This window comes from Monodelphis domestica, chromosome 1 (genome assembly GCF_027887165.1).
Source record: "Monodelphis domestica isolate mMonDom1 chromosome 1, mMonDom1.pri, whole genome shotgun sequence".
Classification (NCBI taxonomy): Eukaryota; Metazoa; Chordata; class Mammalia; order Didelphimorphia; family Didelphidae; genus Monodelphis; species Monodelphis domestica.
Genome location: NC_077227.1, coordinates 83,893,733 through 84,037,911, shown reverse-complemented (window position 1 = coordinate 84,037,911; position 144,179 = coordinate 83,893,733). Strand labels below are relative to the sequence as shown.

At 36.3% G+C, this 144,179-nt stretch overlaps 1 protein-coding gene and 1 long non-coding RNA gene across 2 annotated transcripts; both read left to right on the top strand.

Moving 5' to 3' along the window:
* Positions 1-69,770: 69,770 nt before the first annotated feature.
* Positions 69,771-131,217, top strand: TNKS2 (tankyrase 2). Its single transcript, XM_001375634.5, has 27 exons — positions 69,771-70,453; positions 87,134-87,358; positions 88,525-88,620; positions 90,232-90,268; positions 90,420-90,495; positions 90,988-91,082; positions 93,576-93,642; positions 95,270-95,456; positions 96,956-97,077; positions 98,304-98,395; positions 98,473-98,551; positions 100,223-100,394; positions 102,465-102,544; positions 105,103-105,248; positions 105,670-105,835; positions 107,607-107,826; positions 109,843-109,952; positions 110,509-110,697; positions 112,736-112,991; positions 114,708-114,790; positions 117,129-117,249; positions 120,618-120,715; positions 121,503-121,577; positions 125,023-125,128; positions 126,627-126,813; positions 128,262-128,418; positions 128,745-131,217. Exons 1-27 carry the CDS (start codon positions 70,249-70,251, stop codon positions 128,805-128,807), a joined length of 3,510 nt encoding a protein of 1,169 aa, XP_001375671.1. The 5' UTR covers positions 69,771-70,248; the 3' UTR covers positions 128,808-131,217.
* A 1,511-nt stretch (positions 131,218-132,728) lies between these two features.
* On the top strand, positions 132,729-135,424 carry LOC107650576 (uncharacterized). The gene is made up of 2 exons (XR_001626104.2): positions 132,729-134,713; positions 135,225-135,424. It is a non-coding gene; the product is annotated as an uncharacterized LOC107650576 (long non-coding RNA).
* Positions 135,425-144,179: the final 8,755 nt, after the last annotated feature.

The following is a 144,179-nucleotide window of genomic DNA, read 5'->3' as shown; positions in this document are numbered from 1 at the left end:
GAGTTGCAGTGTTGGTATACTCACATAGTTGCAACAGATTCTGACCTTTTTTTTTGGTCTGACTGTGAATCTTTTCTTTGGATTACTAACTACTACATCCTACCTTACCTATTCTTCATAACTATTCTAACACAGTAAGTCATGGTCTCAGTTTTGTCCTATAGATTCATAGAAATAGCACACCCCTCTTCCAGTATGTACCACTCTTCCCCTACCATTGATAACATCTTGCTACCTTCTCCATTCTACCAGTCTAACCTGGCTAGTGCTAGTCTACCTTACCTGAAGTTGTGCATAAAACAATCTTATATTTTATCTCCCTAAATCTATCTTCTAGGCAAATGATCCTAAGACTTCCTGGCCAGTCCTATCCCACTACCTAGGAATGCATGAAAAATAATAAAGAGAAGACTGCAGTCAACAAGGGGAGAGCCATATTTCATTCTTATTGCTAGAAGGAGGGAGAGAGAGAGAAAGGGAAGGAGGGATGGAGGGAGAAGAGAAGAAGAGGGGGAGAGAGAGGGAGAGAGAGAGGGAGAGAGAGAGGGAAAGAGATCCTTTTTTCATATTTTGAGACCTAAAATCTAAAAAAAAAAGGCATTAAACTATTAATTCATCAGTCTGAGAAAAGGAGAGTAGGTATTTGTCTTACCACTAAACAGGAAGTTAAAAGTTTACATCCATATAGAGAACTATTATTACATCCATAGAGAACTAATTCAAACAGGTAAGACAAAGAGTTATTATTCAATGGGTAAGTGGTCAACAGATGTGAAATAAAAAAGGTCTTAGAAGAACTGGACACTATTAATAATCATATGAAAGACTACTTCAAATAACTAATAATGAGAAAATTCAACCCCCCCAAAAAACACTTGGAGGTTTCATCTCATATCCAGCAAATTAGCAAAGATGATGAAAGATAGAAAAAGTCAATGTTGGAGGAATTATAGGAAAATAGAGACACTAATACATTGTAGATTAATTTGAAATCACAAGAAAGTGACAAAAAGAGCTGTACCCTTTGATCCAGAGATCCCACTACTACACATATATCAAGGAGGTCAAAGATAGAAAAATATTATATCCATCAAAATATATAAAGCAGCCCTTTTATACCAGGAAAGAATATGAAATAAGATCAATGGGAAATTACTAACAAACTGTGGTACATGAAGGCAATGTAAAATTATAACCTATAAGTAGTCATGAACATGAAAAATATAGGGAATAATGTGACCTGATGCAAAGTGAAGTAGGCAAAACAAGGAAAACACAGTGACTACAACAAAGTAAATGGAAAGAACTAAAAAACACAAAAAAACAAAATCTAAAACTGAATTCTGTATAATTACAATGACCAATCATGACCCCCCCCCCAAAAAAGAGACATGAGAATGAACCCACCTCTTTCTTTGCAGGTGGAGGAACATGGATGTGGAACTACTACATGTCTTAACTGGGTTGACTTGATGTGCTGGTTATTCTTGCTGAACTGCTTTATTTCCCCTCCTGTTATTCTTTTCTTTAAGAGTTTGCTCAATACATAGGAGATGGGGCTTAGATTGAGATCTGTAGGTGATGCTTAAAAGTGATATTAATTTTTAAATATTTTAAATTATAGTGATTTTAGTCACCAGGCACAGTTGGCTTTCTCTGTAATAATAATAATAATAATAATATTGCTATATAGATAATAATGCTTTACAGTTTGCAAAATGTTTTTACAAATATTATCTTATTTTAACCTCACAACAACCGTGGGAATTTTTTTCATTAAATATATTTGTTTGTTTGTTTATTTCATTAAAGTTCCCAGGTATCTCCCTCCCTCCTCTTCCCTTCTGATGTCTTCCTTATTTCTATTCATCAGTTCTTTCTCTGGGGGTAGACATACACAAGTAATTCTTCAAATAATATTTCTGTTGCTGTATATAATGTGCTCTTGGTTCTGCTCATTTAACTTTTCATGATTTCATATTTTTCCCTTTTTAAAAAATCAGCCTGCTCATGATTTCTTATAGTGCAATAGTAGTCCATCCTCATCTACAACTTGTTTAGCCATTCCCTAACTGATGGGCACCCTCTCAATTTCCAGTTCTTTGCCACCACCAAGAGAGCTGCTATAAATATCACAGAACATATAGGTTCTTTTCCTTTTTCCCTGATCACCTTGGGAAACAAAACCTAATAGTGGTATTGCTGGGTCAAAGGGTATACACAGTTTTAAACTCTTTGGGCATAATTCCAGATTGTTCTCTAAAATGGTTGGATCAGTTTCACAGTTCCATTAATGGAATATTATTATTATATTATTTTCTCAGATGTACATGATCTTTACAAAAATTGACCATATGTTAAGTAGTATATGAGTAGGAATGGACAAAGTGGATGGAGGTGGGGGCAGTAAACAAGACAGAGTTTGACAAGGTGTAATTGGCAAAAGGACAAAGAGATGAAGGCCTCAAGATAACTGATAATATATGTTTTAACTGGTCAACCATATGGTCAAGACTATGAAGGGGACAGCTAGGTGACACAGTGGATAGAGGAAGAGGAGGATCTGGGTTCATATTTGGCCTCAGACACTTCCTAACTATGTGACCCTGGAAAAGTCACTTAACCATGTTTGCCTAGTCCTTGCCCCTGTCTTAGAGTTAGAGATAAAGATACAGATACTGATACAGATAAAGGTAAAGGTGAAGGTAGAAATAGATATAGATATAACCATAGATATAGTCATTCAGTAAATATTTATGAAGCAGCTAAGATGTGCCAGGCACCATGCTAAGTACTAGTGATACAAAAAATGAGAAAAGAGTCCCTGCTCTAAAGGAACTCACAGTCCAATAGGAGAAGTAAATACACAAAAAGAAACTGAAAAGGAAGAAAGGAAGAGGGAAAAATGGAAGGTACCCCATGCAGAGGGCATGATGAAGTCCTGCAGCCAAGTGGGAAATGATGAGGTAACTACTCTGGGTGCCTTCCTTAAATGGATGATCTGGAAGTTCTACTGTGATATCCACAGTGTACCCTTCCAGTCAAAGGGTACTGAGATATCATAGGGGAGTACCACTTCTAAAACTAACAAGCATTTGAATTACAACAACCTTTTGCATTTCTGTGATAGTGAAAGGACAGCTGCTATTTTCCCTAGCAAGAGATACAAATTCATGGCTTTTAATTTCATTTTAGCCTTTAAGTCAAAGTACTAGTTCACAATAAGGAAACATTAAACTTTCATGATTTGTTAAATAATAAAAATGTTTTGGTTCACAAAATGCTTTAATATACACTATTTCATTTGATTCTTCCAATGTACTTGTGAGGTAAACAAGCATATATTATTATTATCCCTCCTTGAGGTTACCCTTGAAAGATAGCCTGGAGCAAACCTCCATAAAGTGGTCTCTCAGCTAGCCTGAGAGAGAACTACCAGAAAGACTGAAATTCAGTAGTGCATCTTCATAGGAAATGAATGGAGGAAGGAGATAGGCTGTTGTATTCATGTACTGTGAATCTCCTTCACTAGGTTCATCATCCACATAGCAATTCTCAATTAACTTAGTCCTGGACTCTTCTCTTCCCTCTCTATATCATTGCTCTGCTGCTAACTTCATCAGCTCACATAGTTTGATTATTTCACTATGCAGATGACTTTTCAAATCTATATATCTAGCACTCATTTCTCTTCTGTGCTCCAGTCCCACATCATTAGCTACCTATTGGTCATTCTGAATTGTGTCATGAGCATCTCAAACTAGACATAACCAGAATATAATTCATTTCTTCTCCCTCAAAACCTACCCCTCTTTCTAAGTTCCCTATTTCTGTTTAGGTGCCACCATGCTTCCAATCAGCCAAGTTTGCAACTTCAGTGTCATCTCTGCCACCTCATTCCCACTCATCCCACATATCCAATTGGTTGAAAAATACTGTTAATTCTATAGCTACATCACTTCTAGATGGTTCTTTCTTTCCAATGACCCAACCACCACAATAAATCAGATCCTCATCTCGCATCTGAACTATTGAGATTGTCTCTGGTTGGAGCCAAGATGGCAGAGTAGAAACAGAGAAGCTCAAAGTCAACATGAAAATCCTCTCCAACCAATCTTAAAATAATTCCACAAAATGAATACAGGAGTGAAAGAACTAATAAAGAGACAGAGTGAAACAACTTTCAAGAAGAGAAATGCCTAAAAGGTAGGCAGAGAACATCTGGGGCACAGGGGTGAGAGAAAAGCACAGACATCAGGAGGCTATAACAAGCAGTGAAGAGCAAGTCATACACCCCCACCCCACATCCACTGTTCCAGATTCAGAACCTAAGGCCAAGCCAACATCCAGACTCTGAGATCATCTAAACAAATTCAATAATCTCCTAATTAATCTCCCTTTTTCAGTTTTATCCCCTCCCCAGTCTATCCTCTTCCTAGGTGCAAAAATGATTCTTTAAAAATGTAACTGTAATCATGTTACTTCCCTAATCTCTGAACTCCAAATGGTTCTCCTCTTAAGAGCCTTTAAGATCAAATATAAACTCCTCTGACTTATAAAATGCTTCACAATTTAGCCCCAATCTACTTTTCCAGTCTTATTATAAATTACTCTTCTCACACAATATAATCCAGACAAATTGCCTTTATTACTCTGGCTTAGTTCTCCATTTCCCATTTCCAGACCTATGCATTGATTGTCCCCCATGCCTAAAGTGTGCCCCCTCATCACCTTTGCCTCTTAGAATCCCTAGTTTCCTTCAAGACTCTGTACTATCACCATCTTCTACATCTAGGTGTTTTTTTTTTCATTTCCCCAGCAACTAGTACCTTCCCCCAAAATTGCCTGATATCCATTTTGTTCACACCTAAATGCCAACATATTATCCAGCTAGAGTATAAACTCCTCTAGAATAGTGACTCTTTCATTTATTTCTTTGTATCCCCTTTGGCTAGCTCAGTTTTTAGCATATAGTAGACTCTTAAAAGGTTGTTGTTTGATTCATAGTTACCAAGTCATAAGAAGCAAATGAGAAAAGGATTGATTCACCTCAGTGGAAAGAAAAGGGTAACCAGAGGACTATCTATAAGTCAATGACTATCAGTCATATGGATACATAAATCACTCTCTGGTGCACATGAAGTATTCCCACTTTTGTAGCAGGCTGCTAGTAAGTTAACCATCATCTCATCTAACCCTCCTTCTGGTAAGGCACTGCCCCAGGACATAAAATATAGGTGTATCATTGGACCTCAGACCTCTTTAAACTCCATCTACTCTAGTTAATTGCACATAAATTCCAAACAAAGAAAGATGCATTGTCCTGATCGTTTCTGTTTTTACCTTTTTCCCTTCACTTACTCTTCCCACCCACTTGCCCTCTGTCCTTTTCAATCAGCTAGTCAACATTTGATGAGTACCCTGATATGCAGACCCTTGCTCTAGATGAAAGAGTAGAATTACATAAAAGGGTTAGAAATAAGTAATCCATTCCTGCAAATAAGACAATGGGCAGGCATTATGCCTCTAAATATACTAACCTGGCCTCCTAACCTGATGATGACAGCAGAGGAATAAATTACTATGGTTGAAAAGCAGTCTGAATCCACCCCTTCAAATTCACTGCTGAAAAAAAATTGATAGGCAACAACATTTCAACCAAAGATATTTTCCAACCACAGCCATAATGATCAAGCTCATATAACTCACCACCAACTAGTAGTATGGAAGAAGGTCAAGGGTATGCTTGAGCATCATCTCAAAATCATTTCTTGCTGGTTCTGGCTAGGACAAATCCCTATTCCCTTTACAGAAAGATCGATTCTTAGGATTGGAAAGGACCTTAGAGGACACTCAGTCAAATGCATGTCTAAACAAGAATTCCCTCTACACAATATCAGACAAATGGTCATACAACCTTTTCTCTATGATCTTCAGCAGTAAGGAACTCACCATCTTTCAAAGTAGTTCATTCCTATTTTAGATAGTTTTCTTAGGAAGTTGTTTCTTTTCCAGAGGGAAAGCTTAGTTGGTCTCTTTGCAACTTTCATTACTGCATCAGGAGAACATGGATGTTCTAAGGATACAATTTTAGACTTACTCCCATGTAGAGAGGGATACTGTTAGACAGAATATCAGTGCAGAAAAGCACATTAAGAGAGATAGAAAGACCTACCACCAGTATTGTACTATGCTTTAAAAGATATTGCATGTTGAAATCCATTTCCCACTGGTACAAATAAGATGGAAGTAACTAACAAAGTCATATGTATAGAACTTTAGAAACTAATTCTGAAATTTTAATTTAAGAAAAAATTCTGAATAACTGCCCTCACTAATAAAGCACAAATTTCAGGTTTCTTACCCTGGTTTCTGAGCCAGGTTCAATACTATCAGGTTCAACAAAATGTCAGCCAGCACCAAGAGAGGGGTTGCACCAGCAGAATGGTTGCATAAGTCAAGAATACACATTCCCCCCTACCCAATCAATCATTCATTAAGGACAGCAGCCTGGAAGAGATCCAGAAATAAACTGATTAGGAAATACTAATTCAACGACCCCAAATTGCCATTGGACTTAAACCACCAATAGAAAATTCAGAGGGGCCCTGGTAGATATTGTTCAAATAAAGGTATTCCTCCCACTATTCAGGATCCAAAATCAGTTGTATCAAGATATCAAGAGTCAACAAGTACAGATACAGATTATATAGTGAATGCTCAGCCCCATGGCATTTGCTCTATTCATAACATATAGGATCCCTTCTCTCTTTCTGGAGGCATTTCAAGAGGTAACTTGGGTATTTAATGGCTACAGAAGATACAGAAAGTCATATCTATGAATCTAGTGAAACATAAACTCAAGAAGCCCTATCACTGTGGTTCCAAATTTTACTCCCAAACCAATCTGGATCAGTAGACAAAAGATCTCTGTGAAATTTTGGAAATCAAATTTCAAGAAATTCATGGAATCTCAGCATGGGAGTAGGAAATATACAACTCCACACGTTGAAAGGTTAGAGGTCATCCAAGCCAATTTCTATTTGATTTTTTTTAATTCATCTTCATAATAGTATCAACAAAATAGCCATTTAACTTCTGCTTAAAGACACAAGACATCCAATAAAGGGAAACCAACTACCCTCTAAAGTGCCTGATTCCATTTTCAAATACCTCTAAATGTAAAAAATTTTTCTCTGCATCAAGTCACAATTTATCTCTTTACTATTCTCACCCACTGATTCCCATTTTGCCCTGAGGTCAAGCAAAATGAGTTTAATTCTTCTTCCATATACCAAGGATACCATGTGTTTTCTCAGTCTTTTCTGGAAATTAGTCGTGTTGATTATTCTTCATATTCCAAATATTATTTGGTTGGAATGCAGTACATTGAGGCTATTTGCTATCATTTTTTCATTTAATGCCTCTCTTCAGGTAATCTAAGATAGCATAAGCTTTTTTGGTTTCCATGTCATACTGTTGATTCACATTGAGTTTAAAGTTCACAAAAAATACTCAGATCTTTATATATGTATACATACAAATATTGTCTTCTCATACTTACCCCTCCTGTATTTATGAAGTTGACAGTTTAATCCAAGTATACAACTATACATTTATTCCTATTACAATTCATCTTATTAGATTTGGCCCATTACTCAAACCTATTAAGATCATTTGGGATCCTGATATTCATTTTGTTGAGTTTTTATGGATTTGTGAATATGATCAAAAAATATTATTGGTAAGATTTATAAAATAGTAGTGAATGGAGCAGTCTAAAAGATTGGATAATTGAATACTATCCTAATTTTTTAAATAGGAAAAATGATAATTACAAACTGGTAAAATGATGTCTATCCCCAACAGAGTATCATGGAGAGAGTACAAAATGTCCTGGGTTCAAAATCTCCCTTGGATACTTTCTAACTAATTGACCCTGGTTAAATCACTTAACCATTCTCAATTTCATTTTCCTCAACTGTAACATGAGGAAGTTGGGCTCCTTCCAGCTATAATTCTATGATTCTATGATCCTCAGTAAAATTCTGGAATGATTCATTAAGCTAATGGCTAATAAATGCTTAGGAAGAAAAATAGTAATCATGTTGAATCATTCTCGAATTACATTTCTCAGCTGATGGGTCAGAAGAATAATGACTGCCATTTGTATAGAACTTTAAATTTTATAGAAATTCTTTATGTAGGCTAACTTTTGATCCTAACAACAACCCTATAAGACAGGTACCTATAATATCCATAAATAGGCTGAAATAAAGATTGATTTCAGCAAAACATCTAACAAAATCTCTCATTATATCCTTGATATATGATGGACAATGAGGAAATGTAAACTAAAAGTGTAGTTAAATAGACTCATAATTTGTCAACAGCCATATTGAGTGATAGATTTATGTCAAACTTGAAGGGGAAAGGGGGGTGTCTCTAATGATATGCCACAAAGATCTTTTCTTATTCCTATCTCGTTAAGCATTTTTCTCAATGGAGAAGATATAGATGGCATACTTGTCAAATTTTCAGATAACCCAAAAGCTAGGAAATAGAAAGAACAAGGAAGAACAGGAAGAACAAATATCAGGTAGGTGTCAGGCCTTCCATTTATTTGCATTTTATAAGAAACCACACATGCACGGGGATGAAACAGCTGGTTTTCCTGTAGTTATTTTGCAAAAGTCAAGTTTAAATTAACAGTAGGCTTCCTATGAGTCAATAGTGCAACATGGCTACTTTGGACCAAATACTATCTTTGTTTCCTTTAAAGAAAAGTGGAGTGTTCATCTCAAAGAAGGTAAGTGCCTTTTTTGTGTGAAGCACTACTCAGACTGTAACTGGAATACTGAGAATAGTTCTAGGCACCATATTTTAAGAGGAATATTGACGAACTGGAGAACATCCAGAAGAACATGACCAGGATGATGAAAGTTCTGGAAATCAGGTCATAGGAGGAATGATTAAAGGGACAATATGTTTAGGTAGAAGAGGAGATAGGATAATTGTCTTCAAATATTTGGAGGACTATCACAGAGAAGAGAGAGTCAGCTTATTCTGAAGAGGACATAAGAAGGATTAATAAATAGAATTTAGGAAAAAGTAGCTTTCTCTTTCAGAGTATAGCTTGGCACAGTGCATGGGTCACTTAATACATTTCTGTTTGTTGACTGAGTATAAAGAGGAATTAATAACTAGAGCTGTCCAGAATTAGAATAATCTGCCTTAAAAATTAATAAATTCCTTGTGATGGCACATAATGTTATCACTGTTTTGGAAGCTGAGGCTGGTGAATCACTTGGATCAGTAATCAGTTTGCACTAAGCCTGGCACCAGGATGATAAGCCTTTGAAAATTGGGAGGGGGGCAAGGGAGAAGACACTAGGTTCTCTAAAAAGGGATGGACTGGATCAGGTTAGAAATAGAGCACATCAAAGCTTCCATGCCAATTCAAAGTGAGATCAAGCCTGCAACAGATCATTGCATTTCCAACCTCGTTGAGATAACCAGACGACAGACAGACAGACAGACAGATAGATAGATAGATAGATAGATAGATAGATAGATAGATAGATAGATAGATAGATAGATAGATAGATTTATATTTATTTATAATATATATATTTTTAAAGAATCAATTCATCAGAACTGTCCAAACAGAGAGTCTGGACATTGTGGATAATGGAAGTCAGACTAGATAATCTGTAATGTGCCTTCCAACACTAACTTTCTAGAGGCAGTTAGGTGGTGCAGTGGATAAAGAACTGGGCCTAGAGTCAAGAAGATCTGAATTCAAATGTAAGCTCAAAAATTTGTTAGCTATGTGACCCTGGGCAAGTCAGTTAACCTTTGTCTGTCTCAGTTCCCTCAACTATAAAATGAGGATAATAAATACACCAAGCTTTCAGGGTGGTTGTGAGGAATAAATGAGATATCTTTCAAGGGCTTTGCAAATCTCAAAGTGATACATAAATGTTAGTGATAATTATTAATTATTGTTATTATTATTGTTATCATTATTTCAGTTAGGGTCTAGCTACTGTCTTGTGCCCATTACATCAAGAATTTCTTTTCACAATCAGTTGATTTGCTGGAGTCAGCATAGTTTCCCAGATACAAAATCACCAAAGAATGTGAGCTTCAGTGGCGCACTTTAAATAGATCAGTCATCCAACATGTATTTATTTTAACATTTAGGTTACTACCTATAGGGGGAAAAGGATTTTACTCTGGGAGCTAAGTATATAGTGAGTGCTCAATAACTGCTTGTCATATTGAATTGACTAGTGGGCACTTTATGAGTATTTGTTGGATAATCAGATGGTGAGGCTCTGACTTATCAAAGCATAAAAGCAAATTGGAGACAAATATCCTAGAGCTAAAAAGGTAGTCCTATATGTTTTCAAAATGACTAGGTATCTATTAAGCTAAAAGATAATCCTGATTTCAAGAAAAAAATGGGACATAATGGTCTCTACTAAGAGGCAAAAAAGAATCCAATCATCATTAAGGAATTTCTACCGATGTTAAATGATAATAACTGGGGGCAGCTGGGTAGCTCAATGGATTGAGAGCCAGGCCTAGAGACGAGAGGTCCTAGGTTCAAATCTGGCCTCAGACACTTCCCAGTTGTGTGACCCTGGGCAAGACCCCCTAGCCATTACCCTTCTTCTGCCTTGGAACCAATACACAGTATTGATTCCAAGATGGAAGGTAAGGGTTTTTTAAGAATAATAATAATAACTACCTAGTTCAGTGGTGGTGAACCTATGACACATGAGCCAGAGAGGGCACTCAGAGCCCCTTCTGTGGGCATGTGTAGCATTTCCCCAGCACAGAGTTCACCAGAGTTCATTTCTAGAAAGCCAGAGGGATGCAGGGCTGGACTGCTCCCCCGAGGACATCTCACACATCACTCACTTCTCCAAAAGGTTCACCATCACTGCCTAGTTATTCCATTTAAGGTCTTTAGCAGACAAGAAAAAAATGTTATGGTCATTTGATAAAAGGTAAAACTCATCAGTATTATTCTTAAACTTTCAGTGTACTATACAGTCAAAATAAAGAGCTAGATTTGAAAAGGTTTGAAACGGGGCACATTTAATTAATCCTCTGTCCTACTTTATTTGATACTGCCCTACCCAGATGATACCAACTACAATTATCAGGAGCTGGTGATCATAGTGAGTTTCCCTCTCCCATCTTCATGTCAGCAACTTTCACTCTTTCTCTCTTGCTAATGAATCATGGTCAGAAGCTGGCCCATACTTAGTCTTTCTTAGCACATTGAAAGGAAAGTGGTTGGAAATCTAGCACATCACTTTCAAAGGATTGCCAATCCCTGATGTAGAAGATTAGCTGTGTGCTTTTCCAGTTGTAGGTATTGCCTGTTTCCTTTATTCCCAATGGTATTTTGTATCTTTGGAAGTGAACATATGGAATAAGTTTTTCCAAGATGAGCAAGTAGCCTTGGCTAGATAATGATAAAAAATTAACACTAGTTGTCAGCTAAATCGTACTTGCTTGTTCAGTTTCTAGAAACATATTCTTAAGTAATAGTCAAATCCTTATTTCCCACTTCCTCCCTTTCAAGCAAGAGGTTTTTATGACATCACTGATTTTCTTATTCTCTATTTATTCAGCATTTATTAACCTACTATGTTCCAGTCACTGTACTAGACCCTGGTAGTACAAAGGCAAAAATTTCATAGTCTTTACCCTCCAAGAGTTTAAATTCTACTGGGGAAACAGCACATTTTTCATTGAACCTCACACCAACCCTATAAGGTAGGTGCTCCAGTTAGTAACTTCATCCTCATTTATAGATAAAGTGATTTGTCCATGCTCACACAGCCAGTAAATTATCTGAGGCAGGATTTGAGCCTAGGTATTCCTGATTCAGAGGTTCATAGATCTTGAGCTAGAAGAGATCTCAAAAACCTAACCCCCTCATTTTAGAGATAAGGAAACTAAGACGTAGGAAAATTAAGGGATTTGTCCAAGATCATCCAGATAGTATCAGATATAAGCACAGGTGATCTGCCTCCATGACCTAATGTGCCTTGCCAACTCCACATCTACCAATCTGTCCACTATGTAATTCTGCCTCTTTTTCCCTCACTTTTATCCCAAAAACAAAAGTTGTCAAAGTAGCCATTTTTTTCAGTTTTCCCTTTTGTATAGCATGTATCCACTTCCTCTTCCACATAGTACTCCAAAGAAATCTTCTAGAAATAAGAATATCCTAAGTGTCTCCAGGAAGTACTCAGCTTTAGTATCTACCTCAGATATTTACAGGCTGTGTGATCATGGGCAAGTCAATAATGTGGTTCTAACCTATTCAAGTTTAAGTTTTATTAAAGTTTTAATTGTATGTTTCAATGGCTTAAAGCTGCACTAAGACTTTTGGGAAAGGCAGTATTACTATCCCTCATAATTAATTTATGGTAGAGAAGGGAAAAAGTCTCAGATTTGTAGTTAGAACCTCTGCCTGGTTCCATAGCTAATTATATGACATTGTAACTACATGACCCTCAGTAAGTCACTTACCTCACTGTGCCTCAAATTCCTTGCCCTATAAATTGGAAAGTAATCCCTGTATTGCCTATCATTCAGAGGTGTAATTAACAAATGAGATAACAAACCTAAAAATACTTTAAAAGCTGTGATATTTATAAATCATTATAAAATGTAATTGCTGATATTGGTATTGTAGCTATTGTTAAATATTATTGAGGAGAAAGAAATCGTGATCATGAAGATGGCCATGATGAAAATAATCATCTGTAAGAACCCAACTCAATTTACTTTTGCATAATTCTGATAATCCTAGCATCACTCGGGGCAGTTAGTGTTTGCTTTGAGGTGATTTTTAAGGGAAAGAGAACATTTTATATCATGAAGTTTTAGGATTGTGCACTCTCACTTTATTCAAACATCACATTATGATAAGATAATGAAAATAAACTACCATAACTTTTTTCTCTTGGAATCAATGACCTGAGTGTTATAGGCAATGGAGAGCTTCAGCTTTAATAAAATCCAATGTCACAATCTCTGATTGTCATATGTCCCACTTAATGAGTAACCAGCTACCGAATAAGACCTCAATTAGATTGCAGCATAAGATGTACAAACCAGACCACTGCTTTTTCTATTTATAACATAGTTAAAGAAAAACTAAGGTGTTTTTAAAGTTCATTGAAAAGTGCCATCAAAAAAAAAAGATTTTGTTAGTACAACTAAGAAAAAGCATCCTTTTAACTGCTGCCCAGTTTACTCAGACATTCTGAGCTTGATTCTTCCCCTCAGACTCAGAGAAAATGGAATAGTAGAATTTGAGCTACCTTCTTCTTCAACCTAGGTTCTCCATGGTGTTCAGTAGCAGATCTGGGACAACCAAGTTCTAACCTAGCCAAGATCTCTCAACTGATGATGAGTTAACCCTATGGTTAAAGGTTAACAGGAATGGCGTGGTGGAGAAATAGCTCTCTATCACATAATGTAAGAGTGGGAAGGAATCACAGAGGCCATCTGGTTCAAGCCACATCTGTCCAAGAATCCCTTCAACATACAGCTTCTGGTGGAGGTCCTCCAAATGAGAGTCCTCTCCCTCCTGAAGCAAGTCCATTTCATTTCTGAATAGCTCTAATTGTCAAGAAGTCTTTTCTTACATTAAGCCAAAATAGGGTCCTTGCAGCTTCCTTTCATTATTGCTCCTAGATTTTTCCTCTGGGGGCAAACTAGAACAAGTTTAATCTCTTCTATAGGACAATCTTGCAGATGCTTGAAGAAATACATCATATTTCCCTCCTAAGTCTTTGCTTCTCATGCCAAACTTCCCCATTTCCTTCAACTAATCCTTATATGGTATACTCTCTAATCTCTTCATCATCTGGGTCACTCTCTATTTAAAAATAAAGTTAATCATAGCTAGCTCTTATATATTGCTTTATGGTTTGCAAAGCGTTTACAGTCTCATTTTGTCTCCTGGGGCAGTTAAGTAGCACAATGGATAGAGTGCTGAGCCTGGACTCAGAAAGACTCATCTTCCTGAGTTCAAATATGGCCTTAGACACTAGCTAGCTATGACCCTGGAGCTACTTAACTCTGTTTGCCTCTATTTCCTCATCTGTAAAATGAGTTGGAGAAGGAAATGGCAAACCACTCCAGTATCTTTGTCAAGAAAACTCCAAATGGAGTCATGAGGAGTCAGATACAACTGAACAAACTATCCTCAGAGCAACTTGGGAAGGTAAGTGCTATTATTTTACAAATGAGAAAATTAAGCCAGACAGAGACTAAGTGAGTTGCCTGAGGCTGTACATCTGGTATCTAAGACCAGATGTGAACTCAAATCTACCTGACTAAAAGCCCAGGGTTCTATCCACTGTACCACCTACATGCCTCAAAAAATTTATAAATGTATTTTTTAATTATGCCCTGGGATAACTTGGACTAGAAATTTCTATCCTTTTGTAACAAAAAGCAGTTTATGTAAGGGTGGGGATATCTGAATCCATGCTATCAAATTCAATAAGGGACTGCTTAATAAAAATCAATACAAAAAACCATTTATCTCCTAGTACTTAATAAGATTGAGAGGAGCCTCATCTGAGAGGTGAAAATTAGTTCCTTCTGAATGGAAAAAGAAAACTGCTGAACTCATACTGCTGACATTGGGTGGATTGTGTGATACCAGACCCTTAATCCTGATGGTGCATCCCTGTAATCTTTGTTATTATGTTTGTGCTTTCTGGGTAAGTTTTCTTAAGGTGCAGCTACCTGAGTTTCAGGCATCTAGGTGGCACAGAGGATAGAGTACCAGGCCTGTGGTTAGGAAAAAGCATCTTCTGAGTTCAAATCAGGCCTCAGACTCTTACTAGCTGTGTCATCCTGGGCAAGTCCCTTAACACTGTTTGATTTACTTTCCTCATCTGTAAAATGAGCTGAGAAAGAAATGGTAAGTTCCTCCAGTATCTTTCCCAAGACAATCCCAAATAGAGTCACAAAGATTTGGATGTGACTAAAAGCAACTGAAAAGCAACAAGACTGAGTTTCAGAACATTGTTATATAATCTATTAAATGCTATTTTTTCCCATTAGGTTCTGAATGGGCTCTTTACTAATTAAAGTATGTGGCATAGTGGGAAAATTCTACCCATTTGGAATGGTCCTGCAGATACCAAGAGGACAATCAAGAGGACTTAAAAATTAAAACATCAGTGATGAGATGACAAAATTGTTCTTCTGTGCTTATAACGTGATAATTTAATTAGAAAACTATCCTAATTTAATTGGAAAACAATGAGGAAACTAATCAAGATTTCAATAGTCACAGTAAAGTAATAAAATTCAAAACAAGTCAAAAATCATTAATATTTCTATAGAGTATTAGATAGATAGAGACTTGATCAATAGGATAGACTAACAAATCAAGATTCAAAAATGAAATGAGACACAGGAACCCACTCTCTAATAAATCTTGAAAACCAGGAATGAGTTTGTCAGTAGTAGATTTAAACCAGTGCTTTACAATAAACACCATATTAAGTTCCAAATAGAGATAAATTTTAAAAGTCAAAGCATGATAAATTTGAGATTGGAAGATATAACTTTCAAATCTGTGTTTTGGGGGAGAATTCTTAACCATACAGGGGGGAAGAAGTTAATGACATGAAAATAATAATTTAATATTTAAAACAAAATATAAAACTTCTTCATAAGCAAAATCAATATAACTAGTTTAAGAAGAGTAATTGTTCAGTGGGGAAATCTTTGAACTAAATATATTTGATAAAAGGCTAATATTCAAAATACATAAAGAATTTACCAGTATATAAACCTGAACCATCCTATTAATAAGTAATCAAAAAAGGGTAAGAAGTATTATACAAGTTATCAGGAACTAAGTGACAAAGGCTTCCAATCAATGATAATTAAAAAAAGAAATAAAAATTGAAACAATTCTTTATCTTACTCCTATCAAATTGGCAAAGATGAAATAGTAAATTTGGGAAGAGATATTTTGTTGGTAGAGATATAATTTCAAACATTCTAGAAGATGGTTTGGAGTTATTCAAGAAAAGTAGTCAATTATTTATATATTTTGACTAATGGTCTTACTACTTGGCATGCCTTCCCCCAAAAGAGATTAAACATGGAAAGTTCCCATGTATACCAAAATATTCATAGTAGCACATTTTTTATAGCAAACAACAAATTTTATGTCTATCAGTTGAAGAATAGCTGGAACAAATTGTATTATATGGTTGTCGTAGGAAAATATTGAATATAACTGAATCTATTAAACTTAATGAATATGAGAGATTCAAAGAAACTTGGGAAAATTTCTCTGAACTGATGCAGAGGGAATAAAGTCAAATCAGAAGAATATACACACTGAATGCCATAATATACACACTGAACACAACACTAAAAGGCAGCTTAACAGATTAATTTCAATGACAAAACTTGATCCTTGAGAAAGAGGGAGAAAATACTTTTCCTTCCTCCTGGTAGAGAAGTAGAGGACTGTAGATAAGGAATGTTTAATGCACTATCATGTAAGTACCCTTTTTTGTCAGTTTTGCTTTCCTCTTTGGTGTCACAGAGGAAGAATCAGGGTGGGGTGTTATGTCAAGAAAAACTTTGTGTTAAAAATAAAAGCCATCCATAAATAATATTTAACTCTAGACAGTAAAATCTAGACAGAAGATCCACGTTTAAATGCCATTTTCATTAAGGGCAGAGCACAATCTCAGTTTTAATTTCTTTATCTATAAAACTAGGATAATGATACTTATACTAGCTACATCCCAGAGTTGTTGAGAGGAAACCACTTTCTATACTAAATAAATGTGAATCATTTTATTTCACCAGTAGCAATTATTATATCTACTAAGATGAACAAAGCTATGAAATGAAGTTTTAAAAATACAGACTGAATACTATCATTCTTTACTTCAGCCTATTTAGTGAAATTTTTAATTCATATTTCAGTTTTTAGTGTTAGTTTTTTTTAATGGCCTATATGAACACTAGTTGACTACCTCTGGCCATAGTGTTAAATTAGTTGAGTCTTGGGGATAAGGAAAAAAAAAATTTAAGACCAGGGACCACAGCTCTGGCTTCTAGGATAGGTGGCTAATGCTGAGGTGTTTTGTTTTGTTTTTCCAAAATAGTTGTTTTAAGAAGCTTGAGTCTTGAGAATATGCTTATAGGACCTTGATTGTAGATGTGTGCTGCCTCCAGATTTCTACTGGTCACTTCGTGTATTTCTGGTATTGTGAATTCTGCATCTCCCATTCTTGGACCAGGACTACTGGCATTTCTGGGTATGTACTATTATTTGTATACCTTGAAAGTTGGTTTCCCTTGGAGGAAGTTAGGTGGTTCAATGGATAGAGAGACAAGTCTAGCAACAGAGGTCCTGGGTTCAAATGTGACTTAGACACTTCCTACCTAGGCAAGTCACTTAACCTTGGAACCAATATTGAATCTAAGACAGAAGGTAAAAGGGTTGGGTTTTTTTTTTTAAGAAAAAAGAAAAGAAAAGCAGAGAACTCTCTCAGAATCTTGCTGGTCTACACATGTTTATAAAGGACTAGAAGGAACTGGAATCTAGCGTTGCAAGTGTTCACAGACATGTGGAGCAAACAGAGGGAGCAGATTAACTATCTCAGCCTTGTTTATCAGATTCTTGATGGCTCTCCTTAGAGGATTTTGCCACCATGTGAGAAAAAAAGTGCTAAAAGGGAAACAGGGAAGAGAAGGGAAGAAAGATAGCAGGGAAGGAAAGAGAAAGGAAATTAAAAGAGAGGAGAGGGGAGGAAATATTAAGTTGCAGGTAGAAGGATAATGTCAAGAGCAGTAATAGTCCCCTGTACTGTTCAGACCATATTTAGAGGGGTTTTTTTTTTATTAGTCTAGATTACACATTTTAAGGAGAATATTGACAAACTTTAGTTTACCAAAAATCTAAGCTGGTAAAAGGTCTGATGCCATGTTATATTAAGAAAAGTTGAAAAATTTAAGGATTTCTAGCCTAAAGAAAAGACATTGTTGGGGATGTGATATGCAATTTTAAATTTTTAAAGGGCTATTATTATGGAAGAGTGACTCGATTTATCCTATAAAACAAGAGGACAGAATCAGGAGCAATGAGTTGAAGCTAAAGGGAAGCAGATTTCAGTTCATACTAAAGATTTCTGATGCACACAGTTGTTCGACAATTAAATGCACAAATTAGTGAGCTTTTCATTAATTATTCAAGAAGAGATTGGACAAATGATTATCTCTCAGAGATGCTATAGATGGAAGGCTGGTCTAAATGGCCCCTAAGATTCTACTCACTTCAAAGAGATAATGTCTTAAAGAGTTTTCCTAATTCTAAACCAGAACTAAACTAATAAATCCAGTGTCGCCCTAATTATAGCCTTCATGACTTTTGAGAATTTAGTCTTATTTAAAAAAAAAGAAGATGATTTTGGTGTGGACAGCTAGATAGCACAGTGGACAGAGCACTGGGCCAGGAGTCAGGAAGATCTGGATTTGAATCTGAGTTCAGACACTTCCTATCTATGTGACATAGCCAAGTCATTTAACCTCGATTGCCTAGCCCTTATCAATTCTTCTGTCTTGAAATTAATACAAAGACAGAAGGTAAAGGTTTTAAAAAACTGTTTAATTCAGGAAGCATTCATTAGTGCCTGCCACCCCTTCTCAACCTGTATCTTTTTATAATGAAGGGTCCTACTTCTTTTAGGCTGTCCTCATGTGGAAACTGCCCCTATCCATTCCATCATAAATCTTTCTTCTTCAATTCAGCAACTTGAGTAGCACATGGTTTTTCCGGTGCTTCCAGGGCATAGGAGGCAAAATGGTATCGTGCGTAGGTTCTAGTCTTACCTCTGATAAACATTTGCTTCTACCCTGAGCCATTCATATAGTCTCTCAGTAACCTAAGCAACTCTCTAAGACTATACATTACAGAGATGATGACTTATATTAGTAAAAGGAGTTTCCTCACCTGGAGGATAAGGAATATAAGTGTAATACCCTGTATCAGTGAAATCGTAGTCCATTCCCCATCGCTATTTCCTAATGAAGTATGGCAGAGGGAGAAGATAACTGGCTTCAGAGCCAGAAGGACTTTTGTTTCAGTCTTACCTGTAAAACAGAATGACTTTGTGACCCTGAGCAAGTTCTAGGCAATTTTCTTTTTTTTTAACCCTTACCTTCCATCTTGGAATTAATACTCTGTATTGGTTCTAAGGCAGAAGAGTGGTAAGGGCTAGGCAATGGGGGTTAAGTGACTTGCCCCGGGTCACACAGGTAGGAAGTGTCTGAGGCTAGATTTGAACCCAGGACCTCCTGTCTTTGGGTCTGGCTCTCCATCCACTGAGCCACCCCTCTGCCCCTTAGGCAATTTTCTAAATCTGTTGCAGAGAAGGTGGCAACTGCATGATGTTAATGACATCACAGTTTATTCCCAATCCTTGTCTCTAGTGTAGATGCTTCATAATTTGTTTTTGGAAAAGGAATGTCTATAGTCAGTACTGGACTAAAATTGTCACGGAGGCATCATAATCACTTGCTCTGCAGGATCTGCACCCTGTGTGTGTGTGTGTGTGTGTGTGTGTGTGTGCGCGCGCGTGCCTGCACTGGGTAGGAAAGAATCAGGGGAGCTGGAAGCTACAAAAGACAATGAAAATCAGCTCCAATACCATAAACATCCCTACAGACTGCAGCCGTGATCCTATCAGAATCCTTCAAAAATTCCTAAAGTTAAATATTTTATGTATGTTCTAACATCTATTCAAGGAAAGGCCAAGGAATGGGACATTCTTAGGAAAGAGGTGAGTGCAAACTTGGCCCTGGAGGAAAGACAAGCAAACTCATGTCCCTCTTTTCATGAGAGAGGTTATGGGGGTGGAACGCTGTATATGATATCAGATCGTGTCAGATGTGAAGGATGCTTCTGCTAAACCGTTACAGTTAGTAATCATTAAAACAATAAAAAAGGCTCACGGGGCAGTTGGGTAGCACAGGGGCTAGAGGGCCAGACCTGGAGTGTGGAAGACCCGGGTTCAAATATGTCTTTAAGCACTTCTCTGTTGTTTGGCCCTTTAGTATCAATTCTAAGACAGAAGGATAAGATGTTTTTAAAAGATGTACAAGGGAACAGAATGGGGAAGTTTTAAAAATAAATGTGAAGTGAAAAACAAGAGGTATCAATACAACTTTTTTTAAAGGGGGTTAAAGAAAAAAATCTAAGATGTACAGAAGTAGTAAAGGAAATAGAAAGTAGGAAGGGAGGGAGGGAGGGGAAAGAAAATAGATGGTGGGAGAAAGAAAGGAGGAAGTGGTTCACCATGCAGCTAGATCCAAGTATCTGATGCTCCCTGCCTTTAACCACCAGTCTGCAACCCTGGTGGTATTTGTGTTGGGAAGTTGAAGAAAAGGTTTATAACTCACCTCCAACCACCCACCCAAGACCCTGAATTCAGAATCCAAGGAGTTTCTATGATTAATTCTCACCTTTCCTGTTATGCAACTAGGATAACTCTTGTTTGTCATTTGTTATCTATATAAATGTTGTTTCGACTGCATAAAAATCTTGAAGGATTTTTGAGCTTTTATAGAACAAGCTCTAAGGCTCATTCTTTTTAAAAACAAAAACAAACAAAAAGCCTTACCTTCCATCTTAGAATCAATACTGTGTATTAGTTCTAAGGCAGAAGAGCAGTAAGGGCTAAATAATGGGGGTTAAGTGACTTGCCCAGGGTCATTCAGCTGGGAAGTATCTGATTCCAGATTTGAACCCAGGACCTCCCATCTCTAGGCCTGGCTCTCAATCCACTGGGCCACCCAGCTGACCCCTGAGGCTCACTCTTCTAAAAGCAGAATATATTGTAAAACTTTAGCCAAAAAAGACAATCATTGTATGTAGATGTAAAATAATAAGCAGAGAAAAAGGAACAGGAGGCATGTCTTTTTTTTTTTAAAGAAAAAGACAAAATGTTTTTTCTAATTAGAAAAAAATTTAGCCTCAGGGGTTAATAAAGAATCACATTTAATCTTGTTTTTTCATGTTTTGCCATAGAAAGGAAAGCTAGGATCAGCAGAAGCCAGAAAGGAGACACCACCTCCACCAATCACCACAAATCTAAGTAAAGATGTTGAAACAGAAGATACTGCTATAGGCTGTGATAGAAGGTACAACAATACACTGTTATTCTTTATTCATAAGGGAGGATTTGATGGAAAGCCAATGGAAATTATTGAAAGGTGACTCTGGTGTTAAAAAAAAAAAAGAGAAACTACAAAAATGGAGACATAACACTAAAAGAAACTATCGCACTAAGCCATAAAAATGCCTAAAGAGAGAAGAGAATGACAATAAGTCAAAGGGGTCAGAGAAAGGGGATAATGTTTTTTTTTTCCCTTTGAGGCCATAAAGGGGAAAGGAAGTATTAAGAATCACAAATGTTAAGGATCAGTTTAAAAAAAAACACCAAATTGTTCCTAAATATTTATTTCGTAGGATGATAAACTTAGAGCTGGAAATGATGTTACAGTCCACCTAATCAACCCTCTCATTTTACAACTGATGCCCAGATAACTTAAGTGATTTATGTATTGTCACATAGATAGTAAGTAGCTAAGCATGGATTTAAACCTAGATCCACTGGCTCTAAACCTATTATACGTTCCACTGACCCATGGTGCCTCTCTTGTTCTAGGTTCTTGTGGTCATCTAAATAAATACATACATGAACAAGTATATATGTATTGTTTTGAAATATTATTAGATCTGTTTTAATTTTTAAAAGCAAATATCAAGTATAAGAACACACTAATCATCCTCTTATTTAATCATGTTTATGACTGATCCTTAGTATTCATACCAGGAGGTCAGAACAAAGACCTTACTACCACTCTTTCTATAGTAGAGTACTTTGATTTCAGAGAAATCTGTTCAAGGGTAAATGAACAACCTATTGAATACTAACACTGAAAACTTAAATTATAAAATAACAAAAGTAAGATAAAAATCCTAATAGCAGGATAATAGAGGCTGCCAGGACAGTAATAGCAGACAACAGATGAAGCATTTATAGAATGATGTCAGAAAACAATCATCTCAGAATAGCAACAGCTTCAAGGAGTGAGTACCACACAATAGAGAGAAGTGCTGGCTATGGACTCAAAAGATTAATGCTCAGAGCCCAGGACAGAAATATACCTAAGGCAAACCTCGTGAGGACTCTACAAAGGAGATAAAAAAAGACTTCAAGTAAACAAGATCTTTGTGATATCTTTTTGCCACATATGTTCTTTACAAATGTGCCTTACTACCTTTATACTTTACATTTCTTCACTCTTTCTTATTATCCTTTGCTAAAAACTAATTAAGAGTACTTGCTGATAATCAGTGGGAAATACACCAATAGGGGCTCATGAGTGACAATACTAGAAATCCAGCCCCTCAGTGATACTCCTAAAATTTTGAGGTTTGCTTTCTGGGGATTCAAACCATAAATGTTGTTTGGAAGTTGCTACAATACTATTCAATCAATAAGCATTTTCTGAGCATATAGCATAATACCAGGTTTTAGCTAGCAAAAAAAAAAAAAAAGCTTAATGAATAATCCTTGCATGTGAGTTTTTAAATCTAGCAGAGAATATAAAACATAAATGCATTAAATAATTCATGACCAAGGCAATGAAAAAGTAATACACATAAAAGAAAGGACTGCCTTTCCTAGGAAATTCCTAGGACCTCAAGGACAGGCTCAATTAAAGTTTCTCATAACTTCAGCTCCTTTGATAACATGAATGCAGGACAGAATAATTGAATCAAGAAAGCAATAGATGCCTAAAAAGGAGAAGGAAGAGCCTCTTGGAAAAATTAGTTTCAGACCTGCTTAATACAGAAACAGGAATAACAGTAGCTCATTCTGCTTGTCAGCTGACAAGAGTAAAGGTTGGAAGAACCAAAAGGTGGGGAGGGACTCTTGAAGCTAATGAGAGAGTGGAGAGCATTAAACCATCTGAACAGAGATTTGATTGCTATATGAGTACAATCTTCACAGCCTTTACTTCAGCCATACAAGAGACATTTGGCATTCCATCTCCATGCTAGAATATAAATCTTAGAAGATCTTCTATTCACTCAAGGAAAGGACTCTAATTCCTGGTTCTTTGTGTTTTCTGAGAATGGAGCAGTTAGATAATATAGGAGAAAGAAGTTTAGACTTGGAATCAGGGGAAAAGACCTGAATTATAATCCTGCCTCCAGCACTTATTATCTATGTGACTTTTGGCAAGTTACTTTATCTCTTTCAGCCACACTTTCCTTATCTGTAAAATGGAGATAATAACATCTAACTTACAGAACTGTTTTGAGGATCAAATAAAATAGCACATGCAAAGCACTTTACTGACCCTTAAATGCTATATAAATGCTACCTATTATTTCTGTTACCTTATTTCTTTTTATTAACTGCTTTAATTCCATTTAAAAGTTTTGGCATTATAATATTGGCTTCTTGTCTAGTGTGCACACCTTGTACAACCCAAATTTAAATGTCCACAAATAAATATTCCATCTAAGTTAGTCTAAGATGGGGTGTCATACCAAATAGATTACACTTATTATCCAGTGTTCACCATATCAAACCCAATAATACAAATAAATCTAGAGCTAAGTTCCACTTATATAATAAGGTATTATTATATTCTATATTGAAAGTTGGAGAATGGCAATATAAAAAATTCTATTTATACAAAATACAAACAATGTGAAAGTGGGAGAGATCATTTTAGGCTAGAGTAACTAGAAGATTTTATAGAGGATGTGGACTTGAAGCCTCAAAATGATATGAATATTTAAAAAAAAAAAGAGAGACGCAGTCTAGATGGAAGACCAGCCTGAGAAAAAGAATGTGTTTGAACTTTGGGGAAAGAGGATGGAAGCTAAAAGGAAATTGATCTTACTGGTGTGAAGAATTTTACATTAGAGAATAGTAGAATATGAGGGTGAAATAACTAGAGTGAGGCAACATGTATATAGTGTAAACTCTTCAGAATTCCAGGTAAACATAAATTATTTCAAAATCATTTAAAGGTTAAAAAATGCAAGCATCTAGGTAGCACAAAGAGTGCCAGGTCTGGAGTTGGGTGGATCTGAGTTTGAATTTGGCCTCAGACACTTCCTAGCTATGTGACCCTGGGCAAGTCATTTAAACCCAATTGCCTATCCCTTACCACTCTTCCATCTTAGTATTGATACTAAGATGAAAGGTAAGGGCTTAAAAACAAAAAATGAAGGTAAAGGGAGCTATGAGTCAAAACTTAACAGTTTCAAAGTACTGAAGTTATTTTTAATAACTTATAGAAAGTTCTATAAGAATTTTAAAGTACTCAGAAAGTCTGAAGTATCTTAATTGAAATATACTTGCTTTGGGGGCAGCTGGGTGGCTCAGTGGATTGAGATCCAGGCCTAGAAAAGGGAGGTCTTAGGTTCAAATTTGGCCTCAAACACTTCCCAGTTGTGCAAGTCACTTAACCCCCATTGCCTAACCCTTACCACTCTTTTGCCTTAGAACCAATACATAGTATTGGCTCCAAGATGGAATTGGCTCCAAGACAGAAGGTAAGGGGTCTTAAAAAAATACTTGCTTTAATTTCTAGAGATAAGAGGAAACAAAATTGTCTTCTAAAAGTCACCTGGGTGCCCATTAATACACTATTGATCTCTTCTATCTCAGAAAATTATGAATTTATTATTACACTATTCCATACATCCTTTCCATAATGCTTCAATTAATAATCAGCACTATATTTGATCTTCACTTCTCCCAATATGTAAGCATTGCTAGACTCTATTCTACATCATTATGAAGAGAAATTATGCTAGGTTAAAAGGAGAGAAGGAAATAAGATACAGGAGAAAGAGTAGAGAAAATATATTATGCCTATGAAAAGTTACTGTTCATACCGATAACCAGAGAATTTGATCTATGTGGGAGAGGCACACGACAACCCCAATTTTTTTAAATCAACCATAAAATATTACTTTGTATGTCTTGATACATAATAAATACCTGTCAGTTAATTTTAATTCTCATTTTAATGGTTCATCCTGTATCCAAATTATAGAGTCATAAAATGTTAAAAACCAAAAGAGACTTTCCAGACAGGCTAGTTCGACATCTTTATTTGACAGAAAAAGGAATTAAGACAGACAAGTGAAAAGATTTGGCCATAGTCACAATGTTAGCTATATCAATCAACAGGTATTTATTAAACATCTACTGTGTGCCTAGAAACACACTGGGATGGTGGGAGTTGCAAAAGATTTCTTATGTAAGAAATCTCAAATGCTTTCCGGAGTTCATTGAACCAGAACAAGGAAGAGGCAGAGCCATCTCCAGGACCCTGACAAGATTCTGGGATAAATAGGGCTCTCTCCATAAAGAGAGTAGAGGTCATGGGAAGAAAGAATCCTAGAATCTTAGAGTAATCAGGGACCTCAGAGACCATCCAGGCCAACCCATGTTAGAATAAGAACCACTCATGAGACATCATATATTTATAAGACAACAAAGTTACTTGAAACACTACCTAGAAGTTATTTTATATGCTATAAGAAATAATAAGCAAGATGATTTCAGAAAAAGCTAGAAAGATCTGCAGGAACTGATACAGAGTAAAATAAGCAGAACTTAGAGAGCATTGTATACAATAACAGCAATATTGGATGATGATTATCTGTGAAAACTTGGCTACTCTCAGCAATGCACTGAACTGGGACAATCCTGAAGGATTTATGATGGGGAATGCTATCCACCTCCAGAGAAAGAAATGTTGGAGTCATCTTTCACATCAGTGTATTTATGGTTTTATTTTAGGGTTTTTGTTATGTATGAGTTTACTCTTATAACAATGATCAACATGGAAGTGTGTTTTATATGATAATAAAAATAAAATTTAAAAACATTTTATTTTATAATAACTCAAACTTCACTGATTCAGTGAATAATGTATTTTATGTCCTACAATGTGAAAATTACTCAACAAGATAATAACCTATTCTTGCATAGAGCCATAGTTTCATCAGCATGTGTACTGCTTCCAGAAGGGCAGATCAAAGTCCATTCTTAACTTCCTTTGTTGTGTGACTTTCATCCATGTTCACCCAGAAACCCTCCACAGGAGAGCTATTCAATTTGCTAGGGATCTTCCTCTAGATCTCATGATAGTACATAGATTCCAGTACAGAATTCAGGTTCTTCTAACTGGAGTTATGCTCCAAGGTCCTATCTGGGTCCCTAATCTTCTCTGTTCTCTCTCATTTCGTAAACCAGCTCCCAAGGGTTCAATTTTCACTTGGATTCAGATGAGTCCTACTCTTTATACAGAATCCTACTCTCTCTCCTGGAGGGGAGGGAGAGAGAGAGAGAGAGAGAGAGAGAGAGAGAGAGAGAGAGAGAGAGAGAGAGAGAGAGAGAGAGAGAAGGAAGGAAGGAAGGAAGGAAGGAAGGAAGGAAGGAAGGAAGGAAGGAAGGAAGGAAGGAAGGAAGGAAGGAAGGAAGGAAGGAAGGAAGGAAGGAAGGAAGGAAGGAGTTTAATCTCTATTCCATCTGACAGCCTCTCAAATACTTAAAAATAGTTTCATTCCTCTCTGTGGGTCTTCTGAATCTCCAGACCTCTCCACTATAGCCTAGCAATCTTCTCACTCTTGAAGATCACATTACTCCTCTGCTTCTTCTTCTGATTGGTCAATTCTTCACAGAACCTCCATTTTTAGGAAAATGTACAGGCTAGCCATGGTTACTCCTTCATTTCTCTCTGTGCTCAGATCCCAATTCTCCAGACTTCCTTCTCCACCATGAAAGTGCTTTCTCCTTAGCTGTTCTCTACTTTTCTGGTTCAATTTGGGTGTTATCTTCCCATTAGAATGCAAGTTTCTTTAGGGCAAGAACTGTTTTTTTATTAATATTTGTATTCTTAGCTCTTAGCATAGTGTCTGGCACATAGTGCTTCATAAATGCTTCTTTACTTAGCCTGACTTGACTTAATTTGACTTACCTTGACTTAGAAGCAGCTTTCACATTTCTCTAGTCTTCTCTTCTGAAGGCTAAATATCTCCAGTTCTATCAACCAGTCTTCATATGAAATGGATTCAATAACGTCCTATGCACCTTCCTCTACACTCCAGTCTATCAATTTCCTTAAACCAGGGCAACCAGATCTGAAAACAATACTTCAGGTGAGCTCTGATGAGCAAAGTATAGTGGGACTTTGATTCCCCATTCTTGGAAGTTGTCCTTTCTTAACACAACTCAAAACTTAATGAATTAATTTTTTTGGGTTGCTTTAGCACATCAGTGCATCTTTAAAGCCTACCAACACCCTAAGAGCTTTTTAGAACAAGTTCTAACCATACTTCCCTCATCTTGTAAAACTAATTTCTTTGAGCATGTATATACGATTTTTATATGTCTCACTATTAAATTCTATCTCATTACATCTAACTCAATACTATAACCTATGAAGATCCTCAAAACCCATACTGACTACATTCCTTGGAACAACAAAAACTCTGCTTGTGCAGAAAGAACTGGGGAGAGGAGAAAATCACTGGGAAATCATAGAGATTAACACGCCCTTAAAAGAACTGAACAACAAAAGAAACTCTTATAAGTGCTGAGTGAAACAACCACCAGCATGGATATGGGCAGCACTATGTTAGTAAATGTTTAACAACCAGTTCTAGGTTGGGATGGGTGGTGGAGGTGGGGGGAACGGATGGAAATGTATGCACAACACACACTTAAGTCTGAGCAATATTATTAACATTTTCTCTACACTTTCTTAAGTCTAGACAATCAATAAAATAATAAATTAAAGCCTGATTTGTAGCATGTGCCAATTTGTGAAGCATAAATGTTCACACAGAAAATTTGACAATCACTTCTCTTATGTCTGTTTTTCCTGTTCAAGCTAGCTCACGCTTCTAAATATATGCCTCTTCAGGTTCTGGTTATAATTGTGAATAGAAATAGGCTAGTGACATTAGCACCACCAGCTGGTTAAATTTAGCTTAAATCATTTCTAAAGAAATTGCCAAGTACTCACAGGCAATTTTTACAAGAAATCTTATTTGTTTGCAAATACAATGAACACAGGAAGTAATTACTTTTACAAAAATTAGAACTACAGTTATTTTCAACAATTCACTTGATATTTTATTCCACATTAGGGAAAAATCTGCCATAGGAAAGCAGAGAGAATGTGTTGGCATGGGTGCTCAACATGTCCCTTTGACCATTTCAGAAGCCTTTTATTTCATTGAGATCCCTGATATCCTGTATCACTGTCTTTCCTTCCCTTAAAATGACTTACTCTATTTCTCTAAAGTTTTGCTAGTATGACTCAATCAAGATTATCTAGGCAGTGGTGGTGGAGATGGGCATGAAGAATAAGTTGTGCAAGGATGACTTTGGCAGAGAAAAGAAGCAGCTTGATGGTAGCTACATTTGGTCTTTGCTCAAGAAAATGAATAATAAATGGCATTTTTGTAGTTCTCAAAGAAGACATGTTCTTATTTATTTCAGCTTATCTTTTATGAAAAAATGTTTCTCATGTGAAGCATGTTAATGAGAAGTGAACATAGTTATGTCACAGATTAATATTTTATTTTGTATACAAATGTTTTTAGAGATTTTCATCATTAAACATGTAGAATGTATTAAGCATGCTTATATAAAAATATACTTATGAGTGTAAGTCCCAATCTTTGAATTACTTAATAATCATAATAATGCATATTTTCTGGAATCTTTACTGGGGCAACCCAAGAAGATTAAGAGCACTTGGAATTGATCAGCCAACTTCTTTTGAGATATTTTAATATCCTTTCAACTTCTAATCTTACCCATAATAAGGAATGGTTAGGTATAGAAAATAAAATAAATTTTTGTAAAATCCCAAAATTATTTCTGATTCACATTTGAGTCTATGACCCAAATTCATTCATTTTCCATTCTAAACATCAGGAAAACTGTTTCCATTAGATGGCTGTCTTTATGTGGAACTGTGAAAGAGCTGTGTCACCTAATGTCACATTGCTAGTGAAAAAGGCATGTAGAAGTATAGAGATTATGCAGATATAAGGTAGGAGTTCCACTCCCACTCTAGTTAATCAATCAGTAAAATAAAAATAAGCATAAGGAGTTTTTATATAACCTCAGTACAATGTGTAGAAAAGTCATTAAACAATTTGAACAAATCTTAAAACTTTGATTATTAGACAAAAGATATCTATGATACCACAGAAGAAACATCTTGTGATTAGTTGAAAAAGATCAAGTCATGCCCCTTGGACTATATATAAAAAGAATAATTAGTCCAGTGATAATCTCAGTTTAGCAGTGGGCCAGTCAAGAGGTGGAAGACTCAATGTCCCAAAGTGCTTTAAGCAAGTAGATCCTTACATAGCAGAGAGGAAAGAGAAGTCAGAGGGAGGTTATACTTTCCCCACTCTCATTCTCTTTGACCATATTGTTAGAGAAACTCGACCAAGTAGAGGCAACACGTCCATCTCAGAACAGAGAGAGTTCAGAAGGACAAAAACAGAAAGATAGCCACCTGAGGAAGGAAGTTACTCCAAGTACTGGTAACCCTCCAGGAACAACCAGTTGTTGTACATGGAGAAGCATATCACCTGAGGAGCACTATATGAGATCCCCACAAAAATAGGAAAGGATTCTTTGCATCAGAACTTATTAGGTACCACTTTGTAAGTACCATGTTTTTCCTACCCAAGGGCCTCACTACTTTTGTATGTCAAGTTTAAGCCCTCTCTCTTAATGGACCTTATGTGTTTAGGAGGGAGTATGCACCTCCTGATTTGGGGAAAAGTTTTATACCACCAATCATTACTATTACTACCTTAAAAATGCCTTTTGTTTAAAAAATGTAATTGTCTGGTCGGTTATCAATAGGAAGCCACCAAAGGAAGTCTTGAATGACAGTACTAAAAATCTCAGCCTCTCAGAAGTTACCCCAATAGAACTCTGAATAAGTAGTGGTAGCCACCCTATGGGAAACCAACCTATAACTGTTGTTTAGTTGAGGAGTGGCCCAAGAAGGGGTGCTACAATTTTAGTCTTTGTGTCTTTTTGTTCCCCTGCTGAAAATGAGAAGAAAAAAATATTTTCTTTTTCAATTTGAACATTTCTTCAGGAAACTTCAGCTTTTACATGGAAGGAAAGAAGAGAATAACTTTCTTTCACAGGGATCTGGAAAACATATTGTAACCCTTATGTCTGATTGAGAAAAGTGTCTTACTATTTTTTGCTTAGTCATCTGTCTGTATATGTATGTTTGTAAGTAATGTGCCAAAAGGAAAATAGATATTGATATTCAAAACGAAGTATCTCTCAACATTTAAGGAAGATAATGACAAACCACTGTTATGCATTTCTTCTGCATCTTCCATCCAAAAGAGAAAACTATAACTAGCTTATTAATATCCTTCTTAAAACATGGAGACCAGATTTGGACACAATATTTCAGATGAACTCTGATAAGAGCAGAATATAATACATCTCTCAACACCCTCTTCTTAGAAGCCAGACTTCTCTTAAATTAGCCAAAGAGCACATGCAACCTCTTCAGCTATAAGGAGTAATAAATACAGGTCTCATTTCAGGAATATGGACTTCAGTGATACAATGATGGTATAATCCTTTGGAGTTCGTTCATCTGTAACCATTGGTGATAATAGTTCAGAAAAGTAGATTCCTATACAGGAAACTTTCACACCTTTCTATCAGATATGATAAACTCCCTTGACAAATTTTCTTCCCTCTTCCCCCCACCAAAACTGCGCATCCTTCAAATATCTCTCTTGCATATTCACTCTCCCTCTTCACTGCCTCCTTCATTTAACTTATGAACATTTAAAATGGAGATTGATATTTTCTGATCTTAAATTTTTTCTTTAATCCTGCTACCCCACACAACTCTTCTTTTTCCTTCACCATCAAACTTATTGAAAAAATTAGTCTATACTTGGTTTTTCCACTTCCTCACCATTCACTATCTCCTCAACCATTTCCATTCTATGTTCTATTCCATCTTCTAAAACTCCCCTCTTAAAGATTACCAGTAGCCTCAGATGACTAAATCTATTGCCTTTTTCCTCTATCTTCATTTTCCTTGCTCTTTCTACACTGTTTTACATGACTGACAACCCTAACCTTCCTCATATTCTCTGGTCCTTTAGTTTCTCTACTGCTGTACTTTTGCAGTCCTACCTTTCTGAATCTTCCTTTTCCTTGTTCTCCCCTAGCTCTTCTTCCTTCCATTCCCTAAATATAACCATCCCACAAGGCTTTGTGCTCTCTCTCTCTCTCTCTCTCTCTCTCTCTCTCTCTCTCTCTCTCTCTCTCTCTCTCTCTCTCTCTTTTTTTTTTTTCTTCCTCTCTCTTCCTCTCTCTCTTTCTTTCTCTCTCTATCTATCCATATATGTATGTATGTATTTCTTCCCTTTGAAACTCATGCATTCTCATAACCTCAACTGTCATCTTAATTCAAAATTTTTATCTCTGCCCCAACATCTCTCCCAAATCCACATGTACATTTATAAACACTTGCTAAATCTCTAATTGTATGATCTGCCATCAGCTCAAATTCAAAATTTCCAAAATAAACTCATCTACTTCCCAAAAAAGTATTCCTAATCCTTAAATTTTCCTGTTTCTATTCATCACATTATCTTTCTCCTACTCAGTCAGGTTTGAAACAGACACTTGGACTCTCCTTCCTTTCCCTCACATCTTTCAAATACTAAATCCTGTCAGTTCTGTCTCCATATTATTTCTCAAACATCCCCTATCCATTCTCACTTCCATCATGCTAATTCAGATTCTCATTTGTTGTTGTTCAATCATTTTCTGTCCTGTCAAACTCTTCATAACCACATTTGAGGTTTTCTTGACAAAGATACTGGAATGGCTTGGCATTTGCTTCTCTAGCTCATTTTACAGATGGGGAAATTAAAGCAACAGGATTAAGTGACTTGCCCAGGATCACACAGCTAGTAAGTGTTTGAGGCCAGATTTGAAATCAGGAAGATACATTTTATTTATTCCAAACCTGGCACTCTATCCATTGCACCACCTACCCACCCAATTTGCTCATTAATTTTTATCTAAATTTATAATAATCTCCTAAAAGTTCGCCCTATATCCACTTTCTTCCCTCTTTAGTCTGTTCTACAAAGAGACCAAGAGTCATTCTCAAATAAGGTCACTGACTTAGAGCTGGAAGGGACCTTAGAGGTGATCTAATTCAACCATCTGATTTTATAGATAAGGAAACAAGTACAGTATAGTGAAATGAAATGAGTTTTCTAAGGTTGCACAGGTATTAATTGACAGTGTCAGAATTCAAACCCAGGTCTTTTGACTACCAATCTGACACTTTTCTTGCTTAATTCCAGATTAATCTTTCTCATGCATAGCTTTTTTCAAGTCATTCTCCTACTCAGAAGTATCAGCAGCTCCCTTCTGCCTTCAATAGGAAGTACAGACTTCCTCACCTGGTATTAAATGTCCTCCACAATCTGATTTCATTATGACTTTTTTGTCTCATTTCTGTTTCCCTTCCTGTGGCTTAAACTCCTTCCAACCCAGGCTGCTCAGTATTTACTTAACAAAGTCCATGTTTTCTTTACTCAAAACCTTTGTCCACCCTATTCTTTATGTTCAAAAAGCTGTCCCTCCAGTTTTGAAATCCAATCCACTCTCCAAGGCCCAATACTTAGCATAGTGCCTGGTACATAGGAGCACTTAATAAATGCTTTGTTGACTAATTAAAATGCTACCTTTTCCATGGAACCTTCACAATTAGAAGTGATCACTCCCTCCAAACTCTTAAGAGTTAGTTTATCACAGTAACAGCAATATTGTGGAATGACCAATTGTGAAGACTTAGCCATGATTGACAATCCAGGACAATTCTGAGGGACTTGTGACAAAGAATACTCTCCACCTCCAGAGAAAGAACTGCTGGAATCAAAATGAGGCTGGAAGCAGATGATATTTCAATTGTTTATTTGGATTTATGCTTTGGGGTTTTGGCTTTATAAGATCACTCACTTCAAAAAATGAACACTATGGAAATATGTTTTAGAAAAGTTCGTTTATATCATTCTTATAGAATTTAGAACAATAATTTATATTATAATTACTTGTATATACTCAATCCTCTTGTGAGCCCCTTTTAAGCTACCTAAGGGCAAGGGACCATGTTTTATTTATCTTTATATTGATGCATTCAATGCTTTCCAATTCAACAAGCATTTATTGAATGCATTCTCTTTGCCAGGAACCACACTAGGTGATAGGGATAAAAGTTTAAAAAAAAAAAGTCCCTGCCAGCAAAGATCTTATGTTCCACTGGAAGGAAACAACAATACATCATGAATACAAAATATAAACAGTCACCTGCTGTGCTAACTTGACTTGAACTTAATAAATATTATTTTAATTTATTATAAGTCAGAAGAGTTAGACCCTTACAACAGAACTACTTCCTTTGGGGCTAGCTAGCATCTTGAGCAGTGATGATGGGTATGATTTCCTCAATTTCCTCAAGAGGGAGCCCTTCAATCACATTTGGAAGAGTCACACTAGGTTCAAAGCCTTGTTCATTTCTTCTTCATCTATTTGACTCATAATTACTTTAAAACTTTTGTTTTGTTATAATTATTACAATGACAGGGACACACTGAGAGAATATGAGTATTGATCCCAAAGAATTGAGGAAATTGTTTTTCCCATTGTTCTGTTTGCCAGAGTAGTTATACCCACCCACTTGACTTGGAATAGAAGGAAATAGAAAGCATTTATGAAGGACTTCTTTGTGCCAACCACTGGGAACCCTGATTTTAAAAAGTGACGTTCCTGACCTTAAAGAATTCAAATTCTAATTGAGTGAGAACATACCCAAAGGAAAGTTCAGCTGTGAGGGGAATACAAAGGCCAGTGGTCCTTAGGGTGCAACATCAGGCTTATGGAGATAATTGAGAGTATGGAGGCTGATTCAGGGAAGACTGTAGGTCCTGATTGTCTTCCATTTTACCAGAAAGGAGAGTTGCATTTAGTGACTCCCTGCAAACTGAGAGAGTTTGTGTCAAAAGCTTTACAATTCTATAATGCAGCTGCTAGTTGAGTGACCCAAGTTTCTCATATCCAAAGCCCCCAAACATATACCTAAATAAACAAGTGAAACATAGTATGCTTTGAGCTGCATTCCAATTCCCAACAGTTCTTTCTCTGAAGGTGGATAGAGTTCTTTGTCATAAGTCCCTCAGAATTGTCCTGAATCATTGTATTGCTGAGAGTAGCTAAATCTATCACATTTGATCATTCCACAGTATTGCTGTAACTGTATTTCACTCTGCATCAGTTCATGTAGGTCTTTCCAGCTCTTTCTAAAACCATTCTATTCATTATTCCTTACAGCACAATAATATTAGATCACCCTCATATACCACAATTTGTTCAGCCAGCTGATGGATATCCCTTTAGTTTTCAATTTTTTGGCACCACAAAAAGAACATCTGTAAATATTTTCTAAAAGTAGGTCCTTTCTGCTGGGTTTTTTTTTTTAATCTCTTTGGGATACAGACCTAGCAGTGATATTGCTGGATCAAAGGATATGCACAGTTTTAAAGCTCTTTGGGTATAATTCCAAATTGCCCTTCAGAATGGTTAGATCAGTTTACAATTCCACGAGCAATGCATTCGTGTCTCAAATTTGCCACCTCCCCTCCGATATTTATCACTTGTCTTTACTGTCATATTGGCCAGTCTGATAGGTATGAGGTGGTACCTCAGAGTTGTTTCAATTTGCATTTCTCTAATCAAGAGTGATTTAGAACATTTTTATGTGATTATTGATAGCTTTGATTTCTTCATCTGAAAACTGCCTATTCATATCCTTTGACCATTTGTCAATTGGAGAACTAGATAGGACTTTCACAAAAAACACCAACTATAAAAACAACATATCATTTGCATAGCAAAAGTTATGTTCTGCTGATAAAACTCTTGGCTGAATTTTCTGCATAGGTATAGTTCCAAATTTGGACTTCATATTCTGTGTTCTGTCATCATATTTATTCAATAATGTCACAAGTATTAATATAATTCCTCCACTTCTGATGGATGATCATAGAGCAAATCTGCATACTGTCCCTTATCTATACCTTGGTTGGAATATTATATTAATTATAATATTTACTTAAATCTGGTAGTATAATCAGCAAAACCTTAGTATGCAGTGCTGCTAATATCCCTACACTGGCTGTCTTGACATCCCTAAAATTCTTTAATGTTTTATGACATCTTTATTCTCACATTCAAGGTCTGCTCTTAAAACAGCAATCCCTTATGTGGAAGGAGCTAGAAAAACCTAAACATAACTTTCAAGGATTCATAATGTTGATTCATAATGCCAATATGTAACAAATAAATAAAAATCCATTCAAAACAAGTAGGCCAGTTTCAACCACAATTTGCAAGCAGCAATGAACTCCCCAGTATGGTGGGTCAACACAGTGGAAGTTATCACTAAGACAACATGTTACAAATCAAATGTCAAGATTAACAACAACAAAAATCACTGAAAATGTCTATACTCCCAGGTAGATAAGGCCACAAGTTTCTTTTTTCCCCAAGATGTTTCTCACTAATGTCTGCAGAGGAAAAGATTTTCAATATAGGCTCATGGTTAAGTCTAGGATTATTTTTATAGAACTTCCCTTGGCTCTTTCTTAGCATCTAATCCACTCATTTTTAGAAACACTAACTCAGAATAAAAATCATCTTATCTTTTTTTCAGGAGACAAAATCCATCATAAAAGTAAAGGCAGCCAAAAAAAAAAAAGAATTAAGGATAAACAATGCCAATCCAAAGGGCAGTGAAAAGTACAAGAGAGAAGTAAGTGGAAAATTGATTAATTTAGATATCCTGGAATAGAATAGCAGCAAATCCTATCCAGATAAGTCATTCAATAAGCTTATAATATCAGCAAAACCAATGAAGCTCTAGTAGCTCATGATGATATTCAATTCAGGATCAGTTCCCTTACCTTTCAATCATCTGGTTGCTGCCATGAGCTCAAGTTCATATAACCAGAGCTCCTCTTGCTTTTCCATAGGGTTCAAAAGTTCTAGGGTTTCCCCAGCTTCACTGTCCTATGGTCCTTTAGTCATAAGCTACCCTAAGCATCAACCTCCTTGCAGACTAAGCAACACATATGAAGAGCCCAGATACTAAGTGATGGGGACATAACCAGAAGCCTGGAACAAAATGACAGAATTTGTAGGGACTAAGACTAAGGTACAAGCACCTGGGCAGTAAATAGGATATAACTAGAAGAATATCTGGCTTGATAACTACTCTAAGTTTCCCTGAGGTAAGAGCTCACATTATGCTGCCTGACTAGCCTAGAGCTGGGGTCAGGAAATGAGGCTGAGTCCATAGATGGCAGCCAAGAAAATATAGTAAAATAGAACAGATAATTTGTATAGTGGGAGGGTGGAAGCCCGTGCTCAATATCTATTGCCTTTTTTTCTTTTTCTTTCCAAAGGTTCTTGCCCTTCTATACAATGTCCCTATATCTAAAATAAATAAATAATCTTCTATCCTTTACAACTGCAATTCCTCTGAACTATTATCCTTTTCTTATTCCTCTGTAGAAAAACTGTCAGAATGAATGGTCCATTCCATACCTATTGCTTTAATTTCTTTGCCACCCACTTTCTCCTAAATCAGTCTTATTTCTACTCCCCATGACTCCACTGAAAAAGCTTTTTCTAAGGTTACCAATTATATCTTTTTAGTCAAATTCAATGGTATTTTTCCAGTATTTATTCTCCTCAAGCTGTTGCATTTGACGCTGTTGCTCTACTCCCTCCCTTCTCTTGTTCCTTTGGCTTCTGTGACACCGTACTGTTACTTCTCCTCCTACCTCTCTGGTTGCTCTTTCTGGCTCTACTTCCTCCTTTCATCTCCTAACTATAAGTATTTGTTCTGCCTCCTCCAAATCCTAGAGGCAGTGCTCATTCTAACCAAGGCAATCCAAGTTCTTTTCTGCTGCATAGAACTACAATTCATTCCATCATGCATTTCTCTTTATCTCAGAGGCACTAGAGTAATATTCATATTCCCTGCCTGGATTCTGACCTCTCAAGTCATTTGTCCAAACCTCTAAATTTTGTCTCTGAGTTCCTGACCTCTTAGATTCTTAATCTTTACCTTCCTAGACCCAAAGAAGATGTCTATTCTGGTATCTTAGCTTGTCACATTTATAGTAGTTGAAGGCCCTCTCCTGTCTTGCCATACTCCTCATATCAATCCAACCCTGGCCTGTTGCTACTCATGTCTTAGAGTTATATCTTCTTAACTTTATCTTCTATTTCTCAGTAAGAATTCTTTCAAATTTAGTTATAATTATCCCTGTTTGTATTCTGTCAAGACAACATTGATTCCTTTTATTTTGCTCCCATTGTTCTCTCACCTTTAATACATCTCCTTTCTTCTTCATCAATTCAAAATCTACGCTTTCATCAAAACTTGGCTTAATTTATACCCATTTTTCATGAAACCCACCCAAATTGCTTTATCTTTTTTGCTCTGAATCTGTAGTATTAGTAAATATTTGCTTATAAATACTATCTCCTTGAGTTTTAGGCTTCTCAAAGGCAAGAATGTGGATTTTTTCCTTACCATAATGTTTTCTGATAGAATTCAGAGCATTTAAGAAATACTGATTTGCCTCTATTTTTTTTTCATTTTAATATTCTTCCAAATCACTTAGCCTACCATCAAGAGCAAAACTTAAAAAACTGAATCAGAGTAAGATTAAACGAAAACCCATTTCCACATCAGATTCCACGTGAATAGTGTTGTAAGAGTATCCAGTGCTTCTGAATTGTTTTTCCCCCCACATCCATAGGAACCCAAAAGTTCACAGAGAGAGACAGACAAAAGAATTTATGAAGTACTTCACAGAAAATGAGAATCTCCAGTCCTCTCTAGGACAGAGAAAAGACAACAGAAAGATATGTTGGTATGGTGGAAACAATCTCTATTACTAATCTGCTCAGAAGACATGACTATAGGCCCCATTGTGCAACTGGAAAGTCACCATGCATCCCCCAAACTTCCATAAAAGGTAACAAAATTGTCCTCAAGACTTGATTGGTACAAGGGAGTAGGGCTTGAACCATTATCATAATTTCCTAGGCACCTGAGGCATAAAACCCTATTCAATGTAATATGGAATCCTGAACTTTGGTTCAGTTGTGTAAAGATTAAAATTTAGGGGAGATGGGGACACTGAGGCAGGTAGAAATTAGTTTCTCTCTGCAAGGAGTATTATATTTTTTAGAGGTTTATTAAAGGTTAAAGATTAAAGAATATACAAGTAAGAAACATGTGCCTAGGCCAGAGGCCTAGACAAAATAACCTCACATCACGCAAGAGACTGCCTGCTCCAAAACGGAAGTCCAAAAAGAGCCAAGAGACGACAAAAACCTTTGAATCAGCTTAAATACCTTCTCGATCTCGGCCCAGGTGAGATTACAAGGCATTCTGGGGAAGTGGAGCAAAGGCTCGTGGGGATTGTAGTCCTGTATTCGAGTCTATTTTTTACATTCCCCGTGTGATCATTTTTGGAAAAATTAATTTTTCCCCAAAAGGATCATAAAAACATAATAAACTTAAAAGATTACAATAGTGTGAGGATAAGAGAAAAAAGAATAAAACCAATAATTGCTGAACACACTGACAAAAAGCCGTTAGGGGGCAGTCCCCTTTGGCATAAAAGTATACATACAAATAAATGTTCAATCAACCACACCCAAAGTTCAATTTTGTACAACTTGTGGTCTGGAGGCTTCTTCATGGTGGCTTCTCCAACAGTTCAGTTCTGGATTCAGAGAGGTAGCATCTTCTTTACCTAAAATTCTTCTCAAAAGGAATTTAAACTTTGCAATTTAAATAATGATTTTTTTTTACAGTTGCCAGTTAACAGACCCTGATCAGACCTGATCCCATGGTGAATTGGAAATAGTGGGAAAAAAGAAGCTACAACCAACTAAGCCAACACTGTATCTTTGCTTAGTATCCTTCCTATGCTATTCTCGAATAAACTTCTTTTGTTAAATGTTACAAGGAAATGGAAGTAATATTTCATTCCAATCTAACACCTTAACCACCAGATTGACCTGAGGCAAGGAAGACCTATTTAGGGTCTCAAATGACAGCACTCTGGGACAGGATAGAAAAGGGCACAGTTCATCATCCAGAATTGACTTCCTCTCTTCCACTGATCTTGGATTCGCATCCTCTGTGGTGGTTGGTTGCTGCTACTGTTGTTGTAGCCAAAGACACAGGCATGTAGGAGAGATATTCCACATACTGGAACAGATGGGAGGAATGACAAGGAAAGATAATACTAAGTTGCAAAAACTGCAAACTAGTGAATCTCTGGTCTGAAGAGTCCAGGAAAAGAGGCTAATTTCTATCACTGGCATCTCTTTTTCCTATTGTTTATAATCATTGATCCTAAAATAGAGCATGCTGAATTCCATTATTCTGTTCCCCAATCCATGTGCAAGTGTGGTAGGGAATCCCACAAACATATCTGAAGATCTGGAAAGAAAGAATTTCAGCATATGACTGTGGGCATAAAACTCTATATTGGGGCAATTGATCTAATTAATTTCACTTTTTTCTATGTAGAGTGAACTATGTGATCATATTGTGCTAAGTCTTTGAATCCACAAATGTATGTGGTCATGAACTGAGGATAAGTTCTTTATAAACTACATACAGACCAAAGATTTGATATTTTAATATTTTTAATACTAATACATTTCATCACCTAGGTTAAATCCCAGAGCTGGCAAGTGTTAGCTAAACCAAATTGCTTTGTATCAATGCTGAAGTCACAGCCTTGAATTTGGGAAGCACAATCAAGACATCTACATTCTGAACACTCTCCTCTAGTGGACAGTTTGGATTTTGCAGCCTTATATCATATGCATGTAACTGACAGAAATTGAAGAGGTCACTGAGGGGGTGACTCAAGTAGATAGTCACCTAGTGGGCAGTTGAGATATTATACACTTTCCTTAATAAAACCTATGGGTGCTCAAGGACTTCACCTCTGGTGGGAGGCTTGCCAACCCCTTTTCAGGGCTGCTCATCCACCCTTGGTGTCTAACTTCCACCCAACTCTCACCTGTGGCCCCAAGAAGCTTTAGTATATGCAGTGGCCAGATCCTGGTAGACCATCTCAATAGATCAGCTAATTTAGGTTGACCATAACTAATGGGTCACATACCAATTGGTGAATTAGGGGAACACCTCCCCCATTAGAATGGTCAGATGAGAGCAATTTATTCCAAGAGTCATGGAGGCAACTGCAGCAGGCATTGTGGAGCACTTAGAACTTGGTCACTGTGAAGAGGGGATTAACTCTCCCCTGCCCATTTTTAGATTTAATCACCAGAAGCGTATACACCTCACTTATTCTTAAGTATGGGGAGGTCTGTGACACACATGTGCTAGAGTGAGTGACAAATCAGAATTGGCTGACTGCCCACTGGGCAGTCCCAAGCAAAGCTATAGCTGTAATTGGTCCACGTAAATTGGAAGGCACAGGAAGTGACAAAAGGAAGTTCTTTAAAAGTGGCAAAATTTTCCTGTGACTAGCTCTTTCTCCTTGGTACTTAACCTTGAAGGAACTCTGGCTTGGGACCTCAGACTGCTCTTTGATTTTCCCTTAAAACTACAACATGGGTCAGTGAAAAAGGCTGAGTCCCTTACCTGGCTTTTCTAGAGGTACTGGAGGTACTCTGGAGAGGCCCCTCATCTTGAAGGAGGCCTCATGGCTAGAACCCTTGTTTAATTTCCCTCTGGACCCCCTTTGCTGGGGCCTCTGAAGCCCTACCTGGTTGGGACTGGGCTGGAGTAATTATCTACTCTCTCATTTCCTTACTTTCACTCTTTCCCTCTATTTTATAAATAAATTGCTATAAAGTCATTCTGACTTGAGTAATAATTTCGGCAACCACATTTTTATACATTTAGTGCAACCTTTTTATTTTAACCCTTACATTACATATTGAGGATGCCAAGCTCCTTCACTACATTCCAAACCATCACCAGTGATCTTGATTTTTGTCTTGCCACTGGACTTCAAAGACTCCAGAAGAAAGTCAAGCTAATCACTTTGTACAACTCTGCCTCACTTAAGTGTAATCCATACACAAGTTAGGACATCACCCATACAGTGATATCATTGGTCCTCTTTGAAAATGAAGAACAAATAATGACAACAAACATATCTGTCTTCCTTTAAAAAGATAGCACCTGAACTACAGGAGTAGATCTGGCCTATAATAAGAAATTTATATTGTTTTCCTTGATGTGTGAGTGAAATAGTTTAAATTCACATAAAAATTGAAAAATTCAAAGGAAGAGAATCATCCCTGCTAGTTAGCATGATGGAATTGGGTAGGGATTGGGTAGCTAAATGAAACTAATAGCTATTAGAACACAAAAATATAGTTAAATGTAGAAAAGCAGAAATATTAAATGCAATATTTTCAGACCATAATGCAATAAAAAGTTCATATAATAGGGACCATGGAAACAAAAAGTAAAAACTAACTAAAGATGAAATAATTCAATCTTAAAAAATAAGTAGGCCAAAGAACAAATTATTGAAGCTATAATTTCATTAAAGAGAATGAAAATAATGGGAGAACATACCAAAACCTGTGGGACACAGCAAAAGAAATAATTAGAGGAAAACTGATCTCTCTAAATGCTTATATTAATAAAGTAGAGAAAAAAAAGATCAATAAATTGGGGGTCCAATTTTAAAAACTAGAAAAATAGCAAATTTAAATCCCCAACTAAACATCAAATTAGAAATCCTAAAAATTAAAGGTGAAATCAATAAAACAAAATGTAAGAAAACCATTGAATTAATAAATTGAGGAGGGTTTTTATGAAAAAATCAACAAAAGTGATGATAAAACATTGGCTAATATAATTTTTAAGAAGAGAAGAAAATCAAATCACTAGCATTAAAGATGGAAAGGGTGAATATACCACCAATGACAATAGAATTAATGCAATTATTAGTCTTTTGTTCAATTATATAGAAACAAATTTAACAATGAAAGAGAAATAGAATACTTACCAAAAAACAAAACAACTGTGGAGGCAGCTAGGTGGCTCAGTAAATTGAAAGCCAAGCCAAGAAATAGGAGGTCCTAGGTTCAAATCTGGCCTCATATATCCCCTAGCTGTATGACCCTAGAAAAGTAACTTATTTCCATTGCCTAACTATGTAAGATTTAAATTAATATCAATAACTCCAAGTATTATATTTTATAAGATTTATTAGTAATCACTTGAAGTAGAAGAAATAAAAGAAAAAAAATTAAGTATGACCATGTGAATAAAATTCTCCTGCCTGGCCCTCACCCAACCTATACAACCACCTTCCTGGGAGCAGAGAGCAAGAGGCAGGGCCACACAAAATTTATATCTTCCCTATTGTACTAGGAAGAGGAAGTTTACATTGCAAAGTCCTTCCTCTTCCTATTACACTATGTAAAGACATAATTAAACACATAAATGGATTGCTGGGAAAGAGAGTCCTAGGGAGCAAATTCTAATAATACCATCCCCCCCCCCGTGATTCCATTGGGAAATGAGCATGTAGAAATCTCCCAGTTTTACATGCCTAGTTTCCCCAATAAATCATTACACATAATCAACGTAAATCTCTAAAGATCTTTAACTAGAGGTACATACAATATTACACTTTCTAAGGGGAAATTACAATAATTTGGGGATAAGAGGGAAATAAAAGAGAAAGAGAACAAAACCAATGATTGCTAGGTGCATTGATAAAAAGCCAATTAGGAGCCAGTCCCATCTGGCATAAGAGTTTACATTCAAAATAAATGCGTTCAACCCCCACAGTTCAATTCACTACAACCCAAAGTTCATTCTGGATCTCTTGATGCAGTGTGTGGTTTCAACAGGCTTCTTCATAGTGCCTTCTCTAAACAGTTCACTTTCTTGATTTGGGCAGGTAGCAAGTTTCTTATCCTAAAATTATTCTCAAACAAGAAAAATTTTTATAAATCTAGAATTCTATGACAATAATACAAACCACCCTGAGGAGGGTATTGACCAACACTTGGATGACCCGTGGATACATGACTGAGTTATGAGGTATATGAATCAACTGTCAATAAAAAAATTAAAAAACATCAACCAAAAAAAAAAAGAAAAAAGTAACTTCTGGATGAAACATAAAATACAAGTCTCATGTGTAAAAATTCTAAGTAAGGAAGAATAAGCCCATAACAGGTCCTTGAATCAGGGCCCAATTAAAGTGATTTATGTCCTACAACCCTGTAGGAGCAAGTATGCATTTATCCAATCAGCAGCCAGGATTACAGAAAATTGCAATACCATAAAAGAAAGAAAAGGGACTAGATTTTGAATCAGAAAGGAAATATGATTCCCTGATCTGATTTTACCTTTGCTCTCAGGGATAAGATAGCCAAAATGGCAGCCAAATTGAGGTACTTGGTAGAAGTCTGGATCTGGCACAAGGGAATACTATGTCTGAGGGTGTCAAACAGCTGCTTCCTCAAACCCCAAAATAATTTCAAGTCCCCTATCTTTGTGCAGAATCTCATCAATCCCACTGGGATTGGTTATGCTCCTTGACCTTGTGCTCCTATGTGGCATTTAAAAGAGTGGGAGCCATAAACTGTAATAATTAAAATGGTTGAATGCCTTAAACTGTAGTGATTAAAATAGTGGAAGACTTAAATTATAGTAGATATAAGAGTGGGTGAGTAAATTGTGACCACAGGAAATATGTTTTCACCACAGTGTCTTGTTTTAAATCAAATATAAGGTGGTCGCCAGGGAAATATTCCCAATTATGAATATACTCAAGTCAACTGGGTTTTATAGAGAATTTATTTTTGTGAATGTGCCATGTGGTGCTGAAAAGAAGGTGTATTCCTTTTTGTCCCTGTTTATTTTTCTCCATATGTCTATTAACTCTAATTTTTCTAAGATTTCATTCACCTCTTTTATCTCTTTCTTGTTTATTTTTTGGTTTGATTTATCTAAATTTGATAGTGGTTGGTTCAAGTCTCCCACTAATATGGTTTTACTGTCTATTTCCTCCTTCAATTCTCCTAGTTTCTCCATTAAAAATTGGGATGCTATACCATTTGGTGCATACATGTTGATTAGTGATATTTCCTCATTGTCTATACTCCCTTTTAACAGAATATATTTACCTTCCCTATCCCTTTTGATCAGGTCTATTTTTGCTTTGGCTTTGAAACTCCTGCCTTCTTTCTATCAGTTGAGGCCCAAAAGGTCTTACTCCAACCTTTAATTCTAACCTTGTTCTAACGAACAAATTAAAAACCCCCAGAAGAAAACCAAACTAGAGATCCTAAAAATTAAGGGAGAAATTAATAAAATCGAAAGTAATAGAACTATTGAACTAATAGACAAGACTAGAAGCTGGTACTTTGAAAAAATAGACAAAGTACTGGTCAATCTAATTAAAAAAAGGAAAGAAGAAAGGCAAATTAACAGCATCAAGGATGAAAAGGGGGAATCTCACCTCCAATGAAGAGGAAATTAAGGCAATCATTAAAAACTACTTTGCCCAACTATATGGCAATAAATATACCAACCTAGGTGATATGGATGAATATTTACAAAAATATAAATTGCCTAGACTAACAGAAGAAGAAATAGATTTCTTAAATAATCCCATATCAGAAAAAGAAATCCAACAGGCCATCAAAGAACTTCCTAAGAGAATTTAATTAGTAATACAATGAGGAATCAAAGAAAGAGAGAGAGAGAGAGAGAGAGAGAGAGAGAGAGAGAGAGAGAGAGAGAGAGAGAGAGAGAGAAGGAAATAAATGAGAAAAGAATAGGCCGGCCCAGGCAGCCCTGGCCAACCCAGGCCTAAGCCATAAAAGAAAAGATCAGTCAGTCCTTAATCACTCACCATAAGATCTGTTCAAGCGAGGATTCAGGGGGACAGAGTCTCCCCAGAGGGAGTTCCAGCCATAGTCAGCCTCCCTTGAGAGACCTCCTTAGAGGTTGTCCTTTTCTCAACAACCTCCTTAGAGGCTGTCTCTCAAGAGACTCCTTTAGAGACATCCTGTCCTTTTCTTAAATAGGGGGTTTTCTCCTATGTCACCTCCCCTAAGTTCTTCCATCTACCAATCACAGTAGATGTTTTCCAAAGGACAGCCCATTCTGAATTCACACCTGTGTAGACTAATCCTTTTAGTAATCCACACCTGAGTAGGCTAGAATTTCTGAGTAAGTTTTTTCTTCTTTGCTCCTTGTAAGTTTGCCTGAACTTTATAGGTACTTAGCACCCCTCTGTATTAATTCTAAAAATAGGCATGGCTTAAGTATGGGTGTAAGTATTTTTCATTGTTCAGCAAGGAGTTTTCTCCCCTAAAGCAGTCTTAAGTATGGGTGGAGTAGAGGTCTTCCCATTTGTGATCTAAGTAGAGTTCTCAGTTTCCAAATGGAGAATGGTCCCAGTAGGGAATTGTTCCAATGAAGAATTCCCCAATGGGGAATTTTTTAACATTCACAAGTCTAAGAAATTTCAAGACTCACATCTAGCACTGTGCAAGTAAACTTTGTGCTCCTTGGCACTATGCAGTGACTCTTTTGTGATCTTTTCTCCTGGAATCAGACATAATCATTAGTCAAAGTCCCATAATATTTAACAATCAATGGCAGGTTTCCATAGTCTAAATCTTTTGGGTATGCATTGACATTAGGGCCAATGGATATTTTAAACTTATCCTAGTGCAAAATAAAAAAAAATATATATATATATATATATATATATATTAATACTGGTAACATGTGCTTCAAGTACAAAAAATGAGAGGAAAAAGAAAATTCCAATATTCTATTGTACATACAAGGAAAAACAATAATAAAAATTTTTAAATCAAAAATATATAGTTCACATTCCATGAAAAGGTGTCAGCCAAGTAGAGGCGCAATACAAAGGTTTCTCATCTAAAAATGAGATCCATTTCCTTTTTAACTTGGCCATGATCCACAGTGTGAGTGCACATGATTTTTTTTACCACAGTTTTTTGTTTTTTAAAACATTAGTACAGAAAATGCACATTCTAAGAAGTACCAAAATCCCCAAAATTACAAGAATCATTTTAATGACAATAGCAAACAAACTCACTATCATAAAGATTCACATGAGTCTTTATAGCCACTTGCTGTGTGACATTTTAAAACCTATGAAGCTCATGGATACTTGTCACAATTTCTCTAGTTCTAGTCAATCTGTCAATCGTGGCAAAGAAATTTCTAATAAAGTCTATTACTGCCATCATTCCAAAATGTGGCAGGAGAGCCCAGAAAAAAAACCTCTATACTGCTGATGAAAATATTTTGGGTCTAAAATGTCACCAAGAATCTAGATCATTCTGGTGGAAGGGTAGAGGAAGCTGAAGAGTTACAAATATAAAAACCATCCAGGAGCCACTGGGAGCCATCCAGGGGTTATCACACCCCCTGGGAAATCTTCCCACCTCCCAGATGAGATTATAACCCATCACAGGATAACCAAGCCCCTTCAGAAACCTCCCTCCTCTGGTATAAGACTATAACAGCCATAAAAGGCATGTATTTATATGCCCCATCCATTGAAATGTGGAGGTAAGGAATACAATAGTGAAAATCACTTCTGATGTCTTATCTATTACATTATTATAAATGCAGAGGTGGGGAATATAATAGTATCATTGCACTTCACTTCAACTACTAAATAGACCCTTACCTCTTGTTACAAACAACCCAAAGGTAGGCAAATGATCAATCAGAGATAGTGATGTTCCTAGATATCTGAAAAACATTTCTGAAGACCCCTTAAAATCAATTGAGATTTTTAGTTCATTAAATTTTCCAAAGGTTGTATATAGGTTGAAATCAGTTTGATAGAGTCCATCCATTTTCATCTATGTGACAACTAACAAAGGCAAAAAGGAACAAAAAGGCATTAAGGCAACATGTGACCTCAATGGAGTGGTGACAAACCCAGCATACATAAGGACCTATGGTTTTGCCAAGGAAAAAGATTTTTCCAACTTGTTTATGGGCTTTTACAATGGTATTTTCTCCAGTCCAGTCATAGGGGAGGGTACAAATAAAGACAATATAATAGAACATATAGCTAATGGCCAAAACACAGCAGCTGAAAATAGCATAGTATAACAGAATAGATTAGATTAGATTAATACATGAACTTAAAAAACAAAATTGAATTTTAAAGCAAACAATCAGCAAATACAATAAGCGTGGCAGAATACCAGCACTCAGTGTTAATAGAAGGTTTTACATGTGAGCAATGAATCCAAGAGTTCTTTTCTCCAATTCTGATAGCTGTTACAGAAACTTCTTCACTACTTGGAGAATAAACTGAAACAATTAACATCAATAAGGCAATGGAGTCTGAAAAAGCTTAAAATTCACCTTCCCCTTCCCCTTCCCAGTATCATCATCCATCTAGATTCTTTTGATCATACTTCTGGGGTTCCCCCTACCAAGAGGGATTTCCGCACTGAGTAGTATATTGTGCCTGAACCCCATATTGGATGTGTTGCAGAGACTGGACATGCTTAGATAGTAAGGGGGATGAGTCTTCCTTCTGAATCTTGAGATTACTCAAGCTAACAGCAAGGTATCCAATCGATACAGGTACCCCCAGGAAGAGTAGTAAAAAAAAAAAATCCTAAAACTGAAATGTACCGCTCTTTCATAGAGTGGGCCATGCTTTTAAATCTAATTACTAAATTGGTTGCAAATCTATTTCCTGTCCGTAGATGGTGCTACCCTAGTATGTACTGGCTAGGAGGAAGAGTCTCACAAGGTTAATAGATGGAAACATGCTCCAATCAGTCTTTGAATGAAGGGCTCACTTGAGACCTATGTGTGGGGGGGAGGAGGAAGGGTTGGAGGAAGTGTAGCCACGCCAAGAGGCAGGAAGCCAGCTACTCAGCTATACAGAGTCACTTCAAGGGTATTTATTAGTTTCTCACCTTTCTCAAAGAGAACTTGGGGAATCTGCAGTAGGAGGCAGCAGCAAGGGAGCAGCAAGAGCACTGGTGGAAGCCGCAGGAGGGATGGGCTCGGACTGCAATGGGAAGTGGCTTATCCATTTTGGCCAGGAGAGCCACAAGCAAAAGCAGATGGGCAGAGATGCCACTACCTGGCTCCCATCAAGGGCAGGTCCCCACCACCAGGAAAACTCTGAAGAGAGTTCCTCTGAGGGGGAGGACAAAAACGGGCCCCAGCAGGTGAGAAATGTAGTTTCCTCAAAATAATCTACTCCCTATCTTTACTCAAAGGCTATTTTAAAAGAAGATCAAGGATTTTAATCCCTTCATGACTCACCAACAATGTAAAATTTAAGTTAATGTCCAATAACTCCAAGTATTATATTTTATAAAATGTATTAATAATCACTTGAAGTAGAAGAAATAATAGAACAAAGGTAATAAAACCTAAGTAAAATCTTGTGAGTAAACTTCCCCTGCCAAACTTTCCACCCCACCCCCACCCCCAGCCTCCACAGCCACATTCTGGGAGGAAGAGAACAAGAAGCCGGACCACACAAAACCTATCTTCCCTATGTAAGTACATAACTAAACACTTAAATGGGATGCTGGGAAAGAGAGTTCTGCGGAGCAAGTTCTAATTACATAGCCCTTTCTGTTCTACCTTGGAATCAATTTGATTCTTAAATGGAAGGTAAGGGTTTAAAATAAAATAAACAAATTGCCTAGATGATCAGAGCAAAACATAAAATATCTAAGTAAACCTATTTTAGAAAATGAAACTGAACAAGCCTTGAATGACCTTCCTAAGGAAAAAAGCATGTGCTTCCTTTGGCAGCATATCTACCTAGGAAAAAAAGCATCAGGACCAGATGGATTTACAAGTGAATTCTACCAAATAGCTAAGGATCAACTAATTCCACTGTTAAATTATTTGCAATACAGATAAAGAAAGAGTTCTACCAAACTTCTTTTATGAAACAAATATGGTGCAAATACCTATACCAGGAAGAAAAAAAAAAACAGAGAATGAAATTACCTAGACCAATCTCACTAATGAATATGGATGCAAAAATCCTAAACAAAACAAAATGCCAACTAGAATACTACAACATGTCACAAAGATAATACATTGTGAACAAACAGGATTTATAAAAAGAATGGCTTAATAAAAGTAAAACTATTAATATAATTGATAAAAATAAATAGCAAAAGTAATTTTAAAAATCATATGATTATATCAATAAAAGCAGAAAAAGCCTTTGACAAAATATAATGGGTATGCCTATTAAAATCACTGGAGTAAGCAGCTAGGTGGCTCAGAGGATTGAGAGCCAGGATGGGAGGTCCTACGTTCAAATCTGGCTTCAGACACTTCTTCGTTGTGTGACCCTGGGGACACAACCCCCATTACCTAGCCCTTACCACTCTTCTGACTTAGAACAAAAAATTGATTCTAAGATGGAAGGAAAGGATTTAAAAATAAATAAATAAAATATAATCACTGGAAAGCACAGGTATAAATGGATTTCTTTTTTCTTAAAATGATATGAAGTATCTACCTAAAACCATCAGCAAGCATTCCCTGTAATGGGAGAAGCTAGAAGCCTTCCCAATAAAATCAGGAATGAAACAAGGAAGCCCATTATCATCATCAATATTCTTTAACATAGTATTAGAAATGCTAGCAATAGCAACAAAAGAAGAAAAAGAAATTGAAGGAATTGGAATGGGCAAAGAGCAATGGGAAAACTATCTCTGTTTGCTGATGACATAATGGTATCCCAGAAATTCAATTAAAAATTTAGTTGAAACTATCAATAATTTTAGCCAAGTAGTGGTATATTTTTAAAAAGCCACATAAATCATCAGCATTTTTCTATATATTACTGACAAAGTCCTACAAAAAGAGATAGGAAGAGATATACCATTTAAAATAACCATAGGTAGAATAAAATACCTGGGAAATATCTGCCAAAACAAACTCAGGAACTACATGAACACAATTATAAAACACTTTTTATACAAGTAAAGTCAGCTCTAAATAATTGGAGAAATATTCATTGTTCATGGATTAGCAGAGCTAATATAATAAAAAGTTACAATCCTGTCTAAATTAATCTACTTATTCAATGCCATCCCAATTAAATTACCAGAAAATTATTTTATCAAGTTAGAACAAATAATAACAAAATTCATTTGGAAGAATAAAAGATCAAGAATATCAAAGGAATTAATGAAAAAGGTAAAGAAAAGAAGTCTAGCAGTACCAGATTTTAAATTATCTTTTAAATGGTAATTATTAAAACTATCTGGGACTGGCAAAGAAAAACAAAGGTAGATTGATAAAATAGAAAAGATATACAACAAATAGCAGCAGAAGATTATAATAATATTGTATTTGACAAAATCATGGATCTAGGTTTTAGAGATAAGAAATTAGTTTGGTAAAAATTGCTGGGGTAACTGGAAACTAGTTTGGCAAAAACTAGGTATAGACCAATATCTTACACCATTCACTAAGATAAGATCAAAATGGATACATGATCTAGACATAAAAGGATATACCATAAGTAAATTAGTAAAAGGAACACACTACCTAACCGATTTATGGATAGGAAAAGAATTTATGAGTCAACAAGAGAAGGAAAGCATCATAAAATGTAAAATGGATCATTTTGAATTAATTACATTAAAAAGTTTTGGTACAAATAAAATAAACGCTGCCAAAATTAGGAGAAAAGAAGAAAATTGGGGGGTGGAATTTTATAGACAGCCTCTCAGAGAGAAACATCATATCTGAAATATATAGAGAACTTTGTCAAATTTATAAGAATAAGAGCCATCCTCCAGTTGATAAATGAGCAAAAGATATGAACACTCTTCAGATAAAGAAACCAAAGTCGCAGATAGGTACATAAAAAAATGCTCTAAATCACAACTGATCAGAGAAATGCAAACCAAAACAATTCTGATATTACCTCACATCCAGCAGCCTGGCTAAAATGACAAAAGGGCAAAGTGACTAATGTTGGAGGGGATGTGAGGAAACAGGGGCGTTAATATACTATTGTTGGAGCTGTGAACTGATCCAATCATTTTAGAGAGCAATTTGGAATTATACCCAGAGAGTTATAAAACTGTGTATACTCTTAGACTCAACAATACTATTGCTGGATTTGTTTCCCAAAGAGATCAAGAAAAGAGGAAAAGAATCCATATGTTCCAAAATATTTATAGCAGCTCTCTTGATGGTGGCAAAGAATTAGAAACTGAGGGGATATATAGTGTCTTTGCCATGAAAATCCTAAATGGGATCACAAAGAGTCAAACACAACTGAAAAAAGTAACTAAACAAGAAACGAGAGAGAGAGAGAGAGAGAGAGAGAGAGAGAGAGAGAGAGAGAGAGAGAGAGAGAGAGAGAGAGAGAGAGAGAGAATGTACCTAGCTATTTACATGTTGTCTCCCCATTAGAATGTGAACTCCTTGATAATATGGTCTTTTTTTGCTTTTCTTTATATATCTAGGATTTGTACATAATAAATACTTAATAAATGCTTGCTGACTTACCACTCAAATAATTAGGAATTTTTTCCACATATGAAGAAAAATGCCAACCCACTGATCCTTGGCCTGCTACCTGGGATCTAAGTAATCTAACTCCTCTACAATGTGAGTCTCTGGTCTTCATTTTCTCTGTAACATGATCTGTAATGTGATGTTAATAATACTTGATTTTCTCACATCACAGGATTTTGTGAAGACCAGGTTTTTATATTTATATATGTTAAATACTGTAAACAAAAAAAAAGTTGTACTAGAGCCAAATTAAAATTTTTAAATTTGCATCATGAGTCTCAGATATTGACAAACAGAAATTGGAACTTGATTCATTGCTTTCTTCACTCTCAGACTTAAGAAAGTGGTAGAGAAAATATAGATTAAACTTAAGTGTGTGCCATGGAGGCATTTTTTTGAAAGATCATACTATATTAATGTAAGCTGTATGATATTTTTACTATACAATTATATGTCTAACACAATTAGATATCATCCTCAACCTTGATCACCCTACATTTATCAAGCCACTGAAAAATATTTAACATAACCAGGCCAAGGACAGAGACCTGTGGCCAGCAACAATTCTTTCAGCAATATCCACCAGCAGTATCCTTCCAGGTTAACATCATCCATTAATCACCACTCTCTGGACCTCTCTGGGTCATTCATTCAGTTCTAAGTCCATCTAACTATATTATCCTACCCAATCACAGCACCTAATACTGAAAGACAGAATGAAAATTTTGTTTAAATACCTTATTCAAATAGATAAGTACTACTTCTACTGCATTCATTGATCTATATTGGTCCTGTCCAAAAACATTAGTTTTTGTAAGTTTAGTCAGATTAGTCAGTAAGTAAGATTAGTCAGATATATCTTTGAAATCATGTAAAACTAACATTTTATATGTAGAAAATAATCTTATACAGGTTCTATATTATTTTGGGGACTTTACAGTTCTGAACGGAGAAAGAAAAAATAACCAAAAAATAAATTTCTCTTTGAACCCCTTAGAGAAAAGGGTACCTCCCAGAATTTTCCCTCTCATATGTCAGATTAGCTAAAATGTTACAGAAACACGAGCTTACCTAAATGCTTTATTTGGTCCACATGGCTCCAGTTATCAGCTATTTAAGAAGAGAAGCAAAGGGAAAGAACAAGCTTATTGTGTTTACCCTAGCTAAAACTTTACCTGAAATGCAGGAATTTATATTCACTGAAGTACATGTATGCTTCATTCTTCCCATTCTCATAAAGCTAGCAACATTCTCCTCCCACAGTAACTTTTTAAATTTTCATCAGAGGGCCTGGGGGTGCAATGTCCTCTTCTTTGACAAGAGAGTCTGCCAGTTTTGAAACTTTGCCTTCTCACCCCCATGGTATGGTACTCTTTTGCCCATATCATTTTACTCCCAGAGAGGGCTTGTAGCCATTCCTCAGTATCTACCCAGGCAAGGATGTTCCACCAGCCTAACTAATGTGTGGCTACTTGAAATACAGATTCATAGCCTGTGACAACTGTTATAAGTTGGTGATTTGAAGGATTGGAATAGTCTAAAATAAGGCAATTATGTCAGCTTCTGGTGTAAATTTTCAGGGACCACAGTAAATGGCTTATATCCTGGGCCCCACAATCTTAACCCCTGCCCTGCGTAGTAGGTGGGTAGTTTTTGGTTTATTTTAAATAGAAAGGGGTGGTCTGGGTTAAGGCCCCTAAAAATGTTGGACCAATGCCATTGTTCACTGGTCTGAGTGAATAAGCTTCTCCTATTACTAGTAGTTCTATCATTTGTCATTCAGCTATCTAAAATCACTCACAATATTTTTTGCAATATGTATCTTACTGATCATTGGCTGAGAAGTAAAGTGGTGATGCCTAATGCCAATAAGGCTCTACTCCAGATCTTGGACAGTGGGTTGTGAAGAATATGCACCATGATAAATCATTTGGCAAAAAAGAAACTTACATTTTTCTGTCTTAGTATCTAGCCGAAAGCCTTAATTACCAAGACTTATTTCCAGAATTGTTAGGGCTTGTGAAGCATAAATGAAAGATATGAGTTGGGCCTTTGATTTCTGGGATGCTACTATAGATAGTATGCCTCTGACAGATTATATAAATGATGATCACATCCCTCCTTATCTAAAGCCAGTACCAATTTCTTAGCAAAATCAATTCCTTATTGCCTTCCAAAAAACTTGAGGCTCCTCGTAATTGACTTTCTTTTAGGCATGCCTGGAAAATGAGTTGTTTAAGTCTACTGGCAGAAACAAATCAAGCCAAGAAACCCTTGTAGTCACTCTAGTTCTTTAATAAACATAGATGAAGGCAATGGATTCCAGTATCATTCAGGAGGAATCTCTTCTCCATTTGCCTGTCAAATAAAAGAGTCCAGACACTCATTGGTACTTTTTCATATCTCTCATCTATAGTGTCCTATGTAAAAATGCCATCAATATATTGCATATGAGGAATTCCATAAGGCTTAAATATCCTTTTGAGACTGAATTTTCTCAGAATAAATTTTGGTGTATGAGTACTACTAACCATTGGACTATGGCTATAACTGGGACACAGATTTCCTATCCCCAATGGAGGAAGCTCTTTGGATCTCCTCTGAAGGATATAAAACTCCTTATAACCTGACTTATGTGGCAGAGCAAAACTTTTTGGACAATCTTCCCTTAAGTCACTGGGTAGTTTCTTTAGCTTACAGGGAGGGAGTACTTGAAAAATCAGTGCCTCCTGACAGCAAACTAGAGGTCTCTGGCACCATCTAGGGGTTATAGATAAGGATATGAGGAGATAATTTGGCTCCGTGTAAGAGCATGATTGAGTTGAGCCTGGATACTGGAGTGTCATCCCATTATGGATTGATATTTCACTAATGTGTGGCTCTGAGAGCTTTTCTAAGGAATGGACTTGATTAGGTTTTTATTGATCTTATAGATTATATAAGATGGCCAACAATAACCATCACTATGAGAGCAGATAACAGATGAGACACCACAGATGGAGATCATGTCATGACCATAATAGTCAAGAACCACTTGAGAGCTCCTGGGTCCCGTAATATGTTCCTCATTTATTTGCATGTTTACTTTCTTACTGTATTTAATAAAAAGTGAGAGAATGTTAAAGACCAAGGGGTTAACTTGAAGAAGTTGTGAAATACAGGAATAGGAAAAAAAGAAGAGAGGAAAGAACTTTAGCAATAATTTGTTCAGTTACAAAAATGAATCTCTATGGTTTTAAAATAACTGTGGTAGCTATGGATTATCTTTTGACAAGCTAGCTTAGTTTTATTCAAGCAATTATCTCAAGAAATGGAGGTGCTGGTAAGACGTAATTCTTAGAGCTAAGACACAAACCAGACTCACTAGCAGGAAGTAGACTGCCCCCCAAGAGACCAAAGGAATTTGAAACCAAAGGAAGTTTGGTCAGTATAATCCTAAACTGAACTGAAGGCACTTGATCCACAAGTATAGTAAGGAAATTATCAAGATGACAAATGGCTCTGCTTCCAAAAGCTTAAACTAGACATGTGCAGGACTGTGCTAATGATACTATGACAAAGATAGAAAACAGAGTTAGGATATTTTGGAACGCTGGGTGATATTTGGAGAAGGGTGAGAGAAGAGTAACACTTAGGTGATGAGGGTAGGAAGAGGGAAGAATATGCCTTAGTAACTATGAAATCCTGCACTTGGAGTTAGAAGTTGGAATTCTAACTATATTTTTTAAATAGCTTCTCTGTTTCTCATAGCTTCTATTGGAACTGGTAGGACCAAAAAAGTACTTAAATAAATCCAAGTTTTTTTTCTACATTATTCCCAACCGAGGCCTTGACAAAAGACCAGGAACAACAAAAAGAAATGAAATACTAAAACAAAGACTGAACAGAAGATACCATATTATACCTGGGTAAATCTAATGTATGTAATAATTGTTTTTTACATTTCTTTATTCATTTTGATAATACATAGTTGACAAAGGAGGAGCCTCAAGATTTTTAGAAATCATTGAAGAACTGACCTTGCTAAGAAACTGATACTGACTTTAGATAAGGAGTGGTCAAAGTTAACCAATACATATTATTTTAATAGAGTTATATTTCTGTAGGAGAAATTTAACTGTGGAAGTATATGCTAATTACCTTGCATCACAATTGACAGTATTTAAGAAAAGAAACATGGGGAAATATTCCAAATGGCCACATATATCCTGTTGATAGTAGCTACTGAAATTGACTATCTGGAATCTTTAGAGGAAATAATCATGGAGTATGCCTTGAAATGGTAAACCTTCACTGAAATAAATATCATAAGTCCCTTTGACCTCTAAAGGAGCAAGGCTCTTTCCAGACTGAGCCCTAGTCTTCTGGTGACAACTGTTATTCAGATTTACCTACCTCAGCAAGTAAGCAATTTTCCTCCTAGGGCTTGTTGAGAGAGGGGGGGTGGGGGAGAGAGAAAAGGGAGAGGGAGGGAGAGAGAGAGGGAAGGAAGGAGAGAGACTGATTGATAGATTGTTTGACAGGTTGATAAATAGGTTATGGGGGTGCTTAGCTATATCTATCTATCTATCACAAATGTACATTCACCCTTTTATTCCACATAAGTTTATCAGGGATAATTCTTTCCAATGCCCCTTGCAACATGACTCATAACATCCTATTTCCTATCCCTTCTTCACAGAATCAGGGTATTCTACTAGCAAGTAAAAGATAATCATTATCAGGTGATAGAAAGTACTGGTGACCTTTTTTTTTTTTTTAATTGCAAATGCAGGGAGCAGCTGGGTGGCTCAGTGGATTGAGAGTCAAAGACAGGAGGTCTTGTGTTCAAATATGACCTCAGACACTTCCCAGCTGTGTGACCCTGGGCAAATCACTTAACCCCCATTGCCTAGCCCTTACCACTCTTCTGCCTTGGAACCAATACCCAGTATTGATTATAAGACAGAAGGTCAGGGTTTTTAAAAATGCAAATACGTTCCATAAAGGGCCTTAGAAACATATTAAAGTTAACTAGAAAATAAATAATCTAATCCACCATTGGAAATTTTTATATCTCTAAATGTATATATTAATAAAAAAGAGAGAGCAAATCAGTGAATTGGACATGTACCTAAACAATTAGAAAAAGAACAAATTTTAAACTTCTAATTAGATAGCAAAATAGAAATCCTGAAAATCAAAAGAGAGGTCAATAAAACTGAGGGCAAAAATAAAATAAAACAGATAAATGATTGGTTAATTTGATTTTTTAAAGAAAGGATAAAACCAAATTACTAGTATCAAAAATGAAAAGAGTAAATGTACCACTAATGAAAGATGAAACTAAAGAAATTATGAGGAACTATTTTGTCCAATTAAATGCCAACAAAACTGACAATTTAAATGAAATAGTTACAAAAATATGAATTGGCCAAATTAGTAGAAGAGGAAATAGAGTATTTAAATAACTATCTTAGGAAAATAAATTGAATCAGCTTTTTATGCATCTATTGGTATAATCAATGTTTTTTTTTTTTTTAGCAACACATGCTTGGTGTAGATACCTATGTTCCTTTAGGGTATTTTACCTTTAAATCTTCATAGAAGCTTTAAAACTTAAATTGTCATCAAGTTTAAGTGTTGGATGGGGATATGGAAAATTTGAGATATTAATGCATTGTTGGTGGAATTGTGAGAGAACACAACCAGACTAGAGAGCAATTTGGAACTGTGTCCAAAGGGCTATAAAACTGTGCATACCCTTTGACCCAGCAATACCATTACTAGGTCTGTATCCCAAAGAGATCAAAGGAAAAGGAAGCTGATCTATATGTACAAAATATTTATAGCAGCTCTCTTTATGATGTCAGTGAAATGGAAACTGAAGAGATGACCATCAGGTGGGGAATAGTTGAACAAGTTGTGGTTATACACCACCCACTCAAATAGAGCATAAAAATAACCCAAAGTACCAATCAAGTGTTTTAAAGTGAGCAAAGTTTTACTCTGTTGAAAGCTAAGTCTGTACCTTAGAATTGGGGGTTAAACTTGGGTAAAAGTCTTTCCCTTTCATGGCATGACTCTTCCTTACCCTTCAACAGAATTAAACTGCCTCTTTCAGTTGAATTCTCCCATTCTCTTGAAAGATAAGGATTCTGGTGGCTGTTGTGACCAAAGGTCCTATCCCTTAAAGTTGAAGCCTTCTTGGTTTAGACTTCAGGTTGAGTGAGGTCTTTCTGGTTTGGGCTTCAGGATGAAATCTTTTGAATTCAGGAAACAGGTACCTCTAGTGATTTCCTTTTGTTTACAGCATGGGAAATTTAGAAACTAAGAGCAAACTAAAGAAAATCCCTGACATCATTGGTAAATATGGAGTACATTTGACCATGGCAAAATTAATTTCTTAAGAAAAAATTAGATTAATTAGGAAAGGAAAATCAAACTGCCCAAATGAGATGCAATAAATGGCCATTAGAAACAGCTAAAAGAGAAGCCAAAAGCAAACTGGCCTCAGTTAAAAGAATAAGTGAAATGAAAGCAGAAAGCCACAGAGCAGATGATCAGCTCTTGCTCCTTGCAGTCAGACTCAGTTCTGGTGCTAGTTTAGTTCCCTTCTTAGTTTTGGCAGAGCCAGTCAGGTCAAATCAGGACTCTGGCCCCCACTGACAGCCTCCCAGAAAAATTCCCTATAGCTCTCTGGTAAATCTTTCACCAGGTAACTTTTTTGGGAGGACTGCCTCTGGAGGTCTGACTCCTGCTCTTGATCCCTAGTTCCTCTGAGCTAAAGTAAAATTTAGCTTTCTCTTTTTTCTTTCCATTAAGGCTTAGCAAGTGTACTGGGAGAGGAGACCCCCGATTTGGGGTGTTTGAGGGTCTGCCCCTGAAAATGCAGTCCCTCCTGGGTGTGTTTTAAGCTGTTTAATTTTCACTTGTTTGTTTGTTTTTTGAAATTGTAACAAAAGATGGATTCTAACAATAATAAGATACCTTCAGGTTCTCCCTTGGATGGATCTTGGATAACAAAAGACCAGAAGCTTAGTTATAGAAATGGGTAAATATAATGCTATTGAATTATGTGACATCTGACAAATCTGTAACAAATTCAGGTGATAATTTGTTTTAGCTAAATGTGGCTCTTTTCATTATTGTACACTGAAATCATTAAGACTAGAAAGTATGTGATAATCTGTTTTGGTTAATTTGGCTATTACCATTATTGCAAATTAAAGAAAAAAAGGAATTAAGACTAATCCCTGAAAAATCTTATGGAGACCACATGAACTTTTGGTGTCTGTGTGTCTGTCTTATCATTTTGTCTGTTTTTTTGTATCTTCATAAATTATAGGAAAATTTTTGTCTTGTGTCCTATTTAGTGTTTATAGATTTTGTTGCCTTGAAAATTTTACAAAAGGGAAAATGTAACCAGAGTTAGTATGCTGGGAAAGATTAATGAAGTTTCATACTTGAGAAGTAATTGTCCCAGTGAGCAGAACTCCCACATTAGGCTTTCAGTAGGAGATTAGGTTATAAGAAAAGAGGTGGGGGTGTGAGGGTGTGGGGGGAATCCTGCAAGTTTCTCTCTGATACTGAATCCCAGGCAAATCACAGAGATAAAGTCATAGTGAAGTTTTGAGATACCACTCTGTAGAATCTGTATTAATAAGAAGAATTAAATTCTGTATAAATGTTAGGGTTAAATAGCATTTAATTATTGTTTTCCTGAAGAGTGATTGCCCCATTGTTTTGTTTTGTTTTAAACCCTTACCTTTGGTCTTAGAATCAATACTGTGTATTTGTTCTAAGGCAGAAGAGCACTAAGGACTAGGCAATGGGGGTTAAGTGACTTGCCCAAAGTCACATAGCTAGGAAGTGTCTGAGGTCAGATTTAAATCTAGGACCTCCAATCTCTAGGCCTGGCTCTCAATCCAATGAGCCACCTAGATGCCCCCAACTCCTGATGCAATTAAGGAAAGTTAGTTTGGTAGTAATTTCAGAATGAGAAAAAACAGCCAGAATGAATCAAAAAATACAATTTGCAGTTTAAATTTTCCTCCTACTTCACTCTTCCTTGTCCAAGAAGAGAAAGTATTCCTTCCCTCTACAACTCCCCCAGTTTAGAGACTCTTTCCCTCTGACCCTGTTCCTCTCAAATCAGGTTCCCAAATAAAGGTGTTGGAAAAAATACTGGAAGAATATAGGGAAACTTGAGTTACATCCTACTCTCAAAAATTTTAATTGTGTGATATTAGGCAAGTTACTTATTTCTAAGTTTTCTTAGTTTTCTGATGCCTCTGATCTGTAAAGAGGAAAATAATAGTGGTACCTACCTCCTACAATTATTTTAAAGATCAAATGATAAAATGATATTAAAAAATTATCAAACTGACTAGCAAATGGTAAACACTATATAAATTTTGATTATTGTTATTATATCTTTAATTGGATATAATTGTACCATACTTGATAACTCTAAGTTAGGTTTAGATTATTATAAAATAGTAAAGATGACAAGATTAATGATTTCTATGTAGAATAATTTTGAAGAGCATTCAATTGAATCAATGTCATCTAACTGGTAATAAGTTTTTTTAATATTTTTAATATGTGATATTGTAAATATTATTATTGCCTTTCAAAATTTATTTACATTATAATATTTGGAAAAACCACTATATCAGAAATGCTACTTTAAAAATAATAGTAATAACTTTTAAAATCTGAATAGATTATGAATTGTGTTCTTAAAAGAGCAGATAAAATAAAATACTTGAAAACTTAAATATTTAATGGGGCATACTTTATGTTAAAACAGATAATAATAAATTTACTATAATAGAGTTTTCACTGGAAAATTTGGGGCTATCACTTATAAAAATTATAAAAATGTAAAATGGTTTAAAGATGTAACCAATATATTAATATGAGTCATCTATTGCTATATTTGCTGAAATACCAAAATGTGGCTAGTTTTCATTTATACACATGGAACTGAAGTCTGCCTTGCTCTACTCCTCCCATAGGCCCCTACAACCATTCCACTTATTTCTGTTACAAAAGGCAGGGGAATGAATTGGGAACCTTGGTATTAGGAGTCAACACAAATGCATGGAAACGATTTCTGCCCTTTGGAATCCCCATTCACTGATGGGTTGTGCCTCCTAAGTAAGTGTCAGGTTATGCTGTCCCCACTACCTCTGACCTTGCAGACAAATGGAATTTCACTGTCAAGGAATTTGAAGAAGTTCATAGTATTTAAGCCCTATGTTATGACTAGTGAAATTTTGCTATGAAATAAAAATTCTTGGGATGATGATTTATTATTGTTTTGAGTTTTAATTACAGGAATAATAGTATGAATTGTCAAGAATCCAACTGTAGAAAATGGGCATGTGCTGGAGTCTAAGAAATGTTACAGGTGAATATCTGGATATCTATTCCTGAGAAAAGTTTTGGGAATGACCTTAGCATGGTTTAAGGTGGGATCCTCCTGATTCAATTTCCCTATTTTTATTTTAGTTCCTTTCTGAACAGGATATTTCCTCACCTAGCTAATTCTGAGCTTTGCTTTTGAAAACCTGTAACTACATGATTGGCTTTCAGATATGACACAGGCCTGGAATAAAACAGGACTAAGGGAGTTTTTCCTTTTTATGATATATGACATTGTTACAACTATGTCCCTCCTTTTCCTTTTATAACAAATTTCTTTAATCAAGGCAAGTGAGCAATATAAGTTTTATAAGTACAATATTAAGCTTGTTCACTAGCAAGTTGATACCAGAACATCTCTGGGTTACTGTAATAAGATGCAAGTCTAAAAAATCTTAGAATTTCAATTTACGGTCAAACTATATAGGGATGATATTCTCCTAAAAGGAAATTAGATAAAGTAACAAAACAAAAATGTAATGTAAAAGTTTTTTAATTAAATGGAATAGTAAACTTTTCAGAAAGCAACAGGACTGGATTTTTTCATAAAGAACTATATGCATATGCTAAATTTATGGCTATCAAATCTATATAGTATGGAAATTCATGATTTGAGTATGTTTTAGTAATCAGTTCTCAAAATTGGATTAAAGATTTACAGTTAGGGGCAGCTGGGTAGCTCAGTGGATTGAGAACCAGGCCTAGAGATGGGAGGTCCTAGGTTCAAATCTGGCCTCAGACACTTCCCAGCTGTGTGACCCTGGGCAAGTCACTTGACCCCCATTGCCTAGCCCTTACCACTCTTCTGCCTTGGAGCCAATACACAGTATTGACTCCAAGATGGAAGGTAAGGGTTTAAAAAAAAAAAAGATTTACAGTATAGACAATCCTAAAGAAAGTGAAATTATTCTCCCATTTTTTCATTTTACATATTAGACCCTAATAAAAGTTTTTTAAGATTCTTATATCAAGTACAAGGTTTAGGTAAAAACAGAAAAAGCAAGTAGTGTATTAAAAACTGAAATTCTCTGAAGTTTCAGGTTTAGAGGAACACATTTAAGAGGTTGTACTAAATTGTATTACGTCTTGTTACTGGCAAATTTCATCACATTTAATCTGGGAACCTCTACAAGTGATTTGGAACCAGAAAAGCAAAGCCCCCTTCAAAGCTGTCCTAAGAATGAAGCCAGTTCCAGAATGCCCAAGGGAAGATATCCAGGGACCAGACAGGACATCTGGGACTCAAAATGTGCTGATTAAATGTTGGAAATGGATTAATTGGATACAAGGAGACTTGAAGCGAATTGTTATTGATTATAATCTTTACATTGCCTTGGTCTTTTCTTTCAAGGTTTTCATATTTATGTTTATAATTTTCTAGATTGTCTTTGTGACATGTAAATCTCCCTTCTTAAAATTAGCTGATTGTGAGCCCCTAAGTATTTGATATAAATTAAAACCTGATTTTCTAAAAAGTAGAGTCCCCACACTAAGTGCCTTTTCCTTTCCCTCCTTGGAAAGAGGAGGATCTCTCAGGACCCCAAAATTAACCCTTTGCTAATATCTCTCATTTTCTTGAGTTGTTATAGTCCCCAGGCCCAAACCTAACTGCTAAGCATATTTCACCCAATCAAAATGTGCTGGGTGTTGGCATAACAACAGTCCTTTGCATGCATACACTCAAGAAAAACTCTGCTATTGCTCATCTTTTACTGTCAAAACCACAAACCAGGACCACAGGTCAACTCAGACCAACTATGTCAGCTCTGAGCAACAGAAAACACTTGCAGGAACCACATTCCAGCCAACATGGCTATGTTCAGTCACCAAACAAAACTGACTGTCACCCTCTTTGGTACTGGACAAACTGTCTTGTCAATAAGCAAATTTACCATTATTGCAGCTATACTTTCTTTGTCTTGGGTTAGACTTCAGCAAGAGTCTTTTCTTATCATGCCATGACTTATCTTTACCTTTTAACAGAATAAAACTTTGCCCACTTTAAAGCACCTAATAGGTACTTGTGTACCATTTGAATGGGTGGTCTACATAGTATATGATTGTAATGGAATACTATTGCACTATAAGAAATTATAAGCAGGATAATTTCAGGAAAACCTGAGAATTATATGTATTGATGCAAAATGAAGTGAGCAGAATCAAGAGAACAAGAGAGTAGTAATAGCAATATTGTAATAATGATCAACTATGAAGGACTTAGCTACTCTGATCAATACAATGATCCATGATAATTCCAACGTATTCAAGATGAAAAATGCTATACACCTCTGAAGAAAGAATTGATGGACTCTGAATACAGTTTGAAACATATATTTTACTTTCTCTTTCTTGCTGTTTTTTTGTAACGAGGCTAATATGGAAATATATTTTAAGTAACTTCACATGTTGCTTGTTTTCTCAGTGAGTTAGGAGGGTTTGAGAGAAGAGAGTTTGGGACTCAAAATTTAAGGATAAATGTTAATTTTTCATTTTAAAAGTAAAAAATAAAACATGGTAAAACATTTAAGAATCCATAATATGGTATTCATACAAAATGTCCTAGATTTTAGAGTCAGAAAACTTAGTTTGGGGTCCTAGCTGATATTTAAATGACACGATCATAATTTGTCTCATTTATCTTGGCCTCAGTGTCATGTATAAAATGAATGGTTAGGACTAGATGATCTTTTCCAGCTCTAAATCTATGTAAGGAAGGAATGGTAAGCTTCAGGTGTAGAGCGGAGCTCACATATGTGAGGTCTTGTCCTTGAGAGAGGCAGAAAAGACATCTCTAAACTCTTCTTCCCCGACCCTTCTCCAAGGGAGGTGTTCATTCCTGCCAGGAGGAGAGACAATAAATTGGAACCTAATTCCCTCATGGGGGGGGAGGGGGGAAAGCAAAGAGGGAGGAACAGGGAGACAGACAGACAGACAGAGATAGAGACACAGAGAGACAGAAAGAGACAGAGACAGACAGGGACAGAGATAGAGACACAGTCACAGAGACACAGACAGACAGACAGAAAGACAGAGACAGAGATAAAGACAGACAGACCTTGGCCTCAAGAAGCTTGCATTCTTAGGGAAGACAATACATAAAGGAGATTGAAAGGGCACACACTTGGTGTCATGTCAGTATGCCATCAAACAAGCCAATAAGTGGTTTGGAGATTTGGACCCTGCAAAAATAATGTAAAAGTGAGGGACCCAGGGATGGAGTTTAAATTACCTGTGAGAAGGTCTGATTGGAAAGTAATTTAATTTAATTTAATTTGAAGGTAAGGTAATCAAGGCATGGCCATGAAGCAGACCACTACTTTCAAAAGTCTTTTTTTTAATTAACAGATAAAGTACAAATGACTTGGTCTCTCATATTCTTTTCTACCCTCCTACTAATCTGCAAAAGTCTTTATGTTTTTTAAACCATATGTAGGGGGCAATTTCTTATTCACTATTCATTGTCTCAGAACACAAAAGTCTAAAAAAGGAAATTGAGAAGGATATAAAAGTTTTTGCTGAATATCTAGCATTACACCAAGAGATTCTTTCTCCTCTTCAACAAAGATATAAACATATGCATATTTAAATAAATATATGTAAATTTATATAAATTTATATATTTATTATATGGATATGGATATATATACATATTTTTGAGAAACCTCATTATTGTTGTTGAAGAAAATGACCAGTTAATGAGTAAAAGAGTATGATTGAATAACAGTAATGAGAAAGGTGACATGATAGCTATCATCAAGTATTTTTAGAAGTTGTCTCATGGAAGAGGGATTAGATATGTTTTGTTTGGCCCCAGTGGGAAGAATTAGGAGCAACAGGTGGAAGTTGCAAATGGGGTATATTTAGACTTCATATAAGGAAAATCTTACAATTAGAGCTACCCAAGAGTCAAATGGACTGCCACAGGATGTAATGGGTTCCCTACTGCTGGAGGTGAGGCTACTTGCCATTGATATTGTAGAGGGGTTTCTTGGGTGGGTTCATGTTGGACTAGATGGACTCTGAGGTATCTCCTGAAGCTGACATTCTATGAAATAATTCATAAAATGAATAAAAATTCATTAAATGAAAAGAGACAGTGAAAATTTACACAAGATAGTACAATAGCAGAAAAGTGTTGATACTGTCCTTATAAATTTTCTTTTTGAAAAGTGTTTTTATATTACAAATATTTAAAGATTAATCCCACTTCATGAGTACTCTCTTGAAAGAAACAGAACAGTTAAGTAAAATTAATAATATTGTAACTTTGTCTGAAAGCATATACATTTCACATCTGTGGTACTTCCTATCTCTGTATTTTTTTTTATTACAGATCTATTTTTTTCTCCTACTCCCACTTAATTTAAAAATATGCATAATTAAATAAAACAAATTTCCCAAATGGCTATATATAAAACATCTTATTCTGCACCATAAATCCATCACTTTTCTGTAATACCCTGCTAGTGAGTTGGCCTGCTTCAAGTCTCTCCTCACAGCAATCCCTCCTCCATTCGGCCACCAAAGTGATTTTCCAAAGGTATAGGTTGAACCATATTAATCCTTATTAAATAAACTTTAGTGATTCCTTTTACCTCCAGAATCAAATACAAAATCCTTTCTGGCATTTAAAGCCCTTCAGACATAGTTCACTCTCACCTTTTTGGTCTTCTTACAAATACTCTCCAACACATACTTTTTAGATTCCTCAAGCGAGACATTCCATATCTCTCAGAAATAGGAATTTTCTCCTGCTGTCTCCCATACCTGAACTGCTTGCTTTTATCTCTATCTGACTTCCTTAGCTTTCAAGTCCCAATTAACATTCTATCTTCTATAGGAAGACTTCCTTCCCTTCCCTTAATTCTAGGGCCTTCTCTCTCATTTCCTATTTATCCTGTAACAGTATTTTGTAAATTTTTGCTTGTTTCCCCCATTAGGCCATTAGATCCTTGAGGGCAGAAACTGTCTTTTGCTGCTTTTTTGTGTCCCCAAAGCTTAGCATAGCACCTGGTATATCCTAGGTGCTTAATAAATATTTACTGACTGTAAGGGATAATATGTTTCATCATCAATACTCTGGAATTATAAATGGCCAATGTATTGATCATAGGTCTTACAGCTTTCAATGTATTTTGTTTTTATAGTGTTATTATATAAATTGTTCTAATTCTATTCATTTCATTCTTCATCAGTTTATAAAAGTTCTCAAGAGTCTTTATTTTTATAATATTTATAATTATCTTTGGGTTGCTTACTTCACCTTTTGTCAGTTGATATAAATTGCAGAGGCAGTAATCTCTAAAGTTTTAGCAAGCTGTTTTCCAACTACCTCAAACTGCCTTACCATCTGATTTTGAAGTAAGTCAACTTTCCCACCCCCATACTCTTCTTATCACTCCACACGGATTCATATACTATGAAAGCTGGAAGGGAACTTATAGGGCATCTAGTCCAAATTAAATCTAAACAAAAAACCGCTCTATAACATATTTTGACAATGTCCAGCTTGTCCAGTCTTGCCTTACAGTTAGCGGTAGTCTCTCGGTGACTGTCCACCTGAACTTTCTAAACTTCTGAACTTTCTTGGGACAGCTGGATAGCTCAGGGGACAGCTAGGTGGCACAATTAGTATTAGTCAGAGCTCTGGGCCTGGAGTCAGGAAGGGCTGAGTTTAAATCTGGCATCATACATTTACTAGCTGATTGACTCTGGGCAAATTATTTAACCCTGGTTGCTTCAGTTTTCTTATCTGTAAATGAGCTGGAGAAAATTAAATGGCAAACTACTCCAGTATCTTGGCCAATAAACCCCCAGATGGGGGCCAGGAAAGGTCAGACATGATGAAACAATTGAATAAGAATTTTCTAGACAATCATTTTAAAAAAGAATTTGTTTAGCATAATACTCTTAACTTTATCAGTTAACAATCAAAACATATTTATTAAGTGCCTGCTATGGTCCAAGCTCTAGAAATGAAGCAGCTTTAGTATGAATCTGATAATTGTTATTTTCTTGTAAACTCCTTGAGGATATTATAGGACTCCTATAATCTCTGAGTGGCTTAGAGCACTGAAATTTACCTGGGATCCCACTGCCAGTATATGTCAGAGGCTTTACTCCAGTTTTCTCTATTCACTGTCAAAAATGAATCCATAAAAAAGTCAATAATCAGCATAAACTTTACAAAAAAAAATTGTTCTAGATACGAATTTATCTTCTAGAAGCTGGAGTTCAGAGTTTATAGTGTTTCCTCTTCAAGAACATGGAGAGTGGCAGAGGAGGCGGTTCCTAGGATAAATTACATTGTGTCCCTCCCCACCTACACAATTTTTTTTAGAATTAAAATCTGCTAACAATGAGCCTTGAAAAAAAGAGAAGAAAGCCACACAAAGGCAACATGTAGTTAGAGAGGGTGGCTTAGGAAAGAGACATTATCTACAAGCAATTGGTCAGTATTAGGCATGTATTATATACACATGCAAATATAGAGCATCTTATACTTGGGCACCACAGGTTTTTAATTAAACTCCAATCAGCCTCACCACCATTTCGTGCTTCCTTCCTCATCCCTGAAACCATTCAATATTTGTGATTTTCCCCAGAACATATATTGACAGGTAAATTCTGCATCCCAGGTAGATAATATATTTGTACATGTGAAATCAGGTTGAAATGCCAAACATCACAATATTGAATTGGGTTGGATATATCTTCTTTCACAATCAAAATTTCCCAGAAGGGAGTAGCTAGTGGCTCAGTGGATAGAGAAGCAGGCCCAGAGAGTGGAGGTCATAGGTTCAAATCCAGCCTCAGACGTTCCTGAGCTGTGTGACCCTGGGCAAGTCACTTAACCCCCATTGCCTAGCCCTTAACACTTTTCTGCCTTGGAACCAATAAACAGTATTGATTCCAAGACAGAAGGCAAGGGTTTAAAAAGAAGAATCCTAAATCTTATAATTATGAGCTAACTTAACCCTCAGTCCTTTTTTATTATTATATTATTATCATATTTATATAGAACTTAAAAGTACAAAACATTTTCCCTATTAATAATTTACCTCCTAATACTCAAAAATTTCACAACCCCAGTAAGTGGATTGCTATTGTTCCCATTTTATAGAAAAGAACCAAAATACTTGAGGGCAAAGATTGTCCAAGATGAGTTTGAAATACATAATCCTCTCTGTACTCTCCAAATTTCTGCTATAGACTCCAGAAAGAATTTAGAATTAACATTAATCAACCAATATTTGTTAAGTGTTTACTTTGTGTGGGCCACTATTTTGAGCTGGGGACACCAAGACCTTGTCTTTGTTCTCAAGGGTGCTCCCATGTGAATAAGAAAGAAAACACTAGTATTAAAAAGGAAAGGCTCCCTGTAGAACTACTACTGAGAAAAGATTCTCTGCAGAACATGTGAACATGAAAGAAACCTGGGAAGGCAAGAGACAGGGATGAGGAAGGAGAGAATTCTAGGCATGGGGGACAACAGGTTTGGAAATAGTGTCTTAAAAGAAAGACAGGATCTTAGAATACATGGTTATTAGTATGTTGTAAGAAGACTGGAAAGGCAGGAGGATGCCAGATTAGGAAGCTTTAAGAACAATTTTATATTTGATACTGGGGGTGACTGATTAGAGGGATGAGGTGGCTTGACCTATGTTTCTGGGAAGATCCTGTTGGCAGAGTGAAGGTTGGATTGGCATAGGGAGAGACTTGAGGAGGGCCACCCTACCTGCGGGCTATAATAGTAAGTTCAGGTGTGAAGTGATGACAATCAGCACCAAAGGGGAGGCAGTGTTGGAAGAAAGATGGGAGCCTATAGGAGAGAAGTTAAAAATCTAGTTGGGTTATAAATTGGATAAAGTGAATGGGAGCGCCCAGAATAACACTCAAGCTGGTGGATTCTATCTTCATCCAGAGAAGATCCAGGAATTCACATTCATCAACCATTTTGTTATGTGCATATTCATCTAACACCATTTAAGCCTTTATTCCTTTAAAAAGCAACAAGCACAAAAGGAACTTTTATTAGATGAAATATTTGGAAGTATAAACAAAACAGTCCTTGCCCTTGAGGTGTTTACATTTGAAGAAGAGGAAGGGACACTAAGCACAGATATAATCACATCAGATATAGGGCCTCTGGGGCACTCCCTGCTTGGGTGAAATCATTCCAAAATATATGGAAAGCAAACAAGGTAATAAGGGGGAGGGTCCTCACGACCCTGGTTATCAGGCTGGACCTCCCTTTTTCGAGAAATCGCCAATTAGAAAAAAGAAAATGGGGAGGTTTCAAGGCCGACGGAAGGACCTACTAGTAGCAAGGCAATCAAATTGAACTTTCTTTCCTGTGGTCCCGAAGGTTCTAGGGGCCTAGTGGCCGTGCTAAAGTCCCAAAGCGCTCAGAGCAAGTCAAAACGCCCATCAATTAATCTGGGCTCAGGGAACATGCGCAGAAGGCATTAACCGAGCACGGTGAGCGGAAACGGTCTCCAGCAGCCAACATGGCAGCCAGGCTCTGAACCTTCTCCGCCTGCGCCCCAACAGCCTCTTTCCTCTAGTCTCGATCCCAGTAGGCCCCTCCCCCCTCGGAGCTCAACCTGCCGGACGAGTTGGCCTCTTTTGCGCACGCGCACCACAGGCAGTCCCGTGAGCCTCCCGGACTCCCCAGAGCAGCGGCGAAGTGGCCTTTGCAGCCACCGTCGCAGTAGCCGCTGAGAGAGTTGGGGACGGCGGGCTCGCACTGCCTGCGCGGCAGGGCAGCCAAGTGAGCTCGAGGCATCCGGGGCCTTGACGGGAGGCCTGGAGGGGGAAATCGCTGTGGGGGAGGGGGACCATGGTCCAGTGCCAGGGCCGGTGACGGCGGGGCGGAGCGGAGTAGAGCAGCCCGGGACTGTGAGCACGTCTCTTACTGGGGGCCTCGCCTTCCTCCTCCTGCCATCGCCGCCGCCGCTGGCCGCGATCATGTCCGGCCGCCGTTGCGCTGGCGGGGGAGGACCCGGCGCGGGCGCGGCCTCAGCTGGGGAGGCCGTGGAGCCCGCGACCCGGGAGTTGTTCGAGGCTTGTCGGAACGGGGATGTGGAGCGCGTCAAAAAGTTGGTGACCCCGGAGAAGGTGAACAGCCGAGACACGGCGGGCAGGAAGTCCACTCCCCTCCATTTCGCCGCAGGTAACCAACTTAGGGGGCAGCGGCCGGCCGGAAATGGAGCGCACACACCCCGGGCCCAGGGTCGTCTGAGAGAATGCACCCCCCCTCCCCACAGCGCCCCTGCCTCTGTCGGAATCTCCGGGTCGAACCCTAGGTCCCCTGTTCCCAGAGCTGGGGGAGTGGGAAGTTGCTGGCCCTTTGGCCCCACCCACTTGTTTAGGTGGCGTTTTGTTTGTTTTTAACCTCCCAAATTCATCACTTGATTTCCAGTCCTGATTAAAAAAAAAAACAAACGACTTTGGTGCAGACTATTGGCCACCTTATTCACGGTTTGTTTTTAAGTCAGAGAGACAACTGATCCCCTCCCCCTCATCCCCAAATATGTTCCCTCACGTCCTACCCGAAATTTCTACCATTAACTCTTTGGGTTAAGGCACTAAAGGCCTCAGTTCCAACGCAAATGCTGATGAAAGGGGGAGGAAGGAGGTAACAACCGTCTGCGTTTATAGGGAAGATAAGACAATTCACCAAGCATTTATTACACAAATAAGTATAAAATAAATTAGGTAAATTTAAAGGAGAAGATCCATCAGAGCTATTAGAAAATTGAGGGCCAAGTTACTTAAGGGGGGAGGGGGAAAGAAGAGAGTACACAGTTTAGCAGATTTGCTGGCATACTTTTGGTTTTGTCTCATTAGACACTGGATTTCTACATTTTAATAGGGGAGAGAGAGTCAGAAAAGGGCCTAGCTTGATTAGTGATGAGACAGATTTTGCACAATTTAGTACATATACTTGAGGATTTTCTTTTGGAAAGTTCACACATTTCATTTAAAGCTTACAATAATTTTTTCATTTTTTTTTTACTTAATTTTTTTCAGTGAACAAATATCAGGTTTCACTCACCGACACCCTTTTTAAAAATCCTCTTACTATAGCCTAGGGAAGAAAGGGTAGTTTGGGAATGACAGAAGCAGAGAGGGAAGGGGTAGAAAAATCTAGGTGAGAGAACAAGCACTGAGACTTAATGTCCTTAATTTATACAATTTTGTCTAGGTCTTTTTTAATGAATGCTGCCTTTGACATGCACAGCATTGCAAACTCCTATTAGGTAGTGTGGGTTACAGCAAAACTAACTGCTTCCTGACTTGGGAAAATGTAACAAATTGATTAATAATGTAAAAATAAGATTATTTAGATTCCACTCAGTCTGTGAGAAAGGAAAGGGTTTAGTGAAAGCCTTTGAAGATGAATAAAAATGTAATCTAGATGTCTGGAGTTAGGTTGGTTCAACCTCCCCCCTTTTCCAGAGACCTCCTGTTCCCTCATCTATTTCTCTACCCTTAAACTTGCCTCTTCTTAGCCTTCAATTAATCTAAATAGGATTAGAACTATCCTTAGTTTTTAAATAATTAATACATTTTGTACATTTTTTTCTTCTCTCCACTGGGGAGAGTAATTCTGTAACCTCCATTTTATAAATTATGTAATATCAACATTGATATTTGTAAATAACTGTGTTGGAATCTTAACGTGGATGGTTCTCTGTAACAAGATACAATAAGTATGTGTGAATACATACACACATACATACATATGCATATAATACTTTTGCTTATATTTTGTAAGAAGATAGGAGGATTTTGAGTAAGTTGCTTACCTATAAGTTAGACTTTATACAGAACAAGTGACTTCAAATTTTTCTGTATCCACCAACAAGTATATATGAAGTACCTACCATGTGCCTGGCACTATACTTTGCACTGGGGATATTAAGGAAAACAAAGCAGTTCTCTGTCCTCAAGTAGCTTGCATTTGGTAGGAAATAACATATAAGTAAATACAGGGTAATTGGGGACTTTGGAAAGTAATTGAGGGGATTAAGAAATAACTTTTAGAAGATGGAACTTGAACTGATCTTTGAAATAAGATTGGTATTCTAAGAGTCAGAGGTAAGGAAGGGGGTACATGGCAGGGAGGGGAGCAGCCTATGCAAAGGTATGGAAGTTGAGATCACAGATACCGTTTTGATCTTTGTATCCCCAGTACTTATCATAGTACACAGTAAGTGCTTAATAAATTTTGATTTAATACCTTTTGATCCATTTGTCCTTTGTGAGGAACAGCAAATAAACTAGTTTGACTAGACGAGTTTGTAGAGTAATGTGTATTAAATTCGGAAAGGTAAAGATCTGTAAAGATCTTTAAATGCCAAACAGAGAAGTGTATATTTTATTCTAAAGGCAATAGGGAGCTACTGGAGCTTTTTTTAGCTATTAAGCCAACTGTGCTTTGAATAAGATCAATTTGGCAGCTGTTTGGAGGATGGATTAGAGAGGGAGAGACTTGAGTAGGGGATATCAGTTTGGAGGCTATTGTATTCCAGATAGAAGTAATAAGGGAACTGGGTGAGAAAGATAAGGAGAGAGATTTGAGAGATATACTTGGTAAGAGAGTTTGAGTTCAGTACTTCAAAGATGTGAACCTGTATAACTAAAAGGATTGTGATCCTCTGGTAGAAATAGGAAAGTTCCAAGGAGAAGTAGCTTTGGAGAGAAAGTTGAGGAGAAAGATGAGTTCTGTTTTAGGTCTTTGGATCTATGAAACATCAAGTTGGTAATGTGGTTTTAGCACTCAGGAGAAAGACTATAGCTGGATATGTGTATCTAGATATGGATACGATAGATGAAACTGTCATGAAATCACTAAAAGAGACAAATATAGAGAGTGAAAGAACTTCATTTTCCTTAGATTCTGGAATGACCAAATAATTACATAAAAGTTATTGGGTTTATCCCCCCCCCCCTCCCCAACATACACATAGTGGTAACATGGTAAGTAGTATATATAAGGCCAAAAAGATATTTGAAAAATTCTAGTTTCAAAAACTGGGAGGAAATAATAAACTGAGAAGTTATGCAAGAATTAACTTTTTGTCTGAATTTTCACTTTGTTGGCTTTTTGTAAACAGGAAACTTCAAAATCTATTAAGTCACATACTTTTAGCTAGTGTCATATGTTGAGTCCTTTTTTATGGAAAAAACATCAATAGAATTGAGTTTTCTAATTAGGTACCAGATTATCATTTTATACATTTATTATTTTCATTATTTATCCCAAACTATCATTTTCTCTACAACAATTGCCAAGTGTCAGCTCAATTTTAATTTTATCTCTCCTAATGATCTTCCAGAGTTAATTAAATGATATATTTTATCTCATTAAAATGAGATATTTGCAAAATGCATTGCCAACCTAAAAGCACTATATAAATCCTATCCATCTATTATTATGGGTGAGGGAGTTTTGCCAAATTAACTAATATATCAAAAAATTCTGGTGAGATATGATGTTCTACATTCACCCCACAAAAAAAAACTCTTTAAATATTTCGGTGCGTATATATATTTATGTGTATTGGACTTTTTTTTAATTGATTTTCCAGAGGATTATGCCTAGCAGTAAATTCTCTAGGTCAGAGGGCCCAGACATTTTAATAACTCTTCAAATAACTTCATATTTGGTTCCTAGAATGGCTTAACTAGTTGATGATTACACCATCCTGAATAGTACTCTTTTTTTTTCCTCATCCTAATAGTGCCCTTGACAGAACCATGACATATATGCTGTTACTTGTCCTTGCATTTCTGAATATATCTTTGTGTCCCAACATTTATATCTTTGGGCAACTAATGTTTTTATTCATTACTAGAATTGTTTCCCTTTGAATTTTTTATTGAGAGTTTTTCCTTACTCTTGTGCTAACAGGTTCCTTCATAGAATAGATATCCATGAGTTTCTATTGAGTTTTCCATTGGACCCTGCTTTCCCTAACTGTGGGATGAAGGTCATTCCCAGTGGTTCCATCACAGACTCTAGGAGGTAGTCCTTTATTCTCTTCAGGGTTCAGTTAACAAGAATTTATTAAGCCAGTGCTGAGTACTAGGGAATCAAAAGAAAGATTTAAAAAAAAAATCCTGGTCTCAAGGAGCTCACAATCTAGTAGGAAAGATAACATGCAAAAAAAACTACGTAGAGCTATATTACAAGATAAATTGGAAGTAATCAGTAGAGGAAAGGTACTAGCATTAAGGGGAAATAAAGAAAGACTTCTTGCAGAAGATAGTATTTTAGATGAGATGTGAGAGGAAGCCAGGGAAGATAGGAGATAGACATGAAGAGAGGAAAGAGTTTCAGGCATGAATAGAAAGTGAAGATCCCAAAATGTTAGAATGAGTATTGTCTAGTTCAAGAAATAGCAAGGAGACTCATGTCACCTAATTACAGAATGTGGGGATGAGAGATAGGCAAAAGTAAGATTCCCCTCCAGCAACTAGTTCTTCTCTGGTAGAATAAGATTATATATAATTTTTTTTTCCCTTTGTTGGTTCCTTCACCTTTTGAAAGCTGAAATTATTAAGGCAAATCAGAAAGTTACTGAGTACTTTCCTTTTGGCAAAGATTACTGCAGTAGATGACTAAATATTTTAAATTCCACATCATCAGTATTTTATGTCCTTTATACTAGGCTGTGATGTTTCCAGAACTGTTTCTTCTTTTTGTCCAGAGAATCTCATATATAGCCTACATTGCTGTTACTCTTTCCATTGACCTTAACTAAGATGCTGACCTCCATGCTCTGCTTTCTAAATTTTCTCACCTGAATATTCCTTCTTGCTATACTATGCTACCTCACTTTTCCTTTAAGTGACCATTTCTTTTGAATAAGGTATATATATTGAAAACCATATTCCAATCAAAGATTTTATTCCACCAAATCTCAGTGATACCTATGTAGTAATTTGCCTCCTTATGTTAAGATCTCTAGTTCAACTTGCTTGTTATATATACTTTGGGCATTTATGTATAGACATTTGAGGCCGTAGGTCAGTGATGGTGAAACTTAAGAGATGAAGTGCTGGGCCCCCCCCCCCACATGCTGGATATGCCCTATCCTTCCCTCCCCCCTTACCCCTCACAGAGGAGGGAGAAAGCGTTCCCATTGAGCTGCTGAGCAGAGGGATATGAGATATGAAAAAAAATGTCATCAGGTGAGGTAGGGAGGGGCAAGGGAGCAGCTCAACCTGAGGCTTTCTGCCTTTCTAGTAATGAACTCTGGGGCAGGGGTGGGAGGTGGGGGTGGAGTGAGAGGGAGGGTGGCCAAGTACCCTCAGAGACTATGTTACTTGCCATCTTTGGCACCCGTGGCATAGGTTTGCCATCACTGCCTTAGGTTTTACAACTGGATACTTCTTGGATTTTGCTTTCTGGGAACTTCTGGATGTCTCCATTGCTAGTTTTTTTTTTCATTGTAATTGCTCCTTTATCTAGTTTGGTGTATGTACACAGATAGTTGTATTCTTCCCCAACACATTTTAGTTTTAAACTTTAAAAATTAAATTTCCAAGACACTCAGAAAATATATTCTTATTAGCATGTGTTAGTTATGCTCCATTCTTGATCAGGACAATTGGCATCCCTGGATTTTAAGCCTTCATCTGGCAATTGAAATTCTATCCTTAGATATTATATTCTTTGAATCTTCTTTCCCCTTCAGACTTTGTAGCCCATAAAGAACTAGATTAATATTATTGTATATATTAGGAGAAGATATACTTAATTCCCCTTTCAAAAGTTTGATTCTAAAATTAATAAGTACTGATAAACCATGGTTTTCTTTTGGAGTGTCTTTATTCAGGTAGAAATAAGGAGATCAGTCTTCTAGTCTTTGAATGTCCAGAATTATTTCAAACCTGGAATTAAGAAAGAAAGAAAAATAGAGACAGTACCTCTTTAAAAGTATCTAAAGGGCTGAAGAAGACTCAATCAACTGATATGCAGTGGTTCCTTATAATTTTTTAACCATTGACTGTTAGATTATAAGCTTCTTGAGGTTTCCTTTGCCTCTTTTTGTGTCTCCAATAATTAGCATAATGCTTCTCACAGAAGGTACTGATTGGTTGTGTAAAAAGAAAGGGAAAGGATCCAATTCAAGGGCCAATCTTTTCAAGTAAACTCAGGGTGACAGGTGGCAGAAGAGAAGAAAGAAGTGTGGACAGAAGGAAAAGGAAGACTAGATGAAAGAGCATTTATCAAGCACTTAGTATGGGGAAAGCACTATGATGTACAAACAGAAAAGCAAGACAGACCACATTTTGATAGGGAAGACAACACATGGGAGTCTTCAGCTGAAAGTCAAATGGGAAGGTCCACTAGTTCTTAGGGTTCATCTTTCTTAGCATCACTTCTATTGATAAAACAGTATTTGTTTCTGAGTTGAATAATCTGAAAGCATCATGGACATTGGTGGTGAGAACATTCTTTTCTGAGTCTTTAGTAGATGTGGCTTGGAGAGAGGAGTGGAACATGTCTTGATGTACTATAGCTCCTGCAAGATAAGTTTCCACAAAGATTATTCCCTTGTATGGTGGCAATGGGCTAGAGGGTGGGGGGATAGGGGAAGATTGATATTATTCTCCCAATTCTTGGACATAGCATTAGGGTCTTCTACACTGGGTCTTAAGGAAGGTGGTGCCAGTGGTTTGATTTGCCTGGCACATGATGTTCCCATTTCTTACTTGAGAGTCTTTGCTGCCTTTTCCAGAAGTCCAGTGAGCCATGGACTAATCTCTTAGTACAGTGTTGACCTGGATGAGGAAGACCTTAGAGATTAATGATTTTGTCATTCTTTATAAAAAAGAGAAAATGGAGGGTTTTCTCAACTATCTAATTTGGTACCTCAGTTGACCTGCAGAGCACCATCTTCCACTTCAGTGATTCACTACTTTGATAAATGCTACCTAATCCCTTAAGAAAGAAGAGGTAACAGTGTTAGAGCTGTGAGATGAAATGAGCAATAGGAACAGAGCCCTATAAGAATAAATAAATACTAGAGCAGCTTTCTGAACTTAATAAGCCTTCTGTTTTTATTGTACCAAAGCTTAAGCATGGGAAATTTGGGGGAGGGGAGCCACATGTCCCAACCTACTTTCCCAGCCTTTTCACATGTTGTTCCTCTTTATGAACTGTAAGATCCAATATAGCCTTCTTACTGTTCCTAATACACAGCCCTCCATTTACCATCTCCATACCTTTGTGTTGGTTGTTCTCCATGTCTGGTATGCATTTTCCCCTCACTTCCGTTTCTTAGAATCCCTGGTTGCCTTTTAGACTTAGCTCAAGTGATGCCTTCTACATGAACCTTCTCCTGAACCTCTTATTCTTAGTATCCCACCTCTTACTTTTTATTTATGCTTATATAATAAGACTGTACATGTTTCTTCCAATAGAGTATAAGCTCCTAGAGGACAGAAACTGTTTTACATTTGTCATTGTATTTTCCCAGAGTCTGGTTATGAATAAATGCTTCTTGGTTGAAACTTCAAAAGCTCTAAGGCTTTTCCTCATATTCACTGTTAGTCCACATAGGCAAATAAAGATACCATCTGAGCAAACACTCAGCATCCTTATATAAGTGGTCTTAAGGTAGTCTGAACATAACTACCAAAGAAAACATCAAACTATCTTAGTTTTACTTCATATTTCTGTGGGTTTAGAGATATCCCTTAGTACCTTCCTGAGAAACAGATTCTAGAGATTTGGATCTTATTTTTTTAATTATTCTCATTTCTGGAGACATCTCAAAACATATCCTTTAACTTTCTATTAGGCTCCATTCACTGATTTTTCTCTCCTAGATTGATAAAAGATAAAACTGTCAGAACCCCAGAGAACCTTTAGCTAGAGCAGTGATGGTGAACCTTTTAGAGACTGAGTGCCCAAACTGAAACCCTCACTCCTCGTGTGCCCATCTGCTGGGCATGGGAGAAATGTCCTCAGGTGGGTGTGTAGAGGGAAGAGGAAGCAGCCCCCTCTGACACACTCCAGCATGTGTGCCATTGGCTTGCCAACGTGGAGCTAGAGTCTCAGAATAGCTTCTGTGTTCCAAATTCATGTGCCATAGTCCTCCTAACTTGATTCCCAAAAGGGTATCAATCTTTCCCTTTGTAATCTCTAAACTAATCTTAGCCATTCTTTGGAAGCTATCAGAAAAATACACATTCCCAGAAATAGAAAATATTTTTATTTTAGTGTGGTGTTCTCCATATGAATCTGTTCACTTTTCTGTCAAAGTCCATTGGTTCTACTTTTTCCACATTCCCAGTTGCACCTTTGAGACACCAGCCTAGACAGTATATTTTCTTTTATGAGTGTATTTTGGGTGGAAAAGGCCTCAGTACCTTCAACAAGACCCCTTCATTTTGTAGGTAGGGAAAATGAATTCAAAACAGTGAAGAGATTTGCTCACGGTCACACAGGAAGGGAATGACAGTTCCCAAATCTCAACCCCAGTGATCTGACCCCAAATACAGCACTCTTCCTTTTACACCTTATTAGTTTTAATTTTTACTGTCTTAAAAATTTGTTCTCATACTGGTGAATTCTACTTATTATTTTGTCAACATGGATATATGCGTTGACCATTGTTGTTCCGCAGATTTCCCTCTTTCATGACTTCATGCTCAAGAATAAGGAAGAGGGAATCTAGACTTTTTGATATACTTTATTAATCCACATATCTTCAGCCAGCACTGGAACTATAGCTAAAATGTCCAACTTCTCTCAGAAATAAAGAATTTCATATTCTGCCCTCTCTATTCTGCTCATAGATATTAGTCCTTTCTCTTTTCTCCCCACATATCATTCTTATGAGCTGCCCCACCTCTGTTTTTGTTTATCCTTTATTGTAACATTATTGGCATAGTCTGGCACATATCTAATCCAGTTTCATAAAATAAACTCATCCGGGTTACTACAACTTAGTCCTTGCTAGTTTGTCCTTTCTGTGGCCTCATAGAGGACCTCCTGTTCCTTTCTGCCAGTGTTGAGGAATCTAACTGGAGTCTGTTTAAAGTATTATTCCTGTATTGAACATGTAGTTATTGATATAGTGTTTGTGAAAACAGTCTGGCTAGACAATTCTAAAGATTAAACTTGGTATTTTGGTTATTTTGGTTTGAGGCCAATAGAATAGGATTTCTGGGCCTGAAATTCTAGAGAAATTAGAAATAGGAAAGAATCTAATTTCATTGGTGTAGATAAGTCCTTTTCTCACTGATGGAATTATTCAAGTGATCTAACTTAGAGACTGAGTTACCAAGGGCATTAAGGTTGAGATACTTCATAGTCACATAGCAATTGTGTATCATACACGGCTTGAACACAGATCTTTCTGACTCCAAAGCCAGCCTACTATCCAGTCACACTATTCTGATTCCCAAAACTAGAGCTGTCAAGGTCAATTTATAAGTGGTATAGAGATCCATCCTTGGACCTAAACCAATTGTTGCCTAATACCCACACACCCCAGCTCCTGGCTTCTGCCACTTGCAAGTTTTTCTTTAATCCTTTGGCTCTCCTAGCATATGGGTTTCTCTTACTCCCAAGGTTGGAACCTTGATGAAGGAGCAATAGTCACTTTAGAAAGAATTATTTTGACTACCCATAGACATGTTTCAAAGGTACTTAGGAATATCATCTTGAACTCAATCAGAACTTATAGGGGAAGGGTAGGTGGCTCAGTGGATTGAGAGCCAGGCCTAGAGATAGGAGGTCCTAGGTTCATATTTGGCCTCAGATGCTAACTGTGTGACCCTGGGCAAGTCACTTACCATTACCGCCTAGCCCTTACTGCTCTTCTGCCTTAGAACTAATACACATATTGATTCCAAGGCAGAAGGTAAGGGTTTAAAAATCAAACAAACAAACTTAAGGGTGACCTATTATAATCTAGGTGTTGAGAATGCAGAACTTTTTTTAAATGGCTCCTTTCCTCAGGGTCCAAAACAGAATACATTATCTTTTACCCTTGATCTTTCCCTCTTTCAAACTGGCATTTCTTTTGAGGGTGCCACCACCCTTCCAGTAACCCAAGTCTCGGCCTCAGTGTCATTCTTGATTCCTCACTGTCTACGTTCTACATATCCAGTAAAATTTGCTAGATATCATTTGCTAGAATTTATCACTTCTACTGCCACATCTCTTGCATCCGTCCTCCTTTCTACTTATGTAGCCACTTCTGTAGTTCAGTCCCTCAGCACCTTTTACCTGAGACATTGCAATAACTTCTTCATTTATCTAACTGATTCAACTCTCTGTCTACTTCAACCATCCTCCACATAGCTAGTGAAATGATCTTCCCAAAGTCACAAGTCTGACATCCTTTTCAGCAAACTCTAGTGGCTCTCTATTATTTCTAGGATTAAATGTATACACCTATTTTTTGGCATTTAAAAGCCTTCCTTCACAATTTGATCCCAACTGACATAATCTGAGATCCAGCTGCTTTACTCTTGTTCATATACAACACTATCTCTTATCTGTACATTTTTATTGACTGTCATGGGCTTTTAGAATACACTTAAATTCATGTCATAGAATCTCTGGTTATCTTCAAGGTTAAGTTCTGGCAACCACCTTTTACATTTAACCTTTCTAGATTGTATTACTTATTAGTGCCTTCCTCCCAAAAGCACTAGACTATAATAGACTTAAGGGCAGGGACTATTTAACTTTTGTCTTTGTATCCACAGTGCCAGGAACATAGTATGCTCTTAAATATTTCTTGTCAGAGTGGCACCATCACCTCTCCTACTTACTTTTCTCCTAAATCAGTAATAGTTATTTCCATGCTATACTAATCTTTGACTTATTTCACAGTTATCTAATTAGGAAACTTAAAAATCAGGTAAGAGGGTATAAAAATCTGAGCTAAAAAATAAAAATAAAAATCTGAGCATTGTTAATTGCTATACATTTCAGTCTTTAGCCACAATTCATATTTTTTTCTTCCTCTCTACTTAGAATCCTTCCTTCTAGACATAATCCTGGTACTATCTCTTTTTTTTTTTAATTTGGTCAATTTCAAACATTATTCCTTGGTTACAAAAATCATATTTTATTCCTCCTTCCCCTCTCCCCTCCCTTCCCATTGCCGACGCACAATTCCACTGGGTGTTACATGTGTCCTTGATCAGAACCTATTTCCATGCTGTTGATGTTTGCACTAGGATGTTCCTTTAGTGTCTATATCCCCAATCATAACCCCCTCGACCTATGTAATCAAGCAGTTGTTTTTCTTCGGTGTTTTTACTCCCACTGTGTTTCCTCTGGATGTGGATAGTGGTTTTCCTTGTAGGTTCCTCCAAATTGTTCAGGGTCACTGCATTGCCACTCTAATGGAGAAGTCCATTACATTCAATTGTACCACAGTGTGTCAGACTCTGTGTACAATGTTCTTCTGGTTCTGCTCCTTTCGCTCAGCATCACTTCCTAGAGGTTGTTCCAGTTCCCATGGAATTCCTCCACTTTATTATACTTTTGAGCACAATGGTATTCCATTACCAACATATACCACAGTTTGTTCAGCCATTCCCCAATTGAAGGGCATCCCCTCATTTTCCAATTTTTTGCCACCACAAAGTGCAGCTATGAATATTCTTGTACATGTATTTTTCCTTATCTCTTTGGCAGCACCAATCCTTCTAGATTTTCCCATTTGTTAATATTCTTTCTTATAGTTTTGTATTTATTTTATATCAACTTGTAATTACTTGTGTACAAGATGGCCTCATCCCCTTTCCACCTCATAGCCCCAATATAATGTAAATTCCTTGGGGACTAAGACTGATTCATTTTTTGCACATAGGTATTTCATAAATGTTTGTTGAAATGAAACTTACAACACTGATTTTTATAATACCTAAAGAGAGTAAGTTTAGTAAGTATCTACCTCTCCATTGGGCCCCATTATATATGAGGTCTAAATGTTTCAAAATTGCTAAAATAAAGCTCATCAATGGTAACAAAAACTGGTGCTTTTTTTACATGTATTTGATTTGTTTTCTGCTTGTGATTTTCAAAAAAAATCTTAGTGATCACATTTCCCCAAAATAAATCATTTTTTTTTCTCTTAAAAGGTGTTAGACCAAATGAGTCTTTAGATATATTTTCTAAAAGATTTTTTTGACTATTTCTGAAGGTCACTTAGAATGTTCAGAATTTAAACTTGTCATTATATTCCAATGACCTCACGAAAAGTAATATTATTGCATTATAAATTATGTCATTGAAATAACTTCTAACTAAATAAAATTTTCCTAATTTTTCTCATTAGCCTTCCATATCTGTAATCAGTCACTTATAGGTACAAGAAAAATAGCTAAGGCTTGCTTTATGCCTTAGAATGCACTTTCCATGTATCATTCTGTTGTATGTATAAGATTCCTTTTGGAGCAAATGAAGGAAATGTTATCCCAGTTTTACAAATGAGTCTCCAAAGAAGCTAACTTACTTGCCCAAAGTTACAGATAGAATAATTAACCTGATGTTTTAAAGGGTTACTGAGGATCAAGGGAGCTAATTTAGTTTTTCAACAAGCAGTAGCTATTAAGTTCCTGCAATCAAATGTGCCAGTATCTTAATCTCCCCTATTAGAAAATGAGGAATTATCTGTTTTCTTTTGGTATGCCCAGCTCATCTATGCTTCCTTTTGAATTTCCATTTGTTTCCATTTTTAAAAAATGTTTCAGTGGTCTCATTTTAATATCACTATTGCCAACCTTTACTCCCATATTATCACCACCACCATCCTCCATTTAAACAGAGAGAAAGAAGCCTATTTAGCATAATCAAGTAAAAACAGTGGCTCTGTCCAAAAATGTACGATTTTATACCTTTATGCTCTTCTCTTGTCTGTCAGGAAGTAGGTAATATGCTTCATCATGGGTTCTCTAGAGACATGATTGGCCTTTGCATTGGTCAGAGTTCTTATATCTTTCAGAATTTCTCTTTACAATGTTGCTGTCCTTATATAAATTGTTCTCCTACTTCTGTTCACTGCACTCTTTCAGCTCATACTAAGATTCTCAGCACTTATCTGTCTCATTTCTTCCAATGTTCTATTGTGTTCACTTATCACAATTTGTTCAGTCAATCCCCACTTGTCTTAAGAGGCAATCTAAGGTACTCCTTTAGATTCTAGTTTTTTGTTCCTCCCCTTTTCACTGGAAGCCAGCATCTTCCTCCCTCATAATTCCACCTCTCCTCTATATCTTGCTTATTTCCTATTTTCCTGTATTTCTACACCAAACTCTTCATATGTGTCTGTTCTATCCTCATTTGCCTGTTTCAGATAAATGAGGTTCTTCTGATGTGCACCCCATCTTCCCTGTTTGTATATACTACTTCTGACATACCCTACCACAGGAAAAATAGTAAGTTCCTCTTCCTCCTTTCTAAACTATTGTATTCCATTTGCTCTCCCTTTTCTTTTTCACCCTTCAAATCCTCAAGAGCAGAGCCAATCCTACCTTCAAATTACTGGGTTTTTTATTTAACTTTCGGTACCCTTCAAAGGCATTAATATTCTTGGACACCTGTCCTCTTTTTTAGCACTATATCATTACACAGTTCCTTCCAGTTGCACAAATATATTCATCTTCAGATTCTCATGTTTGTATTTCAAAGTTACTACCTACCTTTGGTGTTTTAATCAGAAATACTTAAAAGTCTTTAATTACTCCAGAGATCTATTTTTTCCCCTGTAGGAATAAACTCATCTTTAAGCTTAAGTAATTTTTAGTAATAAAACTTATCTTTTGCTTTTTGGAATATTTTATTCTGAGATCTCTCATTTTTAATTGAAGCTTTCAGGTCTTATGTGATGCTAACTTTAGTTCCTTGGTATTTTAACTGCTTTTTTCTAGACCCTTGTTTTGTTATGTTGTAGGGTTTTCTTTTTTTTCTTTTAACGAGAGTTCTGGATTTTTACTGATACTTTCCCTTTTGGATCCCCTCATCCCCAGAGGTGATCCGTGAATTCTTACGATTTTCACTCTTGCCCTGTGCTTCTGAAAAATGTAAGCAGTTTTCATTTATAATTTCTTGAAATACAATGTCTGAGTTTTTTTCAAAATCTTTTTTCCAAGAAATCCATTTATTCTTTAATTTCCTGTTGACCTGTTTGCCTAGTCAATTGTTTTAGTATCAAGTATCTTACATTTTCTTTTTTTCCAGTTTTGATTTTATTCTAATATTTTTTACTGTCTTTTGCAGACATGTGTCACATCTTATCCGTCCCACATGAGATAACCGTCCTTCATGCCACAGCAAACACCTTTATATGCATAAGTGATTCTTTTCCATCACATTTTCTCCATCACATTGCTTCCTCTATCTTCACCACTTTTTCACACATCTTCATTCTTTCCCTACCTGCTAGCTGTTTCCATACTGCCAACAAACATGCCTATAGATCTTCCCCATTCTCAAAAAAAAACTCATTTTATCCATCTGTTCTCCATTAACTATTATGCTTCTCTTTTGTGGCTAAATTCCCTGAGAATGCCATCTGGTTTTCCTTTCCTGTTAGCCTCTTAACTTTCTCCAGGCTAGTTTCTTACCTCTTATTCAACTGAAAATGATCTCCAAAGTTATGGCCTTTTCTCAATCTTCCTCAGAATTTCTTGACCTTTTCCCAACCTTTGACACTATTAATCACCTCCTTCATACTTCTCTAGGTTTTTATGATACCACTCTCTCCTGGATCTCTTTCTACTTGATTGTTCTTTTCTCTGTCTCCCTTGCAGGATCTTCATCCAGGTCAAGCTTGCTAATTGGATGTCTGACAGGTCTCTGTCTTGGACTTTCTTCTCTTCTCCCTGTATACTATTTCATTTGGCAATCTCTTTAAGTTCTCATGGAATTAACTTCCCTATTGCTGAGTATACCACCTTCTTCCCAGTTTCTCAGGCCCAAAACTCATGTGTCATCCTTGACTCTCCATTGTCTCTCACAACCAATATCCTACCTATTTTCTACCTTTATCTTCATGATATCTAGCATATGGCCCTTCTCTCCTCTGACACTACCCCAATCCAAACCTTTATCACTTCATTTGTGGGCTATTACAATAGCCTCCTGATCAGTCTCCCTACCATAAGTCTCTCTATCCTTAAATCACCTGTCAAAGTGATCTTCCCAAAACACAGGTCTGACCTTGTCACCCCTACTCAATTCCAGGTAATCCTCATTATCTCCATGAGCAAATATAAAATCTTCTGTTTGGACTTTTACTTCATATCTTTCCAGTTGTCTTATAATTTACCCCCCTCGTCCTGTCCTGCAATGTATTTCCCAGTACAGTGACATTGACTTGGCTGATTGTTTCTCTAAAAAGACATTCCATCTTCTGACTCCCAGAATTTTAACTAACTGTACCTCATTTCTGGAATACTTTTCTTCCTCATCTTTGCCTCCTGTTTTCTTTTAAGTCACAGCTAAAATTCCACCTTCTTCTCTGGAAAATGTTTCCCGATTCCCCTTAATGCTAGCACCTTCCCTCTGATATTTTTTTTCTAATTTATCCTGTATACATCTTGTTTATGCATAGACATTTGCATGTTGTCTCTTCCATTAGACTGAGCCCCTATAGGGCAGAGACTATCTTTCCTTTCTCTTTTTGTATCCCCATTGCTTATTAGCACAGTGTCTGGCACATAGTAGATAATAAATACTGGTTGATTAACTGACTTCCTCTTCTCAGGTGCTTATTCCTTCCATTTTTTTTAGTCTACTTGTGATTATAATGTAGTTAATATCTTTTGAGGGCTATCTAGATTTGCAGTGATTTTTTTATCAGTATATTTTATCAGTATAAAATGTTTTCATTGATTTATTCATCTCTCCAGCTTTAATTTCTGAATTGAGAATTTGTGAAAAGGTCAGACTCTACTCTTTGCTGAGCTTTTAGATGAAGTGTTCAGCCTTCTTTGGTCTTGTCCCTGGGAGCTGAGCTCTACCTCCTGAGGATGGTCGTCTTCAGTCTTTGAGCTTTAAAATTCTAGATCTTAAGGATGTTTTCTAGTAACTCAGGAAAGAATATTAGGAACCCTCAGAAGAGCCCTTGGGCCTGGTATACTTTGGTATGAACCTATTCTCCTCTTAAGATTCTTTTAAAATTTCTGTCCCAAGAGTTTTCTGATCTCTGGGGCTTTCTGAGAGCAGCTTGCTACCTCTACATAGAGAGTATTACAGGCTCCATATCCATGTTCCTCATTGTCTCCAGTCACATATTAGAAATCTGGGTTGATGCTTGCTTTTATAAGGGTAAGTGGAAAGATGGATAGAGCTGTTCCTTATCTATCAATTTCTTAGGCAGTTCAGGAATAGGAGAAATTGCTTACTGTATTTTCTCATTGAATTTCTTGATCATAATTCTGTTTTATAAGCATTTCAGAATTTTGCTAAAGTAGGTCTATGGGAACTGGGCAAAATGTCTCATTCGGGCAGTTATTTTGGCAAGAAGTCAAAAGTGGTTATTTTTTTAAACTATGTTGACATAAGTGTTAAAAGTAAGTCAGTAGGGGGCAGCTGGGTAGCTCAGTGGATTGAGAGCTAGGCCTAGAGATGGGAGGTCCTAGGTTCAAATCTAGCCTCAGACACTTCCCAGTTGTGTGACCCTGGGCAAGTCACTTGACCCCCATTGCCTAGCCCTTACCACTCTTCTGCCTTAGAACCAAGACACAGTATTGACTCCAAGACAGAAGGTAAGGGTTTAAAAAAAAATAAGTCAGTATTCTGAAATTTTGCTTTTGAACATGGCATCTGAAGGTTTTACACATACATGTGCTTTTCTCCTAGGTTTTGGTCGGAAAGATGTGGTTGAATATTTGTTGCAGAATGGTGCTAATGTCCAAGCTCGTGATGATGGGGGTCTTATTCCTCTCCATAATGCCTGTTCCTTTGGTCACGCCGAAGTTGTCAATCTCCTCTTACGACATGGTGCAGACCCAAATGCTCGGGATAACTGGAATTACACCCCCCTGCATGAAGCTGCAATTAAAGGAAAGATTGATGTTTGCATAGGTAATCATTTACTTCCTAGAAGAATCCTCATTCCACATTTGTTATGTTCAAATTTTGTAAGACAGAATTTTAATATAAGTAATGAGATGCTGAGAGCCTAGGTAAGCATTCTGGAAAAAGGAAAAAAGATAGCCAGGCTGTCTGCAAACATTTAAGTGCTTTCTAAGTGCTAGGCTCTGTGGGGATACAACAAAAGTGAAAGAGACAAGGTATTTCAAAACAATAATTGATAAAGACTGGGTTTATGGTCTGAATTGATGAATTAAAGCCATAATTCTTGGTAAGTAATGAGAATTTTTTATGAATGACATCTCTGTAGCTGCTATTCTTCACTTAAGAGTTTCTCTCAGCTTGCTTTTTGTTCCATTGAACCTGGTTAAACTAAGTGACTAGTGACAGACAAGAAGTACCAGGGAACTTGGACCTAGAAGAAAATATTCCCTTTATGCAAATGACAGAAACCTGTGAGGCTAGAAGATAAAACCAACTGAATGGGAGAGCAGGCCTCTAAATTGCAGTTAGATAACAAGGCCTCTCTTGTCATCATATTTTGTGAACATTATATCCTAAGGACATCAAACTCTTTTACATAATTTTAAAAGCATTACAAAATCTCTCAGTTTGTCTTCAAGGGCTAATTTCTCCTATTCCTCATTAGCTATGCCATCCTGAATGCCTTAACGTTTAACAACATACAGGTTTTCACCTAGTGACAAAAGATTTAAATACTGAATAGCAAAACAGACTCTTCCTAGAAGGTCAACAATTTTTTTTTCCCTTGCAAAATACATCTCCAATTTTATTAGGGAACTGGGGCATTTACAGAGATTTAATTTATAAGCAAATTTTGCTCAGTGCATCGGGTTTATTAGATGAGAGAGATCTTTATATGGTAATATTTGAATTGTAGACACTGATATTTTGTTTTTCAGATCTCTTGCCTTTCTATGAATGTAATTTATTAGGATATTTGATAAATGAACTATATGTTTGTGGATAGTTATTAATATATCAGGAATAACAAAAAGTAAGGAATTTATTGTAATGCCATTAAGACAAAGAACATTTAAGCATCTTTAGGACTTTTTCTGGTCCAAACCTTTTGAAAATACTAATATCTGAATGGAAAATCTTCTCATTAGAAAAACTTATTTGCTATTTTGCAGTCCTCTTGCAGCATGGAGCTGAACCAACCATCCGTAATACAGATGGGAGAACAGCTTTAGATTTGGCAGACCCATCTGCAAAAGCAGTATTGACTGGTAAGGCATCAGTCTATCCTTATATTTCAGAATGAACATAAAGAATAGTCTTTGGTAAATAGGGTTTTTTTCCCTCTTAATAATTATATCTGACAGGGGCTGTTAGGTGGCTCAGTGGATAGAGAACAAAGCCCAGAGACAGATGGTCCTTGTTTCAAATGTGGCCTCAGCCGCTTCCTAGCTGTGTGACCCTGAGCAAGTCACTTAACCCCCATTTCCTACCCCTTACATTTTTCTGCCTTGGAACTATTACTTAATATTGATTCTAAGACAGAATGGTTAAGGGTTATAAAAAAAATAATAAACCTAGTACATGAATGTACTATGTACTTTGCACTAATGTGTACCACATATTATTTCACAACAGCCCCATGAGATTTGTAAAACAGTTATTATTAACCACATCATTTAAATGAAGAAACTTAAGGTTCAGTGTTATTAAGCATCTTGTCTAAGATGGCTGATATAATATGGAGCCAAAGTTAGAACTGATGTCTTCTGACTTCCAAGCCCAGTCGGTGCTTTTCCATGAGGAAAAATATGCCCCTAGTACTTATCCTACCCTGAGGAAAGTTAAGGAGTTTAGCTATATTTTTAACATAGCAAAATACCTAAACTATCATAAATAATACTGTACTGGCCGTTGAAATAAATAATTCCTTTCTGAAAGGGGAAAGACATCTTTTTCTGTTGAATTAGCTGCTGCATATATGCTTGTATCTTTGCAACTTTGTGTAAAAAAAAAAAAATTTAATTCTCCAAATATTTCTCTTACTCAAGGCTGTTTACTTTTTTTTTTAACACAATAATACCTCATTTTTGGTAGCATTGCCAGGAAATAGGCTGTTCATTAAAGTTACTTTTTCCAACAACCTAACTATTCTTTTAAAGACCTTTAAAAAACCCACTTTAATGGAATTCTTTCTAAAATGTGTTACATGTTAAATGGGATTTAATGGTGTCAGTGGGCAGGGAGATTACTTATGGGTCCTTTATTTACAACCTACTTTTTCTACTTACTACATCTTAGGGGATGGTTGAGATGCATACTTTATTCCTCTACAGAATAGTCCTAGATTGCTATGCTTTGGGGATTTGCTTTTTATACCTTTTATTTCTTCTCTAGGTAAGAGCTAGCTGTTCTTGTTATTACAAGGTACCAGCCTCTAGTAGTAACCCTTTATCCCACCCCTATCATCTTCTGATAATCAAGCTTCTTATATTATATTTAAATTAAAAGTAAGTAGACATCAAATCTAGAAGGGATCTCCTTTAAATAAAATTTCTACTTTGTGATATCTCCTTAGACAATTCAGCTTCTTATTGTTCTTCCAGAGGTGGCGTTAGATAGCTAGATCTGCCAGATAAGTGATCTGTAGTTAAATGAGGTATTAGTAAAAAGTTTACAGTTCTTTTTCTTCATTGTTCAGTGAGTTTAATATCTCAATTGAGGGAGTGGCTAGGTGACTCAGTGGATTGAGAGCCAGGCCTAGAGATGGGAGGTCCTGGGTTCAAATTTGGTCTAAGATGGAAGGTAAAGGTGTTTTTTGAAAAAAAATCTCAATTGAAAGCCTTTTGCCAAAAAATAAATAGCTTCTTCATTTTTTGCAGGTGAATATAAGAAAGATGAACTCTTAGAAAGTGCTAGGTAAGATATTAAATATACAATGTGATATTTTTAAAAATTTTTTACATGTACAACTTTTAAAAATTGATTCCCCCCATAGATATGTTTGTGTATTTATAGTTAATATTTCACACAAGTATATAAATTGCTAAAGTATTTTAAACTGTTTTAGGAGTGGCAATGAGGAAAAAATGATGGCTCTACTTACACCATTAAATGTCAATTGTCATGCAAGTGATGGCAGAAAGGTATTTTCATTTACAAATTACTTGTTTATTCATTTGCAGTGAGTAAAGTTTTTGGTAAATGCTTTCATCTAGTTAAACATTAAAGTCCAGTTTTAACAGCAGAAAAATTTTTTTAAACAAAATATAACAGTCAAGTATAAAATTCTAACAAAATTTGTGATATGGCCAGCATTGTCATTTATTTGTCTACTTTACATAAACAAATGTTAATAGCAAACTTTCTTTGTGTCTGTGGTATATTTGATGAGCTTTTTAAACCTAATTTGTAAAACTGACTTAATACAACTGTTTGCTTGATTGGGCTTTCAAATATCATATGCCTTTGATCCTGTATCTTAATTTGTGACTTTGCACGTCTTATTTAACTTAACTGCAGTTATGGAAGCCCTTATCCTTTTCTTTATTGATATTTTGTTCCTTACACTTTACTATGATGTGCCTAATTTACCCAGTATTATTATTTTGACTGATTAATGTAATTTACTATTTCAGTCAACTCCATTACATTTAGCAGCAGGATACAACAGAGTTAAGATTGTGCAGCTGTTATTACAACATGGAGCTGATGTACATGCTAAAGACAAAGGGTAAAGATTTTTTGATTTGCTACACTAAAGAATGAAAACATTTAAAAGTGTTTTATATTTTTTTAATTTTTTAAATCATGGCTTTTAAAAATAAAATCAGTTGCTACTATTTATATTTTTCCTTTATTTTTAAAAATTAATTAATTTAGGGTGTTTTTCCATGGTTACATGATTCATGTTCTTTCCTCCCACCCACCCCCTGAGCCAATGAGCAATTCCACTGGGAACAGTGTATCATTGTTCAAATCCTATTTATACATTGCTCATATTTGCAGTAGAGTGATATTTAAAGTTCAAATCCCCAATCGTATCCCCATCAAACCATATGATCCATCATATGTTTTTCTTCTGTGTTGCTATTCCCACAGTTATTTCTCTGAATGTGGATAGCGTTCTTTCTCATAAGTTCCTCTGGATTGTCCTGGATCATTGCTTTCCCACTAATGGAGAAAAGTCCATTACATTCAGTTGTGCCACAGTGTATCAATCTCTGTGTACAATGTTCTCTTGGTTCTGTTCTTTTTGATCTGCATCATTTCCTAGAGGTCTTTATAGTTCACCTAGAATTTCTCCAGTTCATTATTCCTTTCACCACAATAATATTCCATCACCATCAGATACCACAATTTGTTTGGTCATTCCCCAATCGAAGGGCATCCTCTCATTTTCCCATTTTTTGCCACCACAAAGAGTACAGCTATAAATATTTTTGTGCATGCATTTTTCCTTATCTCTTTGGGGTATAAATCCAGCAGTGGTGTGACTGGATCAAAGGACAGGCAGTCTTTTAAAGCCCCTTGGGCATAATTCCAAATTGCCCTCCAGAATGGTTGGATAAATTCACAACTCCGCCAGCAATGCATTAGTGTCCCAATTTTGCCACATAACCTCCAATGTTTATTATTTTCCTTTGCTGTCATATTGGCCAATCTGCTAGGTGTGCGGTACTATTTATATTTTTTTTAATGAACCTCAACATCTAGTTATCCATGATGCTTTTTTAAGTTATTTCCTCCTTCTGAGCCTTACATTGTGTATATGTATGTTCTACATAATGTGATATATGTAGATATAATTATTTTAAATAAGGATATACAAAGCACATGTAAAACCCAGTAGAATTGTTCATTGACCACAGGAGGGGGGTGGGAGGAGTGGAGGGAAAGAATATGAATCATGTCACCATGGAAAAATATTCTAAATTAATTAAATAAACTTAATTTTAAAAATTAACAAGAATATGTATACTAATATTTTGGTTCAGCTTTTTTCTCTTTATAATATTTTGTGTCTTCGTTCTTAATTACATTATACTATTCTATCATATTGAACATAAGGTTTAGCTATTCATCCATTGTCGTGTTAGGCTGTTTTTTATTTTTCAGTGTGAAATTTTAATAGGAAATTTCAACATTAAAGAAATCAAAATTTACTTAGTTTATTTTTATCTCTTTTCATGAATGAGAAGTTTCATAAAATTATTTATTTGTGTTTATAATATAGTTGTTAAGAATTATCTTTTTTAATATATAAAGTTGTCTACTATATGAAAGGCATTGAGATTGGTGTGGTAGATGAAGAAATAAAATAAAGTGTTTCTCAACAAGCTTATAATCTAGTTCAGGAGCTAGGATATAGAAGTGAAAAGGCATAATCAATATAAGATAGCATATGCTTAGTGCCTAGTAAGTAGCATAAACAGAAGTGCTATATAGTTCAAATGAATCAGTAGTCACTGAAGTCTACCGATAGTAGTAATATAGTTGAATTTTTAGTTTAACCATAAGGGTTCATAAGGTTCCATAGCATAAGCAAAAGTTCAGAGAGAGAAATGTTTGAAGAACTATGAGTTTCATAACTTTGAACAGAATTAGATTGGAAATGGTGCAACATAAAACCCAAGAGAAAGATTAGAGCCAAGTTATATAATCCCTACTTTATCTTGTCTTATAATAGTATCTTTTTTTCTCCTAATAGTATTTCACATAAATTTGTTGGATCTGGTATTTAAAACTTACCTCTTTAATGATAGGTATGAACATTTATTAATTCATGTCAAGAAGCAGTGGATGAGGGCCTCCCATTATGTCCAGATAGACAGTGTCCAAGCAGAGGGGACCAGTTGGAGCCATTCAGAATCATTAGGACCATTAATTAGCCATGGTTTAAGCCAAGCAGTAAAAAGAGACTCATATCATGAGGGAAAACTAATTTTTTCAGGTCATCAAGGAAAAGCCTGAATGGCTTCTAAATATTTTTTAGAAGTTTATTCTTTTAATTATACTATTTAGCTCAAGTTAAAGTAGATTTGACATTTATTTAACTGTAAACCCTCTTTCAAATGAGTTGGTTTTGAATGTCTCATCATTCAAAAAAATTCTTGCTTCTGCAATTTTCCACATATGCATAAACTATAATGTAGAAATTTATAAGGTTAATATAACTGTATGGAAGAGGGCATATTTAATAATAGATATTTCTATCAAATCTTAGAGATCTGGTGCCACTACACAATGCCTGTTCCTATGGTCATTATGAAGTAACAGAACTTCTGGTAAAGGTTAGTTCCTTCATATCTCTCTCAAACTTGTTTCTTGTATTTTCTGTTCAGACACATTAATATTGTGATAGACAGTCTGTGTCAGAGGTAGGAATTAAATGCAGGTTTTCCTACCTCTTAGGTCCATCTACTGTGTTCTACTGCTTCTCCTGTAGTCATAATCTATAAAAAATTTTTATGATTACATTTAAAATGGTAACTTGATATGAGTGGCAGAGAAGAACTACCCAAATTCATTTCTAAAATATAGTTGGGATAAGTATATCTACATCTGACCATATTGTGAATTTTCAGGTTTCTGATTTTTATTCACATGCACATAAACTTTATAATTTAATGCAAAGATAAAATTATCATCATGTGATCAGCAAATTAAATGTATAGTTTATGACAAAAACACAATTTTCAGAACTACTAAAACATTTAAAAGGCAATCCCTATTGGAGTCCATAATTATTAAGAAAATTAACCCATTTTTAAAAATCATCAACAATTTTGTTTATTTTTGAATGTGCCTTTTATTTTTATTCACTTAATTATCCAGACTGTCGTGAACTACAGGTAGTCCATGACTTACAACTGTTCTGTATGTACAACTGTAGAAAAATGACTGGAGCATTGGTTGAGTCAAGAGCTAGATTCAGATCTTGGTTCTGCTACTACCTGTCTTTGTGGCCTTGGGCAAGTTACAAAACTTCTGGGCTTCAGTTACATCTGTAAAATCTAGGAATTGAATTAGATGATCACCAGTTTTTCCAATTCTAAATTCTTTGATTGTTTTTGCCAGAGGGTATGGCATTTAAGTAACAGTTCCTATCATTTGAAGGTTAAAAGCCTAACCTTACATACCTCTTCTCTTCCTTGATTCTTAAATGTCCCTTCTTTCCACTTAATTCTTTCCCTCATCTCCTCAGCCATATTTTAAGATGCCACATATATTTAATTGGTATGCAGGCAAACAGACTTTATCAAAAGAAGTACATGCAAATAATGTCATGAGGAGTGGTTGAAAGGACTGATATTATGAGTCATATAGCCTCAATTGAAGAGAAGACTTGGGGAGACATATTATCTGTCTTCAGAATACTTTATGAGAGCTCTCATACTAAAGAGGAAATAGACTTGATCTTTTTGTTCCTGCAAGCAAAAATATCACTGAGTGGAAATTTAAAAGGAGGCAGATTTCACTTAATATTAGTAACCATCTTATAAATATATCTATCTGATGACAAAATAATCTCATGGAAAACAAGCAGAATTTCAAGCCAGCCAGTTAGAATCCATTTACTAGGAATTCTGTGGATGAGATTCTCATATTAGGTGGAAGGTTGATTGGATAGGATTAGAATATGGAACCTTTTAAGGGCTTTTCCAACTTCTGAGATTTGTTGATTTTAAATATAACATACACACATGTAAGCTATCTTCGGAGTTAAGTAAGCACTTAAGGGCTAATGGGAACATAATATCATATACATAAAAAGACATTTCCAGTTCCAAGTAATTGATGACTTAAAAGTTTTTTGCTATAGCCCATTTAAATTGTTAATTACATGTATATAGAAATATTTTTAGTACTAATAACTACAACTTCTGTTTAAATTTTAAATGTGTGCTTTATTTCCAGCATGGTGCATGTGTCAATGCAATGGATTTGTGGCAGTTCACACCTTTACATGAAGCAGCATCTAAGAATAGAGTTGAAGTGTGTTCTCTCCTATTAAGTTATGGTGCAGATCCAACTCTCCTAAATTGTCACAATAAAAGTGCCATTGATTTGGCTCCCACTCCTCAGCTAAAAGAAAGATTAGCTTGTGAGTATATATTAATGAATGTTAAGGAACATCAAACCAGGATTCTTATGGTTTTGCTAAAATTGTTCACTCCTAAAATATTTTTAAAATACAGAATATTTCTTTTAATAGCAGCTGTTAAAACTTGAGAGCATCTTCTTTAAACAAAAAACTAAAATATTTTGAAGGAAAAATGCTCCCACTCAGATCATAAAAACATTTAAGTATATTAACTCTCTTTCCAAATGAGTCTTCTAAATTATGTGTGTGTATAAGATTGATGAGATTTTTATTATTAAAACAATTTCCTTAATTTGACTTAAATAAGATGACTTCTGAGTTATTTTATTCTGAATACAAAATTGCAATCAGAGGACTTAGGCTTAATTCTGATTGCTTTTTAATACCTATATGACCATTGGCAAGTCTCTTAAATTTTCTGGGCCTCAGTTTCCTCACCCATAAAATGAGGGAATTAGACTAGATCTCTAAAGTCACTTCTAACACTTAAAATCTTTATCATTCTGTGAATTTATTTAATAATATTTTTAACACTTCCACGATAGCTAAAAATGGTTCTGAAGTCTCATTTTTCATTGCTTATCTTTTGAGTATATCTTAATTACCTATTTTAATCATCAATATCTTTGGTGTGGGAGCTTCATCATGACAATCTACAATTAGGTTTTTTTAAATATAATTTTTTTAAAGCATAGTATAAATGATAAATCAACATGTTTAGAATGATCACATATCCCTTAAGGCTCTAGAAATAACAGAAGATAGTGACTTAAATTAAAATTTATAAGCTGACATTTTACAATATTGAAATAGAATAATTGTGAACCTTGAAAAAATGCTTTTACATCGGTTTTGGGGGAAACTCAATTTTTCAAAGCCCTTCCTTATCTTTGCTTCCATAAGAATTTACAAAACTGACAGCTACTAGTAGGCCTTGTTCTCTTCACCCATGGATGAATAGTAAAAGTGAATACTTCACCTATTAACAAAGGGGTCAAGACTTATTTATTTACAGTCCATTTCATTCATTCCTGTGTTAGCACAGAACAGGGGCCTGGACAAATTGACTGGTTCCCACAAAAGTCACCTACTGTTTAAAAAATATGAAGGTATTTTTTTCTTTTTCTTTTTCTTTTTTTTGCACCTATTGGTGAAGATGTCAGTCATCATTGATGTATTCCCTTTCTTTAATCAAAAATGCTTTAGAGAGTTTTCAAGATTCTTTGGATTTAGAATATATTGAGGTTGTCTAAGCCTGCTGAAAGCAAAAAATTTCCCATAGAGTTGGATTGGAACTAAATTGACCCCTGGGGGTGGGGAGTCATGAAACAGTTATTAGTTTTCTGTTTTCTTTGACTTGAGATATTCTTCAAGCCTCCTTCCAGGTGTTTGTTATGCCATAGGAAGTAATTTTAAAGAAAGTAATAAGTATCTATTTTCACTAAGAAAAAACAATCAGTTTCATAATTTTCTTTCAAATTCACATGGTTTTCTTCTAGATGAATTCAAAGGCCATTCATTGCTGCAGGCTGCAAGAGAAGCTGATGTTGCTCGAATCAAAAAACATCTCTCTCTGGAGATAGTGAATTTCAAGCATCCTCAAACTCATGAAACAGCATTGGTAACAATTCAATTTTTAAAATTTGTATTTATTTTTAGCTTTTTACTTTCCTTTGTAAAATTGATAATGAGTATTGGTTCCAAGACAGAAAAGAAGTAAGAGTAAGGCAATTGAGATTAAATGATTTTTGCCCAGAATCACACAGCTAAGAAATGTTTGTGGCCAAATTTGAACCCAGGTCTGCCTGGCTCTCTATCCACTAAGCCAAGTAGCTGCCCTAAGAAAAGGGTTTTGAGAATAGTCATTTAAAATACTAAAGCAAACAATGCATTTCATTGACTTCAGATCCAACCTTTTGAACTTCATACATTTAACATTAGTTTTTAATTTATGTTCATTCAGTATATTGTCATCTTGTTAGAAATGTCCTCCCATGGCCATGTCTTATAGGAGTATACTTTAAATTAGTCATAAAGGGGTTTTTGGTACCTTTTTGTTATTAGTTGGAGCTAGCCATTGACTCACATTAAGATTTCATGAAATCATTTGTTTCTAAGATATTAGACCAATGTGAGTATCACCTATTTCAGGATAGAGTTCAGCCCAGTCTATAAACTGACTTTTCCCTTTACAAAAACTTGGGACTTTATAGCTGCAAAAACTTTTAACTGGTAGAAGAAAACCTATACTCACATAACCCCTTTCTTTCTTTCTGGCTTCAAACTGCAAAGGACAGACTATTTCTAGCACTCTGTAGGATATGACTAGCCAGACACCTGTTCTAAGTTTCCCAGTCTGCAGCCACTATTAGAGAGAGCCAGGAATATAAATACTTCGAAACTTACCCCTCTAAAAGCAGTTATGATACCTTACCAGATAAGTCATCCCAAACTTTGGCAAAGATTTTTATTCCTTTGTCTTCTTTTTTATCCTATATGTTATAAGAATCTGAAAAAGCATGTTGGTCATACACCTCATTTTAGCTATACCCATATGTGCACGTGTAAATCTATTACAAGGATTCTTCCTAGATGTGAAGGAAATAGTAAAAACAGTCTAGAATAGTTAGCCAAGTATAATTTTTAAGGTTTGATTTTTTTTAAAGAACTGTTATGCTTATTCACTTCTACCAAATAGAGTATAGAGATTGAAATTTCAACAGTATTAAGTCAGATACTGAACACAGTAAATCAAAAAGTTCCTTTAACATTGATTAAAAATACATATTTTAAATAAGAGTGTTATTAATTGTTGTCCTTGATTATGTTGAAATTTAAATTACTTAGCACTGTGCTGCTGCATCTCCATATCCCAAGAGAAAACAAGTCTGTGAACTGTTACTAAGAAAAGGAGCAAACATCAATGAAAAAACAAAAGAGTAAGTCTCTTTTCAAAAATAAGTTGAATGGGGTTTTCTGGTAAATGTATTCACTGACTTTTTTTTTTCCTCTAAAGATTCTTGACTCCTCTGCATGTGGCATCTGAAAAGGCTCATAATGATGTTGTTGAAGTTGTGGTGAAACATGAAGCAAAGGTATCTCTTTCAGTCAAATTGATTTTTAGAAGTATTTATTAAGAGACCTTCCAAATGTTAGGCATCATGCTTAGTGCTAAAGATACAAGGCAAGCATAGGCTATGCCTCTAAGGAGCTTACCTTTGCACTAGAAGCACACAACATATGCACAGATAAATTAGTACAAAGTACTTTTAGGAGTAGAAGGAGAGTTCAAACAAGGAGTATGGCCCCACAAAGGAGGTGGCATCTAAGCTGAGCCTTGGAAGAAGCTAGTAAAAGACCAGAAAGTTAGATTTTGACCTAGCCTCTCCTGGCTCCAAATCCAACATTTTTTTCACCTATCCCATACTGCTTCATAAGAGGATTGTTCAGAAAATGTCATGCAAGAAAAGTCCAAGAGGGAGACAACCAAGAGTCAAGGAGATAGTAAAATGGCTATTATATTAGTCTAAGAGGGGAAATAAATTACATGAGAAAATCCGAAGGTGATTATGAATAGTAATAATATCAGTAATTATAGATTAGCTATCCATTTGGGGAAACTTTGTTTTGATGGACAAGTGCTATGCAAATGGCTATATCCTTGTCCTTTTAAGACCCAAAATAATTTTGTCCCAATAACTTTTAAAAATAATAATCAGTTAAAGATAAATTACAGTGTGTCATTCATAGATTATTATCTTACATTAGAAGGGATAATAGACCATCATCTAGGTTCCCTTTTGTTCCCATCAAGAATATATTAAAATTTTCCCCCAAAAATCTGCCAACCCTAGTAAAATATTCCCAAAGAAGTAAATGCTATATTCTTCTCTGGCATAACCTTCCAAAGGACAAATTATTTTTTGAAAGTACTAATATCTAATCTAGATTTCTTCTGCTATAATTGACTAAATGAAGGTATATTTATTTCATTTTGTCTTATATTTTTGTAGTCACTTTTAAAGTAGTTGACTTACTGTGGCCAAATTTGGTGCTATTTAAAATATCAAAATACGTGATGTTTAAAATTGGAGGTGGAGGGAATGAAAGGGTAGCTCATTGAAGTTTTCAACAGGGAATGATTTAACGGAAATTTGGTATTGAATATTATTTAAGGAGTTGTGATAATTGCAATACATTAGGCTTGCAGTTCACAGACACTTTAGTTTATCCATTTCCTTTTCAGTTTCCAGTGGAAATAAAAAACAACCCATGTTGTAGTTTTATTTGGAAGATCATTGAGATGTGATTGCTGTGACCAATAGCCAATTGACCATCTATTCCCTGAAGTAGTTCAGAATATCCTAGTGACCTCAATTCCTTTATGAGCCTTAATTATTTGTTTCTTTTACATAGTCATTCTCACTTCCCCCCCAAAAAATACAAATTGTATGTTGTGAATAATGTTATTTTACATAATTATATAGTACCACTGGGATAAACCAATACAGAGTTTAAAATATTTTTTGTTAAAGAAATATCTTAATGCTAAATAGAGAACTATTTCTATATTTATAGTTAACATTTGTACATTGATGAAATCTTACTGTAGATTGATTTAAAAAAACCATTGTGACTAAAGGTTATAGAAGACTGCTTCATAATTAAGCAACCCAGATTTAATTGTGAATAAATAAATTAACTTCTGTTTCTTGGCTTTTAATGTCACTCTACATTCTCAATGGAATCTTTTCTGCTTTTTTAAGGTTAATGCTTTAGATAATCTTGGTCAGACTTCTCTTCATAGAGCTGCACACTGTGGTCATTTGCAGACATGCCGACTTCTCTTGAGCTATGGGTGTGACCCTTCAATCGTATCTCTCCAAGGCTTCACAGCTTTACAAATGGGAAATGAAAATGTACAGCAACTTCTTCAGGGTATGAAATATTGTTATTATAAAAAGAAAGTATATCTAGGTTTCTAAATGAGTCCATGTGTCTTTTAAATGTTAAATGCAGAAGTAGATAAAGGACACAATTCCTGAATTTATTTTTCATTTCTTCTCTAACCAAATCAGTATATTTAGTGATCAGATCTTCTTAAATGCTAATTTGTATTGTTTTTGTTTGTACTCTTAAAATTGATTGCCCAGTTGAATAATCAGTTTTGAATTGACATCTTAGAAACTTACTAGGATACTCTGAGCAATTTTGATAAATATTGTCCTAATCTAAACACTGGCAGGTTTTTCTTTACTCTCTTATATTGCTTGTATATACTTATATGATAGGTGATAGGTGATGAATGACTCGAGAGACTTGTGAGGGTTAGCCTAATTTTTTAAAAAGACAGAAAGATAAAAACCAATCATCTGAATGACTGGGAGAGATAAGCTGAGGGGACAAAACATATAGCACACATATTGTTGGCTAGATCTTCCATTTATTATGACAAAGAGAAAAGTTTTTATTGAAAGTAAAATATAAGCATTTCATTATGTAAGAGGTGTAACTTTCTCACAGAATATTGTTTATGAAAAGACTTTATCCATAACATTTTCTAAGGAATTTCTACAAACCCAAGCAACTGAGGAATATTGACAATAACTTTACAGGCTTTACAGGAATCAGAAGAAAAGAGAGTCTGGGTCATTTGGTCATGACAGTACAAAAGCTTCTTTGGTCATTAAAATAATGAACAACTTAAAGATTATTATGAAGGAAACTTTCAAGAGCTGTTTTTATTTTGATTATAGCCAGACAATACTTTTGAGCTGCTATTTTGAGATTCTGGCCTTGCCATGAAATTCGAAGCAAACCCAAAAAGCATGTCTTTTTTGACTGCTTTTCCTCAGTGAGTCTAATTTGTCTTTTAGGTTCTTTCACATATCCATAACATATAGCAACTAGCATAGTACCTTTCCATTTAGTAAACATTCAGTAAATATTTGGCTACAAATAGATTTATATTGACTATTACTTAAATAGGTAGATCAGGTGTCTGTTCACCCAAAATATCTGAGAAAAATAGTCAGCTAGGGCAAGATTACTTCTCACTGCCATGAATTTCCAAAAAGGTTTCCTAAGAGGATTTGATAAGCAGAAAAATATTACCCCCCACATTTTTAGGATCTCCTTAGAAGAAACAAATGCAATAGCTTTATTTTAGTACAATTTCTTATCCTTTTAGAAACAAATTGTACTATTTCTGACTTTGCTACTGTTAAGGAGCCCTATCAGGATCTCAGTTGCACACCTATTGTTCATTTGAAACAGCTCATTAAAATAAGGTGAACAGGTTCTTCTTAGTCACACCCTGCTCTTTGTATACTTTGGACCCTACAATGCAGTTACCTGAATGCCTGACTCTTTCATCATCAGTACCAAAAGACTCAGTGGTATGTCCTTTACCTAATTCCTCTTGCATAATACCTAAGTAAATGTGAGGAGGCTGCATAATACATAATTGTGGCTGGATTGATTGTTAAGCTGTGAGACTACTTAGAATGGCCCATTTAACAACCATATATCTTGTATGAAACTTAGCTTAGTAGCTGTTCTTTCTGGGTGGTAGGGAGTAAAGCAGTATTGTTCATAGGAAAGGAAGGAAGTCAAGTCTTATTTGAGAATACTAGTCTCATTTTTTAACGAGATTCCAAATGATTTTTGATGATAATTTATATCAACCTAGCCAAGTTATGTAGTAGGCCTCTATTTACTGTGTAATCTGTGGTTATTTGTTGTTTGAATTGCATATGATCATTTATTCTCACGTCAACAAATTGTAACATATAACAGTCATGTAGACCTGTTCTAAATTCCAAAGGGAATTTAAAATAATACTGTTGAAGTTTTCATCTAGCATAGTCCCTTGTAACCCTACACAATGAAATAAAGGCAAGGAAAAAAGTAAAAAGAAAAAGAGATCTAAGCAGAGAGACTGATCAGTACCTCTTACATAAGACTTATATTTCACTTAGAAATTAAGTACTTTTCCTTCTTTTTTAGAGGGGCTCCCATTGAGTAATTCAGACGCAGATAGACAATTGCTGGAAGCTGCAAAGGCTGGAGATGTAGAAACTGTAAAAGTAAGATATAAACTTGTTTTCTTGATAACCAGTTTTTCAAATTTGTGGTTCAGAATATCTGGATTTTTCCCTCCAGAGAATATGATGTCATATTACTTTAAGAAAGAAAAAAATTCTTGAATAGATCTTTTAAGTCCCCTTCTATTCTCACTACATGTTCTTATTTTATGTCTGTGTTTCTTATCTCTTTCTCCTCCAAGTAAGGGTTTTTGAGTAAGGAAAAGATTTATCCTCATCTGACATTTATATCATATATAAGCAGACCTTTAAATTTTTAATAAATATTTTCCCTAAATTGGATCCAGTTACATCCTATATTTTCTACTTCTTTTCCACTTTAATTATGACTATTAATTAAATGCGTAACAAACTCTGGAGGTTTTTACTGAGTGTTTTGTCTAAAGAGGCATTTAGGATTTACTGGCGTGGCTTAAATATGTTGAATCCTCAGGAGAATGTTTACAGAATCTGTTGGAAATGATTCTAGGTTATCTAATCCATCATGAACCTGACCTAAACAGGTATCCTGTCTACACCATCCCTAACTGTGGTTCCACTTAGAAATACCTTCATCATGGGAAACCCACTACTTCCTGAGGCCTCCACTTTGGTACAGCTTTTTTTATTGTGAGGTTTTTTTCTCCATACACTAAGCCTAAATCTTTCTCTCTTAGAACTTCCACTCTTCCTACTTTCACATAATCACATAAAGTCAACTATCATAGCTCCTCTGTGTTTTGTATTCAGACTAATTTCCTCCAGTTCTCTTAGTTATTTTTCTGAACAAGTTTTAGTTTGTCAGGACTTCAGGGGATCCATGAGAGAGGGTCTGTTTAAAGTATATGCTCCTTCCAACTATTCAAGTTCTAGCCCATTCATACCTTCTATACCTGGATCTGAGAATTTCTTTAAATAGTACTTTTTACTTATAACTACTAATGAAAGTAATGAAAGAAGTAGACTTAAATGAAATAAACAATTTATATCTGACAGTATATTAACAGAAATTTTCTAATTGAGGTTTCTGTACTTTTCTATAACTTCAATTTGATTTTTTTAGGCTTTATATGTGTATTTATATGCATAAAATATATGATTAAATATTTCTTTTTAAAAATTACTTCATAGTCTTATAATTATGAAATAACACAATAATTAAAGGTATGGTACTTTGGGATACTATCTTAATATTTATGAATTTTTCTATAAATAATAATTTTCAGCTTTTTCCTTTGGTTATCTTTTGGTGACTAAGGCACATACATTATTCATCAAAATTGAAACTAACATCTCCAAATTAAGACCAAGAGTTTTGTAGGTGCTCAAAGCCAATGGATATTCCAACAAAACAATTACTTCATAATTACCATACTGATCACTGAAGTATCAAACATTTTTGGAGGAATATTCTTAACAGCCCATAAAATCATTACCACTTAATATCCTTGAAAGACATTTCATATTTATGTATTACAAATTCAGTAGTGAAAATAGTACAAATCATACTTAGAATTTATAGCTTTATTGACCTTGCCTCAATTGGAAATTAAAGGAAATATGGGCCCAAATGTGGTTATAATTCTGCCATTTAGTTTCTTAATCATAGTATTAATATCTATTTAACATAAGTCTAAGCAAGTTTAGGATGAAGCTTTGTAATGACACAGCTTACCTTTATAGTGGCAAATGGGAAAAGAAAAGTTTTACTGCCTCTTAACTACAGGAAAATTTTAGTTCACATTTCCCAAGTGACATGCAACCTTACTTACCCACATCTGGGAACTCTTCAGATCTTCAGTCTTTCTTTTCAGTGGTAGAACCCGTAGGATGCCATTGTATTTACCTGAATCACAAACTGCTACGCCCTTCCCCTGTGGAGTTAGTTAGTTTAGAAGGCTTAATTTGGGCTTCTCTTATGCTCCTTAGACACTTGACAAAAGTCTGCATGTTTGGGCAGTATTGAATACTCCAGTTACAGGGCCTCTGTTCCAGAAAGTTAGAGATAGTATCTTCTTTTTTTCATTTTCCCCCTCTCATCATATTAATAAGCATTGGCACATTCAACTTCTCCAATACAATAAAAGAATCTCAGGATATTTAGGGCTAGCTAGTACATGTCATCATGTGGCATACAGTCATCCCCTTCTGATTCTATCTTACAGCAGGGGACAGCAATCTTTAAAATTTTTCCTTTCCTGCTGCCTCCTTTCAATTTTTTTTGCAAACATGTCCAAGGTTTCCCCACCCATTATAAAAAATCTCTTCCCAACGGGAGGTCCTAGGTTCAAATCTGGCCTCAGACACCTCCCAGCTGTGTGACCCTGGGCAAGTCATTTGACCCCCATTGCCTAGCCCTTACCACTCTTCTGCCTTGGAGCCAATACAGTATTGGCTCCAAGACGGAAGGTAAGGGTTTAAAAAAAAATCTCTTCCCATACTCTATACACCCAGAGTCCCATTTCTCTTCCCTTTCAAACAGTCATCAGAAACTTAGTTAAATATTTAGCAAAGCAACAAGGAAAATTGCTGCTAACAAATGCTCTCAAAACATCCTGCAGAAATTGTGCACTGCCCAGAGCGTCAACTGCAGAGACATTGAAGGACGGCAATCTACACCACTTCATTTTGCAGCAGGATACAACAGAGTGTCTGTGGTTGAATACCTGCTACAGCATGGAGCTGATGTGCATGCTAAAGATAAAGGGTAAAGAGTGTTTAGCACGACTTGATTTTCCTTTTATCACCTCAATTTAATGGACATTGTTTCATGAGAATTGTCTGGTTTTTTTGCCTCTTTGTATTGCTGTAAATATAAAATTCAAATTTCAGTTCAGCTGCTTCCTAGGACTTGGGCTTATTTGTATAGTATTTATGGTTTTTTTGAATTGTAAAGGAAAGCGAAATAGGTAATACTGCTTTATATCAGTTTTATGTTAGAAATATTTTTCCTTCATTGGAATAGATAGCTGATGCTGTTTTAATATTAATCATGGAATTAAGGTATTGTGAAATTTATTGTGATCTATACATAAGTTCATTTCAGTAATATTTCAAACAAATTACTTGGAAAAGAACATTGAAAACTAACTATCTGTTACCATGACTGTTTAACTTTTTCTTTCCAGTGGACTCGTGCCTTTGCACAATGCATGTTCTTATGGACATTATGAAGTTGCAGAATTGCTTGTTAAACATGGAGCAGTGGTTAATGTGGCTGATTTGTGGAAATTCACACCTTTACACGAAGCTGCGGCAAAAGGAAAATATGAGATTTGCAAACTACTTCTACAGGTATAGTCAAGTAATTGTATATAATGCATGTATATGATGCATGTGGTTTATGAACTGTGTTTAATGATATGTCATGACTTTAGGCAAGATACTTAACTACTCTGGACCTTTTTTTTTCCTCATATGCCACAAGGGTCCCAGGGTCCCTGTGGCTCAGTGGATAGTCAGGCCTAAAATCAGGAAAACTTGAGTTCAAATTTGACCTCATGCATTTCAAAGCCATGTGATTCTGGGCAAGTTTTAGCCATCAGTTGCCTTGGTTTCCTCAGTGTAAAATAGGGATAATAGCACTTACCTAACAGTGGTCTGTAGATTAAATGAGAGAACATCTGTAAAAATGATTAGAACAGTGCCTGGTACTAGACTATGGAAATGCATATTCCTTTCCCCCTTCTTTTCCTTTCAATAATCCTATAAACCTATACTATTTCTAATAGCAATAATAGATTTAAACTGTGTACGAAAAACCAACTTCATTATATAATTCTGTGTAAAGGGGCAAACTAATTCAAATTTCCCAAGCCAGGTTAAAATCTTTGTTTTATTCCTTGCTAGAAATATGCTGTTGGGCATCCTTTCAGACTCAATTTCTTCTTCTATAAAATGGGAATGATATTTTAACTATTTCACAGAGTTCTTAATGGGAAAAAAGCTTTGCAAGCCTTGAAGCAACAGAGAATCATAAATTACTGCTACTAATCAAAACCATTATCACCACCAACTCCATTTTCCTCATCTGTCAAAGGAAATTGAACTAAATCAGAGGTTCCTAATCTATGAGCTGTGGTGCCCCCTAAGGACCTATAAGGTTATTGCAAGGACCACATAACCAGTTATATTTTTTTTTCAGTCAACAAATATTAGTACCTCAGTGAAGTCACAAGATAGTGTTCTTTCATTAAATGATGTTTATAGTCAAAAATGTTTTGGGCATTGGATTAAATTAAGTCTAATGACCTTTCCATCTCAAAATCCTTTTAAGAAAATTTTAATTCATTTGAATCATTAAGTGTAGAATAACATTGTATATATTAATCCTTTGAAGTACTCATAAAATTTAGAGCCAGCAGAGAACATTAGAGACCTTCTAATCTTCTCATTTTATAGGAGACTTGTTTTAAGGTCACAGTAGTAGTAAGTAGAACAAATAGACTCTGAAGCTCAGGTAGACTCCATATCCAATGTGTTTTATATTATATATTCTGGGGCAAATTCCCTGACTGATTTTTAAGAAGCTAATAATGTCATCCTAAATCAACCCATCCAGATTTTTTCTTCAATCTCAGAATAACTAAGAGTTGAATAGTCTTATAATTTAGCCTTATTTACACATATGCAGTTAGTGGTTTTCAACATTAGAATTTTTTCTAAGGTTTTTAGCCTTAGGATTGTCTAGGTGTATATAATTAGCTACTTTCTAAGTCTGTAATTGTCATAGTTTAGAGGAGCCCTTGCCCTGATTTAGGACTCAGCTAGGCTATGGCTGGCATTAAACTTTACATCCAAAATAAAGCATTAAGTTCATATATATTTCTTGATGATCAATGAATAATAGTTTGCAGAGTGTGTTTACAAATATTAACCATATCTTCAAAGCCTATGCAGAATGGATTTGATTTCTTATTTTTTCATGCTAATTAAATGGTAAAAATAAAATCAACCTTAAAGCTAAATGTTCAGAAGACAAGATTACTTTTCTTTGGCATTATAATATGGTTTTTATACTGACAAAATTAGAGCTTTCCTACCTTTCTGATTTTCATGTGCTTAGCATGGAGCAGACCCTACAAAAAAAAACCGAGATGGAAATACTCCCTTGGACCTTGTTAAAGATGGAGATACAGATATCCAGGATCTACTTAGGGGAGATGCAGCTTTGCTAGATGCAGCCAAGAAGGGCTGCTTGGCCAGAGTAAAGAAGTTATCTTCCCCTGATAACGTAAATTGTCGTGATACTCAGGGCCGACATTCAACTCCATTACATTTAGCAGGTAAGTGAATGATATTTCCCAGATTCTTTACAATGATAGATCTTTGTGTGGATAAGAAATATTCAAAAAATTTTCTGAAACTTTTAGCCTTAGAATTGTCTACTATTTATATATTTTTCTTCATAGATCAATAATGGCAAACTTTTTGGGACCTCATGCCATGCCCCACTCCGGGGCGGGGCAGGGGCACCAGACTACTGGCCCTGGGCTGCCCAGTGCTCCACCAACAAGATGGTGCAGCCCCTTCTCTCACATTTAGAGGCAAGACTAGGCTTCCAGCTGGCCAAGCCAGGACTGAGCTCCAACTGGAGAGAGGGTCAAGTGCCCCACTGCCTGCGTAAGGGGTTGGGGCCAGGCACCTAACTGGCCAAGCCAGGGGCCTGCGCATGCCCATAGAGAGGTCTCTGCATGCCATCTTTGGCACACATGCCATAGGTTCGCCATCACAGGTATCAGTCGTATGCTAGTGTAGGTAATCCTTCCTTATTCAAGTCTCAACTAGTCTGTAACTTAATAGATGATCTTAGGCCAGTCAGCAAGAATTCATTAAGTGCCTACTACATGCCAGCTGTTGGGATCACAAAGACAAAAATTAAATAATCTCTTCCTTCATAGAGTTTAGGGAAGACAATAGTAAACATATAAATGTGTACTAAGTAATTTAAGGTGAATTGGTAGAGAAAGGCATGATGGGCCCCTGGAAAAACCTCATGATGAGCTTAAAGATGAGCTTTGAAGAAAACAAGAGATTTTGAGAAGTACATGTGAGGAAGTGTTCCATTTCAGATATGGGAATAGCCTATACAAAGATAAATGGGGGGAGAAGATGGAATTTTGTAAATAAGTAAGAGTAAGAAAGCCAATTCGAACCATTGCTGTAGTTGAAAAACTTGTCACTCTGCGTTCAACCTGTTGATGATGAGCCTCCCTATACTTTCAATAGAATACAGTCCATTATTAGGCTTATGCTCAAAGTCGTTCATTCTAGTTTGATAGGACCTGCCAAAGCTTGTGCCCCTGGTATGGCCTTCTGAAAGTTAGGGTCTAGACAGATATTTGGATAAGTCAACCCAATAATAATATTATACATCTTTGAGTGGAAGTTTAATAGAGTAGATTATTTTCACACTGAAGTAGTTCCTTCCATTTTCCATGGTGCTTGAGTCTTCTAAATTACCATGTTGCTTAAGTCACCTTTTTTTTTTTCATAAATTAGTCAACCAATATTTATTAAATATCTACTCTGTGTGAGACTACAATTACAAAGAAAATAAATGAAAAGGGGCTTCATGTAGAAAGTGTATAGGTCAACAAAGGGAAAAATATGGATCCTTGTTTGTTTTGTGGATCCCTATTTAAATAGACCTCCCAGAAGGTAAAACTTATCAGTTCTTGTGAAAGTAGATAATCCATCTTTTCTTCCCTGTGGTTTTATTAAGAGTAGGAGTTAAAGTCTAAGTCTCAGAGCAGATATATTAATCCAGTTAAGTTCTTATATTCTATTTTTTTAAAGCTACCTATCTTTACTAGTACATTTATACATTATTATATTTTCACTATTGCTTTGCCAAGAGTAGTACAATAGATTTGGAGTCATAGGACCTGTATGACAATGGACAAATCACTTAAGTACATCTCTGTATCTATCTCCTGCTCTATAAAAATGAAACTGTTGGAATAGATGACTTCTAAAGTCATTTCCATCTCTAAATAATTGATTTAAACTATGTTTAAAGATATTGAGAAGGTTGCCTAAAAGATGCAGCTAATGGACATTAAAAGAAGGAAGGGGGGTGTTTTTAATATTCTCACTATATTTTTCCAATGAAATAAGTTTTCTCCTCAAATATTTCTGGTTATCATCAATTTCTGACAGTATAGAGAATGGTATTTTCAATATGAAACCTTGTTACACATAATTTTTCATTTGTTTATCTGTTTTAGAAATTCACATGAAACTTGCTACATTTGACTTTTTAATATAACCTTTTCCCTCTTTTTTTTTTTTAATATTAGCGGGTTACAACAATTTAGAAGTTGCAGAATATCTGTTGCAACATGGAGCTGATGTGAATGCCCAGGACAAAGGTGGTCTTATTCCATTACATAATGCAGCATCATACGGGGTAAGCTGTCCTTTGGACACTGAAAAAAATCTTTGGAAATGTAAAAGTAAGTAGTGGTATAGTAGCCTGCTGGCAAACTTTTTCCCCCCAAGTCTATTTTGGTGTCCTCTCTTCTGTTTTTTTGTTTGTTTGTTTGTTTGTTGTCTTTTTTTTTTAAGACCACTACTGCAGTAGCCCAGAGAATCTATAGAGATCATGGAGACCTGACTATAATAGAGTACTGACTTATACAATTCTTTAGTTCTTAAATTCAAATTATATTGACCTTTAGTATGAATAATTAGGTACAACTGATGTCTCTTATATTTAACAGTTGTCCTTATACAAAATTAGAAAATGATTAAAGTAACATCTTTTAGCTGGTTTCTCAGGTTACCAAAATGTATAATAATGATGCTGACTACTTAATTGAAGTGTTAAAAAAAATCTATACCTTTTTAAATTATCAAATTACATTTAAGAAATAAAAACGGTATACAAGTATAGTTTCTTCTTGAGAAACTAGTGTGAAAGGAGAAACTGATATCTCAAATGCTATATACATTTTCATTTACAGCATGTCGATGTCGCAGCATTACTTATCAAGTATAATGCTTGTGTCAATGCCACGGATAAATGGGCTTTCACTCCTTTGCATGAAGCAGCACAGAAGGGAAGAACCCAACTTTGTGCCTTATTGTTGGCGCATGGAGCTGACCCTACACTAAAAAACCAGGAAGGACAAACCCCATTGGATTTAGTTACTGTAAGTCATGAATTCTTTTATTCTTTTCTTCAGCTAGATTTCTGATAATAACATACTGACAGTATAAAGGTTAAAAAGCATTTCTCTGAGAGTAAACCTGAGGGAAGTAATACCATTATTGTCCCTTTTGAAGCTGAGACACAGAAGTTAAAAAGCTTTCCACAGCCAGTGACTTGTAACAAGGACTTGGAGAGAGAGACCTTCTTCTTACTCCTAGCTCAATAGTCTTATGGTGACAAGGGCTAAAATCAGAGTATCAGCTATAAAGATTAAGTTCTGATTTTTTGGATATTAAAAAATAATTGATAAATGCTAGTATAGTATATTCAATCAGATAAATACTTATTCAGTAGCTAGCTGCTCTGTGCCTGGCACTATGCCAAATTCTTTTTTAAAATAAAAGGGAAAGTATGGTTGTATAAAATCTAAAATTTTTATCTCTAATAATAAAAATATTATATTTTATGAGGTTTATTAAGGATCAGAAATCAAGGAATAAAGAGGATACAAAATAAAGACCATGTGCCCATGACTGTTTAGCCCATTTAAAATCCCCGCGCTTAGCTTACCACCATACTTGCTGCATCATCCCAAAGAAAGAGCCTGTGGGAGGAGTTACCACCAGTTAAATACCAATAATGTGATCCTGCCAATGTGGAGATGCAGGAGAGATTATAGGGAATTTTGGGAAATACTAAGGACTTCTGGGGAATGAAGTCAAAAGTTCAAATCTCCATTTATACAGTTGGTCCCTGCTCTCAATTTACAATATATTTGTGAAGGCAAAACAAAACACATACAGAATGAGTTCTGCTCATTTCTCTTCCTTCTCAGCTATTGCTTCTCTAGGTGAACTTCCCTTCTATTATCTCTTCCTTTTCCCATCCCTTCTATGCCACAGTAATCAGGAATTTCCTGCTCCTCCTCTGGTCCCCTTCTTTCCCAGTAATGGAGCTTCTGCCATTCTTCCAAAGAAGAGAAGCTGCCACAAAAGTTCATGTTATTTACCCTTTTTCCTACCCTCAACTACTCTGACAAAGTCCACACACCAGGAGCTTCTGCCTCCCTGAATGTTGCTGTGGCTAGAGATACCCCTCTTGTCTTCATAGGGAGAATGCCTTCTCCCCTGTTTAGGGGAAGGATTAGAAAACATTGCTGGTACTTGGGATCTACTTCCCTCTGGAAATAATGACAAGTATGCGGGTTTTCGTATTACATATAGCTAAATTAGGAATTAAATAAATTTCTGTGAGTAACTGAAAACCTATGAATGCTTCTATGGGAAAATGAGTTCTGAATTTTCCTTACAAGCAATATTTGGAAAATAGTTAATTTTTGTAAATCAGAAATTGCTATCTGTCTAAATGATAAATTGTGTGACACAGACTAGGTGAGCCATCAAAACTCAGAGGAGAAAGATAAGTAGCTATTATAACATCATTAGTAACAAAAAGACTATTAATCATTTTCTCCAAAAAGAAGTAATGATTGGCAACATATGTTTTAATTGAATTTTAAAAGAGGAAACAAATATTGTTGAGGGATTTTTAATTGAAATTGTTATATACTTCCAAATTTGAAGACATTTGGCCAAACAAGTAGACTTCTCTAGAAAAGAATACCCCTTTATCTAAAAAAATTATATTCCTTCTGGAGACAAACATTTCATTGACTGTTTTCCTGAAAATGTATTGACATTCAGTTTGTTTAAACTAAGTATATAGGTCGAAGAGGCTATGTTGATTCAATACCAATATAATCAAGTTTTTCAGCCTTTTCTTGCCTTTTTTGTGTGCATGTGTGTGCCATTCTCTATACATTTTAAGAGCAATAAAAAGTGAAGATTTTTTTCATGGTGAATATTTGACAAATTTATCTTGATTTACCAGGGCATGTTTGTTTCCCTGAATATTGACTTGTTTGCCTTAATTTTTTAAGGACTAGCCTTTTTTTTTTTTGGTGTATTTTAGTGACTTCAAATTTTAAAAATAAGAAACAAATGTCCATCATGTCTGTAATTTTTCTATTTGACCCCTAGGCCGATGATGTTAGTGCTCTTCTGACTGCAGCCATGCCACCTTCTGCCTTGCCATGTTGTTATAAACCACCACAAGTCATCAATGGTCTGAGAAGCACAGGAAATACATCAGATACTCTGTCTTCAGTTCCCTCTAGCCCATCCACTCTCTCTGCAGCCAGTAGTCTTGACAATTTATCTGGTAGTTTTTCTGAACTCTCTTCAATCGTTAATTCGAGTGGAACAGAAGGTGCTTCAGGTTTGGAAAAAAAGGAAGGTGAGATAGTTTTCCAGTCTTTAAATGAAGTTTGTTTCATTTTGTATGAGTGCTAAAAAAATGTATCAAACTAGAAAGGTAGAAATTAGACCTAATTTGGTTATCAAAGCAGTGAACTCTTGCTTTTCTTTTAATTATGAGTGGAATTACTAGTGATCATTTATTATATACCTTTCTTCCAAGCAAGAATTGATGAACTAGGTACTATCATTTCAGTAATGTTTTCTAAGTATGAATACTTTTTTCTGAAGGTTGACAATACTTTTTAGGCAAATAGTTTGGCAAATAGCCATTTTCCATGCACTGTTATAGAAGCATAAAAGTTTTTCTTACAATTGTTTCCATTTTAAAATTGGGCACCAATTTTTATACTTTGAGCTCCAAGTTCTACATGTATTCTTAGGTTTTATTTAACTTTATTTTGAATATTATTAGACATTTTTAAAAAATATATGAACTACTTAAAGTAACATAGCATGTGGATTAGTATAGGATATGGATGGCACAATTTCCTGAATCTTTCCCCTTCCCCCAGGAAATTTTGATTCAAAAAAAGCCACACTTGTTAAAAAAAAAATGTCTGGCCTGCCCTCTCAGCTAGCAAGACAGAGCAGTCATCCTCCCATTAATTTTTACCCCCATTGAACTAGAGCTTCTATGACTAATAGTAATAGTAGCTAACAATTATGTGGTACTTTAAGATTTGAAAATCATTTAACATATAATTCAGTTGATCTTCACAATGACCCTGAAAAGTAAGTGCTATTATCCCTACTTAGTAGGTGAGTAAACAGGTTGAAAGAGATTAAGTAACTTATCCAAAATCATGTGTGATAATTGTCTGAGATAAAATTGCCTTCAGTCTTCTCACACCAAATCTAGCACTCTAGACAAGCCTAGGAAGTTTTTTTGTTTTGTTTTGTTTTTTTACTTATGGTCATTGTGTTTGACAACCTAGCACACATTAATCTAGAGGAAAATTGGGAGGATATTGAAACAGTTGTTAAGAATCCAGTACAATTGTGAATTTCTTCCACAAGTCACTTAGTAATTGTTAATTAGTCAAATCAAATCAATAGGCTATACTAGAACCTTTGTTATGATATTTTTTAGTAGTTCACATATTTTCAGAACTAACACTATTCAAAAGAATAGGTTGTACAATATGATATGGCTTAAAAAAACCTGTAAGAATAAATTTAGAACTTGGTTCAGAAAGTATAAAAATGAATGCCATGAGGCAAAACTAAGAGTGTATAACTAAAAGATGTCCCTTTTTTACCACAAAGTTTCTTCTGTTCCAACTTTCAAGGATTTTGAAATCTTATCACTTTTTTTTTGCTATTAAGAAGCAGTGTAGAACATCAAGGTAGTAGATAGAGCTCCAGACCTGGAGTCAGGAGAAACTGGGTTCAAATCTGGCCTCAGACACTTCCTAGTGGTGTGACCCTGGACAAGTCACTTAATCCCATTTCATAGCCCTTGCCTCTCTTCTGTCTTAAAATTAATATTTAGACAGAAGACAGAGGTTAAAAAAATGCAAGTCAGTATTGTGCATCTAAGTGACTATTAAGTATTTTTCTTAATTTTAATTTTTTTCTGATGCCTATCTTGGTCTAATAAAATTAAATTCTACAAAATTGAAAAATATACAGATTGCAAAGCGCTGCTTTACATGACTCTTACATGCAATTTAGTGTATTTTTTCTTTTCTAGTTCCAGGAATAGATTTTAGTATAAATCAGTTTGTAAGAAATCTTGGACTTGAGCATTTAATCGATATATTTGAAAGAGAACAGGTAAGTACCTGTATTTTATTGCTAGGTTTGGTGTTGTGTTGGATTTTTTGTTTCCAGTTTTTTTTTTCCCCTTAGATGATTTGATCACTTGAACCATTCAGGGGAAAAATATTAAATCTACTTTGAGGGGGAAAAAAATAGCACATTTGCCATTAAAGGCCTTTTAATTTCATTAGCATTTCTCACAATTTCTGCTTTCTCTTATTTTAAGGTTTGCATCCATTTTGGAGTATAGATTACTTCCTTAATTCTATTTCACACATATTAAAATTGAATGAGACAGGTAGGTGGCTCAGTGAATAGAGAGCCAGACCTAGAGACAGTAGGTCCTTGTATTCAAATGTGGCCTCAGACATTTCCTAGCTGTGTTGACCCTGTGTCACTTAACCCCAGTTGCCCAGCCTTTACCATTCTTCTGCCTTGGAACCAATATTTAGTATTTATATCCAAGACAAAAGGCATGGGCTTAGAAAACCAGTTGAATGGGTCGTCAATTGTGGAGTTTTAATTTTTAAAGCTCTTCTTGGATTCACCATTTGTTCATTTCTGTTGTAACTAGTCAGCAAGTATTTATTAAGCATCTGCTGTGTGATTAACTCTGCTAGGTGCTGTAGGTGTCGTGAGAGAAGTATATGGCAAAATCCCTGACTTAGGGAGATAGAATTAACACATTAATCATTAGGGGGGGAAATAGACTGTCTATAAGTATAAAATTATATTATAGAATTCAGGGAAGGAAAAGATCAGTTTGATATGTAGTACTAAGGGAAAACTCCTTAGAAGGGACAAGACTTTAATTAAGCCTCAAAGGATGAAGATTTGTTGAGGCAAAGAAATATTTGTGATCAGAGGTTCAGCAAAAGCAAAGAAGTGAGAATTAGTTTGTTCGGGAGTAGGTCAAATGAACATTAGTTAATTAATTTGAAGTTGGAAGGAACCTCAAAGATAATTTATTCTAGTCCTCCTATTTTGTAGACTAAAGCCCGGAGAGACTATGTTGCCTGTCCAATATAGTATAGGAATGGGATTATAGAGAGTTGAATTTTTTGTCTTCAACAAATTTTATCAATAGTAAGCAACAGAGATGGAATTGAAACCCCAAGTCCTCAAATCCACGACTCTTTCCTCATACCACATTGCCAGATTATAGGCCCAGATTGTTAAGGATCTTAAAAGCCAAGCAAAGGAATTTTGACTTCATAAAGGAGTCATAATAATTTATATTCATATGATTATTTGCATTTGGGTTAGGTAAAGGGCAGTAACATAGGTGCTTTATTAGGTAAAATGATATGATGCAATTTTGTGTTAAAACAATATCTAAGTTTAGTGATGGCAAAGCTAAAGGACCAGGGGACTGGGGATGAAGCCGCCTGGATCCCACTGGTAGTTCTCCTATAGGGACTTGGATCCAGGATGTACTTTATGGATATTTGTCAGGAACAAACCTAGGCTAGAAACTGAGGCCCAAAGCAGAACTATGATGTCTCTAGCCTCCTTCTTCTGATTCCTTTTATCCTTCTGTAGCATTCTCCTCTCTTCTACCCTACTCTGCATCCCTTTTCCTAGCTCCTTAATGCCTTAAGAAAGTTTCTGACAGTAATGAATGGTGGAGAGTAAACAGTCCTTTGGGTCAGAAAAGTGTTCTCCTTCCTCTGAAGCTAGATTTGAAGTAAGAAAACCTAAGTTGAAATCTCAGCTCTCCCATTTCCTATCTCTGTGATCTCAGCCACATGATGTAATCTCTTTGAGCTTTCATTTCATTATCTTTTTTAAATTGAAGAGGTTGTATTAGATGATTATAAAGTCCCTTTAAGTTCTAAAACTTAAGGATTTGTGTTCCTTTTTGAAAATTACTCTGCCATCAGAATGGAGAGACTAGAAGAAAGACCAAGTTGGTGTTAGACTTAAGGTCTGAACTAAGGGCTAAAATGCACTCAAGAATAGTGAAAATGGAAAGAAAATTGTACATCTAAGAGATCAAATATCAACAATAGAAAAAATGATAATTTCCAAACTTCCAAGTTTTAGTCCCTCATAAAATTGTATGGTTAATTCTTTCTCTAACTTCTCATAAAAATGAGTTGAAAACATTTTTGTTTTGCTCTTTGATTCTGACATAAGTTCTTATGTTTAAATTAGATTTTATGTATTGTGTACCTTAATTATTTCAGCTTATCTCCTTTCTTCATAGTCAATATCAGTGTATGAATTTTACTTTCTGAATTATTAGAAATATTTTGAAATTGCCATGTATGTCTTTATATCTTTTGTAATGATAATAACCATCAAATATATTTCCATTCTTAATTAAATGTTATTCTTTTTTTAAAACTAGATCACCTTGGATGTTTTAGTTGAAATGGGACATAAGGAGTTAAAGGAGATTGGGATTAATGCTTATGGGCATAGGCATAAAATCATTAAAGGAGTTGAAAGACTTATCTCTGGACAGCAAGGTACCATTCATTTTAAAAATTGTTCTCTTCAGTTTTCTGGTTATAGACATTTCCCATATTTAAAAATATTTGTTTCAAAAGTTTATTTTCTATGAATAATATAAAGATATTTTGCATGATAATACATGTATAACCCAGATTGAATTGCTTGCTAGCTCTGGGAAGGAGTGGAAGGGAGGAAGGGAGATAATTTGGATCATATAATTTCATAAAATTTATGTTGAAATTTGTTATTATATGTAAGTGGTAAAAAATAAAATTTAAAAGTTTGTTTTCTGGAAAGTCAACCTGACCTTAAGACAAAAAGCCCAATTCCTAGGAATTATGATGTGGGAATTGTTTGCCCTGAAGAAGACACAGTTTAAGGAGAAGCCTGATCCCTATCTTCATTTGTTTGAAAGGCCCTTATGTGGAAAAGGGATTCCATTTGATCCTAGAAGACACAACTGGGGTCATTGGGTAGAATGTACCAAAAGGCAGATTTAGGCTCAGTTTAACAATAACTTTCTAGAGGGTAGCTAGGTGGCTCAGTGGATTGAGAGCCAGGACTAGAGACTTGGAAGGTCCTGGCTTTGAATCTGGCCTCAAATACTTCCTAGCTGTGTGACCCTGGGCAAGTGACTTAACCTTCTTCTGCCTTAGAACCAATCACAGTATTGATTCTAAGACAGAAGGTAAGAGTTTAAAAGAAAAAAAAAGAATACCTTTCTAAATAACAAGCTGTCCAAAAATGGATTGGTTGGAATACCTAAGGACATGGGGGTTCTCCATCTTTGAAGACCTTCATGCTGAGGCTAGACAACTATTGGTCACCAGTACTGTAGAGTACCAGTTCTTGGTTAGTGATAGTTCAAACTAGGTATTTAATCTCAACCCTGTGAAGTGGTTACTATTATTATCCCCATTTTATAGATGAGGAAGAAGACTGAGAAGTTATAAGTGACTATTTAAGGACATACAACTAGCAAACATCTGAGACAGGATTTGAACTCAGATCTTCCTGACTATCTCTGAGACCACTTCCAATTCTTAGATGCCATCCTATTCCTAGCTGTGCTACTATGTTATCTTGAGCAAGCTGAGAAATAAATAGATGTTATAGTTGAATTTGGGGTCAAGAAACCCAAGTTCAAGTCCTTCCTCAAACACTTTACAATAGTGTGATACTAGATAAACTACTTAATCTTTCTGTTTCCTCATCTGCCAAATGGGGGTAATAGCACCTGCCTCAAAAGGTTGTGAGAACTAAATAACCTAACATATATAAAGAGCTTTTAAAACTTGAAGCACTATAGAAATTCTAGCTATTATTAGCCAATATTATAATCTCTCTATCCTTACTTTCCTATAGAGTGATGAAGTTGATCTAAATGATTTCCCAAAATGCCTTCCAGGGCAAAAAGTCCTATGATTTTTAAGGTCTTTAGAGTTTTTAATGTATTTTCTCATAGAACCAAAGCTTCAGATGATGGTTAGTCTGGCCCCAAAAAATCCATTTATTGAAACATACTGTAGCTGAAATATTATGTAGTTGTAATGTAAAATAATATAGAAACCAGTAATGTTACAGAACTTTTGATAATTAAACCCCAAAAGTACATTAATTATTTATCTAAGATACTAGTGCTTGAAGAAAAAAAACATTTCATTAGAGGAGGATGAGGAATTAAATTCCTTTATGAAGGATCTGAATAGAACTTTAAGGCACTTTCAGGTTTGGGGAAGGGGTTGATGGCTCTGGATCTAATTTCACTTTAAACCTTTGACTTTCCTTTTCTTGATACAGATATATTATCACTAGCTCTACTCAGCCATAGTTAGCTTCTTTTTTTTTCCTCACAAGTGGAAGGAAGACAGGGGAGAAAAATTTTCTTGAGGTAACTGGACAGAACCTGCAGGTTAAAAGAAAAGGAGAAAGAGAACTAAAGAGGGTGGGTATGTATATAAGAAAAAGTATGTCTGAGATAGAATGAGTGATGAAAGACAGAAAAAAACGTTGTGCACTTGGGGTGTCAGCATTCCCAGAGAAGGAAGAAATGAGGTGATGAGAGGAAAAACGAGACCATGTACCAACCGCCAGATGGTTCTTTTCACGTGAGACAGCTGGATTGCTCTTTCCCGAAGAAAGGAGAGTTATCAAGTGAGGGTAATAAAATCAAAAAGGAAGCCTGAAAATGCTTCATTATTTACCTTTAGGCAAATGAATTTCTAAACTAGCTGTGTCTCTTAAATAGTAAGTAGTCAGCAGTATAGAGCACTCTTAAGATTCACAAAGCATTTCACATACATTCTCTTTTGATCCTCATAGCAACCCTATGAGGTATGCGCTATTATGGCCATTTTGCAGATGAATAAATAGACTGAGAAAGGTTGATTTGCCCTGGGTCAAATCTGGTAAGTTACTAAGGCAGGATTAAATTCAGATCTTCCTGGCTTCAGTTGTAACACTTTATCTACTGTGGCATCTAGCTGGCTCTAAAATCTTGCTATCTCCAGGGTGATGACCCTAATCTTAATCAGTAATAAACTTCTAGAAACTTATTACCCTGACATTGAAAGTCTCTACTCAGTCAAAATATCTCCTACCATAAGCAGATTTCTTCTTGTGTCATACTCAGTGGACATGAAAAATTATTTAACACCTTCAAAATTAATATTTTAACATAGATCATCCATCAATCATAGTTGGACTACATAATCTCTGTCTTTTCTAAAGGAAACTGCCTTTATATTACTACAATATTCATCCTTCCTTAGTTTCTCTATATCTTTTTTAAAGTATGATAAACAAAATTGGACATAATATAAATTTACAATTGAAGTAGAATAGAAAAGGAAGTAAATTTTTACTTAGTGTCATGTGCCACATTTTTCATATATCTCCTATTACTTTGGGCAAGTTTTTTTTTTTTTAAGCAGTGAATTAATTGATGATTAATACTCCAGAGCTACCTAGAATCAGAGACATTTTAGAATGTAAAAAAAGCTGAGGTCATCTAGTTTACAATCCCATCATTTTGCAGTTGAGCAAATTGAGGCCCAGAATAACTAAAGGTCTTACCCAAGGGTACGTAGTCAGTTGGTGATAAAACTTCATTTAAAACCTAAATCATATAACTCTTTGTCCAGTGCTTATACCACTATGCTATGAAACAACTCATTCAGTTATGTGGCTCAGTCTTGTTTCTTCTGTGAGTATACCTGTTGATCTCCATCTTTAAAGCCAACATGTTCTGTCAATAAGCATCAATTAAATCTGTTTTTACACTTTTTGCACCTGAATGCAAATAGTTATTTTTTGGCTGTAGTTGATGAACTTGGTTTTTTTTGAAAATTGTTTTCTAATAACTTTGAAATATGTTTTGTAGGTCTCAATCCATACTTGACTCTGAATACTTCTGGTAGTGGAACAATTCTCATAGATTTGTCTCCTGAGGATAAAGAATTTCAGTCTGTGGAAGAAGAGGTATGATTTCACATATTTTGGATGTTTGAAAAGGATGGATAGGCAACAATCAAGGATGACTCAGTTAAAAATTTCTCATCAGAATTCACAACCTCTACAGAATTTCACATTCTATTAATTTGCTGGAGGTTTTGAGATTATTAGACATAACTTTCAGTAAAGTAAAAGTATTTTCACCAGGGGTGAAGGAAGAAGGGAATGTAGAGCCTTGAATTCAAGGAAAACTTATTTAGCAGCACTGCCTTCTACTGGCTATGGCTTATGATGGCCCTAGAAATAATCTTAATGTTTCTAGAGCAGAGTTAGCTCTTAACTAAATAGAATTCTTTGACTAATCTCCTTCCTGAAATATGCCACATAGTATGGCATTAATTGCATTAAAGCAGAATGAATTGGAACAAAGAAGTCAATTGCTGTTTCTTTAGTTTACGTCACAAATGATGCTGTTATTAAGTTAAATCCACCTTTATATCCTCATTCTCACCTAAGAAATTGTCTTGAGAATATTTTGAAAAGTGATTCTCATGAACTTTTTTATTCTGAAGACAGATAAAAATGATTCGAGCATTATATATATAGACTAGGAGGGGAGATTTTTAAAACTTGCTAAATTATTTAATTATGAAGAAGTCTTCTAACCCACTCAGACTTTTTCCTGCTATGTAAAATAGGAATAATAATATAAATACTACCTACCTTAAAGAGTTTATGAGAGAACCATCTTATAAACTGTAGATAAATAATTTTTAATGATTTACATTAACCTGGGAAGTTGTGATTCCTTCAGATGCAGAGTACAGTCCGAGAGCACAGAGACGGAGGTCATGCTGGTGGAATCTTTAACAGATACAATATTCTTAAGGTATTTTTTAAAATTAACTATAATGGTTAAAAGTTCCATTAGTCTCCCAAATAAGAGTTTTGGTATAACTCCAGGTTATGGTATCAGTGCATAAGGTGAGAGACTAAGTCAAACCCCTACTCTTCCACAGTAATCACAGGCTTAACTCCAGTAAAAGTATACTATACCCTTAGCTCAGCATCATTCATCAGTCCCCCTGTTCTCCCCCTGCCTCCATTTATTGTGCCTGAAAGTAAGTCCTGGGGCTGAAGTAACTTCTGTGCCTCTAGCAATTGTGAAGGTAAAATTCCAGTCCTTGAATCCCCACATTGTACCCCCTATATCAACTCATGCCTCTAGTCAGCCCTGCACTTGAGAGTTGTGGCCAGTGAGTGTTCCACTTCACTATAACAGCCCACTTTTTATTTTTAGTGGGACAGAATGAGTGTCCCAGAATAAGCAGACATGGGTAGGTAAATGATGATGTGTCAAGGATCTCATTGCATTATCTTCCCCCCCCCCCCAAAAAAAAAAATTGCTACATCTTTCTGGTTATATGGACTCCTCACCTCACTTTCCTTACCTTGCTTGTCCAGTCAGTTGCCAGAATGTCTTCAGTCTTCATGACATGATTCACACCTGTCCTCTTTCCACTCGCCAGTTCAAGCCTTTAACTTCATCACTTCTTTCTTGCCTAGATTGTTATAATGACTTTAGTCTCCCTTCAAGTTTCTCCCCCTCTCCAATCCATCTTCCACACAACTCTTTATTTTCTTTTTTTTTCTTTTTTCTGTGTATTGGCTCCAAGGCAGAAGAGTGGTAAGGGCTAGGCAAAGGGGGTCAAGTGACTTGCCCAGGGTCACACAGCTGGGAAGTGTCAGAGGCCAGATTTGAACCTAGGACCTCCTGTCTCTAGGCCTGGCTCTCAATCCATTGAGCTACCCAGCTGCCCCCTCTTTATTTTCTTAAAACAAGGAACATGTGGTAGCTCATTCTTTTTCAGTCTTTAGTTTGGGTAAGTTCTATAAGGTATATAATTTTTAGGAGGTTAATACAGTCATATACTTCTAAATAAGCAAATATATACATATTGGAAGTGGTGCTCAAAAAAATTTTACTGATGGTATGCAGGATTAAAAAAAAATTAGAGAGACCACTAGCACAATAGGTAAGTGCTGACCTTGGAGTCAGGAAGTCCTGAGTTCAGGTATCACCTGACACTAACTGTGTTGACTAGAGAACGTATCTAAGAATTCTGATTCTTCTTTAATGATTGGTATTAATATTTGTAGGACCTGCATCACAGAGTTGTTGTGAAGCTCAGATAAGTAGATCAATAGATAGATAGAAAGCTTTTTAAATTTCAAAGGCCTGTATCATCTATTAAAAATAATAAATAATATTCTCACATCCTCTTGGCTATAATCAAGCTTTTACTTAAAAACACAAATTGTGTACCTGGGGCAGAGCAGACTAATAATGTTCCATCAGCTCAATATTTTTTTTGTAACCATGGTATTTAGGGATATCACCTCATAAGCTTAGGAATGCATTGCAAACATTCCTTCCATTCCTTAAAAATTCATTAATCCCTCAATAATGGTCAAACGTGTTGAATTTTAACATATTTTCTCTTGGAAGTAATGAGTAATGGTTTGTTACTTCCCATTTAAAAGTATCATATGATGTCATTATAAAGTAGTAAGATGGAGCCTTCCAGCTCAAATTATCTCTTAAGTTTATTAAACTCTTAAGTTTATTAAGTTTATTAAACATTGTAACTTGTGTAAATTAATGATTTATTGTTAGCAGTCAACATTTTATCATATATGTCAACTCTCCTTACTGGACAGTAGGGGTAAAAGACCCCATATTAATAATCCACAAATGAATAAGAGACTTTTATTGCTCTTCTTTGAAATTAATGGAAAAGTAAGGTGGCATAATGTAAATAACAGTGGACTTCGACTTCAGAACTAGACTGCGTTTCTGCCTCAATCAGTATATAGTTTTCAAGTCCCCAGTACTGTGCTAGGTATTAGGGATATGCTCTGTTCAGTCTTTTCAGGCAGATCTAACTCTTTCTAATCCTATTTGGGGTTTCCTTTGGCAAAGATACTAGAGAGGTTTGCCAAGGGATATGTTTGAAGAATGGAGAAATCTATTGGAAAGAGACTTACATTCTGATGAGGGAGACAAGTACATATGTTAATATATAGCACAGATATAAAGTTAATAAATACAAATAGATGCAAAGTAGTTAAATACAAAATAGTATGGGAAAGCAGATACCCACAGTTGGCAGACAAGAAAGGTGTCCCAAAGAAAACAATGCTTGGAGATAAAGGGATAAGCAAGTGAGATGACTAGATAAATAGAGAAAGGTTAAAAGTTAAAATGCCAGTTTGGCTAAGTTTTTTATTTGAATGTTTTCAGTCATTTGTGATCCTTCTAAAAATTCATTATAAATCATATTTCTTCATGCCCATGACTTTTGCTCTTTGAGGTTCCTAGTGGCATTTGAATCTTTATTTAAAGAAAATCTTTTTACATGAGCACATGCCATGTGCTTCATTCCAGATCATCCCCTAGCTTCCAAATTTCACCCAGCACCTGAGGACCAGCAGGGGGCTGTAGTAACCTCAGAAAAGCAACTAGGGATAAGGTCTTTCTCTAGGACTGTTAAATCTTGAGACTACAGCTGATGAAGTTCACATTTATTCTTTTGAACTATTTAACTAGGCAGAAGAATAGTTCGATGTCTTGGCAGGAGGGTTGGTCCTTCATTTTTGCATGATAATTTTAGTAATTTTTAAATGAGGCCTAAGATATTTTTGATAAAAGTCTTTACTTTTAGTTTCATTAAGAGGTAAAATGCTAAGCGTGTCTGGTAATGTTTTATATATTTATATCCATAAAGTACTTTGTTATATTTCTAACTTCATGAAAAAGGGTTGTCCAACTAGAATTCATTTTTTTTTTAATCTTATGAGCATAGTAGATACACTGACTCAAAAATCTGTGTATTTGTAGTCAGAAAAATGCTGAACTTTGAAGTCAAAAGATCTGGAGTCATAGCTGAACTTTTGCTTAATAACTTGGTCCTAGGCAAGTCATGACCACTGAGCCATTTCCTCATGTACAGTGAAGCAGTGCAGGCCCCTTGTAAAGATTCAATAAAAACATATTTAAATTATTTTGCAAACCTTGAGTGATTGAGTAATGCTAGCCACTACTTTTATGATTATAATTTTTATTTCTTTGCTAAAGTTTCTAAAAGTTACTAAAGTTTAATTTTTTTAATTCCTTGTTTCCTTTATAATATTTAGGCTCCAAAGTTCTGTTGTATACATACTTTAATTTGACTTGTTTTTTTACTCCCATTTAAAAATAAAAAATATGGAAATGTTTGGCTAAGATGAACAAGATAGTGGTAATGCTAGACTCCTGTTTTAATTTTTTTCAGATTCAGAAAGTTTGTAACAAGAAACTTTGGGAAAGATATACTCATAGAAGGAAAGAGGTTTCTGAAGAAAACCATAACCATGCAAATGAAAGAATGCTGTTTCATGGTAAGATCCTCCAGCAATCTGAATAGCTTTATTCCCTGCTCTTTATTCTGAGAAAACTGCATAGCAAGACGAGCCATCTGTTTTAAAAGATAATTTATCTCCTCCTATTCTTGATGTAAATTCACTTTTGACAATATTAATGTAAAAATTGCATTTATTTTCATGTTCTTTGATTATAGAATTTGTTTTTCAAGGATGTAAATAGTTTCTAATATTAGCTTTGACTAAATTTCATTCTGATTTAATAGTTTATTTACATGGTGCTTCTTCAGATGTTTGTTTTGTAATTGTTATACCAAGGATGAATCCCAAAATGGAATAATGGCAATGTATTCATCCTTTTGGAAAGTGGCAATATAATTCTATTAATTCCCTAACTCAGTTAAGAGAAGAAATAGGAAATATCTACATCCTGTTCAAGTTCAGATTCAAAAGTTCAGAAATAGTTTGGAGACTTTCTACAGTTAATCCTCCTTTGAATTACTGGCTCATGGTCAATTAACTTGCTATTTCACAGTCTTTTAGAAACACATTTATGCATTACTTCGCCTTTCAGTTTTAGAGCAAGGTAATATTTAAAGGTCTGCCTTAGCACCTGTTGGGTTCAGAACTTGTGAAGAGAAAAGATAAAGGAAATAGCTTAACTATTTGGGTTTCTTAATTCAGGCCAGAAATAATTGTTGTGAAACTTTTCAGTACCCATACAGAATTGATGTTTTAAGTATAATACTGCCCTAAACAGAGAAGGAATGTAAACTTAAGGGCTCAAAATACTACACGGAGTTCTATAAATGTGCAAAGAAACTGATATGTAAATAGCATTTGTTTGCCCAAATCCATAAGTCCTGATTATATTACCCAGCACAGCACCTAACCTAGAACTCAAGCAGAATAATTGCTTATTGATTTGATCTACTGATTATAATGAGTGATATTTACACATAAAAATGTATACAAAGTCTTGGTTTCCCCCTATTAATTCAAATAGCTGATTCTGTTCATCAGTAATTCTGTTAAGTGGAATGCACAGCATTTTCTTTGCCTCTCCATATGAACAGAGAGACAGTTTGTTGATGAATCAATTAGATAGATGTACAGCTGCTCTAGTCCTTCTGCCCATCCTATTACCCGGCTCCCTGGCCTTGATCCAGCACTTACTCCCTACTTCCCCTTTGGCTTAGTGCCTACACTGATTGGCCTTATAAAGCACATGAGAGGATAGAAGAAGAAGGTAGTGGTGCTTAGGATTTAAAGAAAATATGTACTACATTTACAGTTAGACCTTGGATATGGGATGGAAGAGGAGAATAGGATAGGAGAAACAATACAAATTTTAATTTTAAAAAAGATCCAGACATAAGAAAAATTACTATTACTAAAATTGCCTATTTTGTTGGTAAATCAGTAAAGTCACAGAAAAGATTGATTGGATTCAGTAGTATGGGAAAGATTGAGAGTTGTGACTGTGCTTTATTTATATCAAACAACTTTATTTTAGGTTCTCCGTTTGTGAATGCAATTATTCATAAAGGTTTTGATGAAAGGCATGCCTATATAGGTGGAATGTTTGGAGCTGGCATTTATTTTGCTGAGAATTCTTCCAAAAGCAATCAATATGTATATGGAATTGGAGGTGGTACCGGGTGTCCAGTTCACAAAGATAGATCTTGTTATATTTGCCACAGGTAAGCCATTTTTTTTACACTCACCTACTTGATTCTATGTTGGAAGAATATCCCAAAGAAAAATATTACCATAGTTTCTAGTGTGTAGAGAGGAATGTACAGATTGGAAGTGTTTTGAACAACATTTATGGATTTTGCTTAGTAGAAAACTGTTTTAAATAGCAGGGGGTAATATTTAATAACCATACTCCCTGCTGACAGACTAGTTAGAAAGTATTCTTTTTTTCCCCTTTAAAAATAATATAGCCACCGTGCAGCTAAGTGACTCACTAGATTGAGAGCTAACTCTAAAGATGGGGGGGAGGGGTGGGTCTGGCTTCAAACCTGGCCTCAGATATCCTAACTATATGACCCTGAGCAAGTTGCTTAACCCCCATTCTAGCCCTTACCACACCTTATCCTTACCTTGCACAGTACTGATTCTAAGGCAGAAGGTAAGGGTTTAAAATGTAAAAGGGGGAAAGGGCCTTCATTAAAAAGGATTATAATATTTAAGGCTAGAAAAAGGACCTTAGAGATCATCTAAAGCAGCATTTTATTTCACAAATGAAGAAACTATAGTAAGAGTTAGCAATAGTAAGCAGTTACCCAAGCCTCATCCACATATCCTAGCCAGGAGCTCCGACTTCAAACCCATTATTCTTTTTTTTTTTTAAACCCTTACCCTCCATCTCAGAATCAATACTATATATTGGTTCCAAGGTGGAAGAGCAATAAGGGCTAGGCAATGGAGATTAAATTACTTGCCCGGGGTCACATAGCTAGGAAGTAGCTGAGGTCTGATTTGAAACCAGGATCTCCTATCTCTTGGCCTGGCTTTCAATCCACTGGGTCACCTCACTTCCCCTAGTCTTTCTACTATAACTATCCATTCTGTTTTCTGTGACTTGAGTGTTTTGCAAATTTGGTACCTGAATTCATGGAGTAGCAAAGTAGGTTTGATTTTTCACAGAGCAGAATTTATAAATTATAATTTATAAAGGTTGGGTCATGGGTAGCAGGACCCCATGTGGAAAACCTAACCAGAGAGCTCTTAAATCCATGCCCAAGGCAAGAGAAAAGACAGACTCATCATCAAGACCCCCTACGCAAAAGGAAAATAGCTCCCTTATAATAAATCTCTGCCTTATAAATTAGGCTTTTGCAGGGATGGAAAGGAATTGACAATAAGAGCTTTGTGTCTGAAAAATTAGTAAATTGTTTTCACTGATGTAGATATAACTAGGAAAAGGTGATGCGTTATTTTGGGAGGAGAAATTTTATTTTCCCTTGGTGCTTGAAAGTGTGTTACTAATACTTTACCCAGCTCATGAGAATTATGTTAAGATTGAAGTGAAATAACAGGTGGAACCACTCCTTGATAAGCATAGGATCTTAAACAAGTAGAAGATAAGTTATTTCTAAAAAAATTGTTCTGATGAAATTTTTGTTTTCCCCTTGCATCACAGGCAATTGCTATTTTGCCGGGTAACACTAGGGAAATCTTTCCTACAGTTCAGTGCAATGAAGATGGCTCATTCTCCTCCTGGTCACCATTCAGTCACAGGTCGGCCTAGTGTTAATGGCTTGGCATTAGCAGAATATGTCATTTACAGGGGAGAACAGGTAATAATTTGTTAGTTATGATATATTCAAAATGTACTTGGGAAGTAGACTTTGTTTAGTCTATTGTGATAAGTGTTATTGACAAACTATATGTTCTTAAGAATGATATTTTCCAAACTTTAATAAAATTCAGCATATATCTGTATTTAGTGAGTTTATTTGATCATGACAAAGTATTGTATCATGGTGCCTGGTTCCTATGATTCTGCTATCTCCAAGTAGGTTCAGAAATCTTGATAGATATGATCTGGATGTATAGAGAAAAAAAATACAAGTTTTACTGCTTACTTACTATTTCTCTTTCTTTTTTCTTTTTTTTTTTTCAGGCTTATCCAGAGTATTTGATTACTTACCAGATTGTGAAGCCTGAAGCCTTAGCTGAGGGATAGATAAGTGAAGGGTTGTTTTGGTTTGGTTTTTATGAAGACAGCTATGCTGAGCATGAACACATCTAAGCAGTTGGTGACCTCTCAGTTTTACTCTTTGCTGAAAAATTCTGTTGGCCACAGATGTGGTATTAAAAAATGTGAATGAAGTTTAACATTCTGACTTGATAAAGCTTTAATAATGTACAGTGTTTTCTAAATACTTCCTGTTTTTTCAGCACTTTAACAGATGCCATTCCAGGTAAAACTGGGTTTGTCTGTACTAAATTATAAACAGGTAACTTGAACCTTTTATACATTATGCATTGAATTTAGCAGAAACTGTAAAATGTTCTCATCAGGAACTTGTCTTACTAATACTGTGTTCTTTCAAACACAACATTTACACTGAATACAATGTCATTTGTAAAACTGTAAATAAGAGCTTTTGTACTAGCCTTGTATTTATTTACATTGCTTTGTAATATAAATCTACTGTTTCAGAATTGCAACCTTGTACAAAGTGTTTTTCAAATGTATTGCTCATCTGTATTTGATCTTGTACAATAGAGAGACTTTTTTGCTCTATTCCAGAGGCTTTGTTGGCAAAATAACTGTTTATTAACAGTAATTGTAGTCATCTTGGGGAAAATTTCTTTGTCAGCATCAACTTTTTAATTAATTATGAAAATACCCAGCACACTTCGAAAATCCTTCTGGTTAAAGGAATTACTAAATATCTTAGAGGTTTTTGTTTAGGTTACTTTGTGTATATTGAATACATATTCCAAAGAGCCATGGTTGTGATAGGTACCAGTTTGCTGATGGGGTTTTTATCTCGGTTTCTTGGTAGAAAATTTTTTTTTACATCATTCTATGGAAATCTAGAGCAACTTGCTCACAATTTTTAGTGACTAAAATCTGCCTATATAGTTAATAGATTTCTTTAATTGTAAATAGTAAGTTTCTGGAGTATTTTTCCCCCTGGGTGAATCCCAAACTTTTCTATATACCTTGAGTCTATTGAAAACCCCTTATTCATTTAGCAGCTGTCTGTTAAGTGCCTATTACATGCAAAATACTTTATTAGGCACCAGGAGAGATGCAAAGCTAAATAAGACATTGTCTCTACATGCATTGACCTTATGGTGTAGCAGAGTTCAATAAATATACAGTGTGGTAGTACAGCAAACAACCACAGAGAGTATATCTTAGGTGTGAGCCATTAGGTTTTTAGTTTTGATATTTTGTTTGTTCTATGTTTTGTTTTGTTTTTAATTTTTTTTATGCCTTTCCATTATCATCATGACAGTCTACATGCATAACAAGTAAATTTTTTACAGGTCCCACAGAAGTTCCAGCTCTCTGCTATCTTTTCTTTCATAAATAAGGTGAAACTGGTGCCTCTGCTTCCCATACAGCTCCACCAGGAAGACCAACTGCCTGACTAAAACCAGACTGAGTAGGGTAAAGCCCAGGTAGAGCATTATAAATTACCATGGTCTTCCTTCATATTGACAGCTATCACAGGAAATGTTGGGCCATCTGTCCAAGAAGCATGCTAAAGAATCTTGGTGCAGAGTGTTGCATTTCATTGTGTGCCTGTCTTTAGTCATTTTTTAAAATCTCTATCCCTCAGATATCAAGGAAGAAAGTTCACCCATTAAAGGTGTTTGCTACTTGAGGGCATTTCTGATTCTTTACCCTCTATACCAGTTTACCTTGATTCTATATTCATTTCTGAATTCATTGTTTGCAGTGAATTATTGTAAATAGTTATAGAAAATCATGGTTACTGTCTTGAGAAAAATGGACTCCAGATATATCTGGAGTTTTTTTATTTGCTTGATATTATTGGCTTTATTTAAGAAAACAAGTTGTGATTTTGAAGTCTTTTTAGACAGCACTCTAATAATTTCAGATAAAATCCTAAAATTACTCTTTGAGTATCAGTAAGTGTGCCCATTTTGTATAGTCTTTCAGGATCAGAAAGTGATCTCCTGTCTACCAATCCCTCTCAATTTTCTGATTAGGTATGTTGAGATGAGTTAAAGAGGCTTATATTTAGGTACTTTTTTCTGCCAACGTTTGTCCCATATTACTCGCCCTGAGTGATTCTGGAATTGATTGTCATGCCAAGTTTACAATAATGTTATATTACTTAATTCTGATATGTCATTTCCCATGAATACTTGTATCTCGTTCAGTATTTTAGCATGGAAACATTTTTTCAAATAGTTTTTGTTTTAGGTTTATGCATGACATGCCTTATGTTCTGAAGGTGGAATTTTATCATTGTTTGGTGACTCTTTTTAAGGTGAATTTGAACCTCTTGTGCAGTTAGTGCTACCTAACTCATCCTAAGGTGTTTTACATGTACTGTCTCACATTCCGTACCCCATTTAACATGAAATAAACAATTTTGTTCACTGGTCTTTAGAGTAATTGTCTGCATGGTATAAGTGGATGGAATCATCTTTGAAAAAATGGATGAAGATTACAATACACTTCACTTAACAGGGTAATGTAACATAGTTTTAGATCTACCAGATGGAAATGATGCATCGAAGAACTTAGGAATGGCATGTAAACCTTGGAAACCATCTTTTTAACCTCATTTTACCAATGAAGAGTTGAAGCCAAGAGAGATTCAGAAATTTGGCCAAAACATACAACAATTAGCAAGGCCAATATTTCCTATCACTATAAATCAAGGGGTTTTTCATCTTAGTTAAAATCATAGACTATTGAATACTTTAATCACAACAACTCAGTTATTCTCAGAAAACCAGTGCTCAATTGATATAATACGGAGTCAAGTGGCCTGGACTCTAATCCTTCCTCTCCCAGGTACTAGCTGTGTGTCTTGGGGTACTTAACCTCTCCGCATCTCAATTTTTTCATCTGTAGAAATAGGCGTAATATTTTTATCATATACTTTGCAGAGTTGTGTGAGAGAAAAGATTTGCACACTTAAAAGTGCTCTACAGAAGTGAGCAGTTCAAGTAACATAGTTCAAATAAGTATTAAAATTCATCTGTAGAAGCTAGGTCAAAACCAGCCTTTGTACAATTATGTTGTTGCATGTCACAATAGGAAATCTTGGTGCACATAACAGCTTGTACATTCATATGTATACACATGCATATATACTATATATGACTGAATCAAATTATAAACGAAAGCACCGTGTGTACCATTTTTTCCTTGCCTAGGCTTGTCAGACAAAATCTTCCCTTTTTTCCCCTTATTTCCATTTTAAAAGATTTTAAGTACTCTATAGAAACAATTATTGACAATTGTTTTTAGACATTTTAGGATTCCGATTTTTTCCCCTTCCCTTTGCCCCCTTCCCCAGTGCAGTAGTTTGACATGTTATTATACCAGTGCTTTCATGCAATACAGCTTTCCATTTTGCTCATGCCATGACAGTAGACACTTAGCACACATAAAATAAAACATTCATGAAGAAAACTAAGTAGAAGGTGGCATGCTTTGTTTGACCTGCAATCAGACTCCAGCAGTTCCTTCTTTGGCTATAGGTAATATTTTTTATTATAGGTCTCTTGTGGATATCTTGGGAATTTGCTTTGCTGGTAATAATAGTCATAGTTGATTAGCATATAATATTTCTGTTACTATATACATTGTTCCCTGTTCCCTAGTTCTGCTCACTTCACTTTGCATCATTTCATATACATCTCCAAGTTTTTCTGAACTCACCCTGTTTGTTATTTCTTACAGTGCAGTAATACTCCATTACAACTGTATTCCACAACTTGTTAAACCATTCCCCAAATGCTAGACAACTCCTCAGTTCTCAATTCTTTGCCAATACAAAAAAGACCTGCTTTTTTTTTGTACAGGTAGAGCCTTCTCCCTTAGCCTTGATCTCTGGGATATAGACGCAGCTGTGATGTTGCTGGGTTAAATGGTAAGCATAGTTTTATTGGCCTTTCAGCAGTTGCATATTGCCAATCAATCTAATTTCTGCACAGATTAAGTATTTCCATAGTGGTGAGGCATTTCATATAGTTGATCAAATTTGTAGCTAATATTGATAGAGACTTGTAACCTCTAGCCACATCTATCTTTGTGTCATTAGACCATTGTTGGATGAGAAGAATACCTTGTATTTTTCTAAATATAGACCAATCTAGTATGGAATGGAGCTTATAATCAGTTTATCATTTCAATAATATTTAATGGTGGAATTGAGAACTAGAGACTGGACCCCAAAAGTAGTCATTTATGGATCTAGATCGCCGAGGTTTCATGGACTGTACAAAGGCTTTGCCCTATGCCGTCCAACATTTCTATCAGTGACTTGGATGAAAGCATAAACAGCACCTAAAACAGATGATCCAAAAAAAATCTCCACACTTTAGAATGTAGGGCCTAACTTAATAAGGAATATGTATGAGAACTTGCGTGGGGTACAAAATAGCATTTGCCCAAGTACATGATTGGAAGAGGTACGGCTAACCACCAAAGCACCGTGAGAAAAAATAGGCTAGGAGTCTTCATGACTAGAAATTCAGTATGAATTCATGTGCCATGACAATGAAAAAAACTAAGGCTATCTCAGGCTGCTTTGAGAGGCAAACTATCCAGAGCAAGAAAGAGGATAGCTTAACAGTGCTCCACCCTTGTTAGACCCCATCTGATGGTCGTATTCAGTTCAAGGTGCCACATTCTTTGTGACTGTCCAGGGGAGGGCACATGAGAGAGTTGGGGTATTGCAGACCAGGCTATATAAGGATTGGTTAAAAGTCTAGATGAGTACTTAAAGGAGACATTCAAGCCAAGAGTTACCGTGGGAAAGTGTCCTGCTTTACTCCAGTGGACAGATTTAGGGAATTTCAGGGACAACTTTAAGCTTGATAGAAACATTCTATAATAATGAGAGCTTTTTCAACCTGGAATAGACTGCCCTAAAATGTAGCAAGCTGGCAGTTTCTGGAGGTCTTCAAGCAAAAGCCCTCGATCGTGTTATAGAGGGGATACCTCTGAAGGGACAGGTTCAACTCCAAAATCTCAGAATTGAAAGACTTTGGAAGTAACATAGGTCAACCCGTACCCTAATAACATCATAGCCAAGAAATGGTCACCTTTAAGGACCGGCCAGTTTTTTCAATAAACCCCTTTAGGCGGTGGCCTTCGGGACCGTCATTCGCATGGTTATACTCTACACTGGCTCACTTGTTGAATCCTTTTTATCAGCATCCCCGGCACCTAGAACGATAGCACCCAATACATTTTTGTTGATTGCTTGATCACTTGGGTCCAGAGTGACACTAACAGTATGATACTCAAGATTCAGAATTAGTCATGCTTTAGATGTCCCTGTGCTGAATTTTTACACACATGATCCACTTTCTGACATCTTGTAATGCAGGTGTGGCGTGAAAAAAGGGTAAAAAATTCCTTATTTCTTCCTTTGAGAATCAAACGGATGCCTGAAATGATTCCGTATTTATGAATTGTGATGTCACAGCATCTCAAGAGTTCGATAGGATCGCACCGTCTCCTAGTCCGACCCACCCTTGAAAAAGAACCTTTCCTCAGTGTCTGGGAAGTGGTCGTGCAGCCTTTGCTTGGTAGACCCTCGGTAATAGGGAATCCACCACTTCCTGAAGCCACTCGGTGATGTATTTCTCAACCTGCCCCGAGCCGTTCCCATGGGGCAGCTGAGACAACTGTTGAGAAATCTTTTTTCCTTATGGGAACCTTAAAGCTGGCTCTGTTATCTTGTACCCATCCATCACTCGTAGGTCTGCCATTTGAAAATACCAACGAACTCGCATTTGGTCAAACATCCTTAGAACTATTCTTACAAACACCCATCAAGCAGCAAAATCTCTGCCATTCAGGTCCCAACCCTAAGGCTTCCTCCAGTTTGCACCATGTACTAGGGAGGACACCTAAAAGTAGGTAGAAAATGTAAACTGATCTCTCGATCAAGTAAGTCTAGGTTTACAAAATGCTGGCTTTCTGTAAATTGGCTGCTTCTGAAACAAGGTGAAAAGCCAAAAAGTGAAATAGAAATGGCTGAGGAGAAAAGGAATCGGGTTCTTGTCCCTGTTGTACTACAAACTGATTGTCACTTTCCTCCCCGGTCCTTTGTTCTTATTCTATATAACGGGGGGGGGGGGGGGGGGGGGGGTGAACCAGAGGGTCTTTGAGGTCCTTTCTAGCCCCAATGCTCTAGAATTATTTATTTATTAGACTGTAAAGAGCTCCAATGGGGAACTTCTTCCTCTGCCAGTATTAGTTACTGAGAAAATTCCCTTTGAGGGGGCCTGCCAAAAAGCTGTCTTCAGATTGCCCCGAAGGAGGTATGGGCTTATTTGGGGGCTCAGTTCAGATCCCCACTCCTGAATTCTGTGCACAGATAACACTTAAAACGACTAATCCGAATGCATTTTAAACCGATTTTAGGTTCTGGATTCGGCTATCATTCAAGGTGGAAGCTATGTTTTTAAGATTTACCATTCTGGACAAATGGAAATATGCCTTGACAGCAAGTGAGGAGAGCCGTCATTGTCTTAGCCCAGAAGAAAGTCAGGGTTCATCCAGGCAGAAATCATAGCTGACGTTCACTCGCTTCTACAATTAAAAGGCTAGCTTCTTCCTCCAAAGGAGCTGTGTTCAATTTGTATTTATAGGCAGAGACTCAATAAACTCATCCTCCCAGAGCCCGTGGGAGGGATTGTTCGGAAGTGAGATGGGTCTATCAGCCTGGGAAGACTGGCAAATGAATGTGAGATCCATCGCTCAGGGTGCAGAATGCAGCCCAGGAGAGACCACCAGTTTAGATAATCAGACATTCCCATTGCTGACTGTTTTGTTCTATTGTATCCAAATGTGAGAAGCCTCTCTGGAGCCCCACAGGACAAAGCTCTTTATTAGTCTTTACTGAGGCATGAGCCAAGGCTGCTAGACGGAGGTTGCCAGCCTGACAGAGGGTCTGCTTCATGGCATCTGGGAGCCTGGCTGTGGAGCAGGGAGATAGATTTATGAGCTGTGAAAGATGGTCAAATTAACGTCCTCTGCATTCTTGATAGGATTAGGCCTTTGGAGCCATGCATGCATTTGCATATGGCCCTGACTTACCACATTTGTGTGGTGCCTTCAGAGCATCCCTTGTTAGCCAGCTGGGGGCCAGAGGGTGTGGGGGGCATCCCATTATTTTCCATGTTGGTAGTTTAAAAAAAAAAGGCATCACTGTCCTCTAGCCAATAACGTTATCTTCCACTGGATGGTTTCTAATGCAAACTTCCCATCTGAAGGCTTAAACAAGGCTCACTTCAGGAGGAGGCAGCCTACAAGAGCCCTCAGGGAGGCAGCTTCCAAGGGAGCCAAAATCCAAGTTGTAGTTGACAAACCTTAACCATTTTAATGAACACTTTTCCCCCCAGTGGAAATACACCGAGATAAAATCCCTGGCTGGGATGAAGCAAGTTTTCTGGGCCCGGTGGACTACCTGAACCTCAAAAAATCTCTAGATTTGAGCTGGGTGGGGAACCAGAAGAAATGCCACAGAAAACCCCAAATGGGTGCAGGTACCTCAGGAGATGAGAACTTGGTGGGCTGAAAAGACACCAAATAAACTGGTTCCATTTCTCCTTCCTGAATTCCAAGCACAAAGAATGTTTTCCATTAAAACCCCCCATCAGGCTGCCCTCCAGGGCTCCTGATCTAACTACACAAAGAAGCTGGAAAGGGTGGATGGAGCTAGGGGAGAGTCCCGAGGATGGAGCTGGGTAGGCAATGATGAGATTGTGCTAAGTTTAGGATCAAAGAGAGGATGCATCTAGAGTACTTGGCAAGCTTAAAACATAAGCGCTAGATGTTGTCAGCTATTACTCTTCTAGATCTGCCAATCATTTCCCAAGCAAGGCTTACCAGGGCCCTTTATTTCTCTGGACTTTATCACCCTGTGGCCAACCTGGAAAGCAAATGGATAAAACATCACCAGACCCAAACTTGAAGGCTTTCCGGCTTGGTAACACCTGGGAGAGCAGGATGTGAAGAGCCCACAGTCATCTTCATGCCATGATAAGACATGAAAGAAGCAACCCACAGCAATCACCTTCCTGCCAGCCATGAGCCCATGAGGCCACTTGCCAATCTCAGCGGTTAGGCAAATATAAAGTGATTTCTTCATATTTTCCTGAGGCCAACACAGTGCAGGTTAATTTTAGAATTTCTGTATAATTGAGACTGGAAAATAATGTGTGATTACCTTTATTAGACTCTGAGGTACATTACTGGAATAAATTACTACCAAATCCTGCTAGTGCATTCAAATCAGACCTCAAAACTTCCTAGCTGTGTGACCCTGGGCAAGTCACCCAACCCTCATCGCCTAGCCCTTTGCCACTTTTCTGCCTTGGAACTAAAAACATATTGATTCTAAGAAAGGGTTTATTTTTTTTTTAATCCTGCTAGTAGGAAGTGAGAATCAAAATGTTCTCGCTTTTAATTTTCAAATTAGTTCTCCTAAAGGCATTCTTAACCTAGAGTCTATGAACTTTAAAAAATATATATTTTAATAACTCCTTCCATGGAATTCATTTCCTTTATAATTTTATGCATCTAAAAATAATATTCCAATGCATCACCAGACCGCCAAAGAGGTCCATGATACAAAAAAAGTTTAAGAACTTCGCTTCTAGAAGTTTAGACAATTCTTTCCCCATTGGAAACCAATATGGACACTTTCATTTTCAGTTTTCAAAACTGATTTGAAAGTGAAAGTTTATTTTGCTCTGGAATAGGAGCTAATGATTTTGCAGGGGAGATTTAGATTTTCAAAATCTCCCAGTGGATTGTCTGAAAGACCTTTCCCACTGCCAAATTGACAGGTTTCCTTACCTTTGTTCTTTGAGACAGCTGAACTATCTCATATTACAATGCCCGAAGGTTATTCTTAGGCCCCTTAGACCCACTATTGATTTCATTATTATGAGCACTTTTTGTCAAATCAAATCCTGGGGCAGCTTCTTTGTTCTGCAAGGCATTCAGAAGCAGAGGTTGGACAGGATTATCTCCAAACACTGGAGCTCAAAAAGGTCAGTCAAATTGAAGTAATACCTTATTATGTGGCTTCAAACCTATTTGGACAAACTGTTTCTTACATCTTTACCTGGAGTTAGACCATATTTTCCTGTTTTCTCCCTTTAATATGGCTGCCTTGGCCACACTTCTTAGATTTTAAATTTCTGCCTCTCACCCCTGATTTCTGGGTCCCCCTCATGTTCGCTGCCCTTGTAGTGGACTCTCTTGCCTCCAACAACCCACCTCTTCTTGCCCCTCACTCTTTGGGACATTACTCCCAGAGACCTCCCTACCCAGCCTAGGGTGGCCTTGCTAGCTGTGCTACATCCCAAGCTTCTCCATATCTTTTAGGGTTCAGGAAAGCAGCCCTACCCCAATGGGGAATTGAGGAATGGAGGCATTTGGGATATCTTCCATAAATGAAATCAACTTAAATAGAAGGTCTATATACAAATCAGTTCAGAAAAGATTTTTTTCAAATGAATTTGTAGAATTATAGATTATCCAAGCCAAAAGGGACCTTAGAGGTCATTGGCCCAACCTCATTTACAAATGAGGAAATTAATTGATTTCTACCCATTTTAGATTCTGTTAATAATCACAAATATTTTTTCAACCATCCATCTTTGAGATAAACAGCTTGTTGGAATTTAATCAAGTTTCAAGCCAATTTGTCCATGCATCTAGCAGATACAGTGTGTTATATATTGTCTTTCCATTCAGTTTAACATTACATACTTATTAAGCACTCACTAAACTGAAGGCTTTATGTAAGGTCCCAGGATTACAACAATACAATAAACAGATTCTCACCTCCAGAAAATCATATTCTATTAGCTGTAGTATTGTATAACATAATAGATGATCTCAAAGCCTGGAAGACCTAGATTCAAATCCTGCCTTGGCATTGTCTGACACTCCCACTCCAGGCTATTGTAAAAGTTAAATTAGTTTCTAGTAATAAAAGTATTATATTTTTGAGGTTTATTAAGATTATTAGAAATCAAGGATACAAAATAATAAACCACTTGCCCATGGCTGATTAGCCAAATTCAGAACCCCCATGATTAGTTTACTCACTACATCCTTGCAAATGGAAGAGCAGAGAGGAAGAGGGGCTCTTGGGAGGCAGAGAGCCCGTTAAATACTAAATTATGATCTTGCCCAGGTGGAGACTCAGGTGATATTATAGGGAATTCTGGGAAGTACCAAGGACTTCTGGGGATTGAAGTCTGGGGTTCAAATCTCCATTTTTACACTATCCTAATCCCTGCAATGAAAATCATTTTCTTTTTTTCTGTAACTTACATTAGTAATGCTCCTTAAACACTGACTCTTCTACGTCACCATATCCAGTGGCTTTCTGTTTGCTCAAGAATAAAGTAGCTTCTGGTTAGCTTTTAAAGCCCTAAAAAACCTGGTCCCAACTTATCACTCCCCCCACCCCACCCCCGCCCCCAGTGCTCAAATCCAGCCAAATTGACCTTTGTTCTGGTCCTATCATATGCTCTTCCTCTTCCTCATACTTTCCTTTAAGGTGATGCTCAGGTACCATCTTTTGCATCAAGCCTTTCCTCATTTCAACTGCTAGTGACAAATGTTGGAGGAGATAGGAAAAATAGAAAAACAAATGCACCATAGGAGAAACTACAAATTGATCCAACCAGTTTGAAGAGTAATCTAGAACTATACCCAAAAAGTTAATAAAACTAACGTAGATTTAGATCCAGCAATACCATTGTCTGTTTCCCAAAGTGAACAGGAAAAAAGAAGAGCTTCCATGTCCTAAAATATTTATAGCAGCTCTCTTTGTGGTGACAAGGAAATGGAAATTGATAGAATGTTCTTTAATTGAATGATGGATGGATGGATGGATGGATGGATGGATGGATGGATGGATAGATGAACAAGTTGTGGCATGTGATTATGATAGGGCTGAAATGTCAGGAGCAGAGACATAACTACCCATTGTTGCGTCTGGAGAAAGTGGCAGGAATTGTTCCAAGACATCAAATGAGTGTTGGGAATAGGAGGAGAAAGGAAAATGAAGAGCATTGCCCTATTGAGAGACTCTTGGGACCCTAGCACAAGTTCTCTGCTGGAGAAGCCACCATATAGGGGGAGAAGTGGAGCTAGGCAGGAAAGGCGTTTGCCCCAGTCCACCATCTGAGAACTTCTAGTTGTTTTCTAACTAGGTGTTAGCCTTTATTTTCCTTTATGTATTTAGTCTTTATTGTTTCCATGTGGCTACATGACTCCAGCTGCTATCAGTGCTTCTTAAATTGAGCATCCTGGAACAAAATCCCAATTGTCCCCAGCCTAGTTATGACTGGCCAGAAAACTGGGCACCTCTTGGTCAGGTAAGGTAGGAAGTTTAGGCAGGCAGAGAACATCAGGAAGCTAGATTCCCAGATAAACTAAAGGATGGTCTCTAATTTCAGACCCACCATTAACTACCTGTGTGACTTGGATCAACAGTAGTCAATAAGCATTTATCAAGCATTTCCTATATGCAGGACATTGTGCCAAGCATTAGGATTGCCAAGAAAAACAAAAATACAGCTCATATCCTAATGGGAAAGAATCCATGCAAATGATTATACATACAAGATACATACTGTGGAAATGATCATTCCAGAGGGAAGAAAAGGGCAGGTGGGGATAAGGGGAGCTAGGAAAGACCTCTTGAAGGTGGAATTGGGATTTACTCTTGAAAGCAGTCAACCAGCATTTATTTTGTTTGTTTTGGGGGGTATTAATTAAAAAGTTTATTGAATTAAACTAATTTAGGATATTTTCCCATGGTTCCATGATTCATGTTCTTTCCTGCACCCCCCCCCTCCCCAGCCAACTCACAATTCCAATGGGTTTTACATGTATCATTGATCAAGACCTATTTCCATATTACTGATCATTGCACCACGGTGATTATTTAGTCTATATCCCCAGTCATATCCCCATAGACCCATGTGATCAAGCAGTTGTTTTTCTTCTGTGTTTCTTTTCCCACAGTTCTTCCTCTGGATGTGGATAGCGTTCATTCTCAGAAATCCCTCTGAATTATTCTGGATCATTACATTGCTACTACTAAAGAAGTTCATTACATTTAATTGTACCACAATGTATCAGTCTCTGTGTACAATGTTCTCCTGGTTCTGCTCCTTTCGCTCTGCATCACTTCCTGGAGGTTGTTCCAGTTCACATGGAATTCCTCCACTTTATTATTCCTTTGAGCACAATAGTACTCCATCACCAACATATACCACAATTTGTTCAGCCATTCCCTAATTGAAGGGCATCCCCTCATTTTCCAAAGTTTGTTGTCACCACAAAGAGCGCAGCTATGAATATTTTTGTACAAGTCTTTTCCCTTATGATCTCTTTGGGGTACAAACCCAGCAGTGCTATGGCTTCAACCAGCATTTATTAATCATCCTCTATGTGCCTCCCACAGGAACCGTATCCACCATGACCCTCTGCGTAAGTAAATGTATTATTGATGAGATTCTAGTGACAAGGATTATGCTGAAGATGGTTGGCAACTGAGGGTGCAGGAGGCTCTCGCTAAAAGAAAATATCCTCTCTTTGGACTATAAAAGAATGAGCTGTGGGATCACCTCTTTTTCCACTTTGGGATCTTCCTATCTAGTTACTTCTTTCTAGTGTTTTCCCTTCCTTTCATCAAGCAAGGAGTGGGGAGAGGAGAGCAGAAAAAAGGGGAGCTTCAGCACGCACCTCCCCTAGTTTCTTCTGGCCCAATACCTCACTACCATCCTCTGTGCAGAGAGAGGGGCAGGGGATTTCATAACCTGTGCGGTCAGATCTAGCCCTCCCTGTAGACCAAATGCATATATCGATATCATGGACATACACATGCATCGTGTTTCATAGTTTACACATTTCTTCAGGGCATTATTTCTTTTGTGTCTCTCTGTCTCCATTCTACAGAAGATTCTGAGGACACCGAAGCCCATTGTAGCATAGCTAATATGGGTCAGCCTGGAGACTGAGGTGTATGGATCCCAAGGCTAGACTTTCTTTTCAGAAAAATTATTCTAATGGCCTTTGTGTTGTATAACCCAATCTTCCTCCGGATAACCCCACAACCGAACCCTCCCTTGTAACAAAGCAAAGCAGTGACATCCAACGGTGTCACAGCACTCCACACCCAGAGTTCCCTGACTCTCTGCCAAGAGAAAGGAAATGTATTTATCATCCATTTTCTGGGACCCAGATTGGTCATTATAACTAATCCCAGTTCAAGAGTACAGTATTCGTTTTTTGCTGTCCCATGCTATGGATCCTCTTGAATTTTATATGTGTATGTGTATATTTGCACACATGCACACACGTATATAAATACACATATACACACAGACTTTAATTTTCTCCCAAAGGACTAGTTCTAATGGTGAGATTTTGGGACACTGTGGAAAGATTGACTGGATAGATCTTTCAGTTACGTGCCATTCCCTAAAATCATATTCCCTAGTTCTCTAGTAGCAGCAAAGCAATGATCCAGGACAATTCTGAGGGATTTGTGAGAAAGAATGCTATCCACATCCAGAGAAAGAACTGTGGGAGTAGAAACACAGAAGAAAAACAACTGCTTGATCACATGGGTCGATGGGGCTAAGACTGAGGATGTAGACTCTAAAGGATCACCCTAGTGCAAATATTAATAATATGGAAATAGGTCTTGATCAATGACACATGTAAAACACAGTGGAATTTCGGGTCAGCTACAGGGGGAGGGGGAGGAGAGGAGGGAAAGAACATGAATCTTGTAACCATGGGAAAATATTCTAAATTAATTGATTAAATAAAAATGTTCCCCCCAAAATCATATTCCCTAGGATTCCCCCCTCTCCTTAATAGAAGGAAGACTGACACTGACCCCAGGAGAGAAGCAGTGGTTATGCAAGCTTCTACTTGTGTATATATAAAATTACAAATTATTTCAAATTATATTTCAAATTTCAAATAAATACAAATGATTTCAAAGGAGAAAGATGTGGAGGATAGATCCATTCGTTCTTAAGCATTCCTTTTAGGGCATAGAACAGCTCCAGGTTGCTTACAATGTCCACACAAGAAACTCCCTACTGATCTACTACTGTAGTCCTTCTTTCAGACACATTTACCCTTTTCCCAGTGCCCTCAACTTAAAGCTGGTTTCTGCTTTCAGAGATCTTAGACCGACCAATTTTATCTTGTTTCAGCAATTCAAGTTATTCTGTGATTTTTTTAATGTGAACCTAATAAGATGGCCTCATCCCACAAAATTCAACCAATCAACTTTCCCTTCTCAAAGCCCCAGGACTGAGGGGAGCCTGGGGAGACAAGAGTCTGAAAGGGAGCATGTCGTCCCCTGTTAATCTCAGTAGCCCCAGCGCCTTGGAGTCCAGCAGACCAGAGGGGCCCGGGCTAGGCGTAGACCAGATTTAATAGAATAAAGGCGGTCGGGATGGCTTGCCACTTTCTCCCAGAGAGACAGGAACGTCCCTAGAAGTTGTTAAACTGGAGACAACGTGTGCATTTCTTTTCCCGGTGCTCTGGGGCAGTGTCCTCACTGGCCCCTCCATGGGTGGCATGACATCATGTCCTCTGTTCAGGCATTCTTCACTATGTCTAAATGGTCCCTGGTTGGGGGAAGGGAGAAGATGGGGAGGGCAGTGCACATTATATGGTCTCTGGGCCAATGGAAACACAGCCTGCTTCATCCAACGTTAAAAGAGATTCTCCCACCCCCACTCCTCTCCCCTCCCCCTTCAGAGTGCTTGTAGTCTTAGAGCTACTCTTTAAAAGGGGAGATGAATCGCTAGAGACCATTTCATGCCAAGGTACATATTAGAGAGAAGAATCTCAAATGGCTATTAACCCTTAGTTAGAAACTTGTGTGGAAGTCCTTGGAGGTCCAGAAGGAAGCTTGCATACAAATTATACTTTGTTTATCCCTACCTAGAGAGAAAGAATTAGTTCTTCGATACTTCAAGCTCTCTCTCTCTCTCTCTCTCTCTCTCTCTCTCTCTCTCTCTCTCTCTCTCTCTCTCTCTCTCTCTCTCTCTCTCTCTCTCTCTCTCTCTCTATCTCTCTCTCTCTCTCTTCCTCCCCTCTCTGCCACTCTCTCCCTCTCTCTCTCTTTCCCCCTCCCTTTCCCTCTCCCTCTATCTATTCCTCTCTTTCTCTCTCCCCCTTCCCTTCCCCTCTCTGTCTCTTCCTTTCTCCTCCTCCCTCTCCCCCTCTTCTTCCCTCCCTCTTTCTTTCTCTCCCCCTCCCTTTCCCTCTCTCTCTATGTCTTCCTCTTTCTCTCCCCCCGCCTCTCCCCTTCTT

Excerpts from the sequence above, each read along its gene's own strand:
- TNKS2 (XM_001375634.5), top strand. The coding sequence starts at position 70,249 with ATGTCCGGCCGCCGTTGCGCTGGCGGGGGAGGACCCGGCGCGGGCGCG. Across the intron at positions 90,496-90,987 it reads ATGCAAGTGATGGCAGAAAG|TCAACTCCATTACATTTAGC; the intron begins GTATTTTCATTT and ends TTACTATTTCAG. Across the intron at positions 114,791-117,128 it reads ATATATTTGAAAGAGAACAG|ATCACCTTGGATGTTTTAGT; the intron begins GTAAGTACCTGT and ends TTTTAAAACTAG.